Source organism: Canis lupus, chromosome 12 (genome assembly GCF_003254725.2).
Source record: "Canis lupus dingo isolate Sandy chromosome 12, ASM325472v2, whole genome shotgun sequence".
Taxonomy (NCBI): Eukaryota; Metazoa; Chordata; class Mammalia; order Carnivora; family Canidae; genus Canis; species Canis lupus.
Window position 1 is genome coordinate 2,309,455 of NC_064254.1, and position 144,179 is coordinate 2,453,633.

General features: G+C 39.4%; 3 protein-coding genes and 1 long non-coding RNA gene across 6 annotated transcripts in view; 2 read left to right on the forward strand and 2 right to left on the reverse strand.

Annotated features, from left to right (window-relative positions):
* The first annotated feature begins 3,406 nt into the window (after nt 1-3,406).
* On the forward strand, nt 3,407-11,924 carry LOC112641374 (SLA class II histocompatibility antigen, DQ haplotype D alpha chain-like). 2 transcript variants are annotated; one of them, XM_049091988.1, is made up of 5 exons: nt 3,407-3,566; nt 7,410-7,658; nt 8,108-8,389; nt 8,657-8,831; nt 9,007-11,924. In XM_049091988.1, exons 1-4 carry the CDS (start codon nt 3,485-3,487, stop codon nt 8,809-8,811), a joined length of 768 nt encoding a protein of 255 aa, XP_048947945.1. In that variant the 5' UTR covers nt 3,407-3,484; the 3' UTR covers nt 8,812-8,831; nt 9,007-11,924. The 2 variants fall into 2 exon arrangements, with proteins under 2 accessions (XP_048947945.1, XP_035553807.2); XM_035697914.2 differs by having other exon boundaries at nt 10,306-11,924.
* Nucleotides 11,925-27,256: 15,332 nt separating this feature from the next.
* Nucleotides 27,257-33,237, reverse strand: LOC112641375 (HLA class II histocompatibility antigen, DQ beta 1 chain). Its single transcript, XM_049091987.1, has 6 exons — nt 33,036-33,237; nt 31,282-31,551; nt 29,543-29,824; nt 28,932-29,042; nt 28,386-28,409; nt 27,257-27,579 (listed from the first exon to the last, which is right to left on the reverse strand). The coding sequence occupies exons 1-6, from the start codon at nt 33,142-33,144 to the stop codon at nt 27,566-27,568; spliced, it is 810 nt and encodes a 269-aa protein (XP_048947944.1). The 5' UTR covers nt 33,145-33,237; the 3' UTR covers nt 27,257-27,565.
* Nucleotides 27,257-91,026, reverse strand: LOC112641377 (HLA class II histocompatibility antigen, DQ beta 2 chain-like). Of its 2 annotated transcripts, XR_007401065.1 has the most exons (5): nt 90,573-91,026; nt 89,962-90,072; nt 89,434-89,457; nt 88,753-88,834; nt 27,257-27,498 (listed from the first exon to the last, which is right to left on the reverse strand). XR_007401065.1 is itself a non-coding variant. In XM_025418369.3 (4 exons), the coding sequence occupies exons 1-4, from the start codon at nt 91,009-91,011 to the stop codon at nt 88,821-88,823; spliced, it is 588 nt and encodes a 195-aa protein (XP_025274154.3). In that variant the 5' UTR covers nt 91,012-91,026; the 3' UTR covers nt 88,512-88,820. The 2 variants fall into 2 exon arrangements, 1 of the variants encoding a protein (XP_025274154.3); XM_025418369.3 differs by lacking the exon at nt 27,257-27,498 and having other exon boundaries at nt 88,512-88,834.
* Nucleotides 91,027-144,038: 53,012 nt separating this feature from the next.
* The window catches only part of LOC112641378 (uncharacterized), a 1,295-nt gene continuing 1,154 nt past the window's right edge, over nt 144,039-144,179 (forward strand). Inside the window, exon 1 of the long non-coding RNA XR_007401066.1 lies at nt 144,039-144,179. This exon is cut by the window's right edge and continues 8 nt beyond it. This is a non-coding gene — a long non-coding RNA (uncharacterized LOC112641378).

Genomic DNA, 144,179 nt, shown 5'->3' on the forward strand with positions numbered 1-144,179 from the left:
CCCAATGATGTAAGTTATAATGACTCTTCCATTTATCTTGACAATTTTAAGTTAAATCAATGCAGGAAATAGTGATTTTTGAGGAAATTATGAGACAAAGTAATATTTTAAACTCCATATTTTATTTCTACCATGAATTAATTTGTCTTTCAGACAGAGCTAAGAAGTTAGTTTTTGTCAAAAATGACACATCATTCTTCTGAATCTAATTCTCGAATAATTTTACCTGATGTCAAAATTATGACCTGAAGACAGAAGTGACTGGAACAGGTTCATTGTGTGACTGCAGGAGATGAGACACAGAGTCTGGTTACAGGCAGAGCTCATCTTCGCCTAGTTAACGACATGGGCTTGCCTGAACTTCTCCATCCCACAGGATTTGAGATCTGCAGCTAGACCTTGGAACTTCCCGTCCAAGATGCAATTCTGATCCACATGATTAGCACCCTAACTTCCTAATCTGAGTTAAATTTTCTTTAAAGATGATACTAGTAGGTAATATTCTGGAGCCTTGTCAAGAATGGTTTTGTCCATCTGTCACAGTCTTAAGTAATTTTGGCAAAGAAATAGCAAAGTTTCAAGACAGCGAAAGTAAAACCAATGAATCAAGGAAGTAGAAATTAGTAGAAATTTCTTGTGCACAAGTCAAAAGACAGTTTGCACACCAGAAGTATTTAAACCACAAGGTGCAAGGCTCAGGGATAGCTTATTATAAGGTAGCTATGTCATGAGAAAGCAGTGACTGCTTAATCTTCACAAGGATTGGCTACAATATTCAGTTTTCAGTGGTTACCTCATATCAACCATGGGAAAGAGTTCAATTTCATTTGTCCTTTCCAGAGGCTGAAGCAAGAAATGATCCAATTCAAGATGACCTTGCAAAATAAGCTGAATTACTGTTGTTTGTACGATTAAACTTGTGCCTTCCAAAGGTACAAGCAAGACATGATCGGGTTTAAGTTAGCCTTGCAAAATAAGCCAAATTAAGCTTTGTTTGTAAAAGTTTTGAGGCTGGATGCCATTTGTTTCTGATTTTAACAGTACAGAGCAGGTAAAGTCTGGATCCAAGAAGAGCCCAGAAACATGGTATCTCCTGCACAGAAAGAAGGAGGCTGCATAGTAAATGAAGCATGCCTCAGTGAAACCTCAAATCCCGAATGATCCATAAAGGCACAGACTTGAAAGAATAAATCCACCCGTAGGGTCAAATATCTATCCTAATTATGTTAGGACCTGTATTCTGAATCCACACAGGAAACTCCCTCCCCTACAAAGACTCATGAGTGACCCTTGTCATTCTGCAGCTCTGCACTCACTAGCTGTGGGACCGTGAGGAAATTCCTTCACCTTTCTGAAACTCAATATCCTCCTTGTAACTTGGGGGTGATATTCATGTACTACAGCTATAGTGGGAGGAATTTTTCATTCCAAGTACAGTATATATATATATATATATATATATATATATATATATATGTATATATTCCTCACAGCGCTCAGATGAGATGCTGTCAATGCCTCCAGCCAAAGACCATCAGGAGCACACCTGAGAATGAACAAGTTGGTTTAATTGTTCATTGTCATGAGGGAGAAAATTCACCATGGAGAAAAACGGGGTTCTCAGGCTCATCTCTGCTTTTTTTTTTTTTATCCTAATTAAAGTCTGTTTCATGCCCAGCATGGAGTCCAAAATGGGGCTTGATTTCACAACCCTGAGATCAAGACCTGAGCTGAGATCAAGAGCCAGACGTTTAATCCACTGAGCCATCTGGGTGCCCACATCTCTGCTCTTAAGACTTTACAACTAGTTGGTTTGGAGTCATCCAGATTATCTAGGAAGACCTCCCTTGCTTTATGTCAACTCTTTATTTATTTTAATCACATCTACAAAATATTTCAGAGCATTCATTACAACATTAATGTGTGATTGAATAACTGAGGACTATAGCTTATCAACACATGAAACCGACAATTTGACTACTGTAAGGTTTGGGTTTGTGTTAGGTGATTTTGAGGAGAATATAAGATAGAGGGACTCTGCTCTTAGTTGGTTGTCAGGCAGGAGGATTGCTTGGTCTTTTTGTGGCCTGGACAATATTTGTATTTTGTCTATGTTCAGACATGGTTACTGACTGGCCTTGTTTCTGTCTTTATCCATCATGGTCGTCACAGAGTGGCTTACACTGCTGTTCTATGACATTTTTATGTTCACCAGGAAAACACCAGAACCCAGCTGTGGGTAGCACACCTGGTTACTAGTACCAAGTAGCTCCCAGATGCCAGAGCTTTTCCTGTCCCAGTCTTCCTATCATGTCTGTCAATACAGGGTATGATAGAGTACTGAGCAATAGAAGGCCATCCAACAGGCACAGAGTGATTGATTCTAAGTGGAAGCCCCTAGTATCTTGTAGCTTCCATACCTCACAGAAAATCGGTTCTTCTGGAAAAAGAAGGACTAAGTACTGCCTTTGTCTTCAGCTCAATTCCTAGTCCCTCACAATTATCTGGAATACGTAGCAGGATAAAGAATATGAAAACTTCCAGGATGTCAGGGAAGGAAATCAATTTCTCAATCACAGCAGTTCCCCTCATTCTACCCTCAACATTTGACTTATATTCTTAAATGTAAAAAAAAAAAAAAAATTTGAAAACTAAAAATAATACAGTGAAGCAGCTGAAGCAGTCTTTAATGCAATCAATGTCCCCAACTTGCCTTTAAATGTAGGCAGGCAACACTGAAACACAGAGCACAAAGAACGCTCAGGGTAGGGAAACCATGACAGTGAAAAATGATGCAATTACTGTAGGCAGCATTAATGACCTTATGACTTCTTTTATCGTCCCAGATGCAAATACTGGAGCTTTTGAGACCATAAGAGGAATTTAACAGGAATTACATATGTAGTAAAGCAAAAGTAATCCTTGGTTACCATCAGAAGAAATATCCTGGTAGATAAATCAAAATTTGGAAAATTTTATATGCACTATGAAAGCAAAAAAAAAAAAAAAAATTACATGTGGAGGCCAGGAAAAGGGAAGGAGTTAAGGATTGCCAAGGAGGGGAATCAATTTATAGGAGAATTTTTGGAGGCTGTAAAGAAGAGCCTGAAGAAAACCATGTAAGTGATTATGTTATCTATACATGAGGCTACTCAGAAATTCCGCCCCTCTTGCTGCCACCAACAAGCATACACATCCATAGAAAGATTGATTGAGTGAGCCTCCTCCTGTCCTAGGTAATTCCCCCAGGTCCACTCTCCATGCAGGCTACCTCAGAACAAGGGGATTTCCCAGTATCTTCTGGCTTCTTAGTACAAACTCTTCAACTGGCAACAGCAGTGTCACCATAAGGCATTTTTCTGATTGGCCAGAACCTGACCTGGCAGGTTTTGGTTTGGGTGTCTTTAGATTCCCCTTTCTGTTGGGTCCTCACCCTAGTTCTACAATTCAGAACAGCAAGTGTGGAGACCGCACGGAGAAGAGGATGATCCTAAACAGAGTTCTGATTCTGGGGACCCTCATTCTGACTATTATGATGAGCCCCTCTGGAGGTGAAGAGATTGTGGGTGAGTGCACACCTGAGGGATATGGGGACTAGACTAGGGAAAAGGAATTGGAAGGGGAAAAAGAGAGAATGGCATAAAATAGTGGAGACTCCTCAAAGGTGTTCTCAATATTAAGCAATTCTAAAATTTTTAATCATTCTTCCTTCAGGAAACTAGAGACCCAACCCACTGTCTTTGCTCCCTGTGATGTTGCAGAGTTCATCAAGGATATTATTCCATTTCTAATATCAGATCCAGTGAATATAGGCTAGAGGGCTTGATGGCATTCATTCATGATTACCTTAAGGTATAGGGATGTTTCCATGTTTTGTTTTGTTACTAAAACCAAATTTGTTTTGTTACTAAAAAGTCATGAACTATTGCTCCCAAATGTTTCTGAAAACATTTTGAAACTTTATACATGTTTTTTCTATAGTCTCACTTGGGGTAAAAAGTTTCATGAATTATGTATACTATGTAGATATAAGGAAGGGTATCCTCTTCTTTGACTCAAATTTACACACATTTTCATGCTGGGAACTGGCATGAGGGGAGTGGGTATACAAGCCCAGCTGAATACCTTTAGACAAGTCATTCAACCACATGACCTCATATATGTCATTCAGGAATAATAATTAAATCAAATACGTATTTAGAAATATTTTTCCAATAATGTAAACATATCCATGTCAATGATCATACTTGTTTCTTAACTGTTTCTATTACAGGTGTGAGTTAATTTTTTAATTTAATTTAATTCTAGGATGGTTAACCTATACGTTTCTAGTGTACGGTATAGTGATTCAACAATTCTATACATTACTCAGTGCTCATCAAGATAAATGTACTTTTTTTCTTTTAAAGATTTTTATTTATTTATGAGAAACACAGAGAGAGAGGCAGAGACATAGACAGAGGGAGAAGCAGGCTCCCTGTGGGGAGCCTGATGCCAGACTCAATCTCAGGACCCCAAGATTATGATCTGAGCTGAAGGCAGACGCTCAACCAATGAGCCACCACCCATGTGCCTCCAAGATAAATGTATTCTTAATCCCCTCACCTGTTTCATCCATGCCCCCCAGTCACTTATCCTCCGGTAAACAACAGTTTGTTCCCTACAATTAAGAGTGTATTTTTGTTTCTTTTGTTTCTTTGTTTCTTTGTTTTCTTTCTTAAATTCCACACATCACTGAAATTATGATAGTTGTCTTTCTCTGAATGTTTATTTCGCTTACCATTACACGCTCTAGCTCCTACCACATTGTGCAAAAGGCAAGATTTCATTCTTTTTATGACTGAAAAATATTCCATTGTACATATATATCATATCTTCTACAAAGAGTAGGTTTGTAACAATCAAAGTAGAAAAACCAAGCAGCCTTAAGAGGGGAAGTGAAATGGAGCATACTCTAATTTTCAACATCTTTGTTAGCCATGAGTGTTCCCATCCTAATTTAATTTGGTCAGGGAAGTTTGCCTCACTTTGCCAGAGAACTTCTAATTTCCTTCTTCAACATCATGCCAGAACATCTTGGTCAGGCTCAACTTATCCAGTAAGCACAGTGCCAAGGGCCTATGATGCTTCTAGGGCACCATAAAATGTTTTAGTTTCTTCTAAAATTAGAAGAAATGAACTTATGAGGTAGAGGAAAATGTTTTAATTTTTAATTCAACCTGGATTATATTTATCTTTATACCAATGCAGTCACAAAGTGTGATTTCTAATATTTTATGAGGAAAGGGACCCAATAGTGATTAGGCTCACGAGTCATACGACAGCCTTGACCACTGCTGATTAAGTTCCGTATGGTTTGACTAGCTCTGTGTCTATCAACCTCCACTCACCCAAATGTCTGTGATCTTTGAGAATAGCAATTGATATTCAATACACACTTTTGAGCAAACAGTGAGATTAATTTTGGGGATTCAAAGATGAAGGAAAGCAGAAGGAATGTCGCTGAGCAGAACTATGGACTCAGCTGAGGCTGAAAATACAGAAGTGAATCAGTTCCAGTCAGCCGTGTAGTGTGATGTTCATCAACAAATGGTGCCTTGGACAAGCACCAAATGGAAAGAATAATTGCATATACTCATGTTTGAAAAAGGAACCAAGGTAACCAAGGATAAAGGCTAGAGGATGCAGAGGGTTTGATGGAGGGCCTTTAAGTAATCACCAAGGGGGGGGGGGGGCGGGTCATGCTGGGCAAGGAAGAGAGTTGGATGAGGCATAGATAAATCTGGAAAGCAAGACATTGGGATGGAGGCGTTGGAGGTTATAGTGAAGCCAAAAAAATGTTCAATGAGACCAATTAACTGAAATGTTGCTAACCAAACAGAAACTTCCAAAAGGAATTGGAGGTACCCAGGAAGTCTGAAAAGATAGCTTTGTTTCAAGGAGACACACCCCTAAAAAGGCCAAGGAACATACAAGAAGAATGTGCTTTGGTTTGACTGGCAGATGAGATATTTGCAGAGGAAGTGGGACCATAAGACTGCTGCTGTTCCCTGCAGGGCTCACCACAGTGTACTGTATTTGCTCCTATACTCACTTGACTCTCCCACCACGCAATAAACTCCTTGAAGACAGAAACCATGCTGATGGGTGTTTGACTCCCTGCTCCTCATGATGTCTGACATCTTGCTGATGTTCAGTAAATGAGGAAGAGCATAAGGAGGAAATGATAAAAAAGCTCACATATCTCTTTACAAAATTTTCTAGTTAGGCTCACCGGGTGGAGTCATACTGCTGCCATTCTACTTTGGCATCCTTGCAAAATGCACTGTCCATTTGAAGAGAAGGGCCACAGTTTACCAGGAGTCCTAAAGTGATAGAAATGCAACTCAGAATTAGGTTAGGGGGTTACAAGGAAAAAAAAAACCACGAGGGATGGGGAGTGACAGAAATCTAAAATCTAATGAATGTTCCATTTTGTACTTCTGATGAATCAAGTGCTCCCCTCTGAGGATTACCATTGTTAACAAGAGAACTTGGTGGCTCCTGGGTGGCTCCATTGGTTAAGTGTCTGCCTTTGGCTCAGGTCATGATCCCAGAATCCTGGGACAGAGCCCCAAGTTGGGCTACCTGTGGGGAGCATGTTTCTTCCTTTCCCTCTGCTGCCTCCTCTACTTATGCTCTCTCCCTCTGTCAAATAAATAAATAAAATCTTTTTTAAAAAGGAACCAGAGACCTTAGGAGTATTGTTTATTTTTTATAAACTTTTTAACACCGTCGCCGTCCTTGTCATACTCTTTCTTATACCCTAAAATAGTTAAGAAACTCTTTTAGAAGAATACAATCCTTCGTGCTTTTTTTGACAAAATAAGAAGAAGCAGAAGAAGGCGCAGGAGAGAGGAGGAAGAAGGAAGGAAGGAAGCATTACCTCTGCAGAAAATATTCTGCTCTGAACCAGTCCTGGGGGGAGAGCAATCAATGTATGTGTTATTAACTGATGAAGGAATTAAGAGATAAAACTGATGAAGCAGAGAGAAGTTAAGTGAATTTCTGATAAAGGAAGCTATAGCCATGATAATTTATTCATTCCTTCTTTCATTTCATTGTAATATTTATCATAAGTCTACTGCGTACCAGGTGCTGAGCTACACACACGGGAAGAGCAGCAGCAAGACTGTTGTAATTGTGCTCTCACGGAGCATACACGATAGTGGAAAAGCAGAGCGTATTCTGACTGGACAACTACCAACACGGAGAGAGAGGGGGCAGGTGCTGGGAAACGTGCCTAAAGACTGTGCCAAGGATGAAGCTCGTAATACTTGTTTGCCCACAGTTTGTTCTGTCACTTGGTTGAATAAGGTTCTTTTCTCCCTCTGTTTTCTGCTTCCCTGCTCCTCACCCCTGCTGCTCAGCTGACCATGTTGCCTACTACGGCATAAATGTCTACCAGTCTTACGGTCCCTCTGGCCAGTACACCCATGAATTTGATGGCGATGAGGAGTTCTACGTGGACCTGGAGAAGAAGGAAACTGTCTGGCGGCTGCCTGTGTTTAGCACATTTACAAGTTTTGACCCACAGGGTGCACTGAGAAACTTGGCCAGAGCAAAACAAAACTTGAACATCCTGACTAAAAGTTCCAACCAAACTGCTGCTACCAATGGTATGTGTCTACCATTCTGCCTCTCTTCACTGAATCTGTCCCCACATCCCAGCTCTCTTTCCCTTCCTCCCTAGCATAGATACTCTTCACTGTTTTCCAAGGATATTTCCCCAGATCTTCTCATAGTAATTACTGAACCCTCATCCTCCCCCATCTGAAAACTGAAATATTGCCATGTAATGCAAGGATCCTTACTCCCATACCATGTTCCTTGAATCCCTCAAGGAGACGCCCTGTGGATATGCTACTTTAATAAGCACACCTGCATAGAGAAGGGCTCGGGGGTAAAGTATAGGCAGTGCATATACAGCATTCCCAAGCAGAAGGTAAGCAAGAACCCTTCCACCACAGCATGGAGAACTGTTGCTGGGAGGGCTCCTCTAGGACACAATGCAGAGCCTCAAGGCAGAGTTATTGCAATTCATGTCAGTGCTGCTTCCTCACCGCAGAGGTTCCTGAGGTGACTGTGTTTTCCAAGTCTCCTGTGATGCTGGGTCAGCCCAACACCCTCATCTGTCTCGTGGACAACATCTTTCCTCCTGTGATCAATGTCACGTGGTTGAAGAATAGGCATTCAGTCACAGAAGGGGTTTCTGAAACCAGCTTCCTCGCCAAAGGGGATCATTCCTTCTCAAAGATCAGTTACCTCACCTTCCTACCTTCTGCTGAGGATATTTATGACTGCAAAGTGGAGCACTGGGGCCTGGATGAGCCACTTCTGAAACACTGGGGTATGTATGAATTCCACCTCCTGTGGTGCCTTCTTTTCTTTGTCAAGTCCAAAATATCCTGCCTTTCAGCCCTGGAGTCTCAAGGCTCAAAGCATGTTTATGACACTTCAGGGTTTCTAATAACAGAGTTCACTCTCTTCCCTAAGCCTGGTGCCCTGAGACTTCATAGACCCAACAGCACCATCACCCTCCTCAACCCCCCACTCCATCTCACACCTGTACTTGAACCAACACTGTATTCTGACTTTCACAACCTCATTTTCACAGAACCTGAGGTTCCAACCCCTATGTCAGAGCTGACAGAGACTGTGGTCTGTGCCCTGGGGTTGGCTGTGGGCCTTGTGGGCATCGTAATGGGCACCGTCTTCATTATCCAAGGCCTGCGCTCAGGTGGTACTTCCAGACATCAAGGACCTTTGTGAGCTGCACCCTAGAAAGGAAGGTAAGGATTCAGATTTGTCAGAGCTGAGAGTTGGAGACACAGTCCAGGAGGATGGAAAGTGGGAGGAGTTTGTGGACCCAAATGTGGTTGGAAGGTTATAGGAGAATTGGGAGAGGGGATGATGACAGCACAGCAGCCCCCTAAAATCCAACCATCTATGTCTGTCCTATTGCAGGTGCACTGCATGCCCACCTCCCAGAGCAGAAGAGTGGACCTGATAGGTCACCTAGCACTATTTCCTTGCCCAGTTCATCATACTCCTACTCTCTACCAATGCTTCTCTGTCACCTCTTCTCTGGGACTCAAGAACTATATCCTCTGAGCGCTAACCCTTTAAATTCTACCCCTTCCTTGACTGCCTGTTTTTGTTTGTTTGTTTTCTTTTCTTTTCTCAATTGTCAACTACAATGAGATCTCTGGGATATCCCAACCAGTTACCTGATCCCTCATTACTCTGATCTAGCATTCCCATGGAAATAATAATTTTCTCTTTAAGAGATCCTTTAGATCAATTTTTCCTGTCTTTCATCTCAGGGCTGATTAGGACTTTGGTCCCCCCTTTTATTATACCTTCCTAATCTCACTTTCCATATTATGTTTCATGCCCAGAAACACCAGAAAATGCAGGTATAGGCTGATAATATTTCGATATCTTAGGTAAGGATAATGGTTCTCTCTTCCTGTTATTCTCATGTTTGGGTACTGCCACACTCCCCCAATTCAGACACCAAGAAAAGGAATATAAGCCCTCTGACCTTGGTGTAAATTTGGTATAGAAGAAATACAAAGCCAAGAAATAAGTCCATACTTCTTTTAACATAATTTTAGAAAGCTATGACAGAGAAATAAGTTAAGATAAAGAAATTTTGAATTTCAAAAGTACCAAAAGACAAATTGTTTTCCAAAACTTTAAAATTTCAATTTGTGAAGAATGAATGATGATAGGAGAAGCTTTCCTCTCCCATCCTCACCCATGAGAAGATAAGAATTCTTTAGGCAGGAAAATAAATGGAAGTCGGGTAAGAGAGCATTAGAATAAGACCATAAAGTAAGTACCTGAGGACAGGTACTTAGGGACAGCAACAACAGGATGAGAAAGGGAGTAGAAATCATAGACATGGTTAAGTTTCTTAGAACACAGGTGTAGTTTGCCTCACCTCTTACATGAATCTCTTCTAGATAAGCACGTAGACTTTCCTGGGCTGTGGTGGCATATCAGGGATAGTAGAGTGAATATATCTGCAGGATATTTCTAGGCAGATCATCTTAGGTCAAGCTCACTGAATCCCTGTGTATCCCTGTGCATCCCTGGGCACCCAAGGAAACTGCACAACACCCCAATAACTCCAGTCCCATGCCCCACCCCTCATCCCTCTTGTATTTGGAAAGAATGAATCTATGAGAGAGAAAGGCCAGCAGGGACAACATAGTGGAGATAATGTACTGGCAGCTATGGATGCTGTATTCTCTTTAGATTCATTGTCTTCTAGTGGAAACTTGCAGAGGAAATGGATCAACAGATGGAATTCTCTGGTGTTCTTGAGTTGTCTAAAGCTTCACTCGGAAAGTGTATGTGACTTGACTCGGAGTCATTTTCCCTTTGAAATTATTTTAGGCACATATTGGCCTTAGTCTTTTCACTCTGCAAGTACTGTGTCCATACATGGTGTCTAAGGCAATATTATGGAACAGCTATAAAATGTATGAGGCTGTCCCTGGCCACACCACCTGTATCAGTGAATTTAAAGTGTAATTGGGAGAAAAAAAAGACAATTTTAACACAATAGTTGACATAGTAGAGTTTGATGAAAAGAAACTTAAATCCAAATTCAGGATTCAGCACTTTATAGCTAATATTTTAAACATTTTAACACTGCGCATATGTATTCTGAGACTCATCTCAGAATTCTCTGGAAGTAATAATACTTTCCTTGCAGTTATTGACAGAATTTGAATAATCTTGATTACACATAATATGGAAATACATAAGAAAACATTGCTATTTGTATCTGTATTATTAAAAAGAATTGATTATATCATATTAAAAGCACTTCTCTTTTTCTGAGTCCATTAATGATTTAGAAGATTCAAAAATGGAGCTGTGAATGAATTTCTTTTCATAAGCTAAAGAGAGGATTTTGTTTTCCCCAGCAACTTAGAGACTCTGAGATTGGCTTAGGCTAAGAGAATAGATAGGGTATAGCAGTCATGTCACTAGTGGAAGATTGCTAAGAGAATTCTTAGAACAGTAAGTCGTAAGAATTTGACTTGAGGTTTTTAAGACCAAAGATATGCTATATTGTAACAGACCTTATGCATATTTACTTTGGGGATAATTCAAGGATCAAGAGTTACCTGTGAGGTAGAAGTAAGAGAATAATTAACAATGGAGACTAGGAACTAGTAAATTTAGGGAATCTGACCCAGAAGTTATCAAGAAAATGTAGGTAACAGAACGCAGAGGAGGTCAGGCCAGTGAAACTACTCTACATTGTATTATAATGGTAGGTACATGCCATTACACGTTTGTTCAAACCCACAAAATGTACACCAAGAGTGAACCCTAATGGAAACTATGGACTTTGGTGATAATAATCTATCAAAATAGTGTCATCAATTGTAATAAATGTACCACTCTGGTAAGGGATGCTGATAGTAGGGGAGGCTGTACCTGGTGGGGACACGGATATATGGGAAATCTCTGTACCTTCCACTCAATTTTGCTGTGAACCTTAAATTGCTTTAAAATAAACTGTATTGGGATCCCTGGGTGGCGCAGCGGTTTAGCGCCTGCCTTTGGCCCAGGGCACAATCCTGGAGACCCGGGATCGAAACCCACGTCGGGCTCCCAGTGCATGGAGCCTGCTTCTCCCTCTGCCTGTGTCTCTGCCTCTCTCTCTCTCTGTGTGACTATCATAAATAAATAAAAATTAAAAAAAAATAAACTGTATTAAAAGAATGTCAGCAATTATGATGTCAAAGGTATAAAATAAAAATTTTAGTATAAAAAATGTAATCATCTGAAAATGCACTAATGTACTCAGGGAGAGTTTTTGGCAATAGGCTGTCAAATAAATGTTATATAAATCTCAAGGAATCGTGAGATGGGAACTCAGGAATTTGGGTAAAGGTGTGTGTGTGTGTGTGTGTGTGTGTGTGTGTGCATTATTGTACTATAAGGTGTATACTGAATCCCATTATGACCAGTGCCCTAGGAATACACAAATACTGACTTACTCAGACTCCTTCTCAATGAAATACTGAGGAAAACAAATTTAATGGAAGATGCATTTTATTAAGGGGCTTGCTTCATTTGTAAGACTTCATATAATTTTAAAATAGAATTTATATTAATTCTAACAACAAGCACAATAATTTCGATATTAGCTAAAAGTTAAAAGTGAGATCATCACATGACATTACTGTAAACAAAGATATCAATCTTCATGATACTAAATTATGTGATTTTAAAAATTATTTGAGTTATTTTAATTATTTCTGATTGTGTGCATAAATTGTGACTATTAATATTTAATATCATACTATTTAAAAATACATAATTAGAAAATCCTTTTATTCAGCAAATCATTTGCAGGGAAAATAAAGAACAGATAAAATTCATATTAAAAAAATTAAGATACATATCAACCAAATGTTAGGTTTTGTTTGGATGCATATTCAAATAAAAGAACTGTTAAAAAATTCTTGTGAAACAATCACAAAAATTGAACTCTGACTCTATTAGGAAATTTTTAATCTAATTTTGGGTGTGATAATGGCAATGTTATGTTTCCAAAAAGTCATTAAATTTTAGATTTCATAATAACATATTCATCGATAAAATGATATGATTTATAAGAATATCATCAAACTAATCGAGTATATGTGTAAAATTAAGTGGGTAGGTTTACAAAATTATCCATGAATTAATAATTATTAAGGGTGGACTGTTGATACTTGGCACTATTCTCTCTACCACTACATATTGTTGAAATTTTCCATGATAAAAAGGGTTTCTTTTAAGTATCCCAGGAAAGACAAAGAAAAAAACTAGGTTAAAAAGCATTCTGTTTGAAGTTAACATTCATTTTTAAGGTTTTCCTCATTTTTTATCCCAGGTAGGAAGCCATGAGTATCCAAAACTTGCTCCACACCATGAACCTCTCAGAAATGTAACCCTAAAGAATACATATGTCACAAGGATAATATTGAAGGAAAGCAAAGTAATACTCTCTTTATCTTGACTGGACTAAGCCCCAAACATGGCTAATATATAAACTAATTTAATTAATAATGCAAAAATAAAAATGGTTATTGAATACCAGTGTTGTGACACATACCATACTACATTCTGAGAGTATTAAATTGATATGAAAACAGATATGTTCATTGTCTTCACAGACTTTACATTCTAGTAGGAAGAAAAATGCATATACAAAATAGTTCCACAAATATATAATAACAAACTCTGAAGAATTTATAAAGGAAATGAACAAGGTAACACATAACCATTGCACAGGAATTAAGCAGTTGGTGGAGATTAGAGGTGGCTTGAACAAATGTATGAGATGAAATAGATATTGTATAGTATGTAAAGCAAATAAATAAATAAATAAATAATCCTGTAAAAATAGGAATAATGGACTTGAGCTATACCTTAGACCAAATGGACCTTATGGACATTTTAATGACCTGAATAGACATTTTTCCAAGAAAAGCATTCAAATGGCCAACAGCTAACATGAAAACATACTCAACATCATTAATCATTAAGGAAATGCAAATGTAAACCACAATGAGACATCACCTCACACCTGTTAGAATGGCTGTCACCAAGAAAGTAAGAAATAACAAGTGTTGGCAAGCATATGGAAAAAAGGGAACCCTTACACACTGTTTTTCAGAAACTAAATTGGCTCAACCAAATAATATGGAGGCTCCTCAAAAAACTGAGATAACTGCACCTTCATATCCACTGCAACTTTACATACCGTAGCCAAGACATGGAAACGTTTTAAGTCCCCACTGATGATGAAGGGATAAAGCAAATGTTACACCAACACACACCACAAAATGGAATACCAGTCGGTCATAAAAAAGAATGAAATCTTGCCATTTGTGACAATACAAATAGACCTTAAAGGTTCTATGCTAAATGAAATAAGTCAGACAGAGAAAGACAAATACCATAGATTTTCACTTGTATGTGGAACCTAAAAAACAAAACAAATGAGAAAACAAAACCAGACTCCTAAATACAGAAAACACACTGATGGTTGCCAGAAGAGAGAGGGGTTGGGTGTTGGGCAAAATGGATGAAAGTATCAGGAAGCATAAACTTCAGTTTTATTTTATTTTTTTAAGATTTTATTTATTTATTCATAGAAACACAGAGAGAGAGAGAGAGAGAGAGAGAGGCAGAGACACAGGCAGAGGGAGAAGCAGGCTCCATGCAGGGAGCCTGACATGGGACTTGATCTGTGGTCTCCAGGATCACACCTCAGGCTGCAGGCAGCTCTAAACCGCTGCGCCACGGGGGCTGCCCAAACTTCAGTTTTAAAATAAATAAACCATGGGGATGTAATGTATAGCACAGGGAATAGACAATACTACTGTATTAACTTTGGTGACAAATGGTAACTAGACTTATTACAGAGATCATTTCATAATGCATATGAATGTTGTACACCTGAAACTCATATAATATTGTGTGTCAATTATACTTCGATTAATTTTGTGTGGTGACAGATGTTAAGTAGGCTTATTGTAGTAATCATTTCACAAGATATACAAATATCAAACCATGTGTACACCTGAAAATAATATAGCGCTATATGTCAATTATACCTCAATAAAAAAGAAATAACTGTTTTCACTTTTAATGAATAGGTCTTGGCAACAATTTCTTGGGTATAAAATCATAGCCAAAGGGGAAAAAAAAGAAAGAAAAAAAACAAAACCAAAAAAACCCAAATAAACAAAAATAAATATAACTACATCAAATTTAAAACTTCTGTACAAACGATTAGCCAAATGCAAAGGCAACCTGTGGAATAAGAAAAAAACATATTTTGTAAACCATCTATCTCACAAGTGGTTAATATAAAGTTACTCATATAAATCAAGAATTAAGAAAACAAACTGATTTAAAAAGGGACAGAGGAGGACTTGAGGGAAGAGAGCAGAGTAGCTGGACCCTAAGTTCACCTCATCCCATGGATACAACTAGATAAAATCCACATCAGTGTAAATACCCCAGAAAACCACCCAAAGACTGGCAGAACAGACTCTCCACAGCTAAATGGAAGGAAGAGGTCACAACCAAGAAGGAAAGGAGGGCAGAGATGGGTCAGGAATTAAAGGATCTATACAACTGTCCACAAGAGAGGGCTGCTGTGGCCTCAGAGAGGGGTAAGAAGGAGGCCTTCACACCAGGCAGGTGGAACCCACACAGGAAAGACAAACCCCTATAACATTTGACTTTGAAAACTAGAACAACACAATTTTGCCAGTTCTTACAATCAATAGGGCCTAACATCTGGGTCTTTAAAAATCATCAGGCTTGACTCCCGGGGAGCCTGGGAGCCGGAGGGCAATAGAAAATTGAGTCCCTGCCCTTAAAGAGATAACACAACAAACAATCCCATGGAGATACAGCATGCAAGCAGCAGTTTGAAAACCACCAGGGGTGAGGGGTGGGGGGGTTGGATGGTGGTAGTGTACACTGGAGGGAGTTTTGTTTACTAATCTCAGAGCATGTGTTGGAGTGGCAGGGATCTTTGAGAGGCTTCTTTAAGAACAAAAGAGCTGGTGGGTTCCATTTGCATCCCTTATCCCCATCCTAGACACACAGACACTTGCAGGAACCAGGGCAGCAACAACACGTTCTACCTAACTTGCTAACAGTGCACCCCACTCCCCACATTCTCCTACAAACATACCCACTTCAACCGGATCTCAGCTCCAGGAGCTGTCCCACATCAGACCTATACAAACCTTGATAACACCTCATGCCCTGCCGGACTTCTCCTGTGGATCTGCCTCTATAATACCTCTGGCCAGAGCCCATCCAAAGGTGTGCCACAGGCCTGGCAGGGTGCGGCAGCCCTAAAAGGAGCCAGCACAACTCCAAAGTGGCTCCTGCCTGGGGAAGAGGGGAAGGGAAGATCACTGCATAGATGAGTCCAACTACAGCCCCAGCAACCAGCTGAGGGCAGACATCTGGTCTGACTGCAGGCCCCACCCAAGAGTGAAAGCTTCTCAAAAGACAACACAGAGAAAGCAACCAGCAGTTCAGTGTTACCCTATCTCTGGCAAACACCTGGTCTGATTCAATTCAGGCTCAGTGCAGTCCCAGATTGCCTCATTAACACAAGGACAAAACCCTGCCTCCATCAGGGAAAGAGAGCCATTGCAGACAGCTGAACTGAAGTCAAATGTGGCTCAGCAACAACAGTAGGGGACATGCAACGTATAGGAGACAACCCTGAAGCACCAGGTTCTGGTGAACAGGGGACATTGGACTACAGGGCACCACAGGACCTCTCCTTCATAAAGCCACTAATTTCAAGAGCAGGAGATGTAGCTGACATTCCAAACACATAGAAAGAGACCGAGGGAGTTGGACATAATGAAGAAACAAAGGAATGTGTCTCAAATGAAAAGAATAGGACAGGGACCCTGGGTGGCTCAGTGGTTGAGCATCTGCCTTTGGCTCAGGGCGTGATCACGCAGGCCTGGGGCCTAGTTCCATATTGGGCTCCCCACAAGAACTTGCTTCTCCCTCTGCCTATGCCTCTGCCTCTCTCTCTCTCTGTGTCTCTCATGAATAAATAAATAAAATCTTTTCAAAAAATTAAAAGAACAGGACTAAATCATAGGAAAAGAATTCAACCAAAAGGGGAAAATTAATATGCCTAATAGACAATTTAAAGTAATGGTCATAAAGATATTCAACGCACTCGGGAAAAGAGTGGAGGACCTCAGTGAGATCCTTAATGAAAAGATAGACTTGAGGAAGGTGGCAGAGTAGGGGGACCCTGAGTTCTCCCTGTCCCATGTTTGTCACCGATTATCATCCAATCACCCAAGTCAGTAAGCCAGAGAGTGATCTGAAGACTGGTAGAGCAAACTCCACAACTATAAATAGAGAAGTTTCATCTGAAAGTTAACCCTTCAGCTCAGAATTGTCGAAGGAGGCTACCTACAAGAAGGAGGGGGCTGCACACAAGGAGAGGGCTGAGAAAGAGGCCCTCACACCAGGAAGCTCCACAGGGAAGATTAATCCTCATAAAAGCTGGCCTTAATAACCAGATGGGCTGAATTCTGTGAGTTTTTAAAACCAGTGAGACCTGGGGCCTGGAACTTTAAAAGTCAGCTGACCCAGCACTGGGTGAGCTGGAGGGGTGAGTGATAGCAGGATCACTGCCTTTAACAAGACAGCAACCATTTTCACAATATTTAGTCTTTCAATCCATGAGCATGGAACATTTTTCCATCCCTTGGTGTCTTCCCCAGTTTCGTTCACAAATGTTCTGTGGTTTTTATAGTACAGATGCTTTACCTCATTGGTTAAGTTTTTTCCTAGGTATCTTTTGGTTTCTCGTGCAATATTGTGAAAATGTCTCTGCTACCCAGAGCAATCTACACATTCAATACAATTCTTATCAAAATACCATGGACTTTCTTCACAGAGTTGGAACAAATAATCCTGAGATTTGTATAGAACCAGAAAAGACCCCAAGTAGCCAAAGGAATGTTGAAGAAGAAAACCAAAGCTGACGGTATCATAATACTATATTACCAAGCTGTAATCATCAATACAGCATGGTACTGACACAAAAACAGACATATAGATCAATGGAACAGAATAAAGAATCTAGAAATGGACCCTCAACTCGATGGTCAACTCGTCTTCAACAAAGCAGGAAAGGCTATCCACTGGAATAAAGACAGTCTCTTCAATAAATGGTGTTGGGAATTGGACAGCCATGTCCAAAAGAATGAAACCAGACTGTTCTCTTATACTATACACAAAAATAAACTCAAAATAGATGAAAGACCTAAATGTGAGACAGGATACATCAAAATCCTAGTTTCTCCTTTTGACCTTGGCCACAACAACTTTATGCAAGACATGTCCCTTAAAGGCAAGGGAAACAAAAGCACTAATGAACTTTTAGGACTTCATCAAGATAAAAAGCTCCTGCACAGCAAAGGAAAGAGTCAACAAAACTAAAAGACAACCTACAGAATGGGAAAGGATATTTGTACATGACATATCAGATAAAGGGCTAGTATCCAAGATCTGTAAAGAACATATGCAACTTTACATCCAAGAAACAAACAATCCAGCCTTGAAATGGGCAGAAGACATGAATAGACATTTCTCCAAAGAAGACCTACACATGGGCAACACATTAAAAAGTGTTCCACCTCACTTGCCATCAGGGAATACAAATCCATACCTCTTTATACCAGTGAGAAAGGCTAAAAGTAACAAGACAGAAAACAACAAATATTGGGGAGGATGTGGGCACCCTCTTACACTGCTGGTGGGAATGCAAGCTGGTGCAGCCACTCTGGGAAACAGTGTGGAGGTCTCTCGAGAAATTAAGAATAGAGCTACCCTAGGACCTAGCAATTATACTACTGGGTATTTCCCCCAAAGATACAGAGATAGGGAAACCATGGGACACCTGCACCCCAGGGTTCATAGCAGCAATGTCCACAATAGCCAAACTGTGGAAGGAGGTATGATGTCCATCGACAGATGAATGCATAGAGAAGATGTGGTCTATAGATACAATGGAATATTACTCAGCCCTCAGAAAAGACGAATACCCACCATTTACATCAACATGGATGGAACTGGAGGCCATTATGCTGAGTGAAATAAGTCAATTGGAGAAAGACAACTATCATATGGTTTTACTCATATGTGGAATATAAGAAATAGTGAAAGGGACCATGAGGGAAAGGAGGGAAACTGGGTGGGGAAAAATTAGAGAGGGAGACAAACCATGAGAGACTCCTGACTCTGGGAAACAAAGGGTTCTGAAGGGGAGGTGGGAGGGAGGATGGGGTAACTGGCTGATGGGCATTAAGGAGGACACACGATGGGATGAGCACTGGGAGTTCCACTATATGTTGGCAAATTGACTTTAAATTTAAAACATGAAGCCAAAAATATATTTAATAAAAATACTCAAATTTTGACCTTCTAAAAAAAAAAAGACAGCAGCCTGCACAGAGGCAACATAAAAAGGGCAGTTGACACAGGATGGGGGCAAACAGGGGACAGATCTGTTCATAGTGACTTTAGAGCATGTTAGGAGACTTCTCTGAAAGAGGAGCTGGCAGTCACCAGTTTCTCACCCATCCTGCCAGCATAAACACAGAGCCACCTGCAGCAAGTGGCACTGCGCAGACATTTGCTACCTAACCTATTAGCAGTGTGCCAGGCCCACGGGTTCTGAGGACTTGCCACTCCAAGCCCACTAGCCTCAGCCCTAAGCTCAGGGCAAATTTGGTTAAAGCCTCACTGCATCCTTCCAAGCTGCAGGATGCACAGCCTTGGCGGAGTGCACACTGCCGCCACACACTGTGGCCAGCCACTCCACAGCACCCAGGCACTGAGCAGCACCCAGCCACCACTGAGTGCTGTGCATAGCTCCCACCTTGCACTGAGACCAGCTTCATGCCCCCAACCATCATCCTGTGCTAGGCCCTGCCGAACCCAGCCATACCCAGCCTCAGTCCCCTGGCTACCCCAGCATGTAGCCCCCAACCACGGCAGTGCTTCAGTGGATCTGGCTTAAGACTAGTGTCCCAGTAAAAATTTTGCTAACACCTCCATCCTGTGCCCAAATTTCCTGGCAGACACAGCCCTCAGAGCTGGGCACTTGGGTTCCACTAGCACCACAAAGAGCAAGCACAGCGCAATAGACAGAGAGCCAGTGCAGACAATGCACTGAAAGGAAAAGTGACTCAGACACAACACACAAGGACACTGTCCTGAAGTGTTAGGTTCCCATAAACTGGAGACACTATACTGTAGGCCACTGCAAGACCTCTCCTTCATAAAGTCACTACTTTCCAGAACAGAAGACAGAGCTGACTTTCTTAACACAGAAACAGACATAGAGAGGCAGATTAAATGAGGAGACAAAGAAATTTATCCAAAATGAAAGGACAGAGGAGCTAAGATTGCAGCACTTTAGGGGACCCTAGACTTGTCTCATCCCTCGAACTAGTTGATTATCAAATCAATCCAAATACCCCAGAAATCAACCTGAAGACTGACAGAACCATTTTCACAACTACAGGAATAGAAGAAGCCACACTGAGGACGGTAGGAAGTACAGAGCAGTGGTTTGGGGGAGAAACAGATCAAGGGGCTGCAGAGAGGAGGAAGTCATGGTCACAGAGAAAGGCAAGAGAGAGCAGCACATCGGGGAATGTGCAAGGAGAACACTTCCCCCCAAGCCACTGGCTGGGAAAATGAGGGGGGGGGGGCAGGATTTCAGGAATTCTTGCAACCAGCAAGACTTAAGGACTGGAGTTTTAAAGGTCAGGGGGTGATCTGAAGAATGCTTGGGAGACGTGAGGGGTGGAGAGAGGAGAGATTATTCCCTCTTCTTAGGGCTGGTCCCTGACAGGCAGAGTTCAGGGAGATGCCTCTCTGGGGACAAAGGAGCTGGCTAGTGCCATTACCCTCCTCCACCCCTCATCATAAACACAGAGCAGCCTTTGGAAGGTAGCTTAGCCCCGAACTATCTTCCTAACCTGCTTACACCAAGTGCCACACCTCTGCACTCCAGCACAATGGCCAATTTCCATCAAGCTCAGCATGCCCCTTCCCCAGAAGACCAGCAGAAACTCTAGTCCACACCATGTCTTCCAATAGAAGGTTCCGCAAGGCTTCAGTTCTAATGGAAGTAGTATCAAGTCTCATTTAACAAGCAGGCCAGAGCATGCCTACTTAAAATTTGCCAATTCTGGTCAAGAACCAAACAGCACACACTGCAGGAAAGGATGGCCTCCTTTATTATCCTGAAGAATGGAGCAGCCAAAATAGAACGGCTGAGCGCATGCAGCACACACAAGACACATTCCCTGAAATCTCAGGCACTGGACGCTATATGACCTCTTCTTCATGAAACATTACTCTCAGGAGCAGGAAATTTAGCAGGCTTTTTTTTTTTTTTTTTTTAATTTACTTATTCATGAGAGACAGAGAGAAGCAGAGACACAGGCAGAGGGACAAGCAGGTTCCCTACAGGGAGCCTGATGTAAGACTCACTCTCTGGACCCGGGATCACACCCTGAGCCAAAGGCAGATGCTCAACTGCTGAGCCACCCAGGTATCCCTTACCAGGCTTTTCTAACACAGAGAAGAAGGTAGAGACATAGACAAAATGCTAAGATGGAGGAATTCCAAGTGAAAGAATAAGAGATCCAAGTGAAACAGATATAAGTAACATGCCTGATGGAGAATTTAAAACAACAATCATAAGGATACTCACTGAGCTTGAGAAAAGTATGAAAGACTTCACAGAGGCCCTTACTACAAAAATAAAAGAGTTAAAATAGCTTCAGTCAGAAATGAAAAATGCAATAACCGAGATTGGAAACAGACTGGATACCATGAATACAAGGCTGGAAGAAGCAGAGGAATGAATAACTGATATAGAACACAAAATAATGGGAAATAACGAAGCTGAACAAAAGAGAGAAAGAATTATGGAACACAACAGACTTAGGGAACTCAGTGACTTCATGTAATAACATTTGTATCTTAGGCATCCCAGAAGAAGAAGAGAGAGAAGAGAGTGCAGAAAATTTATGTGAGGAAATAATAGCTGAAAATTTCTCTAATCCTGGGAAGGAAGCAGACATCCAGATCCACGAGGCACAGTGAACTCCCACCAAAATCAACAAAAGCAGGTTAACACCAAGACATATTGTAATTAAATTTGCAAAATACAAAACTAAAGAAAAACTTCTAAAAGCAGAAAAGTCCTTAACTTACAAGGGACGACCCATAAGGTTAGATACAAATTTCTCAACAGAAATATAGCAAGCCAGGAGGGCATAGCATAATATATCAACATGCTGAATGGGAAAAATCTGATGCCAAGAGTACTCTATCTAGCAAGGCTATCATTCAGAATAGAAGAGATAAAGTGTTTCCCAAACAAATATTAATGGAGTCATGAGCACCAAACCATCCCAGGAAGAAATATTAAAGGGGAATCTCTGAGTGGAAAGGAAAGAACAAAAGTGACAAAGACAACAAAGGAACAGAGAAAAGCTGCAGAAATAATGACAAAACAAGTAATAAAATGGCACTAAATACAATCTATCAATAATTACTCTGAATGTAAACGGACTAAATGCTCCAGTTAAAGACACAGGGTGTCAGAATGGATAAAGAACAAAAACAAAAACAAAAACAAAAACCCCACTCTCCTATGTGCTGGCTACAAGATACTCATTTTATACCTAAACACAACTGCAGATTAAAAAAGAGGGGATTGGGGATCCCTGAGTGGCTCAGAGGTTTAGCGCCTGCCTTTGGCCCAGGGCGCGATCCTGGAGTCATGGGATCGAGTCCCGCATCAGGCTCCCGGCGTGGAGCCTGCTTCTCCCTCCTTTGTGTCTCTGCCTCTCTCTCTCTCTCTCTCTCTGTGTGTGTGTGTGTGTGTGTCTATCATAAATAAATAAATAAATCTTAAAAAAAAATGAGGGGATGGAGAAACATTTAGAAACATTTATCACACAAATGCTTGTCAAAAGAAAGCCAGAATAGCAATACTTATATTGGACAAATGAGACTTTAAAACAAATCCTGTAACAAGACATGAAGAAAATATTATGATATTATATATCATAATAAAGTAGATACTCCAATAAAAAGACATAACAATTGAAAATATTTATGCAGCCAATATGGGAGCACCTAGATAAATAAAATAATGAATAACAAACAAAGGAATTCATTGGTAATAATACAATAATGGTAGGGGACTAAAACACTTCAGTTACCTCACTGGACAGATTATTTAAGCAGAAAATCAACAAGGAGGGGTGCTTGGGTGGCTCAGTTTCTTAATGGCTGCCTTAGGCTCTGATAGTGATCCCAGGGTCCTGGAATCGAGCCCTTATCGGGCTCCATGCTCAGCGCTAAGCAAGGAGACTGCTTCTCCCTTTCCCTCCACCAGCTGTTCCCCCTACTTGTGCTTTCCCTCTCTCTCTCTCTCTCTCTCTCTCTATCTCTATCTCTATCTCTCTTTGTCAAACAAATAAAATCCTTTTTTAGAAAAAAGAAGAAAAGAAAATCAACAAGGAAACAATGACTTTGAATGACACACTGGACCAGATGAACTTTTTTTTTAAGTTTTTATTTATTTATTCACGAGAGACACACAGAGAGGCAGAGATACAGGCAGACGGAGAAGCAGGCTCCATGCAGGGAACCTGAAGTGGGACTCCATCCCAAGACTCCAGGATCATGGCCTGGGCCGAAGGCAGGTGCTGAACTGCTGAGCCACCCAGGCATCCCTGGACCAGATGAATTTAACAGATATATTTGGAACATCCATCTTAAAGTAGCAGAATGCACATTCTTTTCAAGGACAGTCTCCAGAACAGTCACATATTAGGTCACAGATCAGGCCTCAATAAGACAAAAAGACTGAGATCATACTGTACATATTTTCTGACCACAATATTATGAAACTTAAAGGCAATCCCAAGAAAGAAAATCATAGAGGTTAAACAAAATGCTACTAAACAATGAATGGGTAAGTCAAGAAATCAAAGAAGAAATAAAAAATACTTGGAAACAAATGAAAATGAAAGCACACTGGTCTCAACCTTTGGGATAGGGCAAAAGTGGACCTAAGAGGGAAGTATATAGCAATACAGGCTTACCTTAAGAAACAAGAAAAGTCTTAAATAAACAAACTAATCTTACACTGAAAGGAGCCTACAGCTACAGGAAAAAGAACAACACACAAAGCCTAAAGCAGAAGAAAGGAAATAATAAATATTTGAGCAGAAATAAGTGATACAGAAACTAAAACAAACAAACAAACAATAGAGCAGATCAATGAAACCAGGAGCTGGATCTTTGAAAAACTTCATCAAATTGATAAATCCCTAACCAGACTTATCAATAAAGAAAAGAGAAGGGATCCAAATAAATAAAATCAACATCGAAAGAGGAAAGATCACAACCAATACCACAGAAATACAAACAATTTTAAGAAGTTATTATGAAAAACTATATGCCAACAAATTGAAAACCTGGAAGAAATGGAAGCATTCCTAGAAACATAGAAACTACCAAAACTGAAATGGGAAGAAATAGAAAACTTCAAAAGACCAATAACCAGCAGAGATACTGAATCAGTAATAAAAAAAGTTTTCCAACAAACAAAGGCCAGGGCGAGATGGCTTCCCAGGAGAATCCTACCAAACATTTAGAGAAGAATTAATATCCACTCTTCCCACATTTTCCAAAAAAGAAATGGGAGGAAGACTTCAAATTCATTCTGTGAAGCCAACATTACCTTGATTCTGAAACCAGATAAAGACTCCAGTAAGAGAGAGAACTATAGTCTAATATTCCTGATAAACCTGGATAAAAATTTTTCAGTAAAAAAATTCAATAAAACACTAGCAAACCAAATCCAACAGTATATTCACCATGCTAGAGTGAGATCTATTTCTGGGCTGCAAGGCTGGTTCAATATTCACAAATCAATCATCATGATACACTACATTAATAAAAGAGAAGGGATGCTTGGGGGGCTCAGGAGTTGAGCGGCTGCCTTTACCTCAGGGTGTGATCCCAGTCCAGGATCGAGTCCCACATTGGGCTCCCTGTAAGGAGTCTGCTTCTCCTTCTGCCTATGTCTCTGTCTCTCTCTCTGTGTGTGTCTCTCATGAATAAATAAGTAGAATCTTTAAAAAAAACCAAAAGAGAATATAAGAAATATATGACCTTCTCGATAGATACAGAGAAAGCATTTAATAAGTATGACATCCACACATGATAAAAAAAAAAAACCCTCACCACAGTCGGGTCAGTGGGAACATACCTCAACATAATAAAGGCCATAGACAAAAACCCCACGTTTAATATAATCTTCAATGATGTTTCTTGTCAGAAATAAGACAAGGATGTCCGCTCTCACCACTGTTGTTCAACATAGTACTAGAAGTCCTAACCTCAGCAATCAGACAACAAAAAGAAATAAAGGCATCCAATTCACCTAGGGAGAAATCAAACTTTTACTATTTGCAGATGACATGATATTCTATATAGAAAACACAAAGGACTCCAGCAAAAATAAGAAGTTTCTGCACAGCAAAGGAAACAATCCACAAAACTAAGAGGCAGCCTATGCAGTGGGAGAAGATATTTGCAAATGACATATCTGATAAGGAATTAGTATCCAAAATCCATAAAGAACTTACAAACTGAACCCTCAAAACACAAATAACCCAGTTCAAAAAAGAGAAGTCATGCATAGACGTTTTTCCAAAGAAGATATCCAGATGGTGAACAGACACATGAAAAAATGCTCAATATCACTTGCCATCAGGGAAATATAAGTCAAAACCACAATGAGATCCCACCTCACAAGAGTCAAAATGGCTGTAATTAACAACATAAACAAAAAATATTGGCACACTTGGGGAGAAGCGGGAACTCTCTTACACTGTTGGTGGGAATGCATACTGGTGTTGCTGCTCTGGAAAGCAGTATGGATGTTTCTCAAAAGGTTAAAAGCAGAACTACACTAGGATCTAGCAATTGCACTGCTAGGTATTTACCAAGGAATACAAAATACTAATTGGAAGAGATATGTGCAGACAATAAAGAGTGATGCAAAAAGAAACAAAGAGATCCAAATAAATAATGGCAAAGGTGTAGTTAGTAGAGAGACAGGCAGAGACGCAATGAAAGAGTGAGAGACACAACAGAAACAGAGAGGCAAAGACAGACACAAAAAGATGTCGAGAAACCCTGTGTTGATTACAGCAATATTCACAATAGTCAAGATATAGAAGCAGCCCTAGTGTCCATTGATATGTGAATAGATAAAGAAATGCGGCATAAATACAATGCATTATTACTCTACCATAAGAATATTCAATCTTACCATCTGCAGCAACACGGATGAATCTGGAAGATATTATATTAAGTGAAATAAGTCAGACAACGAAAGACAAATGCCATATGATTTCACTTATGTGTGGAATCTAAAGGACAAAACAAATGAACAAACACACAGAAAAACAGAAACAGACTCATAAATACAGAGAACAAACTCATGGTTGTCACAGGGCAGATGGATGGGAGGATAGGCAAAATAAGCCAAGAGGATTAAGACGTACACACTTCCAGTTATAAAAGAAATACGTCATGTACAGAAAACATCAGTATAGTCAATAATATTGTAATAAGGTGACAGCTGGTGACTGTACCTATTGTGGTAAGCACTGAGCAATGTATGGAATTGTCAAATCACTGTGCTGTACACCATATACTAACATAACATGCATGTCAACTATGCTATCACAATAAATAAATAAATAAATAATAAAAATATGTAGAGAGGCACACTGAAATATATTAAAGGGACAAGGGGAGACACATAGAAAAATAGGTGCACACATGGAAATATAATGAAAGAGAGAGAGAGATGAACATCTCATCAAATGTCCGGATCTAGTAACTTCTGAAATCAACTTGACCTCAGACTTCCTTGTAACATGAACAGAGTACACTTGACTTGGGTATCTATCATGTGAAACCAAAAATAGTACTTTTTTTTTTTAATTTTTTTAAATTTTTATTTATTTATGACAGTCACAGAGAGAGAGAGAGAGAGAGGCAGAGACATAGGCAGAGGGAGAAGCAGGCTCCATGCGCCGGGAGCCCGACGTGGGATTCGATCCCGGGTCTCCAGGATCGCGCCCTGGGCCAAAGGCAGGTGCCAAACCGCTGCGCCACCCAGGGATCCCCAAAAATAGTACTTATATTACTAGTTATACTTTTTCAAAAATAAAAATGGACCTTGATCAGTGCCAAGATCTATTTGAAATGTCACTGTGGTTTTCAGAGACACCGCGGGCCACTATTACCCACGCCAGGATACTTCCACTGTAAGCTTACACGCGAATACTCCGCAAACCTGAAGAAAGGCCAGCACCTCCTTAGGCCATTGCACTGAACAATACTCAATATCCAGGAAGGACGTGACTATTGAATTGATTTTCCATCTCCATCTCCCCCGCCTGCTCTTCATTTGGCACCCCCAGATGCCTCCGGTCTCCCTTCAAGGAGCAATATGACCCTTTCATTCTGCACTGGTTTCCTGCCTCCACCCAGTTAAGAAGACTCAGGGTACAGAGAACTCATAATCACATTTAATTATGATAAAATCTCTATCTTCAGGTAAATGGCTTCAATGTGCTTCTCTTGCACAATCTGTGAAGGAAGAATGGAAACAGGAAAATCCCTTGGGGCCTGAGTAGATCCTGTAGCAGGGAGCACACAGGTCAATGCAGGAAGCAGAATCACACCCAGATCCTCAAGAGTCCTCAGAGTCATGTAGGACTCTGATCTATGTGGGGGACAGTCTGTCAGGCAGCTGGGAATTCTGGGCAGGACAGACGGACACTACAAAGGATGGAATCTCCGGTATCCTCAGGCATCAGTGCAGGAGCCCTGTAGAAAAGAGAGTGATCAGCAGAGGAGACTCTGACAGATGAGCCCTCTCCCCTCCTCTCAGGGCCACTGCAGCACCAGAGAAAACTGAGGGCCAGGGCAGGCAGTCATCACCTCCCCCAATATTTCTGTAAAGGTGAAACCAACTTAAGAGAACATGGCACTCCAGCTGCACACAGATGTGTGGGAGGCAGTGGAGCAGCTCTTGTCCTTTAAGGGGATATAAAAACGTGTCAATCTTTTTAGTAAACATAATAACTCACCATCTTTGCACCACTAGTGGCCTTTCACATGTAAATTCACACAGGCAGCAGCCACCAACACATAACACAAAGTGGGCATCATCCTGGTGTCTAACACCCAAGATGTGGCTCTGGTTCCGAGTTTCACAGACAGATAGCACCAACGTTATGGCTTGATTCCAGGGAACAACTCTGGATCTGGCTACACAAACTGGGCAATCTTTTTTTTTTTTTTTAATTTTTTTTAATTTATTTATGATAGTCACAGAGAGAGAGAGAGAGAGGCAGAGACACAGGCAGAGGGAGAAGCAGGCTCCATGCACCCGGAGCCTGATGTGGGATTCGATCCCGGGTCTCCAGGATCGCGCCCTGGGCCAAAGGCAGGCGCCAAACCACTGCGCCACCCAGGGATCCCAAACTGGGCAATCTTCCCCCCTAACTCTTGATCTCTGTAGCAGGGAATAGGCCATGAACTGAGACCATTGTGCCCAGGTACACTCACCTCATGCTCTTCCCCCTTTCACCCATCCCTGCAAACCCACTGAATCAGAGCAGAAATAGTACCTGCCGGTGGAGACCCCCGAGATCCTACAAAAGGAAGTGATACAGAAAAAAAAAGGTCTCATAAATAGCCACCTTCTCCCTCACCCCAAATGGAGGTGAGATAAGCAACTTAATTGAATTTTACTTTCTCCCCACTCATCCACTCCAAGACCTTAACTGCCCTAAGCTAAAATCCCCCAAAATCAATGACACTGTCACTAGAAGGAAGGGAAGCAGATGCTCTGACCCTCTTACAGAAAGAAACTTTCAGAAAGGAGCCAGGGAGCCAATGATGAACTATAAGGAAGCCCTAGAATATGCTCCACCTGTTACCTCTGTGGTAGGGCTCCTTTTCAACCAATAAATCAGATTCCAGAGTCTCCCCCTAGGTGGTTCCGTCTCTTTCCACCACCAGCCCAGCCTCTTTCCTTTCAGAGTCAGAAGGAAAGAGCTAATCTAGAGACAGAGCCAACCCCCCCCCCCCCCCCCCCCCCCCCCCCCCCCCCCGCTGCCGAACAAAAGGTCTCAGGCATAGCCCATCTCCCTCATTTCCCCAGAATGCCTTACCTTTCTGGCTCCTGTGACGGATGATAAGGCCAAGCCCAAGGAAGATCAGCCCCAGCACGAAGCCACCAATGCCACTCAGCATCTTGCTCTGGGCAGATTCAGACTGTGGCCCTGGGGAGCAGAGCCTGAGAGTCAGAGTTGTCCCCACACCCCACAGGCTCCCTTTGGGAAGCCTGAAGTCTAGTCTGAGGTACAGAAGGTGGAGGTACTGGGTGAACCTGACCACCCCTAGGAGAGGGAAGGACCCACCATTAGATCCTTGCACACAGTGGGTATGTGGGGGAAGGAGGGAGGCTGAAACCTGCTCCTCCAGACACATCCATAACCTCAAACACCAAGGCCCCAGTCACCAGCCAGGGCAGTAAACCCTTCAGAGCTACAGGGCTGCGTTGTGGGGCCAAGGTATGGAGAATGATCTCTCTAGTATCTAGAAAGACCACGAGATCAAGATTCTCCTGATGCCCCTGCCGTGGGACAAGAGGTACTCTAATCTCCTGTGATTTCCACCTCAGTAGTGACATCAAGGATAACAAATAGAATGGGATGGGCTAGAGGAAGCTCTGCCCTCTGTCTGTGGGGCTCATCATGACAGGAAACAAACTTCTCCTTACACCACTGCACTGTGATGGGGCTCTGGAGGCTGGCGTGCTCCACATGGCAAGTGTAGACATCTCCTCGCTGGGGAGTCATCTCCAGCATCACAAGGATCTGGAAGGTCCAGTCCCCATTCCTAATAAGTGGAGTGGACACGACACCAGCTGTCTGCTCCTGGTCATTCCGAAACCACCGGACTTTGATCTGGCCTGGATAGAAATCTGTCACTGAGCAGACCAGCAGATTGTGGTGGTTCAGAACCTCTGTCCTGGACGGAGAGATGGTCACTGTCGGTTCCACTGAGGGGAGTAACAGACAAGAAAAGACAGTGAGATGTGAGACTACACAGCAAGTCTCCCCATGGAGAAAAGTCCTCCCTTGGTACCAGCATGGAAAGATCCCTGGATTCCAAGTCTTGGATTCGGATCTCAGCTTGGCCACCTTATTAGTTTGCATGAACACGTGAGTCAGTTTACTTTTCAGAGTCTGAAGAAATAATAGCAATCATTCTAGGAAAGTTATTCTGTTGATATTAATCGATAAAATGAAGCATTTTTAAATTATAGGTCGCTGCATTACACATGCTACTATTTATAACATTTTCAAAAATAAAAATAATAAATCTGGACTGCTTTCCCTCCATCCCTACTGACAGATAAAGTGGCTGCTAATCCCTAACATGCAAGGTGGTTAGTTGTGAAATTAAATGGTGCAATATAGACGGTGGGTGGTAAGGTACTTTTCTAGAATAGGTATGTATGAAATGGCTACAATTAACTTCCAGAAAGGGTGTCTACCCCTGAAGTGGATTGCGATGCCCTGAGGACGTGACCCAGGGGGAACAGGATATGCAGGGCTTAGGCCAAAGGAAACCTGAGACAAATCTTATTCAATAACTTAGTAGCATCGATTGATTGACTCCAAAACTTCAGCTCCTTTTATACTGGCATGTGTTGAGAATTTCTAAGAAATTAAAATTCTGCCTCACGCCGCCTTTCACAAATAGTTTATATTTTTAGTTAACACTTTCTTCTTTGCATTCACAAATCCTAGGCTATTAAGTAAGATCCAAGTCACTAAGTGTACTTTAAAGCATTAAACAAAGCAGAAAAGAATAATAATAGGGTCCATTTTTAAGTCTTATTTACTCTGCTATTTTTCTTGAGCCTAAGTGGATGTGCAGCTGAGTGCACTTACTCATTAATTTCACGAAGGTTTGCACTCACACGGCCTGCCAGTCCCTGTGTCACACACTAGGCAGGCAAGGATAAGGCAGGGCCTCGCCTCAGAAATGTCCAGGCCCAGTGACAGCCATTAGGGAAAACAGAATTAAGATGAATAATAATTTGAACCAGAGTCAAAATTCGGCGTGTGACGACTCTGCCTTGCTTACCAGGTGTGTGCATGCAGCTCACTGAGCTTCCCACCTGCAGCCCCAGGGACAGGTCACTGCAGGAGCCCGGGGCGGGGCTGGGGTGCTCAGGGGGCTCGGCTTAGGAAAGGTGGGGAGGGAGCAAGCAAGGGGTCTCAGGGCGCGACATGGGGGTGCGTGGAGTGGGGGCATGAGCCTCGGAAGCGCTGCTCCCCCCACCCCGAACGGACCCCCCATCTCTGCTGAGAAGGCAGAGGGCCGGGCTCAGTCCCCCAGCTCTGGCCCCTCGCTGGGGACGCGCCCTGCCTCCCTGTGCGCACCTGGGCCGGGTCCCGCGAGGGGACCTGGGTGGGGAGCCCGCGGGGGCGAGGAGGGTGCGCTCACCTCGCCGCTGCAACGTGGTGAGCTCTTCCAACCCGTAGTTGTGTCTGCACACCGTGTCCAGCTCGGCCCGTACCCGGTCCATCTCGTCCTTCTGCGGGTTCCAGTACTCAGCCCAGGGCCGCCCGAGCTCCGTGACCGCCCGGTACTCCCCCACGTCGCTGTCGAAGCGCACGTACTCCTCCCGGTTATAGATGTATTTAGTCAGAAGCCGCACCCGCTCCGTCCCGTTGGTGAAATAGCACTCGGCCTTATACTGGAACACGAAATCCTCTGCGGGGAGACAGCCGGGCCAGTGAGGCCTCCACCGCTCAGCCCAAGCAGCGGCCACCGCCCTGGCAGGCCTCTGGGGCAGCGCCAGGGCCCGAGAAACCTGAAGGCCTCCCGGCTCTGATGCCCGTCAACCCGGCCCCGAGCACCCTCTCTCCCAGGCCTGCCCGCCCTCGCCCTCCTCGGAGAGCTTCCAGAGCTGCCTTCATCCAGGGAAGGGAGGGAGGAAAGCCCCTCTGGAAGGGCAAGCCCTGGCACCCCTGAACCCGGCCTGAGCCTGACAACTGAGCTAAACAGGGCAGTCGGGTGGATTCTACATCCCGACTTGGACTGGGATCAGGACGTGCCCACAAGATACCCCATTTTCTTGTGGACTCCAGGAACCTCAGAGGCAAACAAGTGTCCCCATTAGCACAAGAGTTCAAGGGAATGTGCAGAAAGGTCCAGAATTGAGCTCGACTTCCTCCTGACAAGCATATTCTACCGGCCCCCAGCAAAAGGCCTTTCTTCTAAGGCCTGGGTTAGCTCTGAGTTTCTGTCACGCCCACCCACCCCCCTGCAGTGTGAGGTTTGCTCACTCCTGCAGGGCTAGAAGGAACCCACACCTTCCAAGTCCTAGAAAGAAACATTTTATTCACAGAAAGAACAGGCTTTTCAAAAAGATAAAATAGATTCCAATTAACCTGTGCCAATGACCAGCTTGAGTAGGTTACTAAACAGAGTATTTCCTATCATAAGTATAATTTGTAAAACGGAAGTCATAAAACCTACACATAGGGGTGTTAGGAAGATCCAAGAGAACTTATAGTAAGATCCTAACCCTATCACTGAAACGGTTCCTCAGTATGTGCTATTTCCCTTCTTTACTTTCTCCTTCCTCCTACATTCAGTCCACCATCATCTCAAGTCTCCGAATGCCACGCAAGTTACTATCTGACCATAAACTAGTGAGACTTGAAGTTAAGACTCCCTGTCTGTGGCCACCCAGTCAGCGTCACTCATACACCAAGAGTTCATGCCCATGTGCACTCCACTCAGAATCCAGTAGAACATAGAGTCCTTTGTACCAAAGACTAAGATGACAGAGACCGTTGCTGCCCTACATTTCCCCAACATACAATCCCACAGTGCATAGCCTAGACAAAGTCTTGGGGGACCCAGAAATAAAAAATCCTACTGTGTCTTCTTTGGACAAATTGTTACTTTCAAAAATAACTCCAATGTCACTTTGTCCTGTCAGTGGTTGCAGATGCACACTTTGTTTCCTCTACCCCATTAGGAGGATTGAGCCCACAGGATGGGGATGTCCTCATCTCATCCTTAGAGGTGGACATGAGAATGTCACAGAGCTCTCTTCCCCAAAGAGAGGAAACTGTGATAAAAGTCTATATTCTGAGATCATAGAACCTTCCACACTCCCACCAAAAGGTCCTTCAGAGCCTGTTCCCCAGAGCAGTGGCCCTGGGGAGCAGGTGTCCTGCACTTACGTGGAGAGTCTCTGCCCTCAGCCACTGGGATGCTCAGCACCACCAGGATCATCATCACAGCTGCTGTCCAGAAGCCTCGGGGGATGCACAGAGTCATCTTCCCAGACATAACTGAGAACAAAGGAAAAAGTTGGTAGTCAACACAGCTCCTACCTGGTGGCTCTGAAGTACTCACTTCAAAGAATAAAAATCTGTAAAAGCTTCCATCCATAGTAGGATTGGAGAGTTCCTAGGGAGGGAACCAATCAGCACCGGAGCTGAAGTACCTCACCTGTCTCTGGGCAGACATTCGTTATGAAGGTTCTCAGTCCAGTGCCTGGCGCTGTGTCTTCATCAGATTACACTAGATGAACACTTGAGGTGAAGATTTTCTCCTATAGAAGACCTAAAGATTGAATGCCTTAGGGGTTTAAGAAACTGAACAAAAAATGACTCGAGAGTAGACATCTTTGTGCAATTTTGGATTATTTAGTTCTTATACCTTTGGTTTTTAGTAAATAAGTGGGATCCTATTTCAGGGAAGAGAAAATTATTGTCACAGAGTTGTTCACTTCTATTGTCTTAGACACTCTGAGGAGCCTTCAGTCACGCTGGGAAGAGCATAGTTCTTAGGAGGAAATGGTTTTGAATTGCAGTTTTACCACTAATAGGCTTTATGAGAGCAAATTACTGAGCCTCTTTTTGCCTCAGGCTTCTCTTGGTAAAATGTGGATCACGTTGCCTGCATTGTATATCCAGATCATTATATATACGAACTTAAGAGTAATAGGACTTGTTTAATATTGCAAAGTGTTCCTCAGCTGCCACATGTTAACTGTTGGGAATACCAGGTTAATATGCGGAGCAAGAGGGCAGCCCCACTGGTTCAGTGGTTTGGCGCCGCCTTCAGCCCAGGGCAGGATCCTGGAGATCCAGAATCGAGTCCCACGTTGGGTTCCCTGCCTGGAGCCTGCTTCTCCCTCTGCCTTTGTCTCTGCCTCTCTCTCTATGTCTCTCATGAATAAATAAATAAAAATCTTTTAAAAAATATGCGGAGCAAGATAACAAGGAAAAAAAGTGGTGACACCCAGCCCTGTGGGCAAGTGATTCTTCATTATGCAAGGATCTTTTACATTTGTGCTTTTGACTGAAAGTATTTGAAAAGTCGAGTTCACTTTTATGCAGGTTCCTCTGATATCAGCAAAGATGCAATCCATGAACATTCCCAGCATTCACACACAATCACCTTTCATTTCAAGGACAGAGAGCAAAAGATGTGGAGAAGCATTTTCTGGGTCCTGAATGATGTTAATGAAGGAGCAGATGTTAGAGTCACACACTGTGTATAGATGTGGCACTTACTGTGCCAGCCCAAAGTTATCAAACCTCGAATGGCAGAAGTATCGATATGTTTTTATAGCAAATCTATTATTTATTTATCAGGCTCCTCTTGCCCATGACTAGCGTCAGTGCTAAATGGTTATAGAGCAATTAGAACAACGTGTGGCAAATATTTTTTTTTAATTTATTTATTCATGATAGTCACACGGAGAGAGAGAGAGAGGCAGAGACACAGGCAGAGGGAGAAGCAGGCTCCATGCACCGGGAGCCCGACGTGGGACTCGATCCCGGGTCTCCAGGATCGCGCCCTGGGCCAAAGGCAGGCGCCAAACCGCTGCGCCACCCAGGGATCCCCTGTGGCAAATATTAATAAACAAAACAATAAGTATCTCCCTCCCTTTTCTCCCTCCTCCCGTCTTTTTCCTGTATTTAGGTTTTCATTCATAAGAGAGGCCATTATCTGAAAGCCGAATAGAAGGAGTTTACCAGGTAAAAAGAAGTACAGCAAAGACACAAGAAGTTTCCACTAGTGGCACATGAAAGCAATGAGTCATTCCAATATTCTAGATTAGGTGGGTGGTTCCAATCTCCTGAGACTTAGTCTCTGGGCTTTCACTAGCAGCGGTGTACTTAGGATCAGGGTAGTGCTGGAATAAGGAGGGTTTCTATGGTGGCATAGAAGCAGAAAGAAGGAGCATCAAAATCAGAACTGGAATAGGGTTGAGGGGCAAGGAAGAATGGTCGAAAGGGGACCTGGAAGGTACATTAGTCCCTCCAACCCTCACCTCAGGTCTCTCAGAATAAATAGAGAACTCTCTCTCCTCTTGTCCTAAGGGGAAATTCTCTCCACTCTATTGTGGTGCTGTGTGGTAGAGGCCATGTCAGACCTGGGGATTGCCCAGTCTCACAGGCATCTTCACCCAAGCTTTTCAACAAGCAACAAAAGTGTCAGCTTAGAATGCTTTTTCTGATTGGCTAAAACCTCATCTGAAATGCTCTGGCTCAGGCTTTTGTCAGCTGCTTCCCCCTGAGCCAGTCAACATTCTCTACATTCTCTAGAGCTCTCTGTGCTACTCATAGCTTACCCCATTACCCAGGGTAGCCATTGCCCAACTGCCCTGAGAGGAAGGCAACTCAGACACATGATTCAGGGCCTTATCTGAGGTACCCCACCCTGGGTACCACATCAGGTGGATGTGGGCACTTAGGATGAAGGCAGTGTGTATCCCATGTGGTTAGAAGATGAGATCAAGAAATAGTCATGAAATAGGTCAAGGTTCCAGTAAAGAGACTCTCCCTAGGGGACATCCTCTGTTCCCTCAGGATGGAAGATAAAAGGTATGGACTCTTTCTTTGTGGACCATCAGAGAGAAATCATCGTCCCTGATCAGCATCTCTTGGAATCTATGCTTTGTCAGTGGAGTTAATTGTGAACATAATAATAACAATCACCTTGTGACCAGAAGGGCCATCTGGGATCCTAGATACATTTAATTCAGGAATTAAAAAATAATGTAGGGATCCCTGGGTTGCTCAGTGGTTTAGCTCCTGCCTTTGGCCCAGGGCATGATTCTGGAGTCCCGGATTGAGTCCCACATCGGGCTCCTGGCAGGGAGCCTGCTTCTCCCTCTGCCTGTGTCTCTGCCTCTCTCTCTCTACGTCTATCATGAATAAATAAATAAAATCTTTTACAAAAATAATGTATATTCTGAAATATTCTGTGACTTCCTTAATGCCAGTAGTAATATAATTAGAAATACTGCCCCACAATATTATTTCCCTTTTAATAAAAATTTATCCAGCAATTATCCCTAAGTTTTTCCAAATCTTTGTAAAGGTACTCTTTACATCAACCCTTACATCCCAGAATATGGGATGTCCCTTACATCAACCCAAAATATGAATTTTCCATCACACATATGCAGTAGACCCCTGTTCTTAGCATAGTTATCTCTTTAAAATCACATCCTAGTAATCTGGTAAAGGAATGAAATCAGTAGCAGGTTGGCCATGGATAAACCTTTCAACTCTGAAAGATTTAGTTTTCCTTATTTGTAGAAAGAATAAACACCTCACTGGAACACCATCATGAACGTAGGTATAATTTATTCAAGTCCTCTGTAAACTATGCTGAGATACATACAAAATAGTTTCTAATATAATAGTAGTGAGCTCATTGTCTTAACATCATTAACAAAGACAGAAAATTCTTCTCGTGATGTCTCATCTCTCTTCAGATGACAGAATCATTATAGTTCTGAATATATAGTTCTGAATCCCTGCCTCTTACCTCATCATAATGAAGAGAAAGAGAACAGGAAGTATAGTAGATGTATTTAACTTTGCATCGGCTACATGTTCCCTCTCTGAAATGCATGAATACAACTGCACAGAACTACCATTTCAGCTATAATTTCAAGTCTCAGAATCTGGTCCTCCTCTCAGTGTTCTCACAAATGTGGAAACTTGAGTGCAAAACAGAGTCTCAATACAAACTGACTAAAAAAGAAGACAGTGAATACAGCTTTGTGAGCTGCATGTACCATTATGGCACTCATCTAGGCTTGACTGAGAGGAGGAGAGACTGGCTTCTTATTGTTACTTCTGACAATAGTCTAAAAGCCCCATCCTATGCCACATGCCCGAGTGCCCTCTATTCCTCACCTTCATGATCACTAGTCCCCCTGTGTCTGAGCTCTGACACATACATTTATGTAGTTTCATTTCCAGTAGTTCTGTCTCTCTTCCTCAACATCCAACAGATCTCATATGGTGAGTACTATCACTTAATATTTTTTATACACCTACAAAGATAAGGTCCTAGATTTCATAGGTGCAAATACATGGATCCTACCTTCTAAGAGTTCACACATTGGAGGGGACAGGTATGTGGAGAAAAATAAAAGGGAAAAGTTTGCAACAGCCACTGAAGGGCAATGTGAAATACAGCTGACTAAAGGCAGGACCCAAAGTGCTGAAGATTCAAGGGACTCTTAAAACTATAAAATGAAAATGGTGCCCATTGGTTCAGTTAGTTATTTTTTTTCTCTTGGAAGGATTGGCAACATAGGACTAGATGATGATTATTTGTGGATTAATTTTAATTCATGAATAATAGTTTTTTAAGTTGAAGATGAAGAGTTGATGGTGGAGAGGTAATGAGATAGTTGAAAGCCAAGCTTTTCAGGTGTGATTCTTAGAGGAGGTGATGGCTCAGCAGATGAAGGGCTATGTTCATTTCAGGCAAAAAGGCTTACATGAGTGCAGGGGTTGGGAAGGACACTCAAAGTATATGGTTTGGTGTGAACAAAGGTGGGATTCAGTTACCCTGGTCCTTGTGAGGTTTGATGGCAGCACCATTCAAAGTTGTCTTGGTTTTCCTCACAGTACAACAGGAAAAAATAGAGGGAATTTAAGCAGAGGAGTACCATTACATGCATGTCCATTCATAAAGTGACCTTGGAAGCAGCCTGGAGGACTTTTCAGAGGATCTGTACATTACCTTTTACCATCCAGAAAGGATCCAGGTTAATCTGATGAACCCAATCCACCGAAATCCAGTTTACTGAGGAACAAATTTGCCAATGGTCAGGTTGCTAAGTTGGCCAAATTTATTAATGTGCCCCAAACTTATTTCTTTTTTTCCTATTTCTAAAGTTTGTAGATACTCATAGTGACGTGTTGCTGTGATCTGTGTACTCCTGCTGTCTAAGCTCCACTCCAACTTTCTGCTGACACAATACTCCCATGAAGCTTAATAAGAAATGCATTTATATAGACAAAATGAAAACTGGTCAATTACATTTCTGTCCGACTACTAAGTGGCTCCTTTCAAAATGAGGCAGATATCAATGTTCTAATACAAAAGCCTCTCTCTCAGTTGCAAAAAGTAAATTACATGCTATATTATGATGTGTGTTAACAATGAAGACCTGTACAGATGAGAGATGGAGATAGATGGATTTTGCTTCCACATGTTTAGAATATTTCGGGAAGGATAAGCATTAAGTACTAGCAGTACTTACCTCCTCAGAGACACATAATGGCTGTATGTTTGTTTTCTGAGAAAGAAACCTTCTACTGTGTTGTACCTTTGTAGCAATTTTTTTTAATCATGAACATGCATTAGCAATCCAAAATTGAATTTATAATCAAGCCAAAAATGATGGGGAAAATTTAAATTAGAATATAACCCTTTTAGTGGTTTCTAATGGACCAGTCTCACGTGAAATGATCCTCATTTTTTTTGCCTTAGAATTATCATAAGCTGTAAGACAGGATCTTGTGAAAACATTCAAGCTGATGATGATGCTAAATTAGCAGCTAGGGTATGTGTCTCAACTTTAGACCATATTAATCCTCCTGTCCACCCTTCACCCCATTCTTCAAAGCAGGTTCCTTTTTCCCTGGCCTCTGTTTCTTTCTTGTTCTAAATCCAGAACATGGGCTTTCCTTTCACTGACATACTACCTTAATTTTATATTGATCACATCAATTGTGATTATTTTGAAAGCATCTTATAAAAAGACTACCTTGTTGGATGTCATGTTCAATTCTGGGTACTCTGTCCTATGCCTTGTATTGATATTACTTCAAAATTATATATACCTATATTCTTCATACTTGTGGCAAATTATTATGTTGTAGATCAGCCTAAAAATGTTGCAAATCAAAACTTACTATAAGAAGTTGGGAAGAAAGGCTTCAGTTGGAAGTGAATACATAAAACTAGCAGCCTGGACACTTAGCACAAGAGGAACAAAGACTGCGTGACTTTTTTTATCGCAAGCCTGGCTCATAGAGGGGGGGAGGGTTGCATTGGCTGAAGGAAGTGGTTACTAGAACAAGGCATAACCAAAGATGGAATGTTGCTTAAAAAAACATCACTGAGGCTGTGTTTGAGTTAAATCATTAAATACTCTCCAGACAATGGGCCAGTGATGTGAGATAGCATCACTTGTCTCTGGCAGACCAAGCCACTAAGTCTGTTAGAGAAAAAAATTACTTATAAGAGCAAAAAACATACAAAACTCAAAGGTTTGATTTGCCATCTTCTACCTGTATATTGCATTAAGTATTGCCTTACCTCTGAGGTCATTTTTTCCCTCTTTGTTCATTGAGCCCTTCTTTATCACATTGGTGGATTTCCCTAAAATATCTTCTCTTCATTGGTTATTAGTTCACACTTTGAAATGAGGCACAGAAGTGTGGCTGAAGAGACTGTAGCAGTAAGAGGCTTATGAAAGATGCGCTTTGGGCTTACTTGGCTGACAATTCACTGACAATATCATAATATGGAATTTCTCTCTTGAGGTGACTCATATCCAAAAAGCAAATTTCTGGTGTCTCAGTTGTGGGGGCAGAGCAAGTGTATGGTAAATAAATGGCTGCCCATGTTCCATTGTAGGGGAAGGCCAGGGGTTCAATAAAGATGCTAATGGTACTTTCAATTAATTCCCACCAGTGTACACAATTTAAAGGACTAAATAAATGAATCATAGCACGATTATATATATAGACTTTCAAAACAATGTTTTAGAAGGACATTTAGTGACAGAATTGTTTATCATATGTTAAATTTAAAAGTAGTTACAGGGATCCCTGGGTGGCGCAGCGGTTTGGCGCCTGCCTTTGGCCCAGGGCGCGATCCTGGAGACCCGGGATCGAATCCCACGTCGGGCTCCCTGCATGGAGCCTGCTTCTCCCTCTGCCTATGTCTCTTCCTCTCTCTCTCTGTGTGTGACTGTCATGAATAAATAAATAAAATCTTTAAAAAAAAAAAAAAAAAAAAAAAAAAAAAAAAAATAAAAGTAGTTACAAATTAGCCTATTCAATATGATCTTAGGCCTCTAAACATGTTTCTATTTATATCTCTATTTATTATCTTCAAAGCCTAGAAGGAAAAAAATGTCACTCAAGGACCTAGAATACAGTAAAGATAATCTCATTTTCTCTTCTCCTGCTTCAAATATTGACTGACAAATCTATTCTGGTTGGCTTTAAAAACAGATCAGAAAAAACAAAAACAAAAACAAAAACAAAAAAACAGATCAGTTAGGGATGCCTGGGTGGCTCATCAGTTGAGCACCTGCCTTCAGTCCAGGGCATGATCCTGGAGTCCTGGGATCGAGTCCCACATTGGGGTGCTTGTATGAGGCCTGCTTCGCCCTTTGCTTGTGTCTCTGCCTCTCTCTCTGTGTGTCTTTCATGAATAAAAAAATAAAACTTCAAAAAATAAATAAAAAATAAATAAAGACACAAAAGTTAAATGAGATCTGCATGTGGAGCTATTAGTTAAAATAATAGGCTGAATCTTAAAGTTAAGTAAACAACTATTCTGTACCTTTGTTCATCTCCACCAAGCTTGTGGTACCACGTATCATCAGGGCAACACAACTACAGCTCTCAGTTTTATTTGACCTGCTAAACACACTTAATATTTTATTTATTTATTTATTTATTTATTTATTTATTTATTTATTTTACTTTTCTTTTGATTCCAGTGTAGTTAACATACTGTGTTATACTACTTGAAGGCCCACAATGTAGTGATTCTATACATTACTCAGTGCTCATCACAATAATTGTACTCTTAATCCCCTTACCTATTTCACCCATTCTCCACTCACCTGCCTTCTGGCAACCACCAGTTTGTTCTTTATATTCAAGAGTCTGTTTTTAATCTTTGTCCTTTGTTTTCTTTCCTTGTTTTGTTTCTTAAATTCCACATATGAGGGAAATCATATGATATTTGTCTTTCTGTTTGACAAAATGGTTTCAAAATGATTAAAGATCTCAGTGTGAGAAGGGGATGAGGCAACTGGGTGATGGACACTAAGGAAGGCACTTGATGGGATGAGCACTGGGTGTTATACTATATGTTGGCAAATTGAATTTAAATAAAATATAAAAAAAGTAAAGATCTGGGATCCCTGGGTGGCGCAGCGGTTTGGCGCCTGCCTTTGGCCCAGGGCGCGATCCTGGAGACCCGGGATCGAATCCCACGTCGGGCTCCCGGTGCACGGAGCCCGCTTCTCCCTCTGCCTGTGTCTCTGAGCCTCTCTCTCTCTCTCTCTGTGACTATCATGAATAAATAAATAAAATCTTAAAAAAAAAAAAAAAAAAAAAAAAAAAAAAAAAAAAGTAAAGATCTAAGTGTGAGAAATGAAACCACAAAGTTCCTAGAAAAAAACATAGGCAGTAAGCTCTTTGACATCAGTCATAAGAACAGTTTTCTAGATATGTATCCTTTGCAGGGAAACAAAAGTAAGAATAAACTATTTTGAGTATACCAAAATGAAAGGCTTTTGCACAGCAAAGGAGACATCAACAAAACTCAAAGTCAACCCATTGAATGGGAGAAGATATTTGCAAATGGTATATCTGCTAAAGGATTAGTATCTAAATTATGTAAAAAAAAAAAAAAATGTACACAACTCAACACAAAAGAGCCCCCAAATAATCCAATTAAAAACAGAATTCATGGGACAGCCCAGGTGGCTCAGCGGTTTAGTGCCGACTTTAGCCCAGGGCCTGATCCTGGAGACCCGGGATCAAGTCCCATGTCGGGCATCCTGCGTGGAGCCTGCTTCTCCCTCTGCCTGTCTCTGCCTCTCTTTCTCTCTCTCTGTGTCTCTCATGAATAAATAAATAAAATCTTAAAAAAAAAAAAAAAGACAGAAGACATGAAGAGACATTTCTTCAAAGAAGATATACAGATGGCTAACAGACACATGAAACAATGCTCAACATCAACTTATTTACAAAGAAATGCAAATCAAAACTACACTGAAATATCACCTCACACCTGTCAGAATAACTAAATTCAACTATACAAGAAACATCAAGTGTTGGGAAGGATGTGGAGAAAAAGGAACCCTGGTGAACTATTGGTGAGAATGCAAACTGCTGCAGCCACTGTTGAAAACAGTATGGAAGCTCTTCAAAAAATTAAAAATAAAATTACCATATGATCCACCAATTCTACTAGCAGGTATCTAGCCACATAAAGATAAAATTTTTAATTATTCCAGAAGAAAATAATTTCCTAATATGGCCAAACCATATTAACTAATTAATCTCCCGTCTGCTCTACCATCAGATAACCACTACAACCACTTTAATGTATATTTCAGTCTTTTTCCCAAAACATATATATTTCTATTTGTTTTAAAGTGAGTTTATAATGTAGAATATTTTATTTGCATAGTTTGCTTAACTCTATGTTTCAAATATTTCCCCCATATCCCCATTTATTCTTTCTCTATAAGTGTTCTAAGGTCTGAATAATTATTCATGAAGACCTGTGCCATCGTTCTGTCTGCCATAATTTATTATGCTAATGTGGAGCATGTTTTATTAATTACACTTGTTATTTGGAATAATTGTAGACCCACATGAAGTTGTAACAAGAAATACAGAGGCATCTTGTGTACCATTTACATAATTTAGTCAAATGGTAACTACTTTAAAAATTACACTACAATACCACAACCAGAAGATTCCCAATGATACAGTCCTGATACAGAACATTTCCATAATCACAAAGATCCCCTATATTGCCCTGTTATAACCACATCTACTTCCCTTCCATCCCCCACACCCATACCCAACCCTCACCTTAAACTTTGGCAAATACAAACTTGTGCTTCATTTTTATAATTTTTTCCATTTCTAATTTCTTATACAAAGAGATTAACTCACAACAGTATGAAATATAAAGAAGTCTACTGACATGCTCCCGAAAGAAATTAACGAAACTTAAGTTTTAGAAAAATTAAAGTCACTGGCTCAAAGGTTAGGGGAAAACAGGAAATGATAAAATATTTATTCAAGAAAATCTATAAAAGATCAGTAAGAAAAAAGGGAGTCTGTGGTATTTCAAAAGAAACACTGGCGGTGTAGCAAGGCAGAGACTTCACTCCAGATTGTTGCAGCCAAGAACAAAGGATTCTGACTCCCCCAAGATCCAAGCCAGTGGATCTTCTTCCCAGGAGAAGCAGGACTTCAACATAACTCTTTCCGTCTTCAATTATCTGTTGCCGAGGCAAAGTCCCAAATGAGTGTAGTCTAGAGGTGGGAAGTCTCATCTTCTGCCCAACCACCATTTGTTGGGAATGGAAAATCTACCTTGAGTGTGACATGCTGAGAATACTGCGTGCCCCCCCGCCCCCGCCCGCCCCACTAGCCCTTTCCTTGACTAATAATGTGGTGATTTCATGACAGAAGACTCAAGCCAGGAGAGCTTCCAGCTGTTGGCCACTACCTGTACCATGTGCTCTGCCCTTAGAGAGGAGATGTCACTCAAAGAAAAGCTTACCATTGTCCCCACACCTAGTTCCATAGTCCTAGCTCAAATATTTTACCGGAGGTGAGAGATAGGCTATAAAACAAATACCTCCTATAATAGTCCTTAAGAAAGTGACTTCACTTGCAACAGAGAATGGAGAATAGTTTAAACCAAAGACAATCCCCAAAACTGTAGAGATTGGGATGAAAGGAAATGGGGAGGAGATTCATGCATCTAATGAAGATACACCATAGACTGTAGGTTAGCCAGTTTGCAGGTAAGAACTGGGAATAAGTCCCTTGAGAGGAGTCCTCCTTGGGTCAGAACAAATATCAACCACTGACCTCAAAAACTGTTTCATAGAAAGACTCACAATCTTATTAAATTAGATTGTAGAGAAATTATGCCCCAAGGCACTACTAAAAGCAATGGCAATTAGTAGAATTTAACAGCTGGATGTGGTGAGGAAAAGAGTGGAAGAGTCCTTATCAGTACCATTGTCATTCCAAGGTAACTGTGCTGCATCTCCTTAAGGAGCATAGGCTTAGCTCTATGGGGTGAAGGAAGGAAAACACACATCACAAAGAATCCAACCAATCATTATACAAATAATTATACAAATCATTATACAAATAACAAGCTCCAGGGAGGCAAGGATAGTATCCAAAGATGTCATATTTCCTAATATATACAGTTTCCCAAAAAATTATGAGACATGTGAAAAATAGAAAGTATGACCAATGCATCAGAAAAAAAAGAAGGCAGGAGCACCTGGTGGGCTCAGTCCGTGGAGCATGTGACTCTTAATCTAGAAGTCATAAGTTCAAGCCCCATATTGAGCATAGAGATTATTTAAAAATAAAATCTTAAAAAAAGAAAGAAAGTAATTGAAACTGCCTATGAGAATAACCAGATCCTGGGTTTAATAGTAAAAGATTTTGAAGTAGCCATTTACAACTAGGTTCATAGACATAACTGAAAGTATGATTGCAAAGTAAAAGAAGATATAGTGATAATGTAGTGTCAAAGAGAGAATATCAATAAAGATGAAAACTATTTAAAAAAAAACAAAAATTTTCTGGAGCTGAAAAGTACAATGACTAAAATAAGAAATCATTAGAGGGATTTAACAGTTAGAAAACATAGGTATTGAACTTGAGGAGGTATCAATAGAAATTATGCAAAAGAAAGAAAGAAAGAAAATGAAAGGAAAGGAAAAGAAAAGAAAAAAGAAAAGAAAAGAAAGAAAGAAAAGAAAAAGAATGAACAGATATGAAGAGAGCCTCAGTAAAATGTGGGACACCATTAAATGCGTCATCTTATATATAATGGAAATATCTGTAGGAAAAGAGAGAAAGAAGAAAATTATTCAAAGAAATTATAGCTGAAAACTTCCCAAATTTGTTGAATAATAATATCCTACACATACAGGAAGGTTGACTGACTCCATGTAGAATAAATATAAAGAGAGCCACAGACACATTAGAGTAAAAAAATGTAGAAAGTCAATGACAAGGAGAACATTTTGAAAGCAACAAGAAAATATAATGATTCATTGCTCACAAGAAAACACCAATAAAGTCAACAGCTTACTTATCATTAGGAATAATACAAGCCATAATGAACTAAGATAACAAAGTGTTCAAAGAGAAAAAAACTATCAACAAAGAATCCTATATCCAGAAAGCTATCACTCAACAATGAAGAAAAAATAAAAGCTTTACCAGATAATCAAGAACTGAGAGAATTTGTCTCTAGATTTTTTTTACAGTAAATACTACAGAAAATTCCTCATGTGAAAGCAAGGACTAGAGATAGTTATTTGGATCCACACAAAGAGCACTGCTAAAGAAAATTATGGAATTATAAAAGACACTAAATGCATATTTTCTCAATTTTTCCTTTAACTGGTTTAAAAGAAATACATAAAATAATATACATATAATATACTACGGAGTCTATAATGTATAAACATATGTGTGTGTATATATATATATATATATATATATATATATATATATACAGTCAAAACAGCAAAAGGAAGTAGGAGGGAGCAAAGCTATAGTGTTCTAAGGAAATGATAATGGATGATAAATAATTATAACAACCTACTGTTGGTTTTGCAATGTTAATAGATGTAATACATATAATAATACCACATAAAAAGCATAAAGGAACAGAGATTTGTAGAAAGAAGATATATAAATGTGTATATATATGTTTATATGTTTATATATATTTCTCAAATTAAGCTACCATATACTGAATAGATAAAATATAGATATAACTCACAAAATTAAAACGCTACATTAGAAAATATTTACTCAATATAAAAGTATAGTAGATGTAGAGGTACAATAGAGGGACAAAAAGATACACCACAAGGAAAACAAAAGAGTCATGGTGCCTGGGTGGCTCTATTGGTTAAACACCTGTCTTCAGCTCAGGTCATGATCCCAGGTTCCTGGGATTTAGCCCCATGTCAGGCTCCCAAATTAGTGGAGAGTCTGCTTCTCCCTCTCCCTGTCTGCTTGCTTGTTCTCTCTCTCTCTCTAATAAATAAATCAATAAATTTTTTAAAAAGAAAAAAAAATAGAGTAAGTAGCAGAAGTACTTTCAACTATATAAAAAAAGACATCAAATGTGAATGGATTTAATAATCTATCAAAAGGCAGAGATTAGGGCAGCCTGGGTGGCTCAGCGGTTTAGCACTGCCTTCAGCCCAGGGCCTGATCCTGGAGACCCGGGATCGAGTCCTGCATTGGGCTCCCTGTGTGGAGCCTGCTTCTCCCTCTGCCTGTGTCTCTGCCTCTCTCTCTCTCTCTCTCATGAATAAATAAGTAAAATATTTTTTTAAAAAAGACATAGCAAGCAATACTTTGAGGTAAAAAAAAATGAAGACAACAATATACCACACCTTATGGGACACAGTTACAACAGTGCCAAGAGGGGACTTTATAGCTGTAAACGCCTATATTAAGAAAGGAGGAATCATTTTTAATCAGTAATTTAACCATGCATCTTAGACATATGTGACAAAGCCCACAGTTAGCATCATACTCAATGATGAAAAGTTAAAAGATTTTCCTCTAAGATCAGGAACACGACAAGGATGCCCATTCTTGCTATCTCATTTAAAACGAATACTGAAAGTCCCAGTTAGAGCAGTAAGTCAATAAATAAATAAACAAACAAACAAGCAAATAAATAATAAGAAGAAATAAAAAGTACCTAAACCAGAAAGGAGGAAGTGAAGCAAACACTATTTATAATAACATAATCTTTGATATAGAAATTCCTGAAGACCCTACCAAAAACTGTTAGAACTATGAAATGAATTAAGTAAATTTGCAGGACACAAAATGAATGTATAGCAATAAGCTGCAATTTCTATACAGTAATAAGGAACTATCTGAAATAGAAATAGAAAGAACAACCCAATTTACAAAGCATCTAAAGCAATAAAATACATAGAAATAAATTTAACCAAGGAATTTAAAGAACTGTACTCTAGAAGCTATAAGACACTGATGAAAGAGATTGAAGAAGATGCAGATAAATGGAAAGATAATTTCATATTCTTGGACTGGAAGAATTAATATTATAAAAATATATCCATACTACCCAAAGTGATCTACAAATCCAAAGTAATCTCATTCAAAACTCCAATGGCAAAAACAAAAACAAAAAAAACCTTTCCAATGGCACTTTTCATAGAAATAGAAAAAAATAATCCTAAAATATGTATGGAAACAAAAGACTCCAAATAGCCAAGGTCATTCTGAGAAACAACAAAGCTGAAGGCATCACATTTCCTGTTTTCTAGCTGTATTACAAAACTGTAGTAATCAAAACACTATGATACTGGCAGAAAAATAGGCACATAGATCAATGGAATGGAATAGAGAGCCTAGATGTACCTTACACATATACAGTCAACTCATATTTGACAAAGATGTCAAGAACACACAATGAGGAAGACATTCTGTTCAATTACTGGTCTTGGGAAAACTGGTATCCACATACAAAGAATGAAATTGGGTCCCTAACCTACACCAATCACATAAATGAACTAGAAATGTATCAAAGACTTAAATATAAGACTTGAAACTATAAAGCTCCTAGAAGAAAACTTAGTAAAACAGATATTTGACATTCGTTTTTGCAATGATTTCTTGGATAAAACATCAAAAACATAGGAAATAAAAACTAAAATAAGTATTTAGGACTACATTAAACTAAAGAGCTCTACAAGGCAAAGGAAACCATCAATACATTGAAAAAACCACCTACGATATGAGAGAAAATATTCACAATGCATATATATCTGATAAGAGGTTAACCAAAACATATAAATTATAGAACTCATACAACTCAAAACAAACAAACAAGCAAACAAATGTTCTCATTATAAGATAGGAAAAGTACTGGAACACATTTTTGCAAGAAGACATACAAATGACCAATAGGTATATAAAACCTATGTAATAGTAATCATCAGAGAGATGCAAATCAAAATCACAATGAGATATCACCTCACACCTGTTATAATAACTGTTACTAAAAAGACCAGAGATAAATGTTGGTGAGGATATGGAGGAAAGGAACCCTTCTACACTATTGGTTGGAAAGCAAGATGGTAGCACCATTATGGAAAACAGTATGGTGGTTCTTTAAAAAATTAAAATTCACCTACCATATGATTCAGCAATCCTACTCTTGGGTACATATCTGAAGTAATTGAAATCAGTATCCCTAAGAGATATTGTACACTCATTCATCGCAGGACTATTCATGAAAGCAGGATAGCAAACAACATAAATGTCCTTCAACTGATGGATGGATAAAGAAATGTATATACTGGAATCCCTGGGTGGCGCAGCGGTTTGGCGCCTGCCTTTGGCCCGGGGCTTGATCCTGGAGACCCGGGATCGAATCCCACATCCGGCTCCCTGCGTGAAGCCTGCTTCTCCCTCTGCCTGTGTCTCTGCCTCTCTGTCTCTCTCTGTGTGACTATCATGAATAAATTAAAAAAATCTTCAAAAAAAAAATGTATATACTCACAACAGAATATTACTCAGCCATCAAAAACGATATCTGGTCACTTTGACAACATGGATGGACCTTCAGAGTATTATGCTAATTGAAAATAATCAGGGACAAACAAAAATGCCAAGCTCATATTACAGAGAACAGATTGGTGATTGCCAGAGGCAGGGCATAGAGAGTGGTGAAATGGTTTATGGGGTCAAAGATACTAAATTCCAGGTTTTTAAAAAATGAATAACAGAGTTGTAATGTATGGCATGCTGGCTATAGTTCAGTACAGAGTACTGCACACTTGAAAGTTAAGTAGAAATTTTAAAGTTTTCATCAGAAGAAAAAGAATATTTGGGATCCCTGGGTAGCGCAGCGGTTTGGCGCCTGCCTTTGGCCCAGGGCGCAATCCTGGAGACCCGGGATCGAATCCCACATCTGGCTCCCTGCGTGGAGCCTGCTTCTCCCTCTGCCTGTGTTTCTGCCTCTCTCTCTCTCTCTCTCTCTGTGACTATCATAAATAAATAAATAAAATCTTTAAAAAAAAAAGAATATTTGTAATTATGTATGGTGACCAATGTTACGAGATTTATTATGGTCCTCATTTTGTAATATGTACAGATGTTGAAACATTATGCTGTGTACCTGAAATTAAGATGTTATATGTCAATTATATATCAACTTTTTAAAAAGGCAATAATATGAACATGAATATACAAATAAATCAGATAATTTGGATAAACTGGACTAATTCTCAAAATTACAAACGAGCAAAACTGAATCAAGAAGAAAGAGCAATACGAAATAACCAAATTCTATCATGGAAAAGGTTTTTAGAAACTTTCTCAGAATCTCTTCACCATTTGCCAGGAATGCATGCAGGCTTCCTGGGAAGGATATGTTCCCATCAAAATGTTCAGATTAGGAAAAGACAACAGTGCCTTTCACCGAATTACTGGACACAGTGCAGCAGATCGCCCCAAAGCAACCCAGCAAGCTCAGTCATGTCCTTCATTTTCCCCATGTGATATAGTAAGAACTCTCATATTAAGGAACCCTCAATAACTGAGGTAATTAGTAGAGAAATTTATCCTTGGCTAGGGTGAGCAGAGTCTCCAGTTGATCAGAAGGCCGGTTTTAGTAAACAAGGGAATAGAGAGATGCTTCTTCTCAGTGTCCAAGGGTCAGAAAGGATTCATAATACTACATTTAAATTTAAAGAGAGGAACTGGACCAGAACAAAGAGATTACAGAACTTGCAAGCTTACTGGATGATGCCTCAGCAAGAGTGAGAAAGATACAACAAACTGTAATAGAGAAAATCCAGGACAGCTGCAAGTGAACCTTTCATGGTACCAATCTCGTTTAAAGCTCCTTAATGTCATGTATCTTTAGTCAGCACCAGCAAAGAACAGGTATATGAATGGGTAGTGAGATATACTACCTCACTGATAAATGTGCATAGCAATACAAAATCCTATTCTTAGACTTCAGTTCCCACATTGTTCTTGAGTCAGTAGCAATGGAAACCAGCTTGGCTCAAATTACCAGCTCGTGCATTTAGAAAATCTATAATACAGGGCAAATGAGGGCTGATTTATCAGATTTGCCATTGGCTAAATAGTAAGAGTGGAGGGAGAGGAGGGTGCTGGATAATTTAGCCCAGGCCCTAAAGAGCTATGTGTTCTAGAAAACACACAGGTGCCCTTACTGATGGCCAGCATGTATTCATATGCTCACCTCCAGCAGGGAATCCTTTACTGCCCAGACCCTGAGTTGACAGTCAACAGGGTTCCCATCTCTGTTCAGGGGTGGGCTCTACAGGCCCAGCCTCCTGGTTAATGTAGTCTTTACCTTTCCAGCACAGTCTCTCAGATGTTGAGACAGTGGCCCTAAGGCTGTCTGGCCCAGAGCTGAACACACTCTCACTATTGGGCCAAACAATCCCAGATTCTACTTATTGTAATGGGCATCCCCAATGCGTTTAGAAAATTTTGCAGTGTGGTTATTAATATGTTGGATTCAGAGGCCTGGAAGCTGTTCTGTAAAGTACAGTGTTTAACTGAAAATTGCCTTCACAGTTGGGAGTAGTAGCCTACACTCCTTGGATGTCTTTACTTACAGTTTGCCCTGATGGTCCTCACCTCTTTTGTGAAACCTTTGGAGAATCGACCAAAGACTACGTTATTGTCTAAAATTTACATTGAAAACGTCAGAAAAAACAGTAACACCCTGGATGGTTGTTGGAAGGGAGAAGCTGTCTGGGCATAGGAAGCAGTTATTAGACCAGGGTTGAGGTAGAAGAGGAAGGATGATGACATCAATCTTTGCAGAGCCCACATTTACATGAAACCATGATACGCTGTTAAATACATTTCCTCCCAGCTCACAAGGCAAATGAGGGAAGCCAGCGTCATTTGTCTCTGGTTTAGTCTCCCACTAAACCGTCAAGAAGGCACACCCAAACCTGTGGTGGCAGACAGAGCAGGGGAGAGAAATTCTATTAACATCTCAGTTCAGAAAAATCGGTGTATGCATCGGTGTATGCTGTTTATGGAGCATCGTGCAGAATTTCTGAAGTTACTGTCCATGCCATACCCACTGGGACTCCCCTGCCTTTCTTCTCTCCCACAGGATGTCATGGTCCCCCAGGGATCATGGCCACAAAGTTTCTGAACTTGGTTGGGCTCCCGCCCACTTTGCAATCCTTGTATAGATCTTAGTCATTTCTATCTCTCATTTCCCTTCACCGTGTGCCTTTTTGATCCACTCACTTCAGAGAACTAAAAGAATTACTCCTTTGTACCTCCCAGATACAAAGAAGAAAAACATGAACACTCCTCAAATCCAATAAAGCCTTAAATTCAGAACCCATGAACACTGCTGACGTTCCTTTCCCTGCAAAAGGAAACTTTCAGAAGAAAGGCCCGGTCTGGAGTGAAGGCACAGCAACTTTTGTTGAAACTTCTGTGATTGGCGGGAAGCCTTGACTCTGGCTGCAGTTAGCAATGGTCTCAGCACAGGAACACTTGTTGGGATTTTGATGAAGCTGGAGAGTGGTTTGGCCTCCAAGAGTTTGAACCTAGTCTAGTCTGACTGAATACAACTTCAGAATCTTCAGCTGAGCATGGATGTCTCCAAAACATATCATCTCTTTAAAGAACCCTTAGTAAATGACACTAGAACTGACCAGGAGTGTTCATCCATGCACGCATGAACAAAATGCTGTCAGGTATGAGAAACAGAGAGAGGAGGAAGAGCTCTTTTCTACCCCCAAGGTGCCCAGGCTTATCGTGGTAAAACACTGCCAGGTGGAGGCACTGGAAGGTGTACATATGTGGCCCGAGGTCTAAGCAATTCGTTCTTTAGGAGAATTTGTGGCCTAGTGCCTGTGAGGGGAAGTGTGCACAAATGTCCTTCTGGTTCACAGTGCAGCACAGCTGCCCCTCCAGCACATCACCCTGAGGTTAGATTGCCTGAGTTTGAATTCTGGCACCACTCCTTCCTGATGGTACAGCCTTAGGCAATGTCCATGCTACAATTTCCTTGCTGGTATAATGGGAAAGGGAGATGATAATAATATGCCTACCTCATGGTATCATGAAGATGAAGACAGTTAGTATAGGAAAAGCACTTACAAGAGTGTCTGGCATATAGAAAGCACTCTGCAAACATTATACATTATTATGATTATTATTATCACTATTTTTATCAATTAATTATCAGGTCTCAAGGGTAACCTGGCAATCTGTATTATTCTCTCACTAGCCTGTTTGATCGGGATCCAATACCTCCGGGAGGAAACTCACAGTGTCAAAGCTAAAATAGCCTGGCTTTCTTTACATTAGGTGGGAAGGGAAGGAAGGAAGGAGTGGGAGGGAACAGCCATTCATGCTTTAGGTCCTGCCATTGCCCTACTCACCTCCAGGATACTAACCAGCAATAAGACAGGTAAGCAAAGGGTTGGATCCACCTCCTCTCTCTCTCCCTCCTAATTTCCGTTCCACCACTTACATGTCCCAGAAAGTGTTGGTTGACTCTGAAACTGCAAGAATCAGGCTTACACCTGATTGATTCAGGTCAAATGTGTAGTTTTTTTGGGGGTTTATTGGCAGATCGGTGAGCAGAGGGTATCCTGAAACTGAGCAAACATAGTTAAATAAAGCTTCCTCTGCGTTTCGAGAAGTGGAAACACTTTAAGATGTCAGTATTAATAGCTGTCATTACCCTACCAACCTATGATTGTGAGCCCACCCTTGGTTTAAGGGCAGACGTGGTTGTGACCTAGATCAGAGGGGTAATATGTATTCCCTCATCTGATTGCTGAGCCCTTTGCTTTTCTTTGCATATGGAACATTTTTCTCAATAGAGAAGCAGAGCACTTTGAAAGGCACACCCATATTCTATGTGCTATGACATTTCTTCACCTAAATCTGCAATTCTATAACCCAGTTCTCTCTAGCCAGGCTGTGCTGACAATCTTTGTGGACATTGGGTTTAAGTGAAACCAATATAAGACATTGGGTGCGTTCCTCTCAGACAAATGAAAACCGCATGAGAGGCAGCATCATTGGTCTCTGGCAGACTAAGCCACGAAGGAGCATAAGAAAAAAAATATTTAGATGTATGAGAAGAAAAAAGTATTCATTATAAAGAAGAGCAAAAAAGCCAAATTTCTAAATCATATATTTAACAAAGGATCTAAAGAGTCACCAGAGTAAACATTACAAAACTTCTGGGAACACCAAAGATGAAAAGTGCAGCAGAATGCAATGTTCACAGCGAGGGTTATAAAATATGGATTTAATGCAATTTCCATCAAGATACACATGACAGCCTAAAAATTAATAATGGGTTTCCAAAAGTGCATATTTAAAATACTCACAAATAACTAAACAAGTAAATGTACTGAGTACTTTTTATAAATAATTAGCTTTTGTCTCCACTGTACTGCTTAATTTATAAAAATACTGCTTCTTTTTGGAAATATTTTGTTCTTCCTCTATGGTGATGATTTATTCCATTGTCTCTGATTTCAGGACTAATAATTTCCATTTGGCCTAAAGAGATAAATCCTGGAGACAGATTTAGGATACCCAGGGAAGAGAAAAACACATCCAGAGTGGCTTTGCAGCCCTGCCTTGCTCTGTTTGACTCCCACTCCACCACCACCATATGCCCACAAAGAGAATATCAGCTAAAGAAGAACTAAGAGCATTTGCAGAAGTCCTGTTTAAGTGACACAGCAATTTGACATTGAACACATTCTCTTCAGCCAATGAGGATCAGATGTAGTGTGACATCACTTGTCTCTGGAAAAAAAAGCCGTCAAGAATACTCACAGGAATAGAGCTACTGCATAGAGAAAAGTACCTTTCTCACAATACCACCAAAATCTAAAAAGTAGGAAACAAAAGGTATAACAACTTTACTAATTTATTTAGTGTAACATGAAAAGCTAAGAGAAAAAATGGAAGTCAAATATAACATAAAATTCTAAAATTACAATGTAAATCTAAAATTCTCTAGGAATGATGAACAAGCAGAACTAAGGAAGAACTCTTGTCTTTTCCTGATCTTACTACATACCTTATAATTACTCTTCTCACCCACACTGTTTAATCTACCTAAGTATTTCCTTCTTTCAGCATGCATTTCCTTTACCTAAGGAGACAATACTTTCCCCCATACTCTGTAGTCTGAGGAGATAAGATACTTCCTCAAGTCAGTAGTTGGAAAGAGACACATTGAGGCATAAAGGAACATTCCCCATCAATAAAAAAGGCAGGCGAGCTTTCATGGTGTCTGCATTTATCATCCAAATGACATGGACACTTGAGTGGTAAATTTCATCTTAATTCTGATTGTACACTTACAGTCTCTTGTCACCTCACAGCCTGCCAGCAATGGCAGTGGTGTATGCCAAGGTATTTGAGAAATACAAAGCTGGATAAAAGCCTTCTCAAAAGTCTAGGATGACCTCAGCACACTTGTAGCCTGGACAGGGACCCTGAGAAACGTATCTACTCTCCCCACACTAGAAGCACATGCTTTCACCTACAAAAACTTGCCTCATCATTCTCTTAGAACACCTCTGCCGAGGTTTTCAAAGAATGAAGCTCTTCCAGATTTATGTCAGCTTGTATTCAGTTATCTGAAGGATCACCAATCTCTCCTCTTCAGCTGCAAAAATCTGAATGGCTTTAAAAAACAAGAGATTTCATTACATTCATTATATTAATCCATGGCAGGGGTGGGTGGAGAATGAGAAAATAAATTCCCATATTTTAGTAGATGACATCACCTGTTTTTATGTGATTTGAGCTGCAAGGACACTGGATCATTGCTAATTGGGCTGTATGCTATCCCATCATATCCCTAAAGTTTAATTCTCTAAGGTTTTTTTCTTTTTTGAAAATTGTTTTGGCTATCCCAGATCCTTTGCATATCTATATAAATTTATTTAGTGCAGCAATTTCTACAGAGGAAAAAGAAGGAGGAGGAAGGATCCTGTTGAGATATTGATTGACTCCATAAACTGACTTGAGAGAATTAACCTCTTAAAAACATTGAAGATTTAAATTCATTATATATATGTATTACATATAATATATATATATATATATCAATGTTTTAGATCTTTTAAATTTTACTCAGTTGTATTTTGTGGGTCTTGGATTAGAGGTCTTCCATATTTTTTATTATAATTATATTATGCATTTTGATAGTTATGATTTTGATTGTTTTTCCATTTTTAAATTAAAAATATATATATAGAGAGAGAGAAATTCACCCTTTTTAATTCACAATTCTGTGAGGTTTGACAAATGTATATAATCATGTAAGCACCACCATGATCAATATATAAAATAGTTTCATTATTCCAAAATATTTCCTTGTACCCCCTTGTAGTCAACCCCTTCTCTATCCTTATAATTTGCTTTTGTAAAAATGTCATATAAATGGAATTATACAGTATAGGATTTAGAGTCTGGCTTCTTGCATATAGCATAGTGACATGAAACTAATCATGATGTTGCATGAATCTTTAGTTTGTTCCTTTTTAGTGTTGAAAGTTATTCCATTATATGAATGTAAGATGATTTATTTACCCATTTCTTAACTGCGAAACATTTGTGTTATTTCTAGATTTGCTGATTAAAAATTAAGCAGCTTTACTTTCTTCTAGAGGTTTTATTTTAAGTTGACCTTTAGCTCTATAATTTAATTTTTGTATGAGATATGAGTAACAGATCAAAATTTATTATTTTGCACATGGATATCCAATTTTCCAGTACCATTTGTTGAAAAGTCTATCCTTCATTGACATGTTTTTGCACTTATGCCAAAAATCAGTTGACTACATATATATGTGGACCTAATTTGAGACTGCTCTTTTTTACTGTTCATATGCCTGTCCTTTCACCAATACAATACTGTCTTACTTTAGTGTTAGAATAAATCTGGCAATCAGGGAACATGAGTCTTCCAACTCTGTTTTGCTTTTTCAAAAATGTTTTGCCTATTTTCTTCTCTTTTATTTGCATTTCCATATAAATTTTAGAATTCCTTTGTCAGCTTGTACAAAAAAAAAAAAAAAAAAATCCTGCTGAGAATTTAAATAGAAAGACACTGAATCTATAGATCAAATGAAGAGATTGACACCTTAGTCATCTTATCAAGAAACAGGGTATTTTACATCCTGGATTTCTTTCATGCAGATTTGTATGTTATATAAGACTTAGAGTTAACTATTTTATAGGCTTTAGTGCTATGTAAATGGTACTTATTTTATTCTTAAGTGTTTAATGCAAGTAAATAGAAATAAACTCAATATTTGTATATTGATCTTGAAACTCTGACCGTGCTAAACTCATCTACTGTAGTAAATTTTATAGATTCTGTTGTGCCCAAGATTGCAAATCTGAGAAACCACGGAGGAGTCGAGGAGCCCACACAGGTGCAAGCCCACGAGGGTTGATTTACAAGCTCGAGCTTGGGTCCAAGTATACCCGACACAGTGGAGCAGGGACTTGGACCCCGAGGTGGGTTTTAGCTTAGTTTTAAGGGCTGGTCTAGGGGACCTTCAGAAGGGCTGGAGCAATTCCTCAAGTTCTGTTTACATTCTGATATGGGGCTTTCAAGGGCATTGAGCTCTGTTCTCATTCTAATATGGGGTTTCCTTCCCCTGACTTGGGCTCTGTTCTCATTCTAATAGAGGCTTCCTGCCCTTGGCTTGGGCTCTGTTTTTATTCTAATATGGGACTTTCTAGGACGTTAAGCTGTAAGCTGTTTTTTTTTCCTGTAACTCAAGTAAGGTAAAGTTCAGCTCTTATTCACCGGGGCCTGGGATGGCTGTACTTGTGCTAACGCTGAATTTAGTGGAATGGCCTTAATTTTCTCGGCCTCCACAGATTCTTTGGGATTTTATACGTAGACAAATATATTGTCTACGAATACAGATATTTTATTTCCTCTCTTCCAATCGGTATGCCATTTATTTGTTTGTTTGTTTTGTTTTACTGAACTGATTCTTCATTGGAGTGGCAAGAGCAGGTATCCTTGTTTTGTGGCCAATTTTAGCAGGAAGCATTTAGTCTTTCACTTTTAATCATGCTGCTGATTATACGTTTTTTGTAGATACCATTTATCAGGCTGAAGACATGCTGAAAGTTTTTATCATGAAAAGAGGTTATATTCTGTCAAATACTTTTTCTGTATCTATTTACATGATTGCATTGTTAGTGTTCTAATTCTATTAAATTGATAAGTTACATCATATCATGATGAACAACCTTTGCATTAATGGATGAATCCCACTTAATTATGATTTATCTTTTCTTTATTGGATTCCATTTGATAGTATTTGAGAGTTCGTATATATATGCATATCTATCTATATATATACACATATATGTATATATAGATATATATATACACCAACTGTTGTTTGTTCTTCTTGTAATATCTGTCAGGTTTTGGTATCAGGGAAATATTAGACTCATAAAATGAGTTGGGATATGTTTTCTCTTTTCTTAAATTATGGAGAAGTCCTATAGAATTGGTATTATTTATTTCTTCAGTGTTTGGTAAAATTTGCCAGTGGAGCCATTTGGGCCTAGAGTTTTCTATATTAGAAAGTTTCTAACTAAAACTTAAATTTGTCTAATAGATTTAAAAGTATTCCTTTTTATTTTCTTTTTTATTATTTCATTTTATAGTGAAATATATTTGATACATAACATTGTATAAGTTGAAGGTGTATAACATGTTAATATAACACATTTACATATTTAATGTGATTGTCATTGTATCAATGATTAGCATCTCTTCTATCACATTATAAAATTGCCTTTCTTTTTAATGGTTGGAATGATAAAGCCCTACTCTCTTAATAGGTTTTGAACTTAGAAATAAAACAGCTATTTGACTGGCAAAATGAGTTTCTTCAGGAATAGCAGAGAATTGCAATTTGGGACAAAACAAGATTTGGTAAAAACTATCAGCTAGGTCAACAAAAAAAGGAGAGGAACATTATTTTGTGGAAAGGAAGGAGGAAGTTGGGAAGGGTTGTTTTGAACAAAAATGCATTGAAGAAAAGGAAGAATGTAGGTGATGACACTCATTGGCTGAGCTGCTGGGATAATCTGTTTCTTGTAGAAGGTGCAAGGTACATCTTTTCCTGTTGGAGTCTGTAATTGATTCTCTCCTGTTGAGAATTCGGTTATGGTCTATAACAGGCATCGGGCGGTACTGGTTTGAGCTTCCCCTTCTATCCTCCCAACTCCATTTTAGTGAGGTTTCTTATTATTAATATTTGTGTGTTGGATGATTAAAATACAATATTGTTATCTCTATTCACTATACCATGCATTAGATTTACTACTTGTTGCCAGTTTGTACCCTAAACAACATCTGTCCTATGCCGCCACTCTTATCCCCTGGTTACTATATTTTTACTTTTCTTACAAGTGACTTTTTAGATTCCACGTTGAAGGGATATCATACAGTACTTGCTTTCTTTGTCTGACTTATCTCACTTGGCATAATTTGCTCAAGGTCCATCCACGTTTTTGCAAACGGCAAGATATCTTTCTCATAGCTATAATATTCCATATATATATTATACGCACGCACACACACACACACACACACACACACACACACACCGTCTTTATCCATTCTTCCATTAATGGGCACTTTGGTGGTTTCCATATCTTGACTATTGTGAATAAAGCTGCAATAAATATGGGAGTGGATATACCTCTTTGATATTCTGTTTCAATTTCCTTTGGGTATATACAGAGAATGGAATTGTGGATCATATGATAGTTCTACATTTAATTTTTTGAGGAAACTCCATATTGTTTTCATAGTGGATGAACCAATATGTATTTCTACCAACAATATACAAGGGTTCCCTCTGTCCACCACCTTGCCCACACTTATTGGTGTTCTTTTTTATTTTTTTTAAGATTTTATTTGTTTGAGAGAAAGAAAGAGAGAGAGCAAACCGAAGTGTGGGGAGGGGGAGAGGGAGAGAAAGAGAGAGGGAGAAGCAGACTCCCTGCTGAGCAGGAAGCCTGATGCCAGGCTCTATCCCAGGACCCTGGGATCAAGACCTGAGCAGAAGACAGATGTTCAACTGCCAGTCACTCAGGCACTCCATCTTTTGTGTTCTTGATGACAGCCATTCCAGCATATGTAAGGTGATATCTTGTGGTTTTGATTTGCTTTTCCCTGATGATTAGCGATGCTGAGCATCTTTTCATGTACCTGTTAGACATTTGGATTGTTTCTTTAGAAAATGTCTATTTAATTCCTCTACTCACCTTTAAATCAACTTGACATTTCTGTTATTGAGTTTTGTGTATTCTTCATATATTTTGGCATTAATTCCTTTTTTTTTAAGATTTATTTATTCATGAGAGACACACACTGAGAGAGAGAGGCAGAGACATAGGCAGAGGGAGAAGCAGGCTCCTCACAGGGAGCCAGATGCAGAACTCCATCCCGGATCCTGGGATCACAACCTGAGTCAAAGGCAGGCGCCCAACCACTGAGCCACCCAGGCATCCTGGCATTAACTCCTTATTTGATATATGATTTACTTAATTTTTTCCTGCTCTGATATTGCCTTTTCATTCTGTTCATTGTTTCCTTTCCTGTGCAGAAGCTTTTCAGCTTGATGTAGTCCCATTTTGTTGATTGCTGTTTTTGTTGTTTGTGTTTGAGATGTCATGTCCAAACACATATTGCCAAGGCAAATGGCAAGGACATTTTCCCCTGTTTTCTTCTAGGGCTTTCCATATATTTTTCTTCTGTTCTTTGCTGGTTAAATTCTCTTGTGGGGCAGCCCTGGTGGCTCAGCAGTTTAGCACCATCTTCAGTCTGGGTTGTGATCCTGGACACCCAGGATTGAGTTCCACCTGGGGCTCCCTGCAAGGAGCCTGCTTCTCCCTCTGCCTGTGTCTCTGCCTCTCTCTCTCGTGCTCTGTGTCTCTCATGAATAAATAAATAAATAAATAAATAAATAAATAATCTTAAAAAAAAATAAATTCTCTTGTGATCCAAGAAAATATATGCACTGTATAAATTCAATACTTTAACATTTCTGAGGTTTGTTCTATTGTCAGAATGTGGTCTCTCTTGGGGAATATTCCACATCCATTTGAAAAAATATGTATTCTTGATGTTGTGGGTGAAGTGTTTTATAAATGTACTCAAGTTGGTTGATAGTATTGCTCAGCTACTCCATAGCCTTATTGACTTTCTGTTTAATTTTTCTATCAAATACTCAAAAATGAGTGTAGGGCCTCCAACCATAATTTTGGATTTTCTTTCTCTTTTTTCTATCAGCTTTTGTCTCATATATTTTGAAACTGTGTCATTAAGTATATACACACTTAGAATTGTTATGTCTTTGTGGAGAAATAACCCCTTTATCATTAAGGGATATCTCCCTTAATCCCTCATAATATTCCTTGTTCTGATATCTACTTTTTCTAGTATTCACATAATTATTCCAACTTTCTTTGGATTTTGTTTACATGGTATACCTTTCTCCATTTACTTTTACTGTGGCTATGTTTATATTTAAGATGGGTTATTTATAAACAGATGATAGTTTGATCGTGCCATTTTTATTCATTCCCATAACCTATCATTGAATATATGTTTATACGAAGAACATTTAATACAATTATTAAAATGATTGGATTATTTTTGCTAAATATTTCCTATTAATTATATTAGATATGTGCTCACTTTTTATTCTTTCCTGCTTACTTTTGGGTTATCAGTTGCCCTACAATTTACTGCATATAAATATAGTCTATGTTCAAATTCTAATGCAAGAACTTAATCAGTGTACTCTAAATTTCCCTCTCCCACTTTTTTGTGCAACTATGTCATACATGAAGTGGAAAAAAAATGCAAAAGAAAAACTTAAATCTCCTTCCTTTCTATAGCCCATTGACAAGTTCCTACAACAGCCCAAGTGATCTTCCTCTGGGAGCTCAGCTATCTCAATCAATGCTGACACTTTGCTAAGGGCAAAGGCAAACTTAGCAAACCACCTTTTTGCACTGAAGATGTCTTAAGAATTCTTTCTTGGTGTTGGCTCCAAACACTAACATTTCCACATCAATATACTTTACTTTTTCAAATCCCATAAAGACACAATGCATTGCTACTATTTTTGCTTTACAGAGTCTGTTACCTTATACAACAATGATCCCCCCAAGTGACATTTGACGATGTCTGGAGATATTTTCTGGTGTCACAACTGGGCGGTAGGTTACTGATATCTAACGGGCAGAGGGCAGGAATGTTGCTAAACAGTCTACAGTGAGCAGGAAAGATTCCTACAAAAAAGAATTATCCATATAACTGTAACAAAACCTACAAACTTACAGTTATAAAATAAATAAGTCATCGGATATAATGTATAGCATGGTGACTACAGTTAATCATTTATTCATTAACTGTAAATAGTAAACTTAGTATTATCAATAGTTAACGATGTATTATTGATGTGGAGAACAATGGCAAAAGAAATGGAGCTAAAGTTAAATCTCCTTATAATTTGCAGCCCATTGACAAATACTTGAGGCAGACAGAATAAAACTCTCCTCCAGGACTCCCAATCCTAATATTAATGCCTTCTAGAGAAAAACATCTCCAGCATGAAGATAGTCAGGCCTCCAGAATCCTGTAAGTCTTTTTTAACATATGAAAATCCTTTTTAACACTTCCCTTGTCTTTATCTCCCCCAACTCCAAAGTGTCTAGTCAGTCACTCCTCCCCCTTATGATGCAGCTCTCTTGACCCACAGGCCCTAATCCATGCCATATGAAAAACAGTTTTTTGCACTAAAAACTCTCAAAAATTTTGTTTTTAGCTTTTGGTTCCGGAACCTTACCAACTTCAAACCACAGCATTATTACCAATGTATTGATATTATCAATATTATCAATAGTCAACTATTAATAGTTAACAAATAAATGTATATTTGAAAGTTGCTAAGAGAGTCGATCTTAAAAGTTCTCATCATAAGAAAAGAATGTATAATTATGTATGTTGAGGGATGTTAACTAGATTTACTGTGGTGATCATTCCACAATGTATACAAATATCAAATCCTTATGCTATACAACTGAAGCTAATATAATGCCGTGTGTCAATTATCTATTGGTTAAAAAAAAAAATCCTTCTCAGTATACCAATAGTTCTATGGTTGAGAAACTTTTTTTAATGAGAGAAGAAAGAAAAGATGATTTTTCTACTTAACCTTGATTTATGCATTTTCCAATGCTTTTCATTTCTTTGTATGAACCAGGTTTCTGTGTGATATCATATTTCTACCACATGAAGACCCTCCCTTTATAGAACATTGCAAAAATTCCATGGACTTCAATCTTCCTGCATCTCAAAGGTAAGAAGGAATGCATGACTCTCAAGTACACAGAGTGAAAGAAGAGACTGAATGGGTTTTGGGTTCATTCTCTCCACCTTCTCTCTCTTCAGAGCACACTCTTAAGCCCTCTCAATTCTATCATCTCTCAGGTGCAAGACACATCTTTTCTTTTAAGAAGACGGTGTTTTGTCCTTGCCTCAGGCTTTCCCTAAACAATGTTGTTGGAATCAACTGCTGGATTGATTCTTAAGAAGATGCAAGATGCCCTCAACAATAACCAATGGGAAACCTTGAAAGAGACAAGGCTTATTACTTACAAATCCTGGAAATTACACAGCATGCCTAGGAACATACAGTGAGGTCAAGGGTAGGTCTGGGGAGGAGCAAACCTGGGTCCTGCCTTTACTGATGCTGAGAGTAGGAGCCCAGAGGTTTGAAAATTCACTTCAGGTTGGTGAATTTAAAACATTAGAGGAGAAATTAAGGCATAGGAAGAGAAAAAAGGAAGGAGCAGGGAGTCAGTTACCTAAATCAACTAGATCTCTAAAATAAACAAAATAATCAGAGCGGGACAGTTGGCTCCTTCTCTAGTCTTTTGGCTGGCAGCCTGTTGATTCAAATTAGCGTCCACCTAAGCCAAGAGAGACTGGGAGAGAAGAGCTTGCAGGACTTAGTAATAGTAGCAGAAAGAGTCTATAATAATAGAGAAAGTCCGGAAGAGCAACAAACCAAACTAAGTGACCGGCAGACTCGAAACCTGGCCAAGATCCTGCTGGTCACACCATGGACGACCCATGGGAAAGACGGAGGCACCTCAAGAAGCTGGCTTCAGGGACAGGTAAAGAGGATGTTCCTGGTCCCTGTCAGGAGCGCCCTAACTAAACTGAACTAAACTAAACTGAACAAAAACCAATGTGCTTATTGCAAAGAAGAGGGCAACTGGGTGAAAGACTGCCCCAACTAAAGATTTAAGGCCTCTGCCGAGATCTTGAAGATGGAGGACCTGGAAGATTAGGGGAGTTGGGGTTCAGCACCCCTCCCCGAGCCCAAGGTAGCTCTCAGAGTGGAGGGACAACCCCTTGAATTCCTAGTGGACACTGGGGCACAACATTCCATTTTATTACAACCCCAAGGGAAATTGGCTAGCAAGACTTCATGGGGGCAAGGGGCCATGGGTGCAAGGAGCTACGGGCACCAAACAGTACTCAGGGACTACCCGAAGAACTGTGGATCTCGGCATGGGCCGGGTATCCCATTCCTTCATGGTCATCCCTGAGTGCCCCTACCTGTTGTTAGGTCGGGATTTGCTCACCAAGCTAGGGGCACAAATTCGCTTCCACCCCAAAGGGGCAAAAATCCTAAACAAAGAGGGGCACCCGATTCAGGTGCTTGTCCTGAGTTTAGAAGACGAATCTCGTCTCCACCAAACACCCTCAGCCCCAATGAGTGACATTGACTGTTGGCTGCAGGCATTTCCCCAAGCGTGGGTAGAAACTGGGGGAATTGGGCTCTCCCAGCACCAACCGGCCATATACATAGAACTAAAGCCGGGGGCAGACCCTGGCAGGGTCCGACAATACCCCATGCCCCTCATCTCCCTAACCCAGACTGGGACCCCCGCTCTGCGTGACTGTCAAGAAATTTTGGCACAGGTGCGTGGAATCAGAGCTGATCTCCAGGACCAGCCACTGCATGAACGCAGATGCCACTTGGTACACGGAGGGCAGCAATTTCGTCCAAGAAGGAACCAGATACATGGGGGCAGCCGTAACCACGGAAACGGAGACCCGATCCGGGGGCACCGACCCTGCCGGACACCACCAACTATACTGATGCTGACTTACACTGGATCAAACGCTTGCCTAAGACCCAGTGCTTGCGTGGCTGGTGGAGGGCCGCAGACTCCAGCATCATCCTGCCAAAGGAACTAGGACGGCGAGTCCTGTCCAGAGTGCATCGGAGTACTCATATGGGAGCAAGGAAGATGGAAGACCTCATACGACACGCAAAGATCACTATTAAAGACTCTTGAGCAAAGATCCAGCAGATTGTGGCGAGCTGCCATGCATGCCAGTTAACTAATGCCACCGCCCATGGATCTAACCCGGACACCCGGCTCCGGGGGACTGCCCAGGAGCCTACTGGGAAGTGGACTTCACTGAGGTAAAACCTGGAAAATATGGATGCAAGTATTACTAGTGTTTGTAGATACTTTTTCAGGATGGACAGAGGCATTTCCCACCAAACATGAAACAGCACAGACCGTGACCAAGAAACTGCTGGGAGACATCTTACCAAGGTATGGTTTCCTGTTAAGATTGGATCAGACAACGGCCCAGGATTCTCTCTAAGGTAACACAGGGAGTGGCACTAGTACTTGGGGCAGATTGGAAGTTACATTGTGCATATAGGCCCCAGAGCTCAGGACAGGTAGAGAGGATGAACAGAACATTAAAGGAGACCTTAACTAATTAGCCCTGGAGACTGGCGAGGACTGGGTGACTCTCCTCCCCTTTGCCCTATATAGGGTGAGGAACTCCCCATATAAGATGGGACTGACTCCCTATGAGATCATGTTTGGTCTTCCTCCACCTGTTATCCCCAATTTAAAACCTGAGGTGCTTGCTCCTTTTCTCCCTGCAAATGTTACAACGAACCCATGAGCAGGTGTGGCCTAAGCTGAGGGCCCTCTAGGAGACTGAGCCACCCCTGGATCCCCATGGATATCGGCGGGGTGACTGGGTGTATCTGCGGAGATACCAACACCAGACGCTTCAACCTCGCTGGAAGGGACCCTACATTGTGATCCTGACCACTCCCACTGCTCTCAAGGTAGACAGGATTACTCCCCGGGTCCACTACACCCACTTCCCACCGGCTGATCCACACGCTGTTCTCAAGGACTTTGTTCCAGAATGGAAAAGCCAACCAGACAAGGACAATCCCCTAAAGCTAAGACTGCACTGTTCTCACTTATTTCCCTCCTCCAAGACTCCCTAGTCTGAGGTTGTCCTTCTTCACTGGGACGTAAACGGGAATGAGAACAGCAACAAGGTTGGTTCGAATCCTGGTTTAATCATTCCCCATGGCTCACTCTGAGACCAACCTGGACCCTTGATTGGGTCCTTCCTTAGGTTCCTCTGAGAGGGGGAAATATGGATGCTGAGAAAATTAAGGCCATTCCACCTTAAGTTCAGCATTAGCCCTGGAGCATTAGCCATCTCAGGCCTCTGTGAACAAGAGCTGAACTTTACCTTACTTCAGTGAAGCCCTATATTAGAATGAGAACAGAGCTCAATGCCCATGGCAAAAAGTCCCATATCAGAATGAGAACAGAGCTTAATGCCCTTGAAAACCCATATCAGAATGTAAACAGAACTTGAGAAATTCCTCCACGGACGTCCCCTAGACCAGCCCTTAAAAGTAAGCTGGAACCCACCTCGGGGTCCAAGTCCCTGCTCTGCTGTGTGGGGTATACTTGATCCCAAATTAGAGCTTGTTAATAAACCCTCACGTGTTTGCATCGGTGTCGGCTCCTTGGTGGTTTCTCGGATTCACAATCTTGGGCACAACACTTTCAGACAGAGGTAACAAGTTAGTTTTTGTCAAAAATGGCACATCATTCCTCTGAATCTAATTCACGAATAATTTTACCTGATGTCAAAATTATGACCTGAAGACAGAAGTGACTGGAACAGGTTCATTGTGTGACTGCAGGAGATGAGACACAGAGTCTGGTTACAGGCAGAGCTCATCTTCGCCTAGTTAACGACATGGGCTTGCCTGAACTTCTCCATCCCACAGGATTTGAGATCTGCAGCTGGACCTTGGAACTTCCCATCCAAGATGCAATTCTGATCCACATGATTAGCACCCTAACTTCCTAATCTGAGTTAAATTTTCTTTAAAGATGATATTAGTAGGCAATATTCTGGAGCCTCATCAAGAATGGTTTTGTCCATCTGTCACAGTCTTAAGTAATTTTGGCAAAGAAATAGCAAAGTTTCAAGACAGCGAAAGTAAAACCAATGAATCAAGGAAGTAGAAATTAGTAAAAATTTCTTGTGCACAAGTCAAAAGACAGTTTGCACACCAGAAGTATTTAAACCACAAGGTGCAAGGCTCAGGGATAGCTTATTATAAGGTAGCTATGTCATGAGAAAGCAGTGACTGTTTAATCTTCACAAGGATTGGCTACAATATTCAGTTCTCAGTGGTTACCTCATATCAACCATGGGAAAGAGTTCAATTTCATTTGTCCTTCCCAGAGGCAGAAGCAAGAAATCCAATTCAAGATGACCTTGCAAAATAAGCTGAATTACCTTTGTTTGCATGATTAAACTTATGCCTTCCAAAGGTACAAGCAAGAAATGATCAGGTTCAAGTTAGCCTTGCAAAATAAGCTAAATTAAGCTTTGTTTGTAAAATGTTTGAGGCTGGATGCCATTTGTTTCTGATTTTAACAGTACAGGGCAGGTAAGTCTGGATCCAAGAAGAGCCCAGAAACATGGTATCTCCTGCACAGAAAGAAGAAATGAAGCATGCCTCAGTGAAACCTCAAAATCCCTCGTGATCCATAAAGGCACACACTTCAAAGAATAAATCCACCAGTAGGGTCAAATATCTATCCTAATTATGTTAGGACCTGTATTCTGAATCCACACAGGAAACTCCCTCCCCTACAAAGACTCATGAGTGACCCTTGTCATTCTGCAGCTCTGCACTCACCAGCTGTGGGACCCTGAGCAAAGTCCTTCACCTTTCTGAAACTCAATATCTTCCTTGTAACGTGGGGGTGATCTTCACATACTGCAGGTATAGTGGGAGCCCCAGGAATTTTTCATTCCAAGTACAGTATATATATATATATATATTCCTCACAACGTTCAGATGAGATGCTGTCAATGCCTCCAGCCAACGACCATCAGGAGCACACCTGTGAATGAACAAGTTGGTTTAACTGTTCATTGTCATGAGGGAGAAAATTCACCATGGAGAAAAATGGGGCTCTCAGCTTCATCTCTGCTCTTTTTTATCTTAATTAAAGTCTGTTTCATGCCCAGCATGGAGTCCAAAACGGGGCTTGATTTCACAACCCTGAGATCAAGACCTGAGCTGAGATCAAGAGCCAGACGTTTAATCCACTGAGCCATCTGGGTGCCCACATCTCTGCTCTTAAGACTTTACAACTAGTTCGTTCAGTCATCCAGATTACCTAGGAAGATCTCTCTTACTTAACGTCAACTCTTTATGTATTTTAATCACATCTACAAAATATTTTTCAGAGCAATACCCACATTAACATTGATTGAATAACTGAGGACTATAACCTAGCCACCACATAAAAGTGACAATTTAACTACCATAAGGTTTGGGTTGGTTTTGGTGATTTTGAGGAGGATTTAAGAAAGAGAGACTCTCTCTTAGTTGCTTTGTCAGAAAGTAGTGGTGGGATGGAAGGAAGGAAGGAAGACTAGATTGAGGCTAAAGCTCTAACTTGTAAGGAAGCGGCAGCCAGTCATGTCATCTAGGGAAGAGGATTGCTTGGTCACACACACAATGTTTGTGTTTTGTCTGTGTTCAGACGTGGTTACTAAGTGGCCTTGTTTTCTCTCTCTCTCTCTCTCTCTCTTTTTCCTCTTGATCCATTATGGTCATCACAGAGTGGCTGATACTGCTGTTCTCTCTCTCTCTCTCTCTCTCTCTCTCTTTTTAAAGATTTTACTTTATTTATTCATGAGAGACAGAGAGAGAGAGAGAGAGAGAGGCAGAGACACAGGCAGAGGGAGAAGCAGGCTCCATGCAGGGAGCCCGATGTGGGACTAGATCCCGGGTCTCCAGGATCATGCCCTGAGCCAAAGGCAGGCGCTAAACTGCTTGATACTGCTGTTCTATGACATTTTTATGTTCACCTGGAAAACACCAGAACCTGGCTGTGCGTAGTACACCTGGTTACTAGTACCAGGTGGCTCCCAGATGCCAGAGCTTTTCCTGTCTCAGATTTCCTACCATCTCTGTCAGTATAGGGTATGATAGAATGTTGAGCAATAGAAGGTCATCTAACAGGCACAGAGTGATTGATTCTAAGTGGAAACCCCTAGTAACTTATAGCTTCCATAACACAGAAAATCGATTCTTCTGGAAAAAAAAAAAAAAAGATTTCCCTCTAAGCACTGCCTTCATCTTCAGCTCAATTCCTAGTCCCTCACAAATATCTGGAGTATGTAGCAGGTTAAAGAATATGAAAAGTTCCAGAATGTTCTGAGAACATTTTCTAAGTCACATAAATTCCCCCTCATTCTACCTTCAACATTTGATTTACATTCTTAAATGTAAAAAAAATTTTTCAAAACTAAAAATGAGTGGGAAAAATTGGAAAGAGTGACAAAACATGAGAGACTCCTAACTCTGAGAAATGAACAAAGGGTGGTGGAGGGGGAGGTGAGGGGGGGAGGTGAGGGGGGGATGCGGTGACTGGGTGATGGGCACTGAGGGGGGCACTTGATGGGATGAGCACTGGGTGTTATACTATATATTGGCAAATTGAACTTCAATAAAAAAATATTTTTTTAAAAAAAAAGAAAACTAAAAATAATAGAATGAGGCAGCCCAAGTGGTCTTTAATGTAATCAATGTCCCAAATTGCCTTTAAATGTAGGCAGGCAGCACTGAAACAGAGCGTGAAGAATACTCAGGGTAGGGAAAACATGAAGTTGACAGATGATGCAATTACTGTAGGCACCATTAATAACATTATCACTTCTTTTATTGTCCCAGTGCAAATACTGGAGCTTTTGAGAACATGAGAAGAGCTTAATTCAACTGGATTTACGTAAGTAGAAAGGCAAAGGTGTTCCTTGGCTATCGTCACAAGAAATACTCTAGGTGATAAATCAAAATTTGGACAATTTTATATACAGTATGGAATCAAAAAAGAAAGATAATTAACCCACATGTGGACGCCAGGAAAAGAGAGGGAGTTAGGGATTTTTAGGGAGAGGAATCCTTTTATGGGAGAATTTTTGGAGGCTGTAACCCAGAAAAGCCTGAAGAAAACCATGTAAGTGATAATGTTATCTATACATGAGGCTACTCAGTAATTCCCACCCCCTTACCACCAGCAAGCTATCATACCCATAGGAATGTGTTTTAATACCCTTCCTCCTTTCCTAGATAATTCCCCCAAGTCACTCAGAATGGAGGCTACCTGAGAAACAAGGGGATTTCCCAATCACCTTCCTGCTTCCTAGTACATCCTCTAAAAGTGGCTACTGAAGTGTCATCATAGGGATTGTGTCTGATTGGAGGGAACCTGACCTGGCAGGGTTTGGTTTAGATGTCTTTAGATTCCTTTCTCAGTTGGGTCCTCACCATCGCTCTGCAACTCAGAACAGCAACTGCGGAGACCACACCGAGAAAAAGATGACCCTAAACAGAGTTCTGATTTTGGGGACCCTCATCATGATGAGCCTCTCTGGTGGTGAAGATATTGTGGGTGAGTGCACACCCGAGGGATGTGGGGACTAGTCTAGGGAAAAGAAATTAAAGGGGAAATGAGAGAATGGTATAATATAGTGGAGACTCCTCAAAGGTGTTCTCAATACTAAGCAGATCTAAAAATTATGGTCATTCTTCTTTCACAAAACTACTGCCCATGCAGTTGCAGAGTTCATCAAAAATATTATTCCATTTGGAATATCAGATCCAGTAAATATAGCCTGGAGGGCACAATGGCATTCATTCATGATTATCTCTAAGGTTAGGGATGTTTCCACAGTGGATGTTTTGTTACTAAATTTCATGAACTTTTGTTCCCAAATATCTCTGAACAACATTTTGAAGCTCTTTATAAGTTTTTCTGTAGTCTCACTTGGTATAAAGAATCCCATGAATTATGTATGTTATGTAGACATAAAGAAGAGTATCCTCTTTGTCTTATATTTATATCCATTTTTATGCTGGGAACTGGCATGAGGATAGTGGGTATACAAGTCCAGTTGAATACCTTTAGACAAGTCATTCTACCACAAGATGTCATATATGTCACATCAGAAATAATCAAATCAAATATTCATTTAGAAATATGTTTCCAAAAAAAAAAAAAGAAATGTTTCCAATTGTGATGACGTGTAAATGCCAATGATTATTTTTGTTTCTTAATTGTTACTATTACAAGTGCAGCTTAATTTTTATTATTTTAATTCCATATAATAGAGTATTATATTAGTTTCAAGTGTACAATATTATGTTTCAACAACTCTATACATTACTCAGTGCTCATCATGACATATGTATACTCTTAATCCCTTCACCTATTTCACTCATCCTCCACCCACCTGCCTTCTGGTAAACATCAGTTTGTTCTGTTACAAGTCTGTTTTTTGATTTGTCTCTTTTTTAATGCATTTGTTAGTTTTGTTTCTTAAATTTCACGAATGAGTGAAATCATATGGTAGCTGTCTTTCTCTGATTATTTCACTTTGCATTATACTCTCTAGCTTCATCCATGTTTTACAAAAGGCAAGATTTCATTCTTTTTATGGCTGAATAATATTCCATTGTACATTCATATACACACCATGTCTTCTTTATCCATTCATCTATCCATGGAGAGTTGGGCTGCTTTCATAATTTTTTTTCTTTAACAAAGTAGAGAATATCTTTATTTTTATTTTACAATTGAGAATTTTATGATGGAAGACTTGCTTAATTAAGTTATATTGTATTCAAATTATATGACCTCTCATCTATAAAATCGAGACCCTTAAAAGAAAAACTGGGGAAGCATACACTAATTACTTAATCCCTAAGGCCCATCTCTCTTCATTGCCCACCTCTTCCCACTTTCTTTTCAGGTATTCTTTTATCATCCTTTCCTTCCAGGATCTATCTCTGGTCTTTTTTATTGTTGTTTTATTGACATGAAGAGTGGGTTTCTAAAAATCAAAGTAGAAAAAAGTCAAGAGTTAAGAGGGGAGGTAAAATGGAGCATACTCTAATACTCACCAACTTTGTTAACCATGACTTCTCCTATTCTAATTTCACTTGGTGGTTTCTCTTGCTTCTCCAGAGAATTTCCATTTTCCTTTCTTCAGTGTCTTGGTTCCTTTTTTCAAACATGAGTATATGCAATTATTCTTTCCATCTGGTACTTGTCCAAGGCTGCCATTTGTTGATGAACAGGGCTGACTGAAACCGATTCACTTCTGTATTTTCAGCATCAGCTGGGCCCACAGTCCTGCTTAGTGAGGTTCCTTCTACTTTCCTTCATCTTTGAATCCCCAAAATTTATCTCACTGTTTGCTCAAAAGTGTGTAATGAATGTCAATTGCTATTCTCCAGGATCACAGATATTTGGGTTAGTGGAAGTTGATAGACACAGTGATAGCCAAACCATATGGAAGTGAATCAACAGTGATCAAGGCTGTCTTATGACCAAGGATAAAGGCTAGAGGATTAAGAGGGTTTGATGGAGGGCCCTTTAAGTAATCAACCAAGAGGGGGTCGTGCTGGGAAAGGAAGAGAGTGAGTTGGATGAGGCATAGATAAATCTGGAAAGCAAGACATTGGGATGGAGACTATAATGTGGTCAAAACATGTTCGATGAGACAAATTAACTAAAATGTTGCTAACCAAACAAACTTCGGAAAGGAATTGGAGGTACCCAGGAAATCTGAAAGATAACTTTGTTTTAAGGAGACAACCTCTAAAAAGACCAAGGAACATACAAGAAGAATGTGTTTTGGTTTGACTGGCAGATGAGATATTTGCAGAGGAAGTGGGAGCATAAGACTGCTGCTGTTCCCTGCAGGACTCACCACAGCGTACTGTATTTGTTCCTGTACTCACTTGACTCTCCCACCACGCAATAAACTCCTTGAAGACAGAAACCATGCTGATGGGTGTTTGACTCCCTGCTCCTCATGATGTCTGACATCTTGCTGATGTTCAGTAAATGAGGAAGAGCATAAGGAGGAAATGATAAAAACCTCACATATCTCTTTACAAAATTTTCTAGTTAGGCTCACCGGGTGGAGTCATACTGCTGCCATTCTACTTTGGCATCCTTGCAAAATGCACTGTCCATTTGAAGAGAAGGGCCATTCTTTACCAGGAGTTCTAAACAGATAGAAATGCAATGCAGAATAAGGAGAGAAGTTTACAAGGAAAAAAAAAAAAAAAGAGGGATGAGGAGTGACAGAAATCTAAAATCTAATGAATCTTCCATTTTGTACTTCTGAGGAAATCAAGTGCTCTCCTCTGAGGATTACTATTGTTAACAAAACAGAGACCAAGGAATATTATTTATTTATTTATTATATACTTTGTAATGCTGTTGCTGTCCTTGTCATACTCTTTCTTATACCCTAAAATAGTTAAAAATTATTTTAAAACAATACAATCCTTTGTGCTTTTCTTTGACAAAATAAGAAATAGAAGAGGGCACAGGAGAGAGGAGGAGGAAGAAGGAAGGAAGGAAGCGTTACCTCTGCAGAAAATATTCTGCTCTGAACCAGTCCTGGGGGGAGAGCAATCAAAGTGTATGTGTTATTAACTGATGAAAGAATTAAGAGATAAAACTGATGAAGCAGAGAGAAGTTAAGTGAATTTCTGATAAAGGAAGCTATAGCCATGATAATTTATTCATTCCTTCTTTCATTTCATTGTAATATTTATCATAAGTCTACTGCGCATACCAGGTGCTGAGCTACACACACGGGAAGAGCAGCAGCAAGACTGTTGTAATTGTGCTCTCACGGAGCATACACGATAGTGGAAAAGCAGAGCGTATTCTGACTGGACAACTACCAACACGGAGAGAGAGGGGGCAGGTGCTGGGAAACGTGCCTAAAGACTGTGCCAAGAATGAAGCGCATATTTAAAGTCAGGTTTTCTAAGTCACCTGTCCCCACCAAATTACCTAGATAACTTTCAAATCATCCTGAAAACCTACGAATTCAGCTTGAGATTTAAAGAGAGAGCAGCTGGAACGCTATAGTGAGAAGAGTTCACGCTTCCATCAAGGTAGGAAGACTGGGGTTGGGGGTGGGGGGGTGGGGGTGGTAATAAAGAAACAAAAGGCATCCAAGGGGGAGGGACCCCACGAGGGGCCGGGCGAAGGCCACAGCGAGTGTCCCCAAGACAGGAAAGCCCCCTCCCGGAGAGGCAGGAGCTGCACCAATCTTCCCGGGTGGAAAGGGGCTCGCAGGGAGTTGGAGCAGGACCCCAGGAGGGCGGGATGCCCTCAGGCCCCTGGGACACTAACAGGCACCTGCGCTCCGGGAAGAGGGTGCCACACCCCACGGCCGAGCTCCCTAAAGGGCTGCAGTGCACGCCCGCCTGGACCCGGGAGCAGCTCCGGGGCGGCTCGGGCAGAAGCTCCTGGCAGACGGAGCTGCGCTACCGAGAGCGGGATTCCAGCAGTGCAGGTCCGGGAGCCCAGGGCGTGAGGGACACAGCCCAAGATCCGACGCTCCCCCAGGACAGGCAGAAGCCAGGAGGGCCCAGGACAGCAAGGACACTCCTGCCGCCAGGCGGCCTGAACTATGCAGATCAGCGGCCCCGCCCGGAGCCTCCAGGCCCTGCAGACGGGGAGCTCTGTAGTTACTGCGGGAGCTGACTCCAGGGCTCCAGAGCTGGCCCCGCGACTGCGGTTGTTCCTCCTGGGGCCTCACAGGGTAAAAATCCCCCACTGAGCCTCACAGTGGCCTCAATGGATAAACAGCTTAAACATCTTTCACCGAGCCCAGCACCAGGCAGGGGGCTGAGCAGCTCCCCAAGTGCTAACACCTGAAAATCGGCATAGTTGGCCCCTCCCCCAGAAGACCCGCTAGACCGACAGGGGAAAAACAAATTATTGACCAAGCAGCACTAGAAAGTTCCAGAGAAAGTCGAGGGATTTACAGTATACAGACTCAGAGGATACTCCCCCTTCTTTCTTTGTTTTTTGATTTCTGTTTGCTCCCCCCCTTTTTTCTTTTTTCTTTTCTTCTTTTTTATTTATCTTTCTTTCCTTCTTTCTTTTTTTCTTTTTCTTTTCTCCTTTCTCTTCTCTCTTTATCTCCTTTTCCCAATACAACTTGTTTTAGGCCACTCTGCACTGAGCAAAATGACTAGAAGGAAAACCTCACATCAAAAGAAAGAATCAGAACCACAGAGTTACAAAATTTGGATTACAATTCAATGTCAGAAAGCCAAGTCAGAAGAACTATTATAAAGCTACTGATGGCTCTAGAAAAAAGCATAAAGGACTCAAGAGACTTCATGACTGCAGAATTTAGATCCAATCAGGCAGAAATTAAAAATCAATTGAATGAGGTGCAATCCAAACTAGAGGTCTTAACGATGAGGGTTAACGAGATACAAGAACAAGTGAGTGACATAGAAGACAAGTTGATGGCAAAGAGGGAAACTGAGGGAAAAAAGAGACAAACAATTAAAATATCATGAGGATAGATTAAGGGAAATAAGTGACAGCCTGAGGAAGAAAAATCTATGTTTAATTGGGGTTCCTGAGGGCACCGAAAGGGACAGAGGGCCAGAATACGTATTTGAACAAATCCTAGCTGAGAACTTTCCTATTCTGGGAAGGGAAACAGGCATTCAGATCCAGGAAATAGAGAGATCCCCCCCTAAAATCAATAAAAACCGTTCAACAGGTCAACATTTAATAGTGAAGCTTGCAACTTCCAAAGATAAAGAGAAGATCCTTAAAGCAGCAAGAGACAAGAGATCCCTAACTTATATGGGGAGAAATATCAATTAACAGCAGACCTCTCCACAGAGACCTGGCAGGCCAGAAAGGGCTGGCAGGATATATTCAGGGTCCTAAATGAGAAGAACATGCAGCCAAGAATACTTTATCCAGCAAGGCTTTCATTCAGAATAGAAGAAGAGATAAAGAGCTTCCAAGACAGGCAGGAACTGAAAGAATATGTGACCACCAAACCAGCTCTGCAAGAAATTTGAAGGGGGACTCTTAAAATTCCTCTTTAAGAAGAAGTCCAATGGAACAATCCCCAGAAACAGGGACTGAATAGGTATCATGATGACACTAAACTCATATCTTTCAATAGTAACTCTGAACGTGAACGGGCTTAATGACCCCATCAAAAGGCGCAGGGTTTCAGACTGGATAAAAAAGCAGGACCCATCTATTTGCTGTCTACAAGAGACTCATTTTAGACAGAAGGACACCTACAGCCTGAAAATAAAAGGTTGGAGAACCATTTACCATTCAAATGGTCCTCAAAAGAAAGCAGGGGTAGCCATCCTTATATCAGATAAACTAAAGTTTATCCCGAAGACTGTAGTGAGAGATGAAGAGGGACACTATATCATACTTAAAGAATCTATCCAACAAGAGGACTTAACAATCCTCAATATAAATGCCCCGAATGTGGGAGTTGCCAAATATATCAATCAATTAATAACCAAAGTTAAGACATACTTCGATAATAATACACTTATACTTGGTGACTTCAATCTAGCGCTTTCTACACTCAATAGGTATTCTAAACACAACATCTTCAAAGAAACAAGAGCTTTAAATGATACACTGGACCAGATGGATTTCACAGATATCTACAGAACTTTACATCCAAACTCAACTGAATATACATTCTTCTCAAGTGCACATGGAACTTTCTCCAGAGTAGACCACATACTGGGTCACAAATCAGGTCTTAACTGATACCAAAAGATTGGGATCGTCCCCTGCATATTCTCAGACCATAATGCCTTGAAATTAGAACTAAATCACAACAAGAAGTTTGGAAGGACCTCAAACACGTGGAGGTGAAGGACCATCCTGCTAAAAGATGAAAGGGTCAACCAGGAAATTAAGGAAGAATTAAAAAGATTCATGGAAACTAATGAGAATGAAGATACAACCATTCAAAATCTTTGGGATACAGCAAAAGCAGTCCTGAGGGGGAAATACATCGCAATACAAGCATCCATCCAAAAACTGGAAAGAACTCAAATAAAAAAGCTAACCTTGCACCTAAAGGAGCTAGAGAAAAAACAGCAAATAGATCCTACACCCAGAAGAAGAGGAGAGTTATTAAAAATTCGAGCAGAACTCAACGAAATCAATACCAGAAGAACTGTGGAACAGATCAACAAAACCAGGAGTTGGTTCTTTGAAAGAACTAATAAGATAGATAAACCATTAGCCAGCCTTATTAAAAAAAGAGAGAGAAGACTCAAATTAATAAAATCATGAATGAGAAAGGAGAGATCACTACCAACACCAAGGAAATACAAACGATTTTATTTTATTTTTTATTTTTTACAAAAACATATTATGAACACCTATACGCCAATAAATTAGGCAATCTAGAAGAAATGGATGCATTTCTAGAAAACCACAAACTACCAAAACTGTAAACAGGAAGAAATAGAAAACCCAAACAGGCCAAGAACCAGGGAGGAAATTGAAGCAGTCATCAAAAACCTCCCAAGACATAAGAGTCCAGGGCCAGATGGCTTCCCAGGGGAAATCTATCAAACGTTTAAAGAAGAAACCATACCTATTCTACTAAAACTGTTTGGAAAGATAGAAAGAGATGGAGTACTTCCAAACTTGTTCTATGAGGCCAGCATCACCTTAATTCCAAAACCAGACAAAGACCCCACCAAAAAGGAGAATTATAGACCAATATTCCTGATGAACATGGATGCAAAAATTCTCAACAAGATACTAGCCAATAGGATACAGCACTACATTAAGAAGATTATTCACCATGACCAAGTAAGATTTATCCCCAGGATGCAAGGCTGGTTCAACACTCGTAAAACAATCAATGTGATTCATCATATCAGCAAGAGAAAAAACAAGAACCATATGATCCTCTCAATAGATACAGAGAAAGCATTTGACAAAATACAGCATCCATTCCTGATCAAAACTCTTCAGAGTGTAGGGATAGACGGAACATTCCTCAACATCTTAAAAGCCATCTACGAAAAGCCCACAGCAAATATCATTCTCAATGGGGAAGCACTGGGAGCCTTTCCCCTAAGATCAGGAACAAGACAGGGATGTCCACTCTCACCACTGCTATTCCACATAGTACTGGAAGTCCTAGCCTCAGCAATCAGACAACAAAAAGACATTAAAGGCATTCAAATTGGCAAAGAAGTCAAACTCTCCCTCTTCACCGATGACATGATACTCTACATAGAAAACCCAAAAGACTCCACCCCACGATTGCTAGAACTCATACAGCAATTTGTCAGTGTGTCAGGATACAAAATCAATGCCCAGAAGTCAGTGGCATTTCTATACATTAACAATGAGACTGAAGAAAGAGAAATTAAGGAGTCAGTCCCATTTACAATTGCACCCAAAAGCGTAAGATACCTAGGAATAAACCTAACCAAAGAGAGAAAGGATCTATACCTTAAAAACTACAGAACACTTCTGAAAGAAATTGAGGAAGACACAAAGAGATGGAAAAATATTCCATGCTCATGGATTGGCAGAATTAATATTGTGAAAATGTCAATGTTACCCAGGGCAATTTACACGTTTAATGCAATCCTTATTAAAATACCATGGACTTTCTTCAGAGAGTTGAAACAAATCATCTTAAGATTTATGTGGAATCAGAAAAGACCCGGAATAGCTAGGGGAATTTTAAAAAGAAAACCATAGCTGGGGGCATTACAATGCCAGATTTCAGGTTAATACTACAAAGCTGTGGTTATGAAGACAGTGTGGTACTGGCACAACAGACACATAGATCAATGGAACAGAATAGAGTATCCAGAAGTGGACCCTCAACTTTATGGTGAACTAATATTCGACAAAGGAGGAAAGACTATCCACTGGATAAAAGACAGTCTCTTCAATAAATGGTGCTGGGAAAATTGGACATCCACATGCAGAAGAATGAAACTAGACCACTCTCTTGCACCATACACAAAGATAAACTCAAAATGGATGAAAGATCTAAATGTGAGACAGGATTCCATCCACATCCTAGTGGAGAACCCAGGCAACACCCTTTTTGAACAGCCACAGTAACTTCTTGCAAGATACATCCATGAAGGCAAAAGAAACAAAAGCAAAAATGAACTATTGGGACTTCATCAAGATAAGAAGCTTTTGCACAGCAAAGGATACAGTCAACAAAACTAAAAGACAACCCACAGAATTGGGAAGATATTTGCAAATGACGTATCAGATAAAGGTCTAGTTTCCAAGATCTATAAAGAACTTATTAAACTCAACAGCAAAGAAACAAACAATCCAATCATGAAATGGGCAAAAGACATGAACAGCAATTTCACCAAAGAAGACATACACATGGCCAACAAACACATGAGGAAATGCTCTGCATCACTGTCCATCAGGGAAATACAAATAAAAACCACAATGAGATACCACCTCACACCAGTGAGAATGGGGGGAAATTAATAAGGCAGGAAACCACAAATATTGGAGAGGATGTGGAGAAAGGGGAACCCTCTTACACTGTTGGTGGGATTGTGAACTGGTACGGCCACTCTGGAAAACTGTGTGGAGGTTCCTCAAAGAGTTAAAAATAGACCTCCCCTACGACCCAGCAATTGCACTGCTGGGGATTTACCCTAAAGATACAGATGCAGTGAAACGCCGGGACACCTGCACCCCGATGTTTATAGCAGCAATGTGCACAATAGCCAAACTGTGGAAGGAGCCTCGGTGTCCATCGAAAGATGAGTGGATAAAGATGTGGTTTATGTATACAATGGAATATTACTCAGCCATTAGAAATGACAAAAGCCACCATTTTCTTTGAAGTGGATGGAACTGGAGGGTATTATGCTGAGTGAAATAAGTCAATCATAGACGGACAAACATTATATGGTCTCATTCATTTGGGGAATATAAAAAGTAGTGAAAGGGAATAAAGGGGAAAGGAGAAAAATAAGTGGGAAATATCAGAAAGGGAGACAGAACATGAAAGACTCCTAACTCTGGGAAACGAACTAGGGGTGGTGGAAGCGACGGGGGGTGAGGGGTGACTGGGTGACGGGCACTGAGGTGGGCACTTGACGGTATGAGCACTGGGTGTTATTCTATATGTTGGCAAATTAAACACCAATAAAAAATAAATTTTTATATATTTAAATAATAAAAAATGAAAGAAAGCCAGAGTAGTGATACTTATATCGGACAAACTAGACTTTAATCCAAAGACTATAGCAAGGAATGAGGAAGTACACTGTATAATATTAAAGAGAACAATCCAACAAGAAGACCTAACAATTGTAAATATTAATGCCCCAACCTGGGAGGACTTTAACACCCACTTACAGCAATGTACAGATTATCTTAAGTAGAAAATCAACAAGAAACAATAGCTTTGAGTGACACATTAGACCAGAGAGACTTAACAGATATGTTCAGTACTCTCCATCCTAAAACAGCAGAATACACATTCTTTTCAAAGGCATGTGGGACATTCTTCTGAACAGAACACATCCTAGGTCACAACTCAGCCCTCAACAAGTACAAAAAGATTGAGATCATACCATGCATATTTTCTGCACAATGCTATGAAACTTGAAGTCAACCATAAGAGAAAATTTGGAAAGACCAAATATTCACAGAGGTTAAACAACATGCTATTAAATAATGAATGGATCAACCAGGAAATCAAAGAAGACATTAAAAATACATAGAAACAAATGAAAATGAGAACACAATCATCCAAAACCTTTGGGGTGCAGCAATATATATAACAATACAATGTCCTATCTTAAGAAGCAAGAGAAAGCTCGAATAAACAACCTCACCTTACACGTACAGGATTTTATACCTAAAGGAAAAAGAACAACACACGAAGCCTAAAGCCTAAAGCAGAAGAAAGGAATTAATAAAGATTAGAGCAGAAATAAGTGATATAGAAATGAAAAAAAAAAAAAAAAACAAACCAAACCAAACAAAAAACAGTAGAACAGATCAATGAAACCAGGAGCTGGTTCTTTGGGAAAAAATTGTAAAATTGATAAACTCCTAGCCAGACTTATCGAAAAGGAAAAGAAGGGACCCAATTAAATACAGTCACAAATGAGAGAGGAGAAATAACCAACGCCACAGAAATATAAACAATTATAGGACAGCATTATGAAACACTATATGCCAACAAATTGAACAACCTGGAAGAAACAACTTCCTAGAAACATAAACTACCAAAACTGAAAAAGGAATAAATAGAAACCTTGAGAACAGACCCATTACCAGCAAAGAATCGAATCAGCAATCAAAAACCTCCCAACAAAAGAAGTACAGAGCCAGATGGCTTTCCAGGAGAATTCTACAAGACATTTAAGGAGAGTTAAACCTATTCTTCTCAAACTTTTCAAAAAAAAAAATACAAATGGAAGGAACACTTCCAAATTCATTTTATGAAGTCGGCATAACTCTGATACCAAAACAAGAGAAATATTCCACTAAAAAAGAGACATATAGGGCAAAGTCCTTAATGTACATGGATACAAAAATTTCCCATAAAATACTAAGAAACCAAATCCAAAAGTACATTAAAAGGATCATTGTAAAATGATCAGTGAGATTTATTCCTGGACTGCAAGGGCAGCTCACTATTCACAATTCAAACAATGTGATACACCACATTAATGAAAGAAAGGATAAGAACCACATGATCCTCTCAATAGATGCTGAGAAAGTATTTGACAAAATACGGCATCCATTCATTTAAAAAAATCAACAAAGTAGAGTCAACGAGAATATACCTCATCATCGTAAAGGCCATGTATGAAAAAAACACTCCTAATATCATACTCAGTGGAGAAAAATTGAAAGCTTTCCCTTTATGGTCAGGAAGAAAACGGATATCTACTTTCAGAACTGTTATTTAACAGTACTGGAAGTCTTAGCCACAACAATAAGACATATAAAGGCATCCAAATCAGCTAGGAAGAAGTCCAGTTCTCACTATTTGCAGATGACATGATACTCTATATAGAAAACCCAAAGGACTCCACCAAAAAATTGCTAGAATTGATACGCAAATTCAGTAAAGGCCCAGGATACTAAATCAATGTACAGAAATCTATTGCATTTCCTTACATCAGTAATAAAGCAGCAGAAAGAGAAACCAAGAAATCAATCCCATTTATAATTGCAACCAAAATAATAAGGTGCCTAGGAATAAACCTAACTAAAGAGTTGAAGGAACTTTATTCTGAAAACTATAAAACACTGATGAAAGAAGTTGAAGATGATATAAATTGAAAGACATTCCATGCTCATGGATTAGAAAACCAAATACTGTTAAAATGTCTGTACTACCCAAAGCAATTGACACTATTGCAGTCCCTATCAAAATGCCAACAGCATTTTTCACAGAGCTGAACCAAACAATTCTATAATTTGTGTGGAACCACAAAAGATCCCAAATGGCTAAAACAACCTTTAAATACAAAACAAAACTGGAAGTATCACAATTAGGGAATTCAAGGTATATTACAAAGCTGTAGTAATCAAGACAGTATGATGCTGCTATAAAAACAGATATAGATAAATGAAACAGAATAGAAAATCCAGAAATGAACCCACAATTGTATGGTCAATTAATATTGGACAAAGCAGGAAAGAATAAGCAACGGGAAAAAGACAGTCCTAACAAATGTTAGGAAAACTGGACAGCAACATGCGAAAGAATGAAACTGGACCAGGGCGCGATCCTGGGGTCCTGGGATCGAGTCCCGATTTGGGCTCCCTGCAGGGAGCCTGCTTCTCCCTCCTCCTGTCTCTCTGCCTCTCTCTCTCTCTCTCTATCATAAATAAGTAAATAAATAAATCTTAAAAAAAAAAAAGAAACTGGACCGCTTTCTTACACTGTACACAAAAGCAAAATCAGAATGGATTAAAGACCTAAATGTGAGATAGGAAACCACTAAAATCCTAGAGGAAATAGGGGCGGACTCTCTTTGATATTGGTCATAACAATTTCCAACTAGATATGTCTCCTGAAGCAACAGAAACAAAAGTAAAAATAAACTATTGGGATTTCATCAAAATAAAATCTTCTGCACAGTGAAGGAAACAGTCTACAAAACTAAAAGGCAACCTATGGAATGGAAGGAGATATTGCAAATGACATATCTGATAAATTGTTAGTATTCAAAATGTATAAAGAATTTATCAGACTTAACAATTAAAATATAAATAATCCAATTTTAAAAAGGGCAGAAGACAGGAATAAACATGCTTCCAAAGAAGCAAACAGACATGAAGAGATGCTCAACATCATTCATCATCAGAGAAATACAAATAAAGCTACAATGAAATATCACACACATCAGTTAAAATGGCTAAAACTAACAACATAAGAAACAACAGGTACTGGTGAGGATACAGAAAAAGAGGAACCCTCTTATGCAGTTAGTAGGAATACAAACTGGTACCGGTACAGCCACTCTAGGAAACAGTATGAAGCTTCCTCAAAACGTTAAAAATAGAATAACCCTATAATCCAGCAATTCTACTACTAAGTATTTGCCCAAAGAATACGAAACTACTAATTCAAAGGGATACACACACTCCTATGTTCATAGCAGCATTATTAATAATAGCCAAATTATAGAAAGAGCCCAAATGTCTATCAACTGATGAATGGAGAAAGAAGATGTGGTATATATACACATTGGAATATAATGCAGCCATAAAAAAGGATGAAATCTTGCCATTTGCAAAGACATGGATGGAGCTAGAGAGTATTATGCTAAGTGAAACAAGTTGGTCAGAGAAAGACAAATACCATAGGTTTGCATTCATATATGGAACTTAAGAAACAAAATGAACAAAGGAAAGAAAGGAAAATAAAAAAATGGATTCAACCAGAGAGAACAATCAGAGGATTACCAGTGTGGGGGTGGCTGGGCAGATGGGCAAAATTGGGGTTGGAGGGCAGCCCCGGTGGTGCAGCAGTTTAGCGCCGCCTGCAGCCTAGGGTGTGATCCTGGAGACCCAGGATCGAGTCCCACATCTAGCTCCCTGCATGGAGCCTACTTCTCCCTCTGCCTGTGTCGCTGCCTCTCTCCCTCTCTCTCTCTCTCTCTCTGTCTCTGTCTCTGTCTCTGTCTCTCTCTCTCTCTCATAAATAAATAAATAAAATCTTTTTTAAAAATTGGGGTTGGAGATTAAGACTACACTTATCATGATGAGTACTGAAAAATGTATAGAATTGTTGTATTGCCCACATGAAACTATATAATACTATATGTTAACTATACCTGAGTTAAAATTTAAAATAAAAGAAATCATACAGCAATTCGGCAGTGTGGCAGGATGCAAAATCAATGCCCAGAATCAGTGGCATTTCTATACACTAACAATGAACCTGAACAAAAAGAAATTAAGGAGTCAATCCCATTTACAATTGCATCCAAAAGCATAAGATACCTAGAAATAAACCTAATCAAAGAGGGAAAGGATCTATAGCCTAAAAACCATAGAACACTTCTGAAAAATTGAGAAAGACACAAAGAGACGGAAAAACATTCCATGCTCATGGATTGGAAGAATTAATATGGTGAAAATGTCAATGCTACCCAGGGAAATTTACACATTTAATATAATCCCTATCAAAATACCATGGGCGGGATCCCTGGGTGGCGCAGCGGTTTGGCGCCTGCCTTTGGCCCAGGGCGCGATCCTGGAGACCCGGGATCGAATCCCACGTCGGGCTCCCGATGCATGGAGCCTGCTTCTCCCTCTGCCTGTGTCTCTGCCTCTCTCTCTCTCACTGTGTGCCTATCATAAATAAATAAAAAAAAAAAAAAAATGTTCAAAATACCATGGGCTTTCTTCAGAGAGTTGAAACAAATCATCTTAAGATTTGTGTGGAATCAGAGAAGACCCCAAATAGCCAGGGGAATATTGAAAAAGAAAACCAGAGCTGGGGGCATCACAATGCCAGATTTCAGGTTGTACTACAAAGCTGTGGTCATCAAGACAGCGTGGTAATGGCACAAAAACAGACACATAGATCAATGGAACAAAATAGAGAACCCAGAAATGGGTCCTCAACTCTATGGTCAACTAATATTCGACAAAGCAGGAAAGACTATCCTATCCACTGGAAAAAGGACAGTCTCTTCAATACATGGTGCTGGGAAAATTGGACAGCCATGTACAGAAGAATGAAACTGGATCATTCTCTTACACCATACACAAAGATAAATTCAAAATGGATAAAAGATCTAAATGTGAGATAAGAATCCATCAAAGTCCTAGAGGATAACACAGGCAACACCCTTTTTGAACTTGGCCACAGCAACTTCTTACAAGATACATCTATGAAGGCAAGGGAAACAAAAGCTAAAATGAACTATTGGGACTTCAGCAAGATAAAAAGCTTCTTCACAGCAAAAGAAACAGTGACACAAAACTAAAAGACAACCTACAGAATGGGAGAAGATATTTGCAAATGACGTATCAGATAAACGACTAGTATCCAAGATCTATAAAGAACTTATTCAACTCAACAGCAAGGAAACAAACAATCCAATAATGAAATGGGCACAAGACATGAACAGCAATTTCACCAAAGAAGACATACACATGGCCAACAAGCACATGAGGAAATGCTCTGCATCATTGGCCATCAGGGAAATACAAATCAAAACCACAGTGAGATACCACCTCACACTAGTGAAAATGGGGAAAATACACAAGACAGGAAACAACAATGTTGGAGAGGATGTGGAGAAAGGGGAACCCTCTTACACTGTTGGTGGGATTGTGAACTGGTACGGCCACTCTGGAAAACTGTGTGGAGGTTCCTCAAAGAGTTAAAAATAGATCTGCCCTACGACCCAGCAATTGCACTCTTGGGGATTTACCCCAAAGATTCAGATGCAATGAAACGCCAGGACACCTGCACCCCGATGTTTCTAGCAGCAATCTCCACAATAGCCAAACTGTGGAAGGAGCCTCAGTGTCCATCGAAAGATGAATGGATAAAGAAGATGTGGTTTATGTACACAATGGAATATTACTCAGCCATTAGAAATGACAAATACCCACCATTTGTTTCAACCTGGATGGAACTGGAGGGTATCATGCTGAGTGAGGTAAGTAAATTGGAGAAAGACAAACATTATATGGTCTCTTTCATTTGGGGAATATAAAAAATAGTAAAAGGAAATAAAGGGGAAAGGAGAGAAAATGAGTGGGAAATATCAGTGAGGGTGACAGAATATGAGAGACTCCTAACTCTGGGAAACGAACAAGGGGTAGTGGAAAGGGAGGTGGGCGGGGGGTTGGGGTGACTGGGTGATGGGCACTAAGGAGGGCACTTGACAGGATGAGCACTGGGTGTTATGCTATATGTTGGCATATCGAATTCCAATAAAAATATATACAAAAAAAACCCCACAAAATCTAGTTTTGAAGACCACAATAAAAAAAAATCGGCAGAGAAACTGAATAGAACTTTTTCCAAAGAAAACATACAAATTGCCAGCAATACATGAAAAGATATTCATCATAGGTAATCATCAGGGAAATGAAAATCAAAAGTACAGTTTAATACCAGCTCACACCTATTAGAATGATTATCAGAAAGACAAGAGATAAGTTCTGGTGAGGATATGGATAAAAGAGAACCTTGTGTATTCTTGAAGGAATTTAAATTGGTATGGGATAGGCACTACAGAAAGCAGTATGGAGGTTCCTTGAAAAATTAAAAATTGAACTACTATATACTTCAGCAATCTTACTTCTGGGTGTATATTCAAACAAAATGAAAACTACATATCAAAGTAATACCTGCACTCCCACTTCTTTTGCAGATTGTTCACAATAGCTAAGTCGTGAAAATATTCCAAGTATTCCAATAGATGAATGGATAAAGAAGATATATATTTACAATGGAATTCAACCATGAATAAGAAGGAATATTACCATTGAAAGTAAGTAATTGAAAGTAAGACTAAATACTCACAACTAATAGATTATTCTAGGACATCCATACATTTTTCTCCAAGATATAAGCCTAATAAGACTCAACTCTTTTTGTTAGCAAAAGTGACATCAATGGAGCCACAGAATGTAGTGACCTCCTTACCACCTAGGAAGATAGTGCTATCAGGAATCAGTAAGTTCAATATGTTCACAGGTGAGGGGAACCCTGTCCTGAGAGTCCCAGCTCAGCAGGGCCATCAAGAGAATATGCAGGAGACAGGGCTGGGATTGTTGTGAGCTGGCACCCAAAGAGGGACTCAGAATCTTTCCTAAAATTGTTCAAATTTCAGTAGATACTGTAGAAACACACAACAAAAAAGAGACACATGCACACAGAAAAGCAAAGATAAGGTAAGATGAGAGGCAATGAGAGAGATGCAGACAATAGAGAGAGAGATGCAAAAAGAAACAGAGATAAAGGGATCTAGATAAATAATGGCAAAGGTGCAGATAGAAATAGAAAGAGACAGAGGCAGAGATGCTATGAAAGAGTGAGAGACATAACAGAGACAGAGATGCAGAGACAGACACAGAAAGGTGCAGAGACACCTCTGTGTTCATTACAGTGTTATTCACAATAATAAGATATGGAAGCAGCCCAAGTGTCCATTGGTAGATGAATGGATAAAGAAGGTATGACGTATAGATACATATTACTCTACAATAAGAGTATTAGATCTTACCATATGCAACAACATGGATGGATCTATAGGGTATTACATTAAGTGAAATAAGTCACATAAATAAAAGACAAATACTATATGATTTCACTTATATGTGGAATCTAAAGAACAAGTTTACATGAACATATACAAAAAAAAAAACAAAACTGGGATCCCTGGGTGGCGCAGCGGTTTGGCGCCTGCCTTTGGCCTAGGGCGCGATCCTGGAGACCCGGGATCGAATCCCACATCGGGCTCCCGGTGCATGGAGCCTGCTTCTCCCTATGCCTGTGTCTCTGCCTCTCTCTCTCTCTCTCTCTGTGACTATCATAAAGAAATAAAAATTAAAAAAAAAAAAAACAGAAACAGATTCAGAAATACAGAGAACAAACTTGTGGTTGCCTCAGGGGACCTCAGGAGATGGATGGGGAAAATAGGCAAAATAGGTGAAGAGGATTAAGAGGTACAAACTTACACTTATAAAACAAATAAGTTATGGAGACAAAAAGATAATAAAGTAAATAATATTGTAATAAGGTGATAGATGTGACTGTACCTATTGTGGTAAAATTTAGTAACGTACAGAATTGTCAAATCACTGTGCTGTACTCCAGATACTAGCATAGCATTGTATGTCAACTATCTGAGACAATAAAGAAAAACAATAAAAGATGTAGAGAAAAAACTAAAGGAAATATAAGGGACAAGGAGAGACACATAAAAAGAAAGGTGCACACATGGAGATATAATGAAAAAAAGAGAGAGATGAACATCTCATCAAATGTCTGGATCTAGTAACATCTGAAATCAACTTGACCTCAGACTTCTTTGTAACATGAACAGAGTAAACTTGACTTGGGTATCTATCATGTGAAACCAAAAATAGTACTTATATTGCTAGTTATACTTTTTCAAAAATAAAAATGGACCTTGATCAGTGCCAAGACCTATTTGAAATGTCACTGTGGTTTTCAGAGACACCGCGGGCCACTATTACCCACGCCAGGATACTTCCACTGTAAGCTTACATACACAATACTCTGCAAACCTGAAGAAAGGCCAGCACCTCCTTAGGCCATTGCACTGAACAATACTCAATATCCAGAAAGGACGTGACTATTGAATTGATTTTCCATCTCCATCTCCCCCGCCTGCTCTTCATTTGGCACCCCCAGATGCCTCTGGTCTCCCTTCAAGGAGCAATATGACCCTTTCATTCTGCACTGGTTTCCTGCCTCCACCCAGTTAAGAAGACTCAGGGTACAGAGAACTCATAATCACATTTAATTATGATAAAATCTCTATCTTCAGGTAAATGGCTTCAATGTGCTTCTCTTGCACAATCTGTGAAGGAAGAATGGAAACAGGAAAATCCCTTGGGGCCTGAGTAGATCCTGTAGCAGGGAGCACACAGGTCAATGCAGGAAGCAGAATCACACCCAGATCCTCAAGAGTCCTCAGAGTCATGTAGGACTCTGATCTATGTGGGGACAGTCTGTCAGGCAGCTGGGAATTCTGGGCAGGGACAGACGGACACTACAAAGGATGGAATCCCCAGTATCCTCAGGCATCAGTGCAGGAGCCCTGTAGAAAAGAGAGTGATCAGCAGAGGAGACTCTGACAGATGAGCCCTCTCCCCTCCTCTCAGGGCCACTGCAGCACCAGAGAAAACTGAGGGCCAGGGCAGGCAGTCATCACCTCCCCCAATATTTCTGTAAAGGTGAAACCAACTTAAGAGAACATGGCACTCCAGCTGCACACAGATGTGTGGGAGGCAGTGAAGCAGCTCTTGTCCTTTAAGGGGATATAAAAACGTATCAATCTTTTTAGTAAACATAATAACTCACCATCTTTGCACCACTAGTGGCCTTTCACATGTAAATTCACACAGGCAGCAGCCACCAACACATAACACAAAGTGGGCATCATCCTGGCGTCTAACACCCAAGATGTGGCTCTGGTTCCGAGTTTCACAGACAGATAGCACCAACGTTATGGCTTGATTCCAGGGAACAACTCTGGATCTGCCTACACAAACTGGGCAATCTTCCCCCCTAACTCTTGATCTCTGTAGCAGGGAATAGGCCATGAACTGAGACCATTGTGCCCAGGTACACTCACCTCATGCTCTTCCCCCTTTCACCCGTCCCTGCAACCCCACTGAATCAGAGCAGAAATAGTACCTGCCGGTGGAGACCCCCGAGATCCTACAAAAGGAAGTGATACAGAAAAAAAAAAGGTCTCATAAATAGCCACCTTCTCCCTCACCCCAAATGGAGGTGAGATAAGCAACTTAATTGAATTTTACTTTCTCCCCACTCAACCACTCCAAGACCTTAACTGCCCTAAGCTAAAATCCCCCAAAATCAATGACACTGTCACTAGAAGGAAGGGAAGCAGATGCTCTGACCCTCTTACAGAAAGAAACTTTCAGAAAGGAGCCAGGGAGCCAATGATGAACTATAAGGAAGCCCTAGAATATGCTCCACCTGTTACCTCTGTGGTAGGGCTCCTTTTCAACCAATAAATCAGATTCCAGAGTCTCCCCCTAGGTGGTTCCGTCTCTTTCCACCACCAGCCCAGCCTCTTTCCTTTCAGAGTCAGAAGGAAAGAGCTAATCTAGAGACAGAGCCAACCTCCCCCCCCCCCCCCCCCCCGAACAAAAGGTCTCAGGCATAGCCCATCTCCCTCATTTCCCCAGAATGCCTTACCTTTCTGGCTCCTGTGACGGATGATAAGGCCAAGCCCAAGGAAGATCAGCCCCAGCACGAAGCCACCAATGCCACTCAGCATCTTGCTCTGGGCAGATTCAGACTGTGCCCCTGGGGAGCAGAGCCTGAGAGTCAGAGTTGTCCCCACACCCCACAGGCTCCCTTTGGGAAGCCTGAAGTCTAGTCTGAGGTACAGAAGGTGGAGGTACTGGGTGAACCTGACCACCCCTAGGAGAGGGAAGGACCCACCATTAGATCCTTGCACACAGTGGGTATGTGGGGGGAAGGAGGGAGGCTGAAACCTGCTCCTCCAGACACATCCATAACCTCAAACACCAAGGCCCAGTCACCAGCCAGGGCAGTAAACCCTTCAGAGCTACAGGGCTGCGTTGTGGGGCCAAGGTATGGAGAATGATCTCTCTAGTATCTAGAAAGACCACGAGATCAAGATTCTCCTGATGCCCCTGCCGTGGGACAAGAGGTACTCTAATCTCCTGTGATTTCCACCTCAGTAGTGACATCAAGGATAACAAATAGAATGGGATGGGCTAGAGGAAGCTCTGCCCTATGTCTGTGGGGCTCATCATGACAGGAAACAAACTTCTCCTTACGCCACTGCACTGTGATGGGGCTCTGGAGGCTGGCGTGCTCCACATGGCAAGTGTAGACATCTCCTCGCTGGGGAGTCATCTCCAGCATCACAAGGATCTGGAAGGTCCAGTCCCCATTCCTAATAAGTGGAGTGGACACGACACCAGCTGTCTGCTCCTGGTCATTCCGAAACCACCAGACTTTGATCTGGCCTGGATAGAAATCTGTCACTGAGCAGACCAGCAGATTGTGGTGGTTCAGAACCTCTGTCCTGGATGGGGAGATGGTCACTGTCGGTTCCACTGAGGGGAGTAACAGACAAGAAAAGACAATGAGATGTGAGACTACACAGCAAGTCTCCCCATGGAGAAAAGTCCTCCCTTGGTACCAGCATGGAAAGATCCCTGGATTCCAAGTCTTGGATTTGGATCTCAGCTTGGCCACCTTATTAGTTTGCATGAACACGTGAGTCAGTTTACTTTTCAGAGTCTGAAGAAATAATAATAGCAATCATTCTAGGAAAGTTATTCTGTTGGGATCCCTGGGTGGCTCAGCGGTTTAGTGCCTGCCTTCAGCCCAGGGGTGATCCTGGAGACCCGGGATTGAGTCCCACGTACAGCTCCCTGCATGGAGCCTGCTTCTCTCTCTGCCTGTGTCTCTGCCTCTCTGTGTGTGTCTCTCATGAATAAATAAATAAGATTTTTTTAAAAAAAGGAAAGTTATTCTGTTGATATTAATTGATGCAATAAAGCATTTTTAAATTACAGATCGCTGTATTACACATGCTACTACTACTTATCACATTTTCAAAAATAAAAATAATAAATTTGGACCTCTTTCCCTCATCCCTACTGATAGATAAAGTGGTTGCTAATCCCTAACATGCAAAGTAGTTAGTTTTGAAATTAAATGACATAATATAGACAGTGTGTGGTAAGGTATTTGTCTAGAACAAGGTATTGATTAAATGGCTACAATTAACTTTCAGAAAGAGTGTCTACCCCTGAAGTGAGATGATGATGCCCTGAGGAGGTGATCCAGGAGGAACAGGATATGCAGGGCTTAGGCCAAAAGAAACCTGAGACAATTCTTATTCAATAATAATAGCATCAGTTAATTGACTCCAAAACTTCAGCTCTTCCTAGTCTAAAATTAGTTGATATTTTCTAAGAAATTAAAATTCTAGGTCCAAGATTGCAGAGGAGATGGAGACCTTGGTTTCATCTGGTCCCAAGAGTTCAGCTACATAGGTATTAAACTATTCTGAACACCTGGCAACTCAACCAGAGACCTAGAAAAGATTAGCTGCAACTGCAACTCCACTAATAGAAAAGCAACCACTTTCTGCAAGGTAGGAGGTGCAGAGAAGTGAATCCAAGGTGATAACATGGGAAGATAAACTGGGCGGGCAGGGGGTTGTTTAAGCAGCCAGCTATCAGAAAGTGATATAGCAGTGAAGTGCAAAATCAGAACTTTTAGAAGTCTGCCCCAGTGAGGGATGTCCTTGCCTGAAAAGGTGCTCAAGCAGCAAAGTAAGGGTAGAATCCTAGGTAGTACAGTATGGTCTCAGGATCATGGGGTCACAGGAAGACCGAGGGTGCCTGAATGTGGCAGAGTTCCGAGGTATCAGTGTGGGGAAATCAACTGCAACAGTGATCCAAGGAGAGGTTCCACGTCTCCAACCATGTCTCAGCTCCAGAGTTGCCATAAACCTGGAACGACAGCACAGTCAGCACAACTGCTCTCTAAGGAGGGGCTCAGCAAGTAGCAGAACCAGTGAGAACCTCCTTCCTCCCCTAGGAAGAATGGCCTGTGGTTTACACCACAGGAGTCTGAAAGGTTTAGGGACTGAAAATACTGTCTCATACCTGAGACAGAAATGCTGGGTCATAGGCTGGGTGAGCACAGAGTGTGGACAGGGACTAGAGAGACAGGAGTGCTTGACTGCTTTTTCCTGATGATGCACTGAGAGTGGGGTCCCAAGCTTTCTGCTCTAGGCTAGAGATTGAGAAGCTGCCATTTTCATTTTCATCTTCTAAAGCTGCCCAGAAAGCCTTCAGGAAACAAAAGCCACCTAGACCAATCCAGAGCAGATTAGTAGATTAGTAGATAAACAGATTATAATGATGATTTTAAAGATACTAGCAGGGCTTGGAAAAAAGCATAGAAGACACTAGAGAATCCTTCCTGGAGAAATAAAAGAACTAAAAATCTAATCAAGTCAAAATAAAAAAAGGCTATTAATGAGATACAATTGAAAAATAGAGGCTCTACTGGCTAGGACCAATGAGGCAGAAGAGACAATTAGTGATACAGAAGATAAAGATGGAGAATAAAGAAGCTGAGAAAGAGAGATAAACAACTACTGGATCATGAGGGGAGAATTTGAGAGATATGTGATACCATAAAGTGAAACAATATTAGAATAATTGGGATCCCAGAAGAAGAGGAAAGAGAGAATGTGGGGGAGTGGGTTGTGGGCAGAAGGTATATTGGAATAAATTATAGCTTTGAAATTCTTTAATGTGGAGAAGGAACCAGGCATTCAAACCCAAGAGGCACAGAGAACCCACCACAAGATCAATAAAAATTGTCAACAACTATACATATACCAGTGAAACTTGCAAATCTCAGAAACAAAGAAAAACTCCTGAGCGCTATTCAGGGCAAGAGGTCCATAAACTACAAGGGTAGAAACATTAGACTGATAGAAGACCTATCCACAGAGACCTGGGAGGCCAGAAAGGACTGGCGTGGTATATTCAGGGTGCTAAATGAGAAAAATATACAGGCAAGAATACTTTATTCAGCAAGGCTGTCATTCGGAATGGAAGAAGAGACAAAGGTTCAGGACAAACAGAAACTAAAAGAATTTGTGATCACTAAACCAACTCTACAATAAATACTAGAGGGGATCCTTTGAGCAAAGAGAGAGCCCAAAAATAACATAGTCTAGAAAGGAACAGACAGTGACTTTGCAGGGAATACAATGGCACTAAATTCACATCTTTCAATAGTTACTCTGAATATAAATAGCTAAATGCCCCCAGTCAAAAGACAAAGGGTATTGATTGGATAAACAAGCAAGATCCAGTGATATACTATCTGCAAGAGACTCATTTTAGACCCAAAGACACCTCCAGATTGAGGGGGTAGAGAACCATTTAACATGCTGATGGACATCAAAAGAAAGCTAGGGTGGCAATAGTCATGTCAGATTTTAAACCAAAACTGTAATAAGAGATGAGGAAGGACATTATATCATAATTAAAGGGTCTACCCAATAGGGTCTAACAATTGTAAATAGGTATGCCCCTAACATGGGAGCAGCCAGTTATATAAGCCAATTAATAACAAAATTAAGGAAACATGTTGATAATCATACAATAGTAGTAAGAGACTTTAACACCCCACTCACTGCAGTGGACAGATAATCTAAGCAGAAGATAAACCAGGAAGCAAGGGCTTTGAATGACATCCTGGGCCAGATGGGGACTTCACAGATATATTAAGAACTTTTCACCCTAAAGGAACAGAATACAAATTATTCTCGAGTGCACGTGGAATATTCTCCAGAATAGATCATGTACTGGGTCACAAATCAAGTCTCAACTGAAAAATAGCAAAAGGTTGGGATGATTTCCTGCATATTTTCTGAACACAATGCTTTGAAACTGGAACTCAATCACAAGAGGAAATTTAGAAAGAACTCAAATACATGGAGGCTAAAGAGCATCCTACTAAAGAATGAATAGGTCAACCAGGAAATTAAAGAACTTTTAAAAATTCGTGCAATTTAATGAACAAATGCAGAGCTGGAATAGAGTTAAGGAGCAAGGAAGAATGGTCAAAAGCGGACCTGGAAGGTACATTAGTCCCTCCAACCCTCACCTCAGGTCCCTCAGAATAAATAGAGAACTCTCTCTCCTCCCTTCTCTCTTGTCCTAAGGGGAAATTCTCTCCACTCCATTGTGGTGCTGTGTGGTAGAGGCCATGTCAGACCTGGGGATTCCCCAGTCTCTTACAGGCCTCTTCACACAGGCTTTTCAATGAGCAACAAAAGTGTCAGCTTAGAATGCTTTTTCTGATTGGCTAAAACCTCATCTGAAAGGCTCTAGCTCAGGCTTCTGTCAGCTGCTTCCCCCCTGAGACAGTCAACATTCTCTACATTTTCTAGAGCTCTCTGTGCTACACATAGCTTATCCCATTACTCAGGGTAGCCACTGCTGGCCTGGCCTGAGAGGAAGGCAACTCAGACACCCGATTCAGGGGCTTACCTGAGGTACCCTGCTGGGCCCCTGTGGATGTGGGCACTTAGGATGAAGGCAATGTGTATCCCATGTGGGTAGACAAGCAATCAAGAAGTATTCATAAAATAGGTCAGGGTTATAATAAAGAGACTCACCCTAGAGGACATACTCTGTTGCCTCAGGAAGGAAAATAAAAGCTATAGACTCTTTCTTTGTGGGCATTCATCATTCCTGGTCAGCATCTCTTGGAATCTGTGCTTGGTCAGTGGAGATAATTGTGATATTAATAATAATAATCACCTTGTGACCAGAACGACCATCCAGGACTGCTTGCATGTTCAATTAATTAATTAATTAATTAATTAATCAATCAATCTTTCAATATAAATTGGAATAAATAGTTTAATTAAATAATATTCTTTGGCTGAATTTGATAAATTTTATGAATTGATCCTTTAGAGAAATTAGCAAAAACCCTTTAAAATGCTAAAATTCATAAAATAAGATACAACTCTGAAAGGATTTGACACCAAGATAAATATAAACTGAAATGTTTCTATCTAAGTGTCAAAATGCTGACACTTTGTTATGTTTACTAGACAAGTAATGAATAAATTTGGTAAAACTCTTCCTGGAGGAATGTTTTGTTAGATTGTTAAATGTACTAAACCTAGTCGAGATGTCATTCAACAAACTGATGCTTGGGCTACTGGCTGTTAATTAGCCATTAGTTCAGTAAATTGATCTTTTGGCAAAGAAGCCCCTGAACCTGTCAGGCATATCCTTGAGAGTGAACACAAAACTTCAACCACAAATTGCTTTTATCCAGTTCTTGTTTCTGGACAAGATTTCCCAAATTTAAGACCCTCCAACAGTAAACCAAATGTTTAAAGAAAAATTAACATCAATTTTATATGATCTCTTCCATAAAATTGAAGAAGAAGAAGGAACTTCTGGGTAGCTCAGCCAGTTAAGCATGAGACTCTTAGTTTTGGCTCAGGTCATGATCTCAGAGTCCTGGGATAAAGTCAGGCTCCATGCTCAGTGGGAAGTCTGCCTTTTCTCCCCTTGTCCCTCTGGCCCTCCCCATGCTCTTGCTCTCTCTCTTAAATAAATAAATAAATCTTGAGCAAAAAAAGAAGAGGAAGAAACACTTCCCAGTTCATGTTATGAAGCCTGTATTACCAAAGCCAAGCAAAAAAAGGATAACACAGACAAAATACAAAGCAGTATCTTTTATGAACATAAACATAAGAAATGCCTAACAAAATGTTAGCAAATAGAATTTAATAATCTATAAAAAGACTAATATTCATTGACTAGGTGATTTATTCCAGCATGGTTCAACATTCACCTATCAGTCAATGTGACTCTCCATATTGCATGCTAAAGAACAAAAATTACATGATTATATCAATTGATAAAGAAAAAGCATTTCACAAAATTCAACATGCAGTCATGAGAAATGCTTTTAGAAAACTAGAATACAGGGAAATCTGTAACATGATAAAGAGCTACAAAATATCCTAACATCATACTTAATGGTGAAAAATTGAATGCTTTCCCCCTAATATATCCAGGCTCCAGAAGAAGTCAAGAGATTTATAGTATATAGAACTAGGGGGGCCCCTTTTTCCTCTTTTTCCAGTAAAACTTGTTTTTATATCAGACTAAAAATTTCCAATATTTTTTCTCTTTTCCCACCTTAACTACAATATTTTACCACTGCTTCAATTTAAACATCATCCTTTTTGACTGCCATATTTCTACAATTACATGTCTTAGATATATTTTCCACTTCTAGATTCCCTTCAATATACTCAATTTAATTTTTGGAGATACATGAGATAGTTTTTTTTGTTTTGTGGGTTTTTTTCCTCTGCCACATTTTTTTCTACAATGGTGGAAGTTAATACCTTCTAAAAATGACCAGCATGCGCCCAGAACCAAGTGGAATACGGTGCTGGTTCATGCTGTGAGATTATATTCTCTCTTCATTCCCACTCTGCTCCCCTCTTTTATCTCATTTATGTTTTGGTGGTCAATGTTGGGGCTTTCTACAAGTATTGCTGGTTTATATAAATGTGGGACTGAGCATCTTCTAACACACAGAACTTAATAAACTCAGAACCAAGAGGCTCACCCCCTAGAACCCCTCAGGTAGACTACATTCTCCCTCGACTTCAATTTCTTCACCACCACCATCTCCCAGTCCACCCCTCTTTTTCTTCTTCTTCTTCTTTTTTTTTCTTTTTTTCCTTTTTCCTTTTGCTTTTTTTCTCTTCTTTTTTCTTCTTTCTTCTTTCTCTTCTTTGGACTTTGTGGCCTTATATTTTTTACTACTTTGTTTTAAAATTTGTTTTTCACTTTAGTGGTCCTTTTATTTTCTTTTGTTCTGACCTTTGCTTTCATTTTCTGGTCTCTGACCTCATGAGAATAATCTAGGGTGAAATTTACTTAGGTCATGGTTGATATTCTTGACTGAGCCCGCTCATATAGCCACTCTGAACTGAGCAAAATGACTAGAGGGAAGAAGTCACCACAAAAGAAAGAATCAGAAACAGTACTCTCTGCCACAGCGTTACACAATATGGATTACAATTCAATGTCAGAAAGCCATTTCAGAAGCACAATTATAAAGCTACTGGTGGCTCTGGAAAAAATCATAAACGAATCTAGAGACTTCATTACTGCAAGTTTTGGATCTAATCAGGCTGAAATTAAAATCAATTAAATGAGATACAATCCAAACTGGAGGTCCTAACAACAAGGGTTAATGAGGTGGCAGAAAGAGTGAGAGACATAGAAGACAAGTTGATGGCAAGGAAGGAAGCTGAGGAAAAAAGAGAAAACAATTAAGAGACCCTGAGGAAAGGTTAAAGGAAATAAATGATAGCCTCAGAAGGAAGAATTTATGTATAACTGGGTTCCAGAAAATGCTGAGAGGGACCGAGGGCCAGAAATTATATTTCAACAAATCATAGCTGAGAATTTCCCTAATGTGAGGAGGAAAATAGGCATTAAGATCCAGGAGATAGAGCAGTCACTCCAAAAAATCAATAAAAACCGTTCAACACCTCGACATTTAATAGTGAAACTTGCAAATTCCAAAGATAAAGAAAAACTCCTTAAAGCAATGAGGGACAAGAGATTCTTAACTTATATGTGGAGAAATATCAGATTAACAGCAGCAGACCTCTCCATAGAGATCTGGGAGGCCAGAATGGGCTGGCAGGATATATTCAGGGTCCTAAATGAAAATAACATACACCCAAGAATACTTTATCCAGCAAGGCTCTCATTCAGAATAGGAGAGATAAAGAGCCTCCAAGATAGGCAGAAACTGAAAGAATATGTGACCACCAAACCAGTTCTGCAATAAATATTAAGGGGGACCTTGTAAAAGAAAGAGGAAGCCCAAAGAAATAATCCATAAAAACAGGGACTGAGTAAGTATTATGATGACACTAAATTCATATCTTCGAATAGTTACTCCGAATGTGAATGGGCTAAGTGATCCCATCAAAAGACACAGGGTTTCAGACTGGATAAAAAAGCAAGACCCGTATATTTGCTGTCTACAAGAGACTCATTTTAGACTTAAGGACACCTCCAGCCTGAAAATGAAAGGTTGAGGAACCATTTACCATTCAAATGGTCCTCAAAAGAAAACGGGTGGCAATCCTCATATCAGATAAATTAAAGTTTATTCCAAAAACTGTATTAAGGGATGAAGGAGGGACACTATATCATACTTACAGGGTTTATCCAACAAGAAGACCTAAAAATCATGAATATTTATGCCCCTAATGTGGGAGCTGCTAGATATATCAATCAATTAATAACCAAAGTAAAGACATACTTAGATAATACACTAATAGTAGGAGACTTCAACATGGCAGTTTCTGCAAATTATAGATCTTTTTTTTTTTTTTTTTTTTTAAATTACAGATCTTTTAAGCACAACATCACCAAAGAAACAAGGACTTTAAGTGATACATTGGACCAGATGGATTTCACAGATATTTACAGAACTTTACATCCAAATGCAACTGAATACACATTCTTCTCAAGTGCACATGGAACTTTCTCCAGAATAGACCACATACTGGGTCACAAATCAGGTCTTAACTGATACCAAAATATTGAGATTGTCCCCTGCATAGTTTCATACCACAATGCTTTGAAACTAGAATTCAGTCACAAGAAGAAATCTGGAAGAAACTCAAACACTTGGAGGTTAAAGAACATCCCACTGAAAGATGAATGGGTCAACCAAGAAATTAGAGAAGAATTAAAAAGATTCATGGAAACTAATGAAAATGAAGATAGAACTGTTCAAAATCTTTGGGATACAGCAAAAGCAGTCCTGAGAAGGAAATACATCACAATATAAGCATCCCTCAAAAAATTGGAAAGAACTTAAATATGCAGGGTAATCTTGCACCTAAAGGAACTGAAGAAAAAAACAGCAAATAAAACCTACACCAAGCAGAAGAAGAGAGTTAATAAAGATTCTAGCAGAACTCAATGAAATAGAGACCAGAAGGAGTGTACAACCGATCAACAAAACCAGGAGTTGTTTCTTTGAAAGAATCAAAAGATAGATAAACCATTAGCCAGCCTTATTAAAAAGAAAAGACTCAAATTAATAAAATAATGAATGAAAGAGGAGAGATCACAATCAATACCAAGGAAATACAAATGATTTTAAAAACGTATTATGAAAAAAAAAAAACGTATTATGAGCAGCTATATGGCAATAATTAGGCAATCTAGAAGAAATTGATGCATTTCTGGAAAACCACAAATTACCAAAACTGGAACAGGAAGAAATAGAAAACCTGAACAGGCCAATAACCAGGGAGGAAATTGAAGCAGTCATCAAAGACCTCCCAACACACAAAAGTCCAGGGCCAGATGGCTTCCCAGGGGAATTCTATCAAACATTAAAGAAATAATACTTATTCTACTAAAGCTGTTCCAAAGGATAGAAAGGGATGAAGTACTTCCAAACTCATTTTATGAGGCCAGCATCACCTTAATTCTAAAACCAGACCAGGGTTCCCTGGGTGGCGCATCGGTTTGGTGTCTGCCTTTGGCCCAGGGCGCGATCCTGGAGACCGGGATCGAGTCCCACGTTGGGCTCCCGGTGCATGGAGCCTGCTTCTCCCTCTGCCTGTGTCTATGCCTCTGTCTCTTTCTCTCTCTCTCTCTCTCTCTCTCTCTCTGACTATCATAAATAAATAAAAATTAAGAAAAAATATTAAAATAAATAAATAAATAAAACCAGACCAAAACCCCACCAAAAAGGAGAATTATAGACCAATGTCCCTGATAAACACAGATGCAAAAATTCTCAAAAGATACTAGCCAATAGGATCCAACAGTACAATAAGAAGATTATTCTGGCAGCCCCGGTGGCACACCCCGGTGGCACAGCAGTTTAGCACTACCTGCAGCCCACGGGTGTAATCCTGGAGACCCGGGATTGAGTCCCACGTCGGGCTCCCTGCATGGAGCCTGCTTCTCCCTCTGCCTGTGTCTCTGCCCCTCTCTCTCTCTCTGAATAAATAAATAAATAAATAAATAAATAAATAAATAAATATTTAAAAAAAAAAAAAAAAGTATTCACCATGACCAAGTGGGATTTATCCCCGGGATGCAAGGTTGGTTGAACACTCGTAAAACAATCAACGTGATAGATCATATCAACTAGAGAAAAAACAAGAACCATATGATCCTCTCAATAGATGCAGAGAAAGCATTTGACAAGATACAGCATCCATTCCTGATCAACACTCTTCAAAGTGTAGGGACAGAGGGAACATTCCTCAGCATCTTAAAAGCCATCTACGAAAAGCCCACAGCAAATATCATTCTCAATGAAGAAACACTGGGAGCCTTTCCCCTAAGATCAGGAACACGACAGAGATGTCCACTCTCACCACTGCTATTCAACATAGTACTAGAAGTCCTAGCCTCAGCAATCAGGCAACAAAAATAAATAAAAGGCATTAAATTTGGCAAAGAAGAAGTCCAACTCTCCTTTTCACAGATGACATGATACTGTACATAGAAAATCCCAAAAGCTCTACCTCAAGATTGCTAGAAATCATACAGAAATTCAGCAATGTGGCTGAATTGGATACAAATCAGTGGGTATTTCTTGAGAGCTTGTTTGAGGTTCTAGCAGGGGAGCGCAGCTACTCGTATACCCTTGACCGAAGAACGGTCCTCCTCTATCGGGGATGGTCGTCCTCTTCGACCGAGCGCGCAGCTTCGGGAGGGACGCACATGGAGCGGTGAGGGAGGAAGGGGACACCCGCCTAGCCAGCCAGATCAGCCGAATCAACCCTGGCGATCAATGGGGTGACAGATGTCGCAGCCAGATCGCCCTCACATCCCAAATCAGTGGTATTTCTATACACTAACAATGAGTCTGAAGAAAGAGAAATTAAGGAGTCAATCCCATTTACACTTGCATCCAAAAGCATAAGATACCTAGGAATAAACCTAACCAAAGAGGTAAAGGATCTATACCCTAAAAACTACAGAACACTTCTGAAAGAAATTGAGAAAGACACAAAGAAATGGAAAGATATTCCATGTTCATGGACTGGAAGAATTAATATGGTGAAAATGCCAATGCTATCCAGGGCAATTTACACATTTAATGCAATCCCTATCAAAATACCATGGACTTCATTCAGAGAGTTGGAACAAATCATCTTAAGATTTGTGCAGAATCAGGAAAGACCCTGTATAGCCAGGGGAATTTTGAAAAAGAAAACCAGAGCCGGGGGCATCACAATGCCAGATTTCAGGTTGTACTACCAAGCTGTGATCATCAAGACAGTGTGGTACTGGCACAAAAACAGACACATAGATCAATGGAACAGAATAGAGAACCCAGAAATGGGACCTCAACTCTATGGTCAACTAATATTTGACAAAGCAGGAAAGACTATCCATTGGAAGAAAGACAGTCTCTTCAATAAATGGTGCTGAGAAAATTGGACAGCCACGTGCAGAAGAATTAAACTGGACCATTCTCTTACACCAGACACAAAGATAAACTCAAAATGGATGAAAGATTTAAATATGAGACAAGAATCCATCAAAGTCCTAGAGAAGAACACAGGCAATGCCCTTTTTGAACTTGGCCACAGCAACTTCTTGCAAGATACCTCCATGAAGGCAAGGGAAACAAAAGAAAAAATGAACTATTGGGACTTCATCAAGATAAAAAGCTTCTGCACAGCAAAGGAAACAGTCAACAAAACTAAAAGGCAACCTACAGAATGGGAGAAGATATTTGCAAATGACGTATCAGATAAAGGACTAGTATCCAAGATCCATAAAGAACTTATTAAACTCAACAGCAAAGAAACAATCCAATCACGAAATGAGCAAAAGACATGAGCACCAATTTCACAGAAGAAGACATAGACATGGCCAACAAGCACATGAGAAAATGCTCCGCATCACTTGCCATCAGGGAAATACAAATCAAAACCACAATGAGATACCACCTCATACCAGTGAGAATGGGGAAAATTAACAAGGCAGGAAACAACAAATGTTGGAGAGGATGTGGAGAAAGGGGAACCCTCTTGCAGTGTTGGTGGGAATGTGAACGTACAGTCACTATGGAAAACTCCTCAAAGAGTTAAAAATAGAGCTACGTTGGGACCCAGCAATTGTACTGCTGGGGATTTACCCCAAAGATACAGATGCAGTGAAACACTGAGACACCTGCACCCCAATATTTATAGCAGCATTGTCCACAATAGCCAAACTGTGGAAGGAACCTCGGTGTCCACTGACAGATGATGTATAAGAAGATGTGGTCTATATATACAATGGGGTATTACTCAGCCATTGGAAACGACGAATACCCACCATTTGCTTCAATGTGGTTGGAACTGGAGGGTATTATGCTGAGTGAAGTAAGTCAATCGGAGGACAATCATTATATGGTTTCACTCATACAAGGACTATAAAAAATAGTGAAAAGGATTATAGGGGAAAGGAGAGAAAATGAGTGGGAAAAATCAGAGAGGGCAACAAAACATGAGAGACTCCTAACCCTGGGAAATGAACCAGGAGTTATGGAAGGGGAGTTGGGTGGTGGGATGATGGGCACTGAGGGGGTCATGATGGGATGAGCACTGGGCTCATGAGCACTGCGGCAACAGGCTCAGAGTCCAGGATCCTGAGGGGAGGGGGTTGAGGAAATAAAAGTAAAGAGATGGGGACAGGAGGGACACAGTGGATGATGTTCAAGCAGTGTCAGCTTTATTCAAGGTTCTACAACATTATATAGCATAAGCAAAGCAAAGATAAGGAAGTGTCCATTCTTAGCATATTTGTGAATCCCTCCAAGCTTTCCCTTTATCAGCATGCAAGACAGACCCACAGGGGCCAGAAGATTTAGGGTCCTGGTTAATAGATAAGCTTGTTGCTCTAGGTGTATACACCTCGAAGGAACATTATATATGGTTAACAGACCAGCAAGGACAGCACAGACCCTTATTTAAGTTTATGGCCAGGCCAGAATAAATTGTATCTATTGTGTTATGTGGGTGATCACGTAAAAGCGAACTCTGAAAACCATTGCTCAAGCCCTTTCTCAAGCGTCAATCAACTATTCACCCTTTAGGCTCCCGAGCCTTTCGAGTGAATGAGGGACGCAAGTCTGGGCCTGGTTTGGTTTGGTTACTCCAGCTAGTCCGTGGCCACCCGCATGGGTGTTATAGTATATGTTGGCAAATTGAAATCCAATTTAAAAATCTACATAAAAAAATAAATAAAATTAAAATTTTTCCATCTTATTGTTCCAACGTCTATGTCATATCTGAGTCTGGTCTTGATAATTTCTTTTTTCTTTTTCTTCTTCTTCTTTTTTTTTTTTTTTTTTTTTTGTCCTGATAATTTCTTTGTCTCTTCTGACTGTATTTTGTTTCTTGCCTTTTGATATGCCTCATAATTTTTTCTTAAAAAGCCATACATGTTTTATAAGCAGAAGGTACTTGCATAATTTTCTTATACCTGAAGATGGCATGCTTTTCCTTCTGCTAGGCATTTATTATGATAATTTTTGCTAATTTAATCATTAATTGAAATGGATTTGATGTTTGTCATTACTGGTCACCCTCAACACATTGGAGCTTTCAAATTCCTCTGATGATACCTGGTATTTGTCCCTTCATCTAGCTTTGTGTCTTCCCTGCAGGCCTCTTCCTCAAGAGAATCTGTTTCTTGAAATTCTGCCAGCTATATTCCACTTTTAGTGATTATTTTCAATCAACATATCCTAATATGGTGGTGAAATATGGGATAGGGTCTTTCTCTGATGTTATAATTAAGTCTTAGGCAAGTGCTGTCGACTTAGATCTCATCACAGTAGCCTTCACAAGTGTCTTTGCCCTTCTCATGAATAGGGCTTCTTTCCTCATTCCCCTCCCAGATGCAGGCTCATGATATATACCCCATCAGCAAGATGAAGCCAGTCCAGGATTATGATTGAATATTGTTGGCTGAAGGACACTGCCCTCTAAGGCAAGAGGTAAGACTTGCACCAATGATGTGAACCAAGATGGCATGATTCCTCACACTACTAAACCTACTTGTGGACTTTATGCTATCTCTAGAAACTTGAACTCTCTCAATTTAGACATCCTGGTTCCTAGAAGAAAAACATTTCTGAAAAATAACACCATAAGATGAAATTTGACTATGATAGTCATCACATGCCAAAGAATTAACAAGCAAACAAGGAAATTTATGTATTGAATAGAGAAGCTGATCTTAATTGCCATGGGAAACTAGGATTGCTCATACATAGTAAGGGCAGGGAAGAATATGTTTGGAATCTATGGAATTTACTGGATAATCTTTTATTATTTTATGCATGGCAATAACTATCAATAGACACTAAAACAATCATGATCCAACAAAGGTGGAATATATAAGAGCATAGAGACTCCTGAAATAATATTTGCTATAACCAAAAGATTACTGGAAAAGCAATCTAGACCAAATTTAGAGGGTGTGGGGAGACTTGACAATGACTTATGAAGGAGAAAGATGATGAATATTAGTTACAATCACAAGGCCAGCTACAACAGTGGACACTAGCAAATTCCATTGCAATATAAAGCATTGCAACCATCATGCTTTAGTCTTCTAGGAGATCACACTTGATCAACTTCTTGAACCTCTTGCGGAAAAATTTAGGAAAAAATTTCACAGAAAACTATACTGAAGTTGAGAAGCCTGGGTCCCTGAATTAGCACCTGGAGGAGAGTTACCCACTAGTCATCAACACCTGCTCTTGTTACACTAGTGAGATATGAACTTCTACTGTATTTGAGCCATTATACATCTTTGGGTCTATACATCTTTGGGTTACAGCAGTTTGGCCTTTCCTAACTAATATATGAAGAAAATAAGTGTGAGTACTTATCATTTTTACCTATAAAATGAGAAGAGCTCAATAAAGATGATAGTAAACCCTTATACATTGGTGATGAGCTGTAAATTGATAAAACTTTTGTGGAGGGAAGTTTGGCATTATCAACCAGAATTACAAATCTACAATCTTTGAGCTAGCAATTCCACCTCTAACAATTTATCTTCATATTCTTATACATTTATAAAGTCATGTGTGTATAAAGTTATTTGTTCCACCATTGTTAAAAGATAATGAAAACAATCTAAATGTCTATTACTATCAGACTGCTAAGTGGCTATTTTCAAAATGAGACAGATATTAATGTTCTGATATGAAAATAATAGTTGCAAAAAGTAAAGTACATGCCATATGAAGATGTATGCTGATAATGGAGACCTGTACCAATGATAGATGGAGATAGATGACTTTTGCTTTTACATGTTTAGAATATTTCTGGAAGGATAAACATTAAATACTAGCAGTGCTTACCTCCTCAGAGGCACACATAGTGGCTGTATGTTTGGTTTGGGAGAGATAAACTTTCTACTGTAATGCACCTATGCAGCAAACTTTTCTCGTGAACGTGTATTAGCTATTCAAAATAAATTGAATTTATAAACAAGCCAAAAATAATGGGGAAAATTTAAATTAGAATATTTAATTTCCCATGGACCAGTCTCACATGAAATGATCCTCATTTTTTACCTTAGAATTATCATAAGCTGTAAAACAGGATTTTGTGAAAACATTCAAGCTGATGATGATGCTAAATTAGCAGCTAGGGTATGTGTCTAGACTTTAGACCATATCAATCCTCCCTGTACACCCTTCACCCCATTCTTCAAAGCATTCTTTCATGTTCAGAACATGGGCCTATCTTTCTTTAACATATTACCTCCTGATTTTATATTGATCAAATCAATTGTGATTATTTTGAAAGCATCTTATAGAAAGACTATCTTGTTGAATGTCATGTTCAATTCTGGGTACTCTGTCCTATGCCTCGTACTGATATTACTTCAAAAAAGAGATTTTATTTATTTATTCACGAGACACAGAGAGAAAGGCAGAGACACAGGCAGAGGGAGAAGCAGGCTCCAAGCAGGGAGCCTGATGTGCGACTACATCCTGGGACTCAATCCCGGGACTCCAGGATCATGCCCTGGGCAGAAGGCCCAACTGCTCAGCCACCCAGTGATCCCCAATAACTTTCAAACTATCCTGATCACCTATGAATTCAACCTGAGATATAAAGAAATAAAGCTGGAACTCTACAAATGGAAAAGTGACCACTTTTTGCAAGGTAGGAGTGTGAAGAAGAGAAACAAGGGGATATATCAGAAGGTAAACAGTACAAGGAGGGAGCCTTTTTAAGCCCACTGCAGGAAAGTGATACATCTCTGGAACTCAAATTCAGGACCTTTAGAAATCTGCTCCTGAGAGAGCCTTCTCTGCCTGAAAAGTGTTAAGTGGTGAACCAGGGCAGAATCATAGGAGGGACAGTGAATTCTCAATATTCCTGGAGGCATAGAAAGCACAAGGACACCTAAGCTGGCAAAGCTCCCAAGCTTTGGAGCGGAGTATCGGCTATAGGTCAGTGAGCCTGATAGAGGGCTCCTCTTGTGCCATAACCCACAAACTGTGGTCTGATCAGGAGACCTCTGTCAGTGATGGGTCCTAGCAAAGGACTGGAATGTAGCAACCTTCCACTATTCATCAGGAAGAGGCAGAACAAGTATGTACTCAACAAGATGAACACTCTCCTTGCCAGGGCCCTGCAACAATCAGAATTGGGGCGACCATCCTCTCCCTCCAGGAGGGGATGAGTTGATGGGCACACAAGCAGGCAAAACCTCTCCTGCCACCCTGCACCCTTTAAATTCCACAAATCAGTGTCCCCCTGCCTGCCGCAAAGGAAGATCTGAGCAAGTGGGCACTATAGGAATCTGCAGTTTGGCACACACTCTTGCCCCAGGGCTGAGATCTGGCCACAGCCAATTTTTTTTCCTTTCACCCTCAAGAGTGGCCTGGCCTCCAGGGAGCAGAGACTTCACAGGGCAAATGCTTACACTGAGCCCTACCACCTAGCAAAGGGTGGGGCATCTTCAACCAGGCACAGACACCTAAGAATCAGCACAGCAGGCCCCTCCTCCAGAAGACCTGCTGAAAGAACAAGAGGAGCAGCAAGCTTACTGACCAAACAGCACTGGAAAAATCCAGGACTGAGTGAAAATGGTAAATAGAACTTGAGGGTTTTTTTCTTATGATTCATTTATCTTTCAGGTTAAAATTTTCCAAAATTCTTTCTTTTCTCCTGTCTTTAATGTTTTATTAAGTCTTCATTTTAAATTTTTTTCTTTTTTGACTTTCATATTTTACAATTACATGTTATAGATATATTCTTCATTTTTGGCTTGCTTTCACCGTATTCAATTTTATTTTTATGTATATAAATTTTGTTGGTTTGTGGTTCTTTTGTTTGGTTGTTTTTTTTTTTTTTAATAATTTTGGAATTTAGTACCTTCTAACATACAAACCAAAATATATTCAGAACCAAGTGGATCACCATCTTGGTCCACTCTGTGAGAATATATTCTCTCTCCCCCACCATTTTTGAAAATTTGTTTTTCTTTTTTGTTGCCTTTGTTCTTTTATTTTCTGGCCACTGACCTCTTTGGAATTGTCTAGTATGTATTTTGCTTTGGTTGTGGTTGCTATTTTTGACTCTGCTCACTCATACAGCCAATCTGCACTGGACAAAATGACTAGAAGGAAGAATTCACCACAAAAGACAAACCAGAGGTAATATTCTCTGCCACAGATCTAATGGATATGGATTTAAGTAAAATGTCAGATATAGAATTCAGGATCATAAATATAAATTTGCTAGTGGACTTGAACAAAGCATAAAAGACTCTAGAGAATCTCTTACTGCAGAAATGAAATCTAACTGAGATGCAGTCTAAACTGGATACTCTAACAGCTAGGGTAAATGAGGAAGAGTGAGTGACATAGAAGATAAGATGATGGAAAGGAAGAAAACTGAGGAAAAGAGAGAAAACAATCAAGAGCCTATAAAAGACTCTGATAATTAAGTGATAATTTGAAAATAATAACATCTGTATTTTTGGTATTCTAGAGGGCATGGAGAGGGAGAGAGGATCAGAAGGTATGTTTGAACAAATCAAAGCTGAGAACTTCCCTAATTCTGAGGGAGGAAACAGGCATTTATAACCAGGGGATAGAGAGGACCCCTCCCCAAATCAACAAAACTGGTCAACACCCTGACATATAATAGTGAAACTTGCAAATTTCAGAGATAAAGAGAAAATCCTAAAAGCAGCTCAAGACAAGAAATTCCTAACATATAGGGAGAGAAATATCAGATTAACAGTAGACTTCTCCACAGAGACCTGGCAGGCCTGAAAGGGCTGGCATAATATATTCAGGGTATGAAATGAGAAAAACATGCAGCCAAGAATACTTTATCCAGCAAGGTTGTTGTTCAGAATAGAAGAAGTGATAAAGAGCTTCCAGAACAGATAGAAACTGATAGAATGTGTGACTACCAAACCAACCCTGCAAGAAATATTAAGGGGGATCCTGTAAGTGAAGCAGGAACCCAAAGAAACAGAGACAATCTTCAGAAACAGGGACTGTATAGGTAGTTCAATGACACTAAATCCATGTATTTCAATAGTTACTCTGAACATGAATGGGCTAAATGATCCAGTCCAAAGATGCAGGGTATCAGACTGGATAAAATAATAAGACCCATCTGTATGCTGTCTACAAGAGACTCATGTTAGACCTAAGGACACCTTCAGACTGAAAATGAGGGGCAGGGAACTGTTTATAATGCAAAAGGACTTCATAAGAATGCTGGGGTAGCAGTCCTCATATCAATTCATTAGGTTTTATAGAAAGTCTGTACTAAGAGATGAAGAGGGACACTATATCATATTTGAAGGGTCTAATCAACAAGAAGACCTAACAAATATGAATATTTATGTCTCTAATGTGAAAGAAGCCATCCTATGAACCAATTAATAACCAAAGTAAAGAGACACATAGGTAATAATACATTAATAATAGGGGACTTCAACACCCCACCCTTAGCCAAGGACAAACCTTCTAAGCAGAAGATTACCAAAGAAACAAGGACTTTGAATCACACACTAGACCAAATGCATATTTTTATATCACAATGCTTTGAAACTAGAACTTGATCACAAGAGTAAATTTGGAAGGAACTCAAACACTTGGAGGTTAAAGAGTATCCTACTAAAAGATGAATGTATCAACCAGAAAATTAGAGAAGAATTAAAAATATTCATACAAACTAACAAAAATGAAAGCACAACTGTTCAAAATCTTTGGGATACAGCAAAGGCAGTCCTAAGAAGGAAGTACATTTCAAAACAAGCCTCTCTCAAAAAATTGGAAAAATCTTGAATACGCTAACCTTACATCTAAAGGAACTGGAGAAAGAACACACATAAAGCCTAAACCAAGCAGGAAAAGAGAGATAATAAAGATTAGAGCAGAACTCAATGAAATAGAGACCAGAAGAACAGTAGAACAGGTCAACTGATAAACTAGGAGCTATTTTTTTGAAATTAATAAGACAAATAAATCCCTAGCCAGATTTATTAAAAAGAAAAAAGAAAGGATTCAAACTAATAACATCATGAATGAAAGGGAAGAGATCACAATCAACACCAAGGAAATACAAACGATTTTAAGAACATATTAAAGGGGAGCCTGAGTGAGTCAGTGGTTGAGCATCTGTTTTTGGCTCTGGGCATGATCCCAAGGTCCTGGAATCGAGTCCTGCATCAAGCTCCCTGCAGGGAGCCTGCTTCTTCCTCTGCCTGTGTGTCTGCCTCTGTGTGTGTGTGTAATGAATAAATAAATAAAATCTTTTTTTAAAAAAAGAACATATGAGCAACTATATGCCAACAAAGTAGGCACTCTGGAAGAAATGGATGCATTCCTGAAAAACTATAAACTACCAAAACTGAAAAAGGAAGAAATAGAAAACTGAACAGACCAATAACCAGCAAAGAAATTGAAGCAGTCATCAAAAACCTCCCAAGAAACAAAAGCCCAGGACCAGATGGCTTTCCAGGGGAATTCTACCAAACATTTAAAGAAGAACTAATACCTATTCTACTAAATCTCTTTCAAATTACAGAAATGGATAGAAAACTTCCAAACTTGTTCTATGAGGCCAGCATTACCTTGATCCCAAAACCAGACAAAGACCCCACCAAAAGCAAGAATTGCAGACCAATATCCTTGATGACATGGATGCCAAAATTCTCACCAAGATCTTAGCCAATAGGATCTAACAGTACATTAAGAGGATTATTTACCATGACAAAGTGGATTTATCCCTAGGATGCAAGAATGGTTCAACGTTCATAAATAAATCAATGTAAAGATCACATTAATAATAGAAAGTACAAGAATCATATGACCCTCTCAATTGATGCAGAGAAAGCATTTGACAAAATACAGCATCTTATCCTAACTAAAACTCTTCAAAGTGTAGGGACAAAGGGAACATATCTCAATATCATAAAAGCCATCTATGAAAAACCCACAGTGAATATCATTCTCAATGCAGAAAAACTGAGAGCTTTCAGTCAAGAACATGACTGGGATGCCTGCTCTCACCACTGTCGTTCAACATAGTACTAGAAGTCCTAGCCTCAGAGATCAGACAACAAAAAGAAATAAAAGGCATTAAAATTGACAAAGAAGTCAAACTCTCACTCTTCACAGATGACATGCTATAGATAGAGAACCCAAAAGATTCCATCCCAAAATTGCTTGAACACAGACAACAATTCGGCAATGTGGCAGAATACAAGAATCAATGCACAGAAATCAGTAGCATTTCTATAAACTAACAATGAGACTGAAGAAAGAGAAATTAGGGAATCTATTCCTTACAATTACACCCAAAACAATAGGATATCTAGGAACAAACCTAACCAAAGAGGTAAAAGATCTATACTCTAAAAAATACAGAACATTTATGAAAGAGAGGAAAATGTAAAGAGATCGAAAAATATTCCATGCTCAGGAATTGGAAGAATAAATATTGTGAAAATGCCTATGCTACCCAGGACAATTTACACATTTGGTGCAAACCCTATCAAAATACAATGTACTTAAAAAAAAAAATACCATGTACTTTCTTCACAGAGTTGGAACAAATAATCCTAAGATTTGTATGGAACCAGAAAAGACCCTGAATAGCCAGAAGAATGTTGAAAAAGAAAACCAGGGATTCCTTGGTGGCTCAGCTGTTGAATGTCTGCCTTTGGCTCAGGGGTGATCCCAGAGTTCCCGAGATTGAGTCACACATCGAGATCCCTGTGGGGAGCCTGCTTCTCCCTCTGCCTGTGTCTCTCCCTTTCTCTCTATGTCTCTCTCTTTTTTTATTATTGGAGTTTGATTTGCCAACATATAAAATGACACCCAGTGCTCATCCCATCAAGTGCCCCCCTCAGTGCCTGTCACCCAGTCATCCTATCCCCCCGCCCACCTCCCCTTCCACTATCCCTTGTTCGTTTCCCAGAGTTAGGAGTCTCTCATGTTCTGTCACTCTCTCTGATTTTTCCCACTCATTTTCTCTCTTTTCCCCTATAATCCCTTTCACTATTTTTTATATTCCTTGTATGAGTGAAACCATACAATGTTTGTCATTCTCCAATTGACTTACTTCATTGAGCATAATACCCTCCAGTTCCATCCATGTTGAAACAAATGGTGAGTATTCATTGTTTCTAATGGCTGAGTAATATTCCACTATATATATAGACCACATCTTCTTTATCCATTCATCTTTTGATGGACACTGAGGCTCTTTCCACAGTTTGGCTATTGTGGACATTGCTGCTATAAACATTGGGGTGCAAGTGTCTCGGTTGTTCTCTCTCTCTGTGTCTCTTATGAATACATAAATTAAATATTTTTTTTAAAAAAGGAAGAAAACCAAAGCTGGGGGCATCACAATGCCAGACTTCAAGCTGTACTACAAAACTCTGATCACCAAGATGTAGTATGGTACTGGCACAAAAACAAGCACATAAATCAATGGAACAGAATAGAGAACCCAGAAATGGGCCCTCAACGCTATGGCCAATTAACTAATCTTTGACAAAACAGGAAAGAATATCCAATGGAAAAAAGACAATCTCTTCAACAAATGGTGTTGGGAAAACTGGACAGCCTCATGCAGAAGAATGAAATTGGCCATTCTCTTTCACCATACACAAAGATAAACTCAAAATGATTGAAAGATCTATATGTGGGACAGGAATCTGTCAAAATCCTAGAGGAGAACACAAGACAACAATTTTTTTGACCTCAGACACAGCAACTTCTTGCAAGACTCGTCTCCAAAGGCAAGGGAAACAAAATAAAAAATGAACTATTGGGACTTCAAGATAAAAAGCTTTTGCACAGCAAAGCAAACAGTCAACAGAACTAAAAGACAACCTACAGTATGGGAGAAGATAGTCACAAATTACATATCAAATAAAGGACTAGTATCCAAAATCTATAAAGAAGTTATCAAACTCAATACCCAAGAAACAAACAATCCAGTCATGAAATGGGCAGAAGACATGAACAGTCATTTCTCCAAAGAAGACATACACATGACCAATACATGAAAAAATGCTCCACATCACTTGCCATCAGGGAAATACAAATCCAAACCACAATGAGATATCTCTTTGCACTGGAGAGAATGGCTAAAATTAACAAGACAGGAAACAATAAATGTTGGGAGAGGATGTGGAGAAAGGGGAAACCTTCTTGTACTTTCAGTGGGAATGCAAGCTGGTGCAGCCACTTTGGAAAACAGTACAGAAGTTCCTCAAGAAGTTAAAAATAGAGCTACCCTATGACCCAGCAATTGAACTACTGGGTATTTACCCCCGAAGATACAGAAGTAGTCAAATGATGAGACACCTGCACCCCAATGTTCATAGTGGCAATGCACACAATAGCCAAACTGTGGAAAGGGCAATGATGTCCTTCAACAGATGAATAGATAAAAAAAAAGATGTGGTATACTTTTACAATGGAATATTACTCAGCCATCAGATAGGATGATTACACACCATTTGCTTCAATGTGGATGGAACTGGATGGTATTATGCTGAGTGAAGTAAGTCAGTCAGAGAAGGACAATCATCATATGGCTTCACTCATATGTGGGATATAAGAAATAGTGAAAGGGATTATAAGGGAAAGGAGGGGAACTGAGTGGGAAAAATTAGAGAGGGAGGCAAACCACGAGAGATTCCTAACTCTGGGAAATGAACAAAGGGTTATGGAAGGGGAGGTGGGCAGGGGGTTGGAGTAACTGGGTGACAGGCCCTGAGGAGGGCACTTGATGGGATGAGAGCTGGATGTTATACTATACATTGGCAAATCAAATTTCAATAAAAACAAATGAAAAATAAATAAATAAATAAATTGAATGCCCCTAGCAAGTGACTCTATATCTTTCATTATAGTTCCAGAAATTTTATGATCCTAGGCCTGTTTTACATCAATGTTTTACTTTGGTTTTTTTATAGAAGTAGGAAGTCAAGTTTTATAGTTTCATTTTTATCAGCAAGACAGGTATTTTCATTTACATTAATGAATAAGGAAAATGAAACCAAAAAGACATGTCAGAACTTCACTTGCTTGTCAATGATGTGAGCAACTCTTCTGGTCAGTCAGATAATAGTTTTCTAATATTGGAAGGGTATTTTCTCCTATTTTTGTGCTATTCACAATGGTTTCACCACAAATGTGATATCCGTCTAAGTTTAATCTAATCCATCACTATCTTAAGTCTAAACCAAGCTCTACAAACTGCAGGCAATAGGCCTGCCACCTATCTTTGTAAATAACACTTTATTGGAACATAGCCATGCTCATTAATTTATATATTGTCAGTGGCAGCCCTAGCACCACAATAGCAGAATCGAGGAGTTGTGACAGAAACTGTATGGCCCACAAGCCTGAAATATTTTCTATCTGGCCTTGAAAAAAATATTGCCAATCTCTGATTTAAACAATCAACCAAACAGGAAGTCAAGTCTTGCTGATTTCCATAGTATAAATATTCTCACCATAGCTGATTTCAAGTTACCAACATGATGTCACTGAACCAAGAGTTCGAAAGAGATGCTCGTAGAACACCCTTGTATAGCATTTTCAACATATACCTACAACAGTTGTAAATAATCTCAAAAGCATATACAATAGTAACATGTATTAAAATAACTAGGAAGTGAGAATTTTTTAATGTTTCTTTTGCTTTTAATATTATTTACAAGGTTATATGATTTAATTTTTAATCATGGCTGTGTTTAACAACTGACTTGCAAAATTCATGAAAAAATTTGCTCTTGCAAGCTTCTATGAGCTGGCTCCAGTGCAACACTGCTGATATGCATAAAACAATTCTAGCATCTTTGGTGTGGAGTGTCATCTTCCAATATCTGCAAAAAATATTAAGTTTCAGCTTCCACTCAACTGAAGCTGGAATTTCCCTCTTTGTTTATTGATATCTGTAGAATATTTTTCTTGAATTTTTAGCTCTTTTTTGGTATATTTTATTGTGATAATCCCCCAGTAGTTTCATATCCTTAGTGTAGGTAGAAGTACTTCCCAAGAGACCTCATGTTGCAACACTGACAGGTAGCCTCATTTCTTACATTCTACCACCCATTCCCTATGCTGAAAATTAATGTTTTACCCTTTGTCCTAGAGCTTCATTTGCTGACACTACAGATAGAAATTATGAGGGTTTCCTGACCTGGCCCAATGACCAATGTCAGACATTAAGATTTCATGCTACTATCAAGAGACAACCACTGAGGTTTTAGCACAGAACCAGAGGGACATTCTGGGAAGAAGATAGCAGGTTGAAGTTGAGTTTAAATGTGTATCAATCAGGTCCCTGGCTGGAATAAGATGGGAAACTCAGATTGATTAATTTGAGGATCTATTTACAAAGCTATGATCATCAGAGTGTAGGCAAACCATAGAGACAGAGAGGTATCCTGAGCTAGGGACAGCAGGAGCAAACTTTCCTCAAGCCCTAAGGGATGAAGGAACAGTGACAAAGGAGCCCTGGAGGCAGAGAGTACTGTGTAGAGAGCCACCTGATAACATGTGTGACCTTCTAGTTAAGTGAAACTGGCCAGCCTCCTGTGGTCTGCTCAGAGTTGGAGGGGTGGGTTGGTGAGGTCAGCCCATTTTCCTCTCTTCTTCCAATCCTCTGATTATGCTCCTCATTACTCAACGCAATCAAGGAGATAGGAGGTAATTCCATGTGGATCAGCTGCTAGAAGCACAGAGCAAGGCAGAGAAGGGGGGAGAATAAATAAGGAGGATAAATTAAAAGAACTGTGGTGAGGAGAGAACCATGGAACCTGGGAGAAAGAGCCACAGATTGGAGGTAATGCAAACTCAAATCAGTCATTTGAGTGTTTTCTCCTATTTTCAAAAGGTCAGGAAAAAAAAGTGATTTAGGAAAGAAGCTTGTCCTACAGTGGCTGGATTTCAGGACTATTTATATTAAAATGAAACTCATTGCTGTTTGTATAGAGACAAATGCCTCCCAATCTTTATCTCTCTCTCTCTCCCCTGCATGCACACATAAGGTGTAAAGATTTTGAATAATAATTCTTCATTCATGACTCATTCTCATTTGTCTAAGCTTATTTTTATCTGATTTTTTATTTTCAATAACATAATAAGCTGTGGTGAATCCAACACCCAGCACATGTATGAGAACCTTGACAATAACTTTATAATAAATATATCTAAGTCCATTAGGCCATTCTTATTGTGTTATTTAAATCTATATCCTATCTCAATTCTCTATGAGGAATTAAGAGCCATATATTAAATATCCTAGTACAATGGTTTGGTTTGTCATCTTCTACCTGTATGTTGTATTTTTTATTCTTATCTTGGAGGCTATTGTATTAGATGCACATATGCTTATAGTTGCTATGTTTTTCTTGATACAGTGAATGTTTATCATCCCATGAGTCCTTCTTTCCTACAATGCTTTTTTACTGAAACCTTTTCTTGAAGTAAGCTCTATGCCCAACATGGGGCTTGAACTCACTCCCATCACCTTAAGAGTTGCACGTTCTACCAACTGAGCCAGCCAGCTGCCCTTTCCTTAAAATTTATTTTTTGACTGTAATATATCCATAACCGATTTTATTTACTTAGTACTTGCATAATAGATGTTTTTCATTTTTTGCACTCAATCTCTGAAATAGCCTTTATGTTTTTAATCATAGTCTCATAAATAATATCACCCAAATTTATGTTTTTGTGATCAATCTGTCAATCTCTTTTAATCACAGGTTTAGTCCATTTGCACTTACTGAAATTAATGAGATATCCAGACATTTTATACCACCTCATGTTTCTCATTTCATTTTCTGCATGATTTTAATGGCTTGTTTTCACTATTCACTCATGTCTGGAATCCATGCTAGCATGTGTAGCAAGTCCCAGGCTACTGTCTGGGGGGTGGTTCTTTTTTGGTCTCTGCCCTGAGACATGTTTTCAGAATCTGTTTAAGTTTACATCGCTCATTTCTAGCTTTTTGCTTCATGTAGGAATTATTATTCTATACCCAGCCTTTTACAGATATTAAGATTCTGTCCTGCTTTCATTATAGCTTGTCTCTGGGCCCTAAACCCCTTGTTTGCATGAAGACTGCATGTCCTTAGATACCACATATTAATAGAGATTCTCTGATTGCTTTTATTTTCTTTTAAGAAAACTTCTAAAAAAGCAATTATCAATGTCCTTGAAACATTAACTTGAAAAAAAAAAAAGAAACATTAACTTGATGTGTTGTTTTCAAATTAAGTAATCTACTGAAAACTATATGGGCTTTCCAAAATATACCTCCCTGATAATCCTGTTTGAGGAAAGTAAACTAGGTTATGGGAGAGGACTTAGCTCTTGCAGGAGGAAAGGAACTGTCTGACATTGGAAAAAGTTGAAAGACAAAATTTGTGGTGAAAAGAAAGGATGATGGTAAATAGCCTTTGCAGAAGCTCATTAATGATTCGGGAGAGCTTGGTTCTTGTCTCATGCAAAGAATGAATCTCACAGACAACGAACGGAGAGTGAGTAAAGTGATAGAAGTTTATTAAGCAAAGATAACAGAGAAAGCTCTCAGAAGTGAGAGGGGTCCCAACAGGGTTGCCACTGAGGGCTTGTAGAGGCAGTCTTTTATTGAGAACTGACTGGGAAGCTTGTGGCCTTGAGATTCTTGTGCTGTCTTGATTTGAGTAAGGACCAGTGATAACATCTTTAATGGCTTACTTCTTTGGGGTCTGGTTATTCTTTGTTGGTCACAGATAACTGTCATAAAAAGACACCCTCCCTGCCCACACCTAGGGCAGGGTGGTCTGGCTTGCTCCCTTACTTATCTCTGATTTCCTTATACTTCAGCATTTTGTGGATTTTTGTGGTCCTGCTTCTGTGACCCCCTACCTAGCAGTAACTAGCCCTGTTTGTCCCTAACTCATTAATACCACGAATACATTTTTCTCCAACCAGTGAAGAGCATAAGGGGAGGCAGCATCACTTGTCTCTGTCAGTCCAAGCTACTAATAACCACAAATAATTATAAAGTAGCAGTAGAGGGAGGCAGAGAGAAGGTGGAGTGAATTTCCATTCAAATTAGGAACAGAGGGGTGCCTGGCTGTCTTGGTCAGTTAAGCCTCTGCCTTCAGCTCAGATCATGATCCCAGGGTCCTGGAATTGACCCCCATGTTGGGCTCCCTGCTCAGTGAGGAGTCTGCTTCTCCCTCTCCTCCTCAGCTCATGCTCTCTCTCTCTGTCTCTCTCAAATGAATACATAAAATCTTTTTTAAAAAAGCAAAATAGGAACAGATATATAACATTGCAAGGCATTAATTTGACAAAGAAATATAAAAATTAAAATTTTTAATTACAAAAATTTACCCAGAAGCCTAAAACCAAGAGTAATTGAAGACATATACCATATACACAAATGGGAATATGGTGTTGGATTTAATGTATTTTCAAACGAAAGGCTGGTTCAACACCCGTAAAACAATCAATGTGATTCATCATATCAGCAAGAGAAAAACCAAGAACCATATGATCCTCTCATTGGATGCAGAGAAAGCATTTGACAAAATACAGCATCCATTCCTGATCAAAACTCTTCAGAGTGTAGGGATAGAGGGAACATTCCTCGACATCTTAAAAGCCATCTATGAAAAGCCCACAGCAAATATCATTCTCAATGGGGAAGCACTGGGAGCCTTTCCCCTAAGATCAGGAACAAGACAGGGATGTCCACTCTCACCACTGCTGTTCAACATAGTACTGGAAGTCCTAGCCTCAGCAATCAGACAACAAAAAGACATTAAAGGCATTCAAATTGGCAAAGAAGAAGTCAAACTCTCCCTCTTCGCGGATGACATGATACTCTACATAGAAAACCCAAAAGTCTCCACCCCAAGATTGCTAGAACTCATACAGCAATTCGGTAGCGTAGCAGGATACAAAACAAATGCCCAGAAGTCAGTGGCATTTCTATACACTAACAATGAGACTGAAGAAAGAGAAATTAAGGAGTCAATCCCATTTACAATTGCACCCAAAAGCATAAGATACCTAGGAATAAACCTAACCAAAGATGTAAAGGATCTATACCCTAAAAACTATAGAACACTTCTGAAAGAAATTGAGGAAGACACAAAGAGATGGAAAAATATTCCATGCTCATGGATTGGCAGAATTAATATTGTGAAAATGTCAATGTTACCCAGGGCAATATACACGTTTAATGCAATCCCTATCAAAATACCATGGACTTTCTTCAGAGAGTTAGAACAAATTATTTTAAGATTTGTGTGGAATCAGAAAAGACCCCGAATAGCCAGGGGAATTTTAAAAAAGAAAACCATATCTGGGGGCATCACAATGCCAGATTTCAGGTTGTACTACAAAGCTGTGGTCATCAAGACAGTGTGGTACTGGCACAAAAACAGACACATAGATCAGTGGAACAGAATAGAGAATCCAGAAGTGGACCCTGAACTTTATGGGCAACTAATATTCGATAAAGGAGGAAAGACTATCCATTGGAAGAAAGACAGTCTCTTCAATAAATGGTGCTGGGAAAATTGGACATCCACATGCAGAAGAATGAAACTAGACCACTCTCTTTCACCATACACAAAGATAAACTCAAAATGGATGAAAGATCTAAATGTGAGACAAGATTCCATCAAAATCCTAGAGAAGAACACAGGCAACACCCTTTTTGAACTCGGCCATAGTAACTTCTTGCAAGATACATCCACGAAGGCAAAAGAAACAAAAGCAAAAATGAACTATTGGGACTTCATCAAGATAAGAAGCTTTTGCACAGCAAAGGATACAGTCAACAAAACTCAAAGACAACCTACAGAATGGGAGAAGATATTTGCAAATGACATATCAGATAAAGGGCTAGTTTCCAAGATCTATAAAGAACTTATCAAACTCAACAGCAAAGAAACAAACAATCCAATCATGAAATGGGCAAAAGACATGAACAGAAATCTCACAGAGGAAGACATAGACATGGCCAACATGCACATGAGAAAATGCTCTGCATCACTTGCCATCAGGGAAATACAAATCAAAACCACAATGAGATACCACCTCACACCAGTGAGAATGGGGAAAATTAACAAGGCAGGAAACAACAAATGTTGGAGAGGATGCGGAGAAAAGGGAACCCTCATACACTGTTGGTGGGAATGTGAACTGGTGCAGCCACTCTGGAAAACTGTGTGGAGGTTCCTCAAACAGTTAAAAATATACCTGCCCTACGACCCAGCAATTGCACTGTTGGGGATTTACCCCAAAGATACAAATGCAATGAAACGCCGGGACACCTGCACCCCGATGTTTATAGCAGCAATGGCCACGATAGCCAAACTGTGGAGCCTCGGTGTCCAACGAAAGATGAATGGATAAAGAAGATGTGGTTTATGTATACAATGGAATATTACTCAGCTATTAGAAATGACAAATACCCACCATTTGCTTCAACGTGGATGGAACTGGAGGGTATTATGCTGAGTGAAGTAAGCCAGTCGGAGAAGGACAAACATTATATGTTCTCATTCATTTGAGGAATATAAATAATAGTGAAAGGGAATATAAGGGAAGGGGGAAGAAATGTGTGGGAAATATCAGAAAGGGAGACAGAACGTAAAGACTGCTAACTCTGGGAAACGAACTAGGGGTGGTAGAAGGGGAGGAGGGCGGGGGGTGGGAATGAATGGGTGACGGGCACTGGGGGTTATTCTGTATGTTAGTAAATTGAACACCAATAAAAAATAAATTAAAAAAAATGTATTTTCAAACGAAACCCATATGAGAATGAGAATACAAACAGTAGATTGGATAAAGTACTAAATTTAGTGAAATTGATAGCTATACTCTGGTACATATAAAAAAGTCATTTTTTAAGGAAATAAACAGTGCAGTGTTTAAAGGTAAAGGGCCATATGTATACATTTTCAAAAAAATATTGTGTATATATATATATATATATATATACAGTACATATTTACTATTCTTATTCTTTCAGTTTTTCTGTTTTACATTTTTACAATAAAACAGAAAAAAATTGGGATCCCTGTGTGGCGCAGCGGTTTGGCGCCTGCCTTTGGCCCAGGGCGCGATCCTGGAGACCCGGGATCGAGTCCCACGTCGGGCTCCCGGTGCATGGAGCCTGCTTCTCCCTCTGCCTGTGTCTCAGCCTCTCTCCTCTCTCTGTGTGACTATCATAAATAAATAAAAATTAAAAAAAAAATATATAAAACAGAAAAAAATTGCAAGGTTATAAAATATTACCCCTGTAAAATAAAAATAAAATTCTATGAAAAGAGGACAGAGAACTGAAAGATTCTAAAAGTCATTAAAAATGATGAATGGGCAAAACTAACCAAGTACAGAGACCCTTGGGTGGATCAGTTAGTTAAGCATTGGACTCTTGATTTCAGCTCTGATCATGATTTTGGGCTACACACTGAGCAAGGAGCCAGGATTCTCTCTCTCCCTCTCTGTCTGCCCCTCCCCCCAGCTCACACCTCTCCCTTAAAAGAAAAAATACTAACCAAGTACAGCAATTCCTCTTCTTACTCATTACTGCAACTTTACTTTTTCATTATCTCTCTTCTCTATACACTGTTATATTTTCTTTTTTTTTTACACTGTTATATTTTCTAAAAAACAATCTCATTCTCTGATTGCTTCTTTTTTCACAGCATTTCAAATCTCCCTAAGAATAATAATTATTTATTTAAGTTGTTTTTCTTGCCTGCCTCACCTCTAAGATCTTTTTTCCCTTTTTTTTTCATTGATCTTTTCTTTATCATGTTGGATTTCCCAAAAATATCTTCTCTGCATTGGTTATTAGTTCACATTTTGAAATGAGGCACATAAATGTGGCTTAAGAGACTGTGGCAGTAAGAGGCTTATGAAAAGATGGGCTTTGGGCTTACATGGCTGACAATTCACTGGAAATATCATAATGTGAAATTTCTCTCTTTAGGTGACTCATATCCAAAAAGCAAACTTACAGTGTCTTAGTTGGGGGAGGCGGAGCAAGTGTACGGTAAATATGAGACTGACGCGCTGCCTACTGCGCTAACGAGGCACCTAAGTGTACGGTAAATAAATGGCTGCCCATGTTCCATTGCAAGGGAAGGCCAGGGGTTCAATAAAGATGCTAAAAGTGCTTTCAATTAATTCCCAAAATGTACAAAATTTTAAAAGACTAAATAAATGAATTATGGTGCAAATATATACAGTCCTTCAAAACAATGTTTTAGAATGACACTTCGTGACAAAGAAAAATTGTTTATCATATGTTAAATTTAAAAGTAGTTAAAATTAACCTATTCAATATGATCTCAAGCCTCTAAATATCTTTCTATTTATAACTATATCTACATTTATTGTCTTCAAAGCCTAGAAGGAAAAAAATTATCACTTGAGGATCTGAAATACAATAAAGGTGATCTTGTTTTCTCCTCTTCCTACTTCAAATATCGACTGACAAATCTGTTCTGTTTGGCTTTAAAAACACAGCAATTAAATGAAATCTGTGTGTGGAGCTATTAGTCACAATAATATACAGAACTCTTAAAGTTGAGTAACCAACTATTCTGTCCCTTTGTTCATCTCCACCAGGCTTGTGGTACCACCTACCATCAAGGCAACACAATTACACTTTTCAATTTCATTTGAACTGCTAAACCCACTTCTCAATCTTTTTATTTATTTATTCATTCATTCATTTTTATTTTATTTTAATTCCAGTATAGTTAACATACAGTGTTATATTAGTTTCAAGTTTACAATATAGTGATTCAGCAATTCTATACATTAGTCAGTGCTCATCACAGTAAATGTGTTTACTCTTAATCCCCTCATCTGTTTGACCCATCCCCCACCCACCTGCCCTCTGGCAACCATTAGTTTGCCAACTAATCTTTAGTTAAGAGTCTGTTTTAGGTTTGTCTCTTTTTTCCTTTGGTTTTTTTCTTAGATTCCACATATGAATGAAATAATATGATATTTGTCTTTCTCTGATTGACTTATTTCATCTAGCATTATGCTCTCTAGTTCTATCTATGTTGTTGCAAAGGCAAGATTTCATTCTTTTTATGGCTGAGTAATATATCTCATTGTATAAATATATACCACATTTTCTTTATCCATTCATATAGCAATGAGCACTTGTGCTGCTTCCATAATTTATCTATTGTAAATAATGCTGCAATAGGCACAAGAGCGCATGTATCTTTTCAAATTATTGTTTTCATACCTCGGTCTTTTTACATGTTCTTTGCCATCAACCTTTCTAGTTTCTCTCAAATATAATTTAATACTTTAAAAATTCATTTAAAAAATTAAAACAAATGGAAGGTTGCTGAAAGGGAGGTGGGGGGATGAAGTAACTGAATGACAGGAACACACATGATGTGATGAGCACTGGGTGTTATACTATATGTCGGCAAATTGAATTTAAATTTTAAATTTTCTTAATAAATGTTAAAACAATAAACTTATATCATATTTCACTTAAAAAGTGAGAAAAACAGAGACAATGAAAACTCTCACACTTTCCACATGATCTAAATCTTGAACCCATAAAGACAAGGGTATTCAGAAGTTGCGATGGGAACACTGATGAGGATAGGGAGAAGACAGTTGTCAGAAGTATCCACCTCATGCTGATGCACATACAAGCCCTTCCTCTCTCAGCTGGAAATGACAACGGTTAATTGTCTTGCTTTGAGAAGACAAGTTTTACTAGCCACAAAGGATGACAGTTCATAAAATATGTACATAAGATAAAGATAATTTCAGGTTTCTAGCCTATGCAGATTCTGTACAGTAAACATTCACATAGTCAAGCCTATGTGTGACTGTTTATTTATAAGGTATTTATTTTTATTTAGTAGGCATCTACTTAATAGATTCCAGGCATTATAATAATAAGTACTGAGAATACAGAGATGTCTACCTAGACCTTGCCCATTAGTGATCGGCAGAAAAGAACTTAGCAACAGTGCAAATTTCCACCTCCTGGATGGGGGTGAAATGAAGGAAGATCTAGGCAGACCCATATTAATTTATCTCTTTTGAATAATGGAAGTGGTGATCATAAAGACTGGCCCAAGAGCTATAAAAGGCAGTGTCGCATGATGGCTAAGCATGTCCCTCTGGAACCAGACCGCCTGTGTTTGAGTTGTGGCATTCCCATTTACTAATGTTGCAACAGCACACAAGTGAACTCCCCTTCACCAGTTTCCTCATCTGTAACTGTGAACGATGATTATCATGTCTCCTCAAAAGACTGTTGTAAGGACTCGGTGAGCCAATATTCATAAAGTATATAAAAAGGTATTAGGCATACAGGAAGCCCTCAATAATAAAAATAGAATAATAGAGACAAAAAGAATAATAGCAGTCACTTTGTACTAGAGTTCTACCATTCCCTAGGGTCCCTGAGAAAATAAATTAGCCCCCAAACAATCTGGGAGACATCTGTACTCACTGCCCCTAACCCCAGTCCTATTTCCTTCTAATCTACTAGTACACCATGGAACCTTTGTCGACCTAGAAACTGTAAGAAACAGCTATTCATCAATGGGTCTGAAGTCATCACTCATTTTCATTGATTAGACCAGGGACATAGCTGGGTTTTAAATGATTTCATTTGACTCTGATGTTCATTTGACCCCTTGTGCAAGAACTTTGTCCTGGATTTCCCAACCAGAAAACACATTAAGCTCCTGATATTTATATTCATTTATTTCTTGCAAAATTTACTAGTACCAGGCCACCCCTAGTTTGAGATCCATGACCTGCTTGGTGACTTCAAGATCTGAAATGGTATCTGTCCCCTCATCCTACTGCTGATCCTATCATCTCCCTTTGAAATTAGGGCAATCATGTAGAAGAAGCAGGGCAGGAAAGATACACATTAACACAAAGGCGGTTCCTACAACTACTCCCTTCCCCAAAACTCTAAAACTTAAAGCTAACATTCAACTCTAACACCTAAGTAAAGACCATTGATAGCAAAGAGACTTTATGGGAGCTATTTTCAAAAATAATGGTTTCCTCTTCAACCAATGAGAGAAGTAGGTGTGGGGCAATATCATTTGTCTCTGGCAGTCGAATTACTAAGAAAATCAACAAGAAGCACAGAGCTGCAATTATGGGGAAACAGCTCATAAAATAAACATCAAAAATGTGTAGAATCATTAGAAATTATAGACATCTTTGAGGTCATATAGTAAAAAAGTTACTGAAAAGAGGTTCCATATTCTAAGATTTATAGTACAATCCAAATCCACTGAGCTTGAAAGAGTTGACTACATGAAATTAAAGAATTATCAACAAGTGTAGATGGACAGAAATAACCACTATACTTATTTTTTCTGTCACCACACTAATCTTTTCATTTTGTAATGAACTTTATAATAAATACTTTACTTTTTTCTCTGATTATTCCTTTTATCATAGAACATTGTCTTGTTATGTAGGTGTGGAGGCCGAGAAAAATTAAGACCATTGCCTTTGTCAACAAGGGCCCAGGACCCATGATTGGGTCCTGCAAAGGATCCTTGGAAAAAGTGGGGGAATGTGGGACCCAGGAAATCTAACAAAAATCCCCTACCCCTGGACAAGCAGAGCAGGACTAACTCCATTCTGTGCTACACCCGCCATCTCATATAAAACCCCCCACAGACCTCCCTATTGTTTAAGGCACTCCCTCACCCTAGTTTAGCTATTAAGCACACCCTTATCAGAAACCAGCACACTTAGGAATGCCTTACCTCTGACCTTTAACCAGCCAAGGAATTAAAATCCCTCTTTTGCCCGCCAAACCTGCGCGCCAATTCTAACCAGAATAATAGGCTAGTTCAAATGGTCACTATAGGGTGAATCGAAATTCAATTGGCCACCTGTGTGTGGACCAACATGACCGCGCAACTTTCTGCGTATGTTACAATCTCATTGGCCACTGGCCCCTATAACACTGCTGTGTTTCTTAGTCTCGCGGTCCAAGCCCCTGCTCTGCTGTATGGAGTATACTTGGACCCAAGCACGAGCTTGTAAATAAACCCTCATGTACTTGCATCGGTGTTGGCTCCTTGCTGGTTTCTCGGATTCGCAATCTTGGGCACAACAGAGGCAACTGTTACGTAAATGCTACTGAATATACAGTTTGGGAATATAACAGAGCTATTTTTTAGCACCAAGATTAGGGCAATCATGGCATAAGGGCCATTCAAATTCAGTGGAATGTACTAGCCCACAAACTTGACCTCTCTGATACACAGAGAACCTTAGAAGCCACAACAATGATGATAAAAAGTTCTTTTGCAGATGGGAGGTGGCATCACATGCCTCTGGAAGATTCAATCTCAAAGAAGGCAAATAAGAAAAATATATTTGTAGAAACAGGAGAGATGTTGTTTAAGGGTACAAACTTGCAACTAGTAGATAAATATGTCCTGAAGATATAATGCACAGTACCGTGAATATAGAAAATAATATTGGATTATAATCACCAAACATGAAAAAAATTGCAGAATTTTTCTAGTTTTAATAGAAATGAAAAAGTAAAATATTAAAAGATGAAATTAAATATATGGAGAGAATCATGAAAAAATTAGAAAATTCAGTGAAGTTCCATAGAAAATATAAATAAATGGAACAATATATCCTGTTCCTAGATAGGTTTCTAGATTATCTCTCTGTCTTTATAGCTTTAATTATATTGACATACAACCAACTGCTCGTATTTAAAGTGAATAATTCCGGATCATTTGGGTGATTCAGTCAGAGAATATTCCCTCTTGGTTTCAGCTTGGGTCATGATCTCCAGGTCCTGGGAAAGAGCCTCACCTCACATCAGGCTCTGAACTCAGAGAAGGGTCTGTCTGAGAAATCTCTGTCCCTCTCTCACTGCCCCTCCCCGTGCTCTCTCTCTCTCAAATAAATAAATCTTTAAAAAAATAAACAATAATTTCATGAGTTTTGACACATGCATACACTCTTAAGGCCATCACTCACCATTTGGTATAAAGATGATCATTCTCCCTATTGAATTGCCTAGGCACCTTTGTCAAAAGTTAATTGTTTATACATACAGAACTATTTCTGGAATCTCTATTCTGTTCCATTTGCCTAAATATCTATCTTTACACTCATACCACACTGTATGGACATAGCTATCTAAAAACATCTTAGGGGTGCCTAGGTGGCTCAGTCAGTTAAGCGTCTGCCTTTGGATCAAGTCACTATCTCAGGGTCCTGGGATCCAGCCCCACATTGGGCTCCCTGCTCAGTAGGGGTTCTGCTTCTCCCTCTTTCTCTGCCCGTCCCCCTCCTCATGTTTTCTCTCTCTCTAATGGATAAATAAAATCTTTTTTATTTTTTATTTAAATTCAATTAATTAACATATAATATATTGTTAGTTTCAGAGGTAAGGGTGAGTTAATGCATCAGTCTTATATAATACTCAGTGCTCATTACATCACGGGCCCTCCTTAATGTCCATCACCCAAAATCCTTTTTTAGAATATCTTATAACTAGGTAGTATAAACCCTCCAACTTTATTCTTTTTCAAAATTGCTTTTGCTATTCTATGTCCTTTGCATTTCCATGTAAATTTAAGAATAAGCTGCTTAATTTCTTCAATAAAGTCTCTATGGATCTGAACTACAATTGTGTCGAAGTTACACATGAAGTAGAAAAGAATTTATATATAAACAATGCTGGGGATCCCTGGATGGCTCAGCAGTTTAGCTCCTGCCTTCAACTCAGGGCATGATCCTGGGGTCCCAGGATCGAGTCCCATGTCGGGCTCCCTGCATGGAGCCTACTTCTCCCTCTGCCTGTGTCTCTGCCTCTCTCTCTCTCTCTTTCTCTCTCTCTCTCTCTCTATATATATATATATACATATATGCCTCTCTCTATATATATACACACATATATGTCTCTCATGAATAAATAAAATCTTTAAATAAATAAAAATAAACAATGCTGATTCTTACAGTTCTTGAGCATGGTATGTGTCTCCATTTGCTTAGGTATTTAATTTCTCTCAGCAGTGGTTTATAATTTTCAGTATGCAGGTTGTACTCATCTACTGTCATTTATTCCTGAGTGTTTATATTTTTGATGCTATTATAAATAAATATTATAAGTTTCAAATTTTTATTGTTCATTGCAAATGTATGGAAATAAAATTGATCACCTTTATTGGATGTGTATCCTGCAATCTGCCAGAATTTTTCCTTATACTGAATTTCTTTTATAGAGTCTGTAGATGTTCTATCATAGGAATTGAATTTAAACAAGAAGTTGAAAAGAAATAAAAAATAAATAACAAGAAGTTGAAATAAATAGAAACAAATGAGCAAAGGTCAAAGAAAAACAAAAGAGAGATGCAAACCTAGAAACTGACCTTCAAATATAGAGAACAAACACCAGGTGCTCAACACATAAGTGCACTCCTTAATCAGTTTGTTGTATGGACGTGTTGAACTGGAAAGTTGAATTCCTATATTGAGCAAATGAAACTAATATTATACTATATGATAACTGTATAAAAGTAAAATCTTTTAAAAAAGAAGAAATTAACAAACTATGGCCAGTAAACAAATCCAGGCAACTACTATTTTTTGTATTATCTATGGGCTACAATGTGTGTGCTAAAGATGACTTTTACCTTTTTAAGTGGTTATAGTTTGGATGATTGAGTATAACATAATATCCTTGATTTTATCTCTTAGACCACAAACTCTACAATATTCACCATCTGGCCCTTTACAGAAAAAGTTAGTCAATTCCTATTTATAGAGTCAATCATGTTACCTGTAATATAATTTTACTCTGTTTTTTCCAATTGGTATGACCCTTATTCCTTTTCTTGATTTTTGCACTAGATAGAAACTTCAATATTGACTAGAAATGGTGAGAGCAGAAATTTTGCTTTGGTTGCAATCTTAGGGGGAAAGCATTTATTCTTTCACCAGTAAGTTTCATGCTAGCAATAGGTTTTTCTTAGATGGGCTTGATCAGATTGAGAAAATCTCCTGTTATTCGTAGCTTACTAAAAATTTCTATCATGAATAGGTGTTGGATTTTGTAGAATATTTTTTTTGCATTAAATGAATGGATTTTTTTGTCGTTTTTGTCTGATAATATGGTGAATTGCATTGGTTGATTTTTGAATGCTATCTAGGTTATACTATTTTCTTGAGTGACTTTTGGTAGTTGTATTTTTCAAGGAGTTTTCCCATGTCATCTAAGTGGTCCAATTTTTAAGGATAAAGCTTTTGATATATTATTTTTATTATAATTTTAATTTATAATCTATAGTGATGGCCTTTCTCTCATTCTTGATATTTGTAAATCGTGTTTCTCTCTTTCCATTCTGATCAGTCTCCCTAAAGGTTTATCAAGTTTACTGACCTTCCCAAAGAATTGTATTTTTGCTCCATTGATTTTCTCTATTATTTTTCTGATTTCCATGCCATTGATTTGCTTAATTTGTGCTTCAGTTTATATCCAATTTTCCAGTTTTTTAAGGTAGAATTGTAGTCTATTGATTTTAGATTTTTCCTCATTTCTAATATAAGCATTTAATCCTGTAATTGTCCACTGTATTAAAATTATTTAGGTGCATTGCATAAATTGTGATTTATTATGTTTTATTTCATTCATCTCAAAATACTTTCTTAATCTTCTTCTGATTTCTCCTCTGACCTATGGTTTATTTAGAAGTGTGTTTTTTGCTTTACAAATATTTGGTAATACATTTTTGTATTTATTTCTAACTTAATTTCATTTTGGTCGATGAACAAACCTTGAATCATTTTAATTCTTATGAATTCACTGATCCTTAGATTCTCCCTGCAAAAAAAAATTTGGCATAATTCAGAGTTCATTCATTTCAAAATCACCCAATAAAATAGAAATGTGTGTGTGTGTGTGTTCTCCTGAAGAAAAAGGGAGACAAGAAGGGCTCCTGTTTTATTAAAATACATTGCTATTGTTTAATTTTAAAATGTACTCTTCTGATAATTTGTAAATATAAATTTATTTATTTATTTATTTATTTATTTATTTATTTGTAAATATAAATTTAAAATAAAAGATCACTCTTTATAAAGCATCAGGAATGAATGCATTAGATTACGCAGAAGATAATGAAAGCTCAATGTGAAAAAGAATAGCAGCTTGCCCTGGAGAGGTTTCTTTTTTTAAAGCATGCAATTTTATAGTAGCGATCTCTTACCTGTTAGAACGTAACGTGTAAAAGACTGAGCTCCTCAGTCTTCAGGCAAAAGCAAGCTTTAAGTTCCGCTCCATTTCATGCTTCCTTGTTTCTCAAATATTCAAAACCACATCTCAGGTTGCATCATATTTTGGAAACATAGAAGGAATGATCAGGGAAATAAGTGCTGGCTAGGCAGCCACCCTCTTGGAAAGAATGCATGGGCTTTCCGGGTCCAAATCTATGCAGCTGAGAGGGAGAAGGGAAAGCCACAGCTTGCCTTGGATGCAGAGTCTCCACCTGCTGGTATATGTGACCCAAATAATATACTTCTGGCTATCACTCTTCTAGGATGGTTTAGAGGGATCTTGAACTTCCAGTACAATCAATATGCTTCAGCATCTTTTTACATCAAAAGAAAAACAAGAGGGCACCTGGGTGGCTCAGTGGCTGAGCGTCTGCCTTCGGCTCAGGTCGTGATTCCGGGGTCCTGGGATCGAGTCCCACATCGGGCTCCCCACGGGGAGCCTGCTTCTCCCTCTGCCTCTCTCTGTGTGTCTCTTATGAATAAATAAAAATATTTTAAAAAAAGAAAAACAAGATATAAACCTCAACATTTTTGAAATGTAATTTAGTTCTCTGAGGGTATGGCAATGAGAGTTTCAAATCATGCCACAGAAGGCAAATTTTAAAGTAACACCCTTAATAGCAATCCCTTTCCCCAATATCCATTCCTCTTAGCTTCTGCTCAGATTTTCTTCTCTCTCCTTTGTGTCTCTTCCATCTCCCTATCCCAAACCAGCTCTCTTACACTGCCTTTTCTGCAACACCCAGCTTCCTGCATAACCTCCTTTTCTCTTAATTGCTTTCTGCCTTCTGATATTTCAGGTAAGAAATTTGCTTCCTGCCTGGTTCCTCTTCTTTTATGTATAAACTATCTATCTGTTAGTTAGCTTATTTATTTCTTTTCTAAAAGCTATGAGATCAATCTTTAATCATCATTGTTTTTCTTTCACTTCTGATCTTGTAATCAAACAATTTCATCTCTACATATGTAACTGTGTATTTTCATTATTCCTGCTTGATGCCTTTAAGTTGCACGAATCTTACCCATTCAAGACTTTACCTCAGGAAAAGGTTTTCTATTATTTCTTTAATTATATTCTCGTCTACATCTATTACACAGCAATTGGAGGTTGTTGTACTGAACTTCCTTAACATATTTTCTCAATTTTGTGTGACTCAAGGTAGCTGGGACTCAGGGGTCCAGTTTTGTCTTGTTCTCTCTCTCCCACCCATCTATATCTTATGACCATTACCTGAGCAGTCTAACTACTTAGTCCTTTTGCATCTGCCTTAAAGAATGCTCCCTCATTAACTTCAAGACTGAAAGCAGTTTAAAATGAGACCATTTGAATGTTATCTTATTCTTTCTTCTCTCCTTTAAGGATTCCGATATACATATTTCCTTTTTCTTGCCTGTCCTCTGTATCAATTGTTGTATCACTGTGGCAGATACACTTTGGAAAGATCAAATGGCTAAAGAATTCAGTCCCACAAAGGGCCCTCTCAGAGCTTCTAAGTGTGCCTTACTACTGCACTCAAGGTGTTGTCCCTCAAAATGCTCAGCAGGGGTCAACGCAGAGAGGTGATTGACTTGCAAAGATCAGTAGATATGACTTTTGTCTATGGAGTGAATTTCCATAAAATCCACAAAGACATACAAGTTTTGAAAAAGTACTGCTGTGTGGAGTAAAGGGAGAAAGTACAAACTGAAAAGAGGTTATGAGGCTCCCCTAATGCCACTGGCAGGAAGCAGTCTGATGAAGCTACTCACTCACAAACAGGTGCCACCGTCCATAAAAAAAGAAGGATGACTCAAAGGACAGAACCAAGAATCCAGAGAGAAAAACAAAGAGCCACAGAGGATCAGTCAGGGAAATAAGCACTGACAGACTGCCACTTTCTGGGAAGGAATGCTGGCCTTTTCCAGTCCACATCTGTGAAAGTGAGAAAATTGATTATTCTCAGTCCTTGAAATGTGATCAAGGAATTCTGACTAGGGTTTTCCCAACAGGAATTAAGAATTGTCATGGATTAGTGACACCTTTTCAACTTCCACTTTCCCTCTCTTCGAACAAGAATACTTATAGCAGCTATCCTACACCTGCCTCACCATTGTAAGATGGGTGTAGTGGAGGCAGATAACTTGTCTCTAGTTTCACAGGTCCACGAATGAAGAGGAATTGTACCCTGGGAGTTGTACCTAATGGATTACAGCCAGGGGCCTCATGTTCATCTGGACCTGATTTAGATGATGAGATTTGGGGATTTGAGCTGGTACTATAATGAAAGAAGATTTGTTATTCTGCATGTGGGAGGACATTGGACCATTAGAGTCATACTCTAAGGTGACCTTCTTGTACAACCTCCTCCCTTGAAAGTTAAAAGGAATTAGGACTTGCTTCTAACCAGTACAGTATGGCAAAGGTGAAGGATGTCATGTCTAAAGACAAAGTTAAAATTAGGTTATGTTATATGGCAAATGTGAAAGGTTGGCATTCCCTTGATTTGGATGTTACCAGGCAAAGGTAATGGGAGATCAATTTGTGATTGTGTTTTGTTGTATTAGACTTCATTTTAGCATGCTGGAGAAAGAGATTCCTCTTTACTGGCTTTGAAGTAAACTCCATGTTATCAGAGGCCCGCAAGAAGGAATATGGTAATGAACTGCAGGTGATCTTTCTGAACGGAGAGTGGTCCCTAACCAACAGCCAGCAGTAGATTAATTCTGCCAAAAACTTAAATAAACTTGAAAGTAGATTTTTCCCCAGTCAAGCCTCCAGTTAGGAACACAGTCTCTGAGACCCTGAGCAGGGGAGCAGGTTAGTTGTGACTAGACTTCTGGCCACAGAAACTATAAGGGAAAACTTTGTGTCATTGTAAACTGTTTGTGGTAATCTATTCGCAGTAGAAAAACATTATCGGGATCCCTGGGTGGTGCAGCGGTTTGGTGCCTGCCTTTGGCCCAGGGCGCGATCCTGGAGACCCGGGATCAAATCCCACATCAGGCTCCCGGTGCCTGGAGCCTGCTTCTCCCTCTGCCTATGTCTCTGCCTCTCTCTCTCTCTGTGTGTGTGACTATCATAAATAAATAAAAAATTAAAAAAGAAAAGAAAAACATTATCATCACTGATACCTGTTTATCTATCTTATTTCATTATCATTCTCTGGACTCTATGCCATTTTGCAATGTCCTTTGTTGTGTTTCAATTTGAATATATTATCCATTTGTAATTTAGTCTTTATTTCTAACATGATTTCATCTTTTTAAATTATTATTTCCTCTCCTGAGTTAACTCTCATTTCATGATTTCATGTTTCCCTTCCATTTAATTCCTGGGTCTCTAGTTTCTACTGTGAATTTTTTTTCAACTCACGAATGCCTGGTTCAGCTTGCGGCATAGCACTACAGTTGTCTTCTGCTTCACTGGTGGTGATGATATTCTCGTTCTGGTTGTCATTCTTGTTTTAGAGAAAATATGCATTATCTGACAGAAGCTTTAGTGGAGCATATGTGCAGTTACATGTTCACTCTGTATTGTCTATTTTCCTGGACCAGGAAAAACAGTTGTGTGTACATGGGATAAGAATTCTTTTTTTGAGGGGGCGGGGGGAGGATAAGAATTCTTATGGCTTTCTAGGTTTCTTAATTCAAGATCACCCTGTGCTGTTAGCACAGTGAAGTACATTTTCATTAATACCAGGAATCTTTGGGAAAGAGAGGGGTTGACAGGTCTGACTTTGTGAGTCTCTTTTGTTCCTGAAAGTAACTTAATTTTCCCTACTTGCTTCTTTTTTTACCTTTACTACCGTGAGTCTTGGGAGCCTCCAAGATTTAAATCACCACTTTATTCCCTATAATAACATCTTCCCAAAACTATCCCCCCTTTGACTCTCTTCACATTAAAGTCCTTTTCTGTAGGTTCCACAGTATGTATACTGTATCTATATGCTATGTCCCAGATTTGTTTTCAAAATTTCCCTGCTCAGAAGAAAATGTTATTTTTGCAATAATAACTTCCTCTCTGTCCATTCCCCTAATCCCCACTCCACTTTTTTTTCCCAGTCATTCTAACCATTCTTACATAGTCCCCAAACTTGACTTTGATAGATATGAGTATTTATTTCCCTGCTTTTATTAAGTCAAAGTTTATAGTATTTTCTGTGTTCTGGTTACAGTGGAACTATGGGTTACACATGATTTTCTTGTCTGCCTTAGAACATAAATTATGAGTACAATTGGATGATTGTTAACAAACTGAACACACTGCTTGGACCAATAGTCACATCAAGAAATGGAATATTTACCTCAAACTCAGAATTCCCCTCGTGCTTCCTTTCAGTGATTTCTTCCTCAAGGGTAGCGCTATCCTGATTTTTTAGCAGTATGGATTATTTTTGCCTGTTTTGAACTTTATGTGAATGAAATCAAGTGCTATAAGTCACTTATCTCTGAGTTCTTTCACTAAAAAGTATGTGAGATTCATTCACATTATTAGTTCATTTATTCTTATAAATAGCTATTGTATTTATATTCTTAAATTTATGTGTTTTACTCTTGAAATTTATTTTGATAGTCTCCAGTTTGTATTTATCACAACTAGTTCCATTATTATCATTCTTTTATACGTTTTGTAGTGAGCATGCAAATACAATTCTTTTCGGTGTGTGCCTAGTATTGGCATCACTAGGTTTTAGGTTAGGTATATGTTCAGCTTTAGTAGATTTTGTAAAAGGGAATTTTTAAAGTATGCATACTGATTTATATATACTCACCAGTAATGTGTAACAATTCTAATCATTTCACATATGTGCCAAAACTTAACATTTCTCTTTTTATTTTCCTTATAGAAATTTTGGTAAACATAGAGAGAGATATCACATTGTGAATTTAAATATTGTTAAACAATGATTACTGTGGATGAGTCTCTGTTTATATGTTTATTGGCCATTTGAATATTCTGTTTTGTAAAGTAAACTTTAAGTTATTTAAACATTTTCCCATCATGTTTTCTGCCTTTTTGAGATGGATTCCTAGGAATTCCTTATGTATTCTGGATATGAACCCTCTTGTTGAATATATGCATTGCAAATATTTTTGCTCAAAAGAGAGATCAGTTTGTCATTCATCTTCTGGTTGTTTGGGGTTTAATTTGCTCTCTTGCTTTCCTAATTTCCAAAGGTGGAAGTCTATCTTATTGATGTGAGATTTGTTCTTTTCTGATAGTGATGTTTGCAGCTATAAAACTCTCTTTAAGCATTGCTTTTGCTGCACCTGTTTGGTATGTTGTGTTTTTGTTTTCATCAGCTTTAATTTCCCTTGTGATTTTTTTCTTTGACCCATGCATTATTTTAAAGTATGCTGTCTAGTTACCAAATATTAAGAAAGTTTCTAATTTTGTTCTGTTGTTGATTTTTAACTTAATTCCACATACTTTGTATGATTTAAACCCATTTGTAAATTATGAAGACTTTTTTTATGGCTTAGCATATGATCCACTCTGAAGAATATTCCATGTGCACTTGAGAAAAAAATGTGTTCTACTATTACTGAGTGGAGTTCTCTATAGATATCCATTAGATCAAGTCAATTGATAGCATTGTTCAAATTGTCTATATCCTTGCTAATTTTCTGACTATGTGTTCTATAAATTTTGAAAACAGCATACTGAGATCTTTAACTATTAATGCTGACTTTATTTCTCCCTCCAATTCGGTCAGATTTTGCTTCATATATTTGGGGACTATGTTGTTAATTATATCTATGTTAATAATTTGTATATCTCCCTGACAAATGACCCTTTTATCATTGTGAAGAGTCTCTCTTCATCTCTAGTAATATTTGTAACAGAGTCTATTTTTGGCTTATGTTAATGTAGCCACTCAGCTTTTCACGATTACTGTTTGTATGAACAGCTTTTTCCAATCATTTACTTTCAAACTATGTGTATCTTTGGATCTAAAATGTGTTTCTTAAAAATAAATAAATAAATAAATAAATAAAATAAAATGTGTTTCTTATAAATACCATATGGTTGGATCTTTTTTTAATCAGTCTGACAATATCTGCCTTTTGGTTAAAATATTTAATTTATTTAAATTTAATGTAACTACTTAAATGGTTGGATTTACATCTGCCATATCGCTATTTACTTTTTTGTATCTCATGTCTTTTTTGTTGCTTTGTTTCTCTTTTACTACCCTTTTTTTCTATTAAATAGATTTTTATAATATTCCATTTTACTTTTGTGTTTAAAAATAACATTTTTTAAAGCTATTTTCTTAGTGTTTTCTCCAAGAATTACAATATGCATCTTGATTTATTGCAATAGACTTCAGACTAATACTAACTGAATTTCAGCAAAATACTAAAGCTTTTGTACCAGTAAAGTTTTATATCCTCTCATTCTTGTGTGATCGTTGTCACATATATTACCAACATATGTTATAAGGCCAACAATTAAGTACTATAAGTATTGCATTATAAATCTTTTTTCTATTAAAGAAGTTAGAAGAGGAAAGGAAAAATGTATTTATAATTTCTTTTACATCAGCCTACATATTAACTAACTCTGGTATTCTTCATTTCTTCTTGTACATTCAACTAACCATCCATATTGGTCACTTCCTCTAATATCGTTCTATTCCTACCTCTACTCCTTTGTGCTATTGTTGTCTATATGTTACTTTATGTGTTAAAAACCTAGCAATAAAATTTTATAACTATTTTTGTTTGCCTTTAAATAAATTAAGAAAGGCTGCTAGATATTTACCCAAAGGTTACAAAAATACTGATTTGAAGGGATACATACATACATGCACCTTGATGTTTATAGCAGCATTATCAACAATGGCCAAATTATGGAAAGAGCCCAAATTTGATTGACTGATGAATGGATAAAGATGTGAGATAGAATATCAATAGAATACAATAGAATATTACTCAGCCATAAATAGGAATGAAACCTTGTCATTTGCAATAACATGGATGGAGGTGGAGAATATTACGTTATGCAAAATAAGTCCATCAGAGAAGAGCAAATAACATATGATTTCACTCATATGTGGAATTTGGGAAAGAAAACAGAAGAACATAGAGTGGGGGAAAGAGAGAAGCAAACCAGAAAACAGACTCTTAACTGTAGAAAACAAACTGAGATTTACTGGAAGGGATGTGAGGAGATGGGTTAAATGGGTGAGGGGTATTAAGGAGGGCACTTATTGTGATAAGCACGGGATATTTTATGTAAGTGTTGAATCACTAAATTCTACACCTGAAACAAATGTCACACTGTATGTTAAATAACTGGAATTTATATAAAAACTTAAAAAAAAAAAAGGAAACAGGTATATGAAAAGATACTCAGTATCATTAATCAGCAGGGAAATGCAAATTAAAACCACAACAAGATATCACTTTACATCTATTAGGATGACTATTATCAAAAAAAAAAAGTTTTGATGAGGATGTGAAGAAAAGAAAACTCTTGTACATTGTTGGTGGGAATGCAAATTGGTGCACCCATTACCAAAAACAGTAAGGAGATTCCTCAAAAAATTAAAAGTAGAGCTACCATATGGTACAGCAATCCTCCTTCTGGATATATATTCACAGGAGTTGAAATCAAGATCTTGAAATGATATCTGCCCCCCCCCCCCCCCACCACCACATTCACAATGACCAAGATATGAAAGCAACCTAAATATCCATCAATGTGATACAGGAAAGCTAGGTTCTTGTCTCATGGAATCAAAGAATGAATCTCACAGACAATGGAGAGTGAGTAAAGTGATAGAAGTTTATTAAGCAAAGATACAAAGAAAGCTCTCAAGTGAGAGGGGGGCAGCCCCGGTTGTGCAGCGGTTTAGCGCCACCTGCAGTCCAGGGTGTGATCCTGGAGACCCGGATGGAGTCCCACGCCAGGCTCCTGCACGAAGCCTGCTTCTCCTTCTGCCTGTGTCTCTGCCACTCTCTCTCTCTGTGTCATAAATAAATAAATAAATAAATAAATAAATAAATAAATAAATCTTTAAAAAAAGAAGTGAGAGGGGTCCCAACAGGGTTGGCACTGAGAGCTTGTAGAGGCAGTCTTTTATTGAGAACTGACTGGGAAGCTTGTGGCCTTGAGATTCTTGTGCTGTCTTGGTTTGAGTAAGGACCAATGATAACATCTTTAATGGCTTACTTCTTCTATGGGGTCTGGTTATTCTTTGTTGGTCACAGATGACTGTCATAAAAAGACACCCTCCCTGCCCACACCTAGGGCAGGGTGGTCTGGCTTGCTCCCTTACTTATCTCTGATTTCCTTATACTTCAGCATTTTGTGGATTTCTGTGAGCCTGGTTCTGTGGCCCCCTACCTATCTCTCCCTACCTAGCCTTGATTGTCCCTAACTCAAATGGATAAACAGATGAAGGAAATACGGTAAATACATATAATGGAATACTATTCAGCCTATAAAATAGAAAGGATATCTTGAATTTCCGCAAACATGGATAAACCTAGAAGACATTATGCTAAGTGAAATAAACCAGACACAGAAGGACAAATACTATGACACCAATTATATGCATAATCTAAAATAGTCAAGTTTGTAAAAACAGAATTGACTGGTAGTTTCCAGGGGTTAGAGAGAGGAAGAAATAAAGAGGTATAGCCTATAGAGGTATAGCCTATGACTATTAGTTAATAATACTATATTATATACTTTAAAAATGTGTTAACAAGATATTTCTTTTTTTTTAACCAGATATTTCTTATGGTAAAAATGTAACAGGATATTTTATGATAAGAACCATCAGAAATAATGACAATAATAATAATTATTAACCAATTAAAAGGGCAGAAGGAAACTTTTGGAGGAGATGAATATGTTTATGACATAGATTGTGTTGAAGTTTTCACAAATATACACTTATCTCCAAACTCACCACGTTGTGTATATTAAATATACAGTCTTTGTATGTCAATCATACCTCAATAAAGTGTTTTTTGATTTTTTAATTTTTTTAAGATTTTATTTATTTATTCATGAAAGACACAGAGAAAGAAAGAGGCAGAGACACAGGCAGAGGGAAAAGCAGGGTCCATTCAGGGAGCCTGACGTGGGACTCAATCCTCATCTCCAGGATCACGCCCTGGGCTGAGGCAGCACTAAACCACTGAGCCACCCAGGCTGCCCATAAAGTGGTTTTTTTTTTTTAAAGAAATCTATGTATGTATCTTTATAATTACCTTTACCAGTATTCTTGTTTCATCATGTGGATTAAATTTCCATCTGCTGTCACTTTGTTTTTTTTTTTTTGTTTTTTTTTTTTGTTTTGTTTTGTTTTGTTTTATTTATGATAGTCACAGAGAGAGAGAGAGAGGCAGAGACACAGGCAGAGGGAGAAGCAGGCTCCATGCACCGGGTGCCCGACGTGGGATTCGATCCCGGGTCTCCAGGATCGCGCCCTGGGACAAAGGCAGGCGCCAAACCGCTGTGCCACCCAGGGATCCCTGTCACTTTGTTTTAATTTGAAGCTCTTTCTTTAGTAGTTCTCGTAGGGTGGATTCACTAGCAAAAAAATTCAGTGTTTCTTGAGCTAGGAATATCTTCATTTCACCTTCATTTCTGAAGGATAGTTTCATTGGAAATAGAATTCTTGGTTGACAGGTTTTTTTTCTTTCAGCACTTGAAATATATCAACTCTTATTCTCTATTGGTCACTAATTACTGATGAAGAGTTAGTTGTTAATATTATTGGGATTCCTGTGCATATGTGGAGTCATCTTACTTTGTTCAAGATTTTCTTTACCTTTGACTTTCAAAGGTTTGAAACAGAGATCCCTCTGTTTATTTTACCTGGATATGTAGATATCTTTTATAAAATTTGGCAAGATTTCAACCATGATTTCTTCTCTTTTTTCTTTCTGTTTCATTACATGTATGTTGGTATGCTTGATGACACCCCACATGTCTCTAATGCTATTTTTCTTCATTCTTTTTAGTCTCTATTCTTCAAATTGGATAAGGTCTATTGATCTATCTTCATTACTGATTATTTCTTCCACCAGATCAGATCTGCTGTTGAATTTTTCATTCCAGTTACTTTTCAACTCTAGAATTTCCATTTGGATCTTTTTTTATATAATATATATCTTTTTATTGATATTCTCTATTTAATGAGTAGTTTTCACGTTCTTTCCTTAACATTTTAAGTATGATTTTAGTCCTTTCAACATATTTATAATAACTTCTTTGAAGACTTCATTGAGCAGCATCTAGACTTGCTAAGAGTCTGTTGATTTTTTTTCCTTGTATTCCTTGCATTTTGTATTTTTTTGTTGTTGAAAATCAAAATTTTAGATAATATGCTGTATTAATACAGAATATTAATTCTGCATTCTGATTCCCCACCCTCCAGGAGTGAGCAATACAGAATATTAATTCTGCATTCTGATTCCCCACCCTCCAGGAGTGAGCATTCTTGCTATTTGTTTTTTTCTGTTTTAGTGACATGCTTGGGCTAATTCTGTAGTCTGTTTCCCCACAATGTACAGACTATCATCTCCCTGCTCAGTTTCTTTTATAATCCTTGTTTTTATTTTTATGCCCACCTTACTAGGATCACTTTTGGGTCATTATAACTTAATAGGAACAACAGTTTATCAGAGGTTCTGCTTAAATACCTTGAGCCAGTAAGGCTTATACACTTTGGTATTGGATCTGAGTGTGACTTGGGGAATGTTTTCAAAGTTCAAGGAGTTTACAAATATGTCCTAGTTTTTACTTTCTGCATTCCCAAGGCCTCATATTCAGTCAGGGTTGAGTTAGCTTCCTAGGACACTATCTAGTTCCTCCTTAGCATGCATAACCTAGCTTTTGTGCAGACTTTCAGACCATCAGGCATAAGTGGGATTTTAGCAAGATTCTCTTTGGCTATCTTTGGAACCCCCTGTAAAATTTCTTTTTTTTTTTTTTTTAAGATTTTATTTATTTACTCATGAGAGACACACACAGAGAGAGAGAGAGGCAGAGACATAGGCAGAGGGAGAAGCAGACTCCTCGCAGGGAGCCCAATGTGGGAGTCAATCCCAGGACCCCAGGATCACGTCCTGAGCTGAAGGCAGACACTCAACCACTGAACCACCCTGGTGTCCCACCCTGTTACATTTCTGACTGCTCTGCCATTTTATTGCTTGTTCCAACCAGTATTGTGACTAGTTGATATGTTCATCTTCCCTAATTATTTGCTCCTAAGGTCTTGGCTGTTATTCTACAACATCCCAAGACATTGATTTTTCTTCATGCTCTTTCCCAAATAATGTCAGCTCCCTCCAGTGAAGCAGAGGAGTTGCCACATTCCATGGCCTAGCTGCCTCCCTAGTAGAAATTCTGCACCATCAATTGGAGTTGGGAGGAGGTGCTGTTCAAATAAGCCTCTAGCTAAAATACTACAGACTTCTACTGTTGTTAGGATTCAGTTTAAATTCCCTTGTTAAGTGTTTCCCAATTTTTTGTCCTTTGGTAAATTTCCAGAGTCTGATAACTTTGTTCAGTTTTATCATTGTTTTTTAAATTTATTTAAAGTTATTGAAGTGTTTTCAGTGTCAATATATGTGATATATTTTGGTGTGTTTTCCATGTGAAATTGGAAACAATGTGTAAATACCAGTTGTTGGGATCCCTGGGTGGCGCAGCGGTTTGGCACCTGCCTTTGGCCCAGGGCGCGATACTGGAGACCCGGGATCGAATCCCACGTCAGGCTCCCGGTGCATGGAGCCTGCTTCTCCCTCTGCCTGTGTCTCTGCCTCTCTCTCTCTCTCTCTCTCTCTCTCTCTCTGTGTGACTATCATAAATAAATAAAACTTTTTAAATAAATAAATAAATAAATAAATAAATAAATAAATACCAGTTGTTGGTCTATATACACTTGAATTATATGTCTTTTGATGTATTGGCTCTTTCATTACGAAGTATCTCTCTTTATCTCTGGTAATATCCTTATAAAGTTTTATTTGACTAATATTAATGTAACCATTCCATTTTCTTATTAGTAGATGCGCAATATTTTTCCATCCTTTACTTTTAGTCTGTCTTTATACTTAAAATCCCTTTTTTGTGGGCAACGTATATTTAAATGTTCTTCTTGTGAGAAGCCTTGCTTTTTAATCCAATATAGCAATTTCTGCCTCTTGATTAGAGTACTTGATGATATTTGTTTGATGTAATTAATGATATGGTTGGATTTCAGTCTACCACTGTGCTGCATGTTTTATTTTTTCCCATTTCTACTCTTTTTCTTTTATTCTTTTTTGTCTGCCTTTGTTGACATATTCATTTTATCTCTTTTAATAGCAGTTGAATAGAAATGTCAGAGCTTGAGTCTTTAACATTTGTGAAACTTAACTGGAAAATCCCAGAAAGAAGAAATACAACAAATTCAACAACTTCAAATTCTGCTTTGAAAGGAATGTGGCCTCCTCTTTGAGTCTTCGTCCATTTTGAAATTCTCTTCTGAGTTTCAATCAACTTTTCAGCACCAAACTCTGACCTATGTCTTCTCATTCTGATAAGACTGTATGTTTTTGTTTAAGCTATATTCCCCCAGCTTCTCTTTCAAACCAAGAAGCATCCTCCAGGGAAGATCTGAGTAAATGTTGAGCTCACCTAACTTTATCTTATGTCCCTTTGCTGAAAAATTATCTCCTCATTTATTCCACCTACATTGAATGATCTTCAGTTCTTTCAAGTAGCTTTTAAAAATCATTCTTTTAGTTAGACTTTATAATTTTTATACGTAAAACAGCTAGATGTAGATGTATGGTTTTCAATATAAGTAGGTAACTGTTAAAATAAGAGTAGATATATTTCTGTGTATGTCTACAAATAGAGTCTGAGATTTTTGACATCTCAATAGCAATGAGTACACCTAACACAGAAATATTGCTTTCTAGATACCATTCTCTCCAAAATGAACCAGAGTTCCTTGGAAATATAACTGATTCTAGTGCTGAGGAAAGGAAAATGCAAATGTTACACACTGTAAATCTATCAACCCTCATAAAACCTTAAGGGGTAAGTTAGTACTATTTTTCCCCTTTGTAGATGAGACAACTAAGGCACAGGAGAATTTAAAAACTCTCCCAGGCTCAACCAGTAAGAGTCAGAGCTTGGATTTAAACCCAGGCAGCTTAGCTCCAGAAGGGACACTTTCAGTTAATATCTCTTATGTCAGACAAAGATTTGTAAACACTTCAACAATGAATAAGTGTTTCGCACTCTGAAACAAACAAACAAACTGACAAACTTCCACAACATCTCTCAAATCTAATGGACCCATGCTGTCAGGATTAAATTTAAGACTCCTGGTACTGGCTCTTTTTGGGCCACATGGCCAACTTTGAGGGAAGCTTTCTTGAGATGCAGTCTGGGGCCAGAGACTAGAGGTAGCAAGGCAGCCAAACAGGGACACTTACTCTGTCTTCCTCACTGAGTCCCTTGACCACTTCTCTTCTAGTTGAGTTTACAGTGTATCCTGTGAAGACCCAACCCCTGCAGCACCACAACCTCCTGGTCTGCTCTGTGAATGGTTTCTATCCAGGCCACATCGAAGTCAAGTGCTTCCAGAATGGCCAGGAAGAGGAAGCTGGGATCATGTTCACAGGCCTGATCTGTAATGGAGACTAGACCTTCCAGACTCTGGTGATGCTGGAGACAGTTCCTCAGAGTAGAGCGGTCTACAACTGCCAAGTGGAGCACCCAAGTTCGATAAGCCCTGTCACCATGGAATGGAGTGAGAAGCTTTCTGACCTCATAAGTTCCTCACCAAGGAGGGAATTTTGCTTATTCCTGAGTGTCAGGGTTCTCTCTCATTACACTATATTTTCATTTGTTCCATGCTCTCTTCTCTTCAGAACAGGTCATTGGAGATAGCCTAGTAATTGTTTCCATAAACACCTAACTT

Bases quoted from the DNA above. Each gene is read 5' to 3' on its own strand.
- LOC112641374 (XM_049091988.1), top strand. From the start codon at position 3,485: ATGATCCTAAACAGAGTTCTGATTCTGGGGACCCTCATTCTGACTATT. The intron at 7,659-8,107 runs GTATGTGTCTAC...TCCTCACCGCAG, and splicing joins CCAAACTGCTGCTACCAATG to AGGTTCCTGAGGTGACTGTG. The intron at 8,390-8,656 runs GTATGTATGAAT...TCATTTTCACAG, and splicing joins GCCACTTCTGAAACACTGGG to AACCTGAGGTTCCAACCCCT.
- LOC112641375 (XM_049091987.1), bottom strand. From the start codon at position 33,144: ATGTCTGGGAAGATGACTCTGTGCATCCCCCGAGGCTTCTGGACAGCA. The intron at 29,825-31,281 runs GTGAGCGCACCC...TACTCCCCTCAG, and splicing joins CACCACGTTGCAGCGGCGAG to TGGAACCGACAGTGACCATC. The intron at 28,410-28,931 runs GTAAGGCATTCT...TTCCTTTTGTAG, and splicing joins CCGTCACAGGAGCCAGAAAG to GATCTCGGGGGTCTCCACCG.
- LOC112641377 (XM_025418369.3), bottom strand. From the start codon at position 91,011: ATGCAAACTAATAAGGTGGCCAAGCTGAGATCCAAATCCAAGACTTGG. The intron at 90,073-90,572 runs GTAAGGAGAAGT...TCTGCTCCCCAG, and splicing joins CCCCATCACAGTGCAGTGGC to GGGCACAGTCTGAATCTGCC. The intron at 89,458-89,961 runs GTAAGGCATTCT...TTCCTTTTGTAG, and splicing joins CCGTCACAGGAGCCAGAAAG to GATCTCGGGGGTCTCCACCG.